The following is a 131,702-nucleotide window of genomic DNA, read 5'->3' as shown; positions in this document are numbered from 1 at the left end:
CAATAATATTATATATATTATATATTATACAAATATATCTGTGCACTATCAAACTTGATAGCCCTTTCACCTTATGGAACTGTTTATGGATACAGGGACAAGCTTTAGGAGTAATACCAAGACCTGAGTAGAAAGGAACTCAGAAGAAAAAATAATTTTACCCAAGTAAAATTATGTTAGGTCAGTAGCTCTGACAACATTTGAATGTTGCATCATTTTGCATTTTAAGGCACTGTTGATGCATAAAGCAGGATACTGAGAATCTGGGTGAAAATGGGGATGCAGCTTGCTGTCTGAGAGCAAGGATTGCAATTACAGTGCCATTTCCTTGCAGAGGGAGCATGAGTTAATATGTTAACATTATGTGAGCATAATGTGTTAGGGTTATCCCAGAAGACATCTTGCTGGAATTACAAATGCCAGGCATGTTTCAGTGCCTCATCAAAAGCACAGTTCACTGCCAGTTGCTAATTTAAAGATGTATAGGCCCCGTGGCAGGTCAATTTTTTCTCTAAAATTAATAAGAGCCTAACCTTAGAAAGGATGCAGGAGCTTTATAACTTATGTTTTGTGGACCCTAGTTGGTCTAATGGGTATTCAATGCACTGCAAATGCCTGGTATGGATGGCTCCTGCTCCTACCAGCACATGGCATCAATGACCATTTGCAAGCCAGCAGCAGCTTCATCTTCCATTCCATTTCAATGACTTTAAAAACCAGCACTCTGTCACATTAACACCTAAGAGCAGTCTCCTGGCAGGGTCCAGGTTTTAAATAGAGATCCTCTCCAGAAGCCTGGTCTTTCTTACCTGAGGTGTCCATCTGGCCATGCTTGCAGGCATGATCTCTGCATGTCCATTTTGGGGTGATTGCAGTGGATCTCTCCTGCAGTAGTGGAAGAGGCTGTGCATGTTGCTGTGCCCAGCACATTCTCCCTGCTCAAGGAGACGAGAGCATGTCCTCTGCTGGTTTTGGTGAGGGGAAAGCCGAGCTGGGGTCATCTATGGAGGATTGAGCAAAAAAGAGGAGAGAGAGAGTAGATGCAGGCAACCATCCATGCTTTCCTGCTGAGGAAGAGCACCAGGACTGTTGCCTTTTTTGTATTTAAACTGAAGATATTGTCTTCTTTTCTTTTTTTTTTTCCCCCCAAGGCAAGTGCGTTTGGCCAAGTAGCACAGTAGGGGGTATTAAAAAATCCTGCCTGAGCACACTGCTTCCCTTCCCTATAGCTATTTATTGTACCATGGAGCACAACAGCTGCACTGGGCAGCCACGTGACACACAGGCCTGGCCTGCGCCAGCATCTCAGCCCATCCAGCCCTCTTATATATACTGCGACTTTCATGGCAGCCATCTTGCCCCACCTCACTGTTATAATTAGACCTTGAAAACCAGTTCAGATAAACATAACTCCGACGTTAAAAATCTCCAAACCGATTGACATAAGCAAGTAAAGTAGTGAGGGGCTGGGGAGTTTGCTCAGATGCGTCCTTGTTGCCGTGATTTTGGCAGAGTAGGCGGGCTCTGGTTTGAATGAAATACAGCTTTCAGGTAGTGGTCTTTGGTTCTGTTACCTTAGAGCAGAGCAGGGTGCACTCCTGTTTAACTGCTGTAAAGTTGATACAGCTCAGGCCTTGTCAACACTGTGGGTGCACTCCAAGTCCAGCCACTGATCTAATTTCACTGCAGATAGGCGAAACTAATCAAAGGACAGTTGTATCCTGCAGTACAGATGCCTGAAATGCAAGCTGTAATTGAACAAAGACAGAATTTTTGGATGACCCAAGAATGAACCAGTGAGGATTTTCCTGGGTTAAGATGAAGAATTAAGGAAATTGGGATTTGAGACACAAACTTGATACTGTAAAGAAAGTGGAGGAGGCTCTTAGAAATATGGGGCTTTTATTGTTATTATGGCCTGATTTGGTTTCAGAGGGTTAAGAATCTCCTCTTTGAACTCAGAAATTAGATTTGCATGTTTATTCAGTGTGTGAGTCAGCTTTCTTTCTCAGTTCTGATAGACTGTAAGTTTTAGTACCTGGAACCAGAATTTGGGACCTCTTGTAGTCTACATTTATTTTTTGACATTTCTCCAGTTTTTACATTTAGGGCATGTCATGGGTTGGAGGGAAACTGGGCTATGAGTGAGCTCACAGGAAATCCTAAGTTTGAAACATGAAATTCATAAGGTGCTAGTTCTCTACGTCATTATTTTTATGAACATTAAAATTTAATTAACCTCTTTCTTTCTTTGAAAGGATTTGATAGTCCAGGAGTCTGTTTGCCAGAGCTGGAAAAAACCAAAACTCCATGGTCTGTAATCTATTAGGAAGTGTAATTATGCACAAGGGTCAAAGCCCCCAACTTACATCCAGGAAATTTCAATTATTTAAACTACATTTCTTGTCTATAATAACCCAGATCTTTGCAGCCTTAAAAAAACATAGTGCTGGCCAAAGTATATATGCTATACCCACAGAAAGCATTTTACTAACTGGTGTAAAAATTAAATATTGCACAAATACAAAAAGCACAAGATCTTCATGTATAAATCAGGCTTCCCTGTCATATTTTTGCAGGGGTCAAAGGATCCCTCCTGGGAATCATCCTCACAGTCCTGAGGACCAGGTAACATTCATACTCTAAACATCCACCAAAGCAAAGAGGCTTTACTGCAGAGCTGCAGCACATCACCACGTGTATGCTGCTGTTTCACTTGGAACACACAGAACTGTGCCACCTGAGGGTTTCACAGCATGTGCCAGTGTCAGACAGAGATCTGTGAGCTTTTGTGCTCCTGGCATGGCTCCAAACTGGTCACAGAATAGCACCAAGTATTGGAGATACTTAGCCAGAAGCCCAGGTGGGCTGCATGGCTCAGTAAGGCCAAGCAACCTGTACCACAGCCAGGAGCAGAGCACAGGTGCTTTTACAAGCAAATCCCTTTCTGTATTGCCAATGAAAGCTTGAAAGTCATTGTCTTCTGGGATGGAAATGGCATGGCGGAGAAAAGCAATGATGAGATTGAAACTATTTTTAAGCTGATAAAATGAAGTTCAGTTGTTTGGGAAATGCTGCTGAAATGCAAGGTTGGTTTAGTACAGGTTTAATAGCAGTCCTGAGGCTAAACAAAATAAACTGAAACTCTGTGAATGAAAAGTTCATTGAACAAAAGCACCCAGTATAAAAAAATGCAGGTTTGATATAGAGATCTCAGAACATAACAAAATGTTTATCTGCTTGAGTTAGTGAACATTATTTTGACTTCTGTATCAGTCCAAGTCGTGTCAGAGTGTTTCTGGCAAAGCTGCAGACAATGACTTTATAGCAATTGATCTGGATGTAACAAAGCTCCAAGAAGCTGAACAGCAGCTATTCTGCGGCATATTTTGCAAGTGATAAAAATCCATTTAAATAACAGATGCATGTTCATAATCATGTTCATCAAAGGGGAGCTGCACACCCAGCATACCTTGGAGATGTCTCACCAGTGCACAAATAGGGATCTTAATCAGCATCTCCAGAAAAAAAAAAAAAAGCAAACTGTGGAGTCAGGTGTGAGGGTGAAGGTGGGGGCAGTCTGGTTGATGCCAAGAAGTAAAATGTCACTTTGATTCTTCATCTGCTATCATGGTTACAAGAAATAACCTAGGCAGCAGCAGCTCCCATTAGCACTTTGAAAAACGAGCTTTTGCTTGTTTGGGATTCAAGGTGAAAATTGCTTTTTGGATTTTTAAGTGGCAGGTTCTGCTCACATTTCTGCGCTGCTACACATTGTGGGAGGGTTCAGCCAGCTGCTCTCTGCCACCAGCATGTAGTTAGGTACTCTATGCTTCCTTTAGGATCTAAATACAGGGTGTGTAAATGATCCTCCTTGCAAGTTAAACAGCTTGCCACCAGAAAACCCCTTATTTTTCTGTCCTCCTATTTTGCTTTAACATTTGAAATGTATAGAAGTACAATACATTGAAGCAGAGCTGTTTCAGGGATGTCCAAGCATAAACACAGAATCACACTGGTGAGTAACAGCAGCAGCAGGGGAGGAAACGGGAGATCTTATCCAGAAGGAGCTGGCACATAGCTGGTACTGTGGGTCTGTGAGGCCCTTCAGACTGACACAGGAGCAGGTGGTTATCTACAGGAGCACACAGTGCAAGGAAATAAAGGCTGCAGCAGATCTTCCATGATCAAACCCCGTGGCTTCAGGGAGCCCTCATACTGTCAGGTTGATAAATAGATCTTTCTTATTACAGATTTTTATCTTGCAAAAAAAGCAGCATCCACAGCAAAGTCACTGTGGAAATTGCCTCTGAAGCCTGCTGCAAAACTGGGGAAAAGATGTCTAGGACTGAGATATTTTTGAAGGATATCCTGTGCTTGCAAAATATTATTGAGCATGAGTTGCATTCAAGCCAAGGCAAAGCAAGCTGGTGCTGTGGCACCTTACTCAGAGAAGTGGGCTAAGAAGGCATCTGTCAGTGAGCTCTTCCCAAAGCCCTCCCAGTGATTGTACGCAGAGAAGCAAGGCTCTCACATAAAGCTGGGCTTGCTTTAGGCTACCTTGGTGATCTGCTAAAGAGTTTGGAGTGTCAAATTACCAGGGAGAGAGAGTCCTTAGCCAGGCTTTTAAGTGACTCCAGCCAGAACAGATGGAAAAATGGTGTTCACAAGAGGTAATGTCCATGTGCCCTTCTGAATGCAAAGAGATGAGTAGTAATTTTAGTGTTTTTCAGCAACATCAAAGTAGAATATTTCTTTTACAAGGGCAGAAATAACTCAAATTAGTCAAATGGTAATAGTTCCATAAGCCATAGGCAAGTTTGGCACTGTCAGTGCAGTCCACGCACTCCCCCATTTCCACTGCTGCAGGCGGAGAGGGGCTCCCAAATCTGATCTCACTCACCCAATCTGATTTTACTCTCAAGAACAGCTCATTCCAGCTTTTCCATCTGTACAAGAGGCTCTGAAGGCAAGACAAAAAGTAGTTGCAGATTAATCATTTAATCTGTGCACCAGGGTGCTGCTGACAACTCCAGCTCTCTGCAGAGCAGCTGAGTCCAAAAAGAAACCCTTCTTGTGGGAATTGCAGCAAGTAGGTAGGCTGCTGTGGCAGTCACAGTCCTTCAGAAGAAAATGCAGTATCCTGAGTGGAAAAAATAGAGCAAAGTGCCCTTCCTTCTCTAGCAAGGAGGTGTACTCAAGTATTGTTAGACTGGATGCCAGCTACGTGCTTGCAAATATCTGCAGCAAATCCCTTGTTTGTGTGAGGGATTCTTCCCTCTTCAAATGTTTCCTTTGAGAATAGAGAATTGTAGTTTATTTATAGAGAAGAAAGAAATCAACATGCAAGGCTCATATTTCAAATTCTCACTGATTTTACAGCAGAAAGTCAGCTGTTCAGACACTTGAAAATACTTGCCTTTAATATGTGTTGGGAGTGAACTAAACATGTGACAGAGAGATGCACATCCAGAAGTTCTTCCTAAACAACCATTTCCTTTTCCCCTGCATTTCAACCCATTTCTAGCTGTTGTCTTAAAAGCCCTGTGACTGGATTTTTGAGTGAGAACCTGAACCTCTTTCCTTTGAGCAGAGCTACAGCCCTTCTGAGGGAAGGTGCTTTGTGTACTTTCCCTTTGCATGGATTTCCCCATTTGTAAGGCAGGGATGACAACTCTGACTCATCTTCTGAGTGCTGCAGGCTGGCAGGCATGAGCCAAATCATCTCCTAAGAAGAAATAGTAACGTGTTTACTTTATGTAGTAACACAAGGCGCTGTGGTTGGAGACTCAAATGAAGAACCTTAGGGGCTGATGTAAAGAGTGAGAAAGAGCTGTTGAAGGGGAGGGGGAAAAAGAAAGATCAGCTCTTTCAATCTTCCCAACTTCTAATCCATGGCAACCTGGTGCTGAGGGCAGCTGAGGGAGCTGCACATCACCAACACATCTCTCAGCTGCCTTGGCCACTCATCCTCCTCGCCCACCCTTTGGGGTTCCCTGGCTATTGCTGGCTCTGTATTTATACCACACTCCCCAGATACTGCAGTGCTGGCTGTGGTATAAATACTGCCAGACAGCGATCTGTCACTCCTGACACTGTCCTGACAGGCCCCAGGATGGCACTAATATGGGTTAGCAATGGGTTTCTGTGCTGGGAGAATTTTGAGCTGCTTTCTGACACCATGAATTCTCCCACTGCTGAGCTCCCACCTTGGGATTCAGTGACTGCATGTACACTGAGGGAAACTGGGACAAACTTGGGACAAACCTCTTCTGTTGCTGACAGCATTGTTTTGAGCTGTGCCATAATAGACATGGGCTGTAAGGCTTGCTGCTCCTGTAGCAGTGAAGGAGAGTACAAATCTTGATAGGCCTGCTACCATACTGTTTATTTTGGGCAGAACTGGCTCCTCTCCAAGTGGCACAGAGCACAGCTTTGAGGCAGTCATGATTCACCCACTTCTGCTTTTGCAAACAGGCACCTGAGCAGGGAAACCAGTCACAGACATCCCTGGAGAGTGGTCACAGGTTTCTGGAAGTGTGATGATGGTCAGGAGCTCTCAGAGATCCTTTTTAGGGAGTATTAGTCAGAAAGGCAAATGCTGTCTGAATGAATAAAGGCACTTGCTATTTTGTGACCAAACCTGAATATAATTTTAATATAGTCATATGAAATAAAGTGTAGAGGGAGTGGACAGAGAGTAGAGACAGCAATGACAGTTTGTAATTTCGGAGCAGTATGAGCATCCTGAAACTCTTTGAGGCAAAACCTAAGGGTTCATCGATCACTACTAAGTGATTGCTCTCAATTCCTTCCCTTCCACTTGGGATAGAGTTGCAGCTGTCCAGGTAAGCCATAAAGGTGGCTTGTCACCTAAATTTAAAGACCAGATTCAAATTTCTGCAGTGTGAAGTCTGATGCCAGAGGAGTGGAAAAATGGAATTTTCCTTCTTGGCAGATTTGTCAGACTTTGTCTGACAGCTACAGGGTTGACTATCACCTAGTCAAGGTATTGTTTTTTTGTTTTATGCTTTAATGAGGAGACAAACACAGGATTTCAGGTAGATGTACTCTTTGTGTAGATGTCATATCACACCATCCTTGCCTCATCCCAGCAGGAGCAGAAAATAAAGGATGCAAACTGCAGACCAAGCAAATGTAATGTGGTTGATGCTGTTCTTACTTTGCACCTAGACCTCCAGGCTGCCTTGCTTTGGGCCATGGGAGGTCAGAGGGAAGAACGAGAGGTTCAGAAGGTTGCATCCATGTCTTGGGGATTAGCCAGGGACTTCTGGTTTGCCTGTTTGCACCAGCAGTACCTCTACCTTCTCAATGAAGATAGAATAAAAATTGCCTTCAAAGTCAAGCCACCATTAAGTCATTCATCAAAATCAAAGACTTTGAGCATTTCTGTGGTACTAGGAAAAGAATAATACCATGAGAGGATGTAAAGGAGTGCAGAAGTTATGAGGGCAGAAAACAGTCCTCCAAGCACACTCCTTTTTCCTACCATTTTGACTTCATAACCAACAAGCTCACGGTATTCTAAGTGCTTTTACCACTTGCACTAAAGCAGCAGTGAAGGAGAAAAAAATTGTAACCAAAAGAAAAATGCAGACAAACCTTTTATAAAACTAAGCATCAGAACAGTCTTTTGTTCCTAGTTACTTTAGAGTAGGTAAAATATTCTGAACTGTTGGGTAAGAAAATTATGTGCATTTGATATATGCTTCAAGATACCACTGGGGGAAAAAAATCCTTTGATATACCACATGGGGAAAGAGCCTTTAAATCACTGAAGCTTTCTGTGTTGAGGGATGGAAATGATGGGCAAGTGTTTCCATAATGCCAGCAGAGGAAAGATAGATGAGAGTAGCCCCAGGGACTGAAGCAGCATAATAACACACTTGGAGGGCTTGGGTGCTGAAAGCAGTTTGTGAACTCTTGGGAAACATGAGAGCAAAGGAGAGCTCACATGTGCACAGGACATGCACCATCAAACTTGCAGGCAAATGTTCAGGGAGCCAGAGAAGATGCAAAAGAGTAATGACAAGGTAGGTAGGAACTATCTACAAGGTAGAAGTAATGAAGAAGTAAAGATGGAAGAAAGAAACAACCTGGAGGGGAGAGGTGAGAGGCAGGTAAGAAAAGAGAAAGCCCAGAGCTTCACCGTTGGTTGTAGTTGTAGTCCTAGCAATTACTTTTTGCAGACTGTATTTAAATAGCTTACAGTACCTGTGGGGCATGGTATAAGCAGCTGGTCCTCCTCAGAGCTAATGTCATTGAGGAGAAGTAAAAAAGGAAATTTGTAAACATGTGTCAGTCTTGGGGACCCTAATGCAACCTATAGGTTAAGGATATCTGATGGATATTCTCCTGGGTTTAAGCAGGGAATTGCATTACTGTTTTAAGAATGGTGGTGGGGAATATATATTGTCATTAGAATGAGAATTAAAATCTTAATATTTGGGTTAATTAAAATTATATCATTCTTTAACCTTAACACTAAGTGTCTCTGGATCATACACAATCTGTGATAGAGAAACATTGCAATCTGTAGCTCCCAAAAGATGAATTATAACAAAGTATAACCAAGAAGTCCCTATGATGCATTAATGTGTGTGTGTACCCAGGAGGAGGGAAACACCAGCAGGCAGGAGCTGGAGAAAGCTGTCTGAGGAAGAAGCAGGTGTACCAGCCTACCTGTACAGTGCTGCCTGGGTGCTGGCCAGGTGGTAAGCTGGTGGATATTTGGCACAGGAGAATTTGCTGGTTTTATAGTTTTGTGTCCAGGGTGGACTGTGCTTTGGAAAACACAGGAACTATAAATTGCTTGCACTGTTGGGAAGCAGGACAGGGATGGCATTTGCTGGACACAGTGCCACCATTCTCCATATCATGCTTCAGAAGAGCCTATTTGGGAGAACAGTCAGAGGGAAGGGAACTCTTGCTTTTCTCAGTGCCAAAGCACTGACGGCTTATGCCCGTGGTTTTATGGGCTGGATTGAAAGGACAAGGGGTTTCAGAAATGTGAGACTCCATCAGAAGCAGGCTCAGGAGGCCACTGAGGGCTGTGAAGTGACAGAGACACAGGTAGAAGACAAGAGGTGTATGATGGCAGGGGGCAAACTGGGGAGATCCTGCTCAGTGCCTCTCATCCTGAGCATCCCCCATGCTGGAGAATTTCTTCCCAGGGCATGTGATGATGCACAGCAGCACCTCATCCTTGCCCTGCAAGGAGAGAGAAAGGCTTGATGCCTGGAGGAGCTGGCTCTCTCTGCAGGTCTTTTCATGCCAGTAGCTGCCAGGTCTGTGTGCCCATCCTCCCGGGTGCCACAGCTGCTGGGTCCCCAGAGATGTGGCCTCTGTGGTACTTATAGAACAGCACAGTGCCCTCCTTGGAGCTTGGGCTGACAAGGGGAGAGCAGCAATGTCAGCCTCCAGCACCTGTCTGCCCTGTGGGGGTATTTCTGTTTGGGTGAACTGATGTGCAGAAGGGTAATGTTGTTAAATGTTGTCATAAAAACAAGCATATAAAATACTAGGGGAAAATTAAAGTCAGAACAGCCTGTGGAGATCCTCCAGTCCAACTTCCATCCATAAGTCTGTTGCCCACTCTCTGTGCACCTATCAAGGGCAGTTGTATGAGTTTTTAAAAATAGTTTTTGTCAGTAATTGCATCATAATTATCTCATTATGTAGTCATAAAAGTGAGGATGATGATAAGAATTCAGAGGAAAAAGAAGACAAAATGACATCAGAACTCTTAACTCTTAATCCCCCAGCATTACATCAGAGTTAAACCACAACTATGAATCTGGAATGTTACCCACTGATATGTGTGGGTTGGCATCTGGTCTTTTGGTTAACTATTCAAAATAGGTTATGTATTCAAAATTATTTATGTAGTCAGAAAACATATGGCCTTACTGAATTAAGTAGTGCTTGTTCACACTGGGTTTGCTGACCTAATTTTCAAAAAAGTGAAGAGGATTTCGAAAAAGGCTAATTTTTTGGTGACAATAGTGAAAGCATAATTTGTTGTACCATGAATGGTATGGCTATTTTCAGAAAGAACTGAGGGTCAAACAGCCTTTTAGGACTGGAAGTGTGAGAAAATGGATAACCATTGTACTGGTACTGTCAGTACTGCCAATAACATATGACACAAGAAGAAAAAGAAAATTCTAAGGAAGTCTTTCAGAAAGTTCCTTTTTTTGACATAACCCTCCTCATTTGTATACAAGTAGATTCACTCATCCTTTTATAAGACTCATGTGTCTGCTCTGTAGCACTAGCTTTACTGATGATATAGGAGTTGCTTGGGGGTTTTTATGATTTAAAGAAGTGTGGGATAATTTTATGATTAAAAAGACAGAAGTGTGGGATAAAAGGAGTAGAGGGCTGCAACCCTGCTCCTCATAGACTCTCTTCCCTGCGCAACACCTCCATCCCAGGGAGTATTTTACTTCCTGAGAAAGCAGGCTGTTTGAGATGTAAATTAAAGTTTAGATACCTTGCTATGTGGCAAGGAAAACCATAATCTTGGATTTGGGTAGCTGGCCATTTAAAAAAGCACCATAGTGAACTCTGTGATGGTGTCAGCAGGTAGCTCTTATTGATGTGTGACATAACTGGTTGTGGCTTCTTCCTGGACGGATATCTGCACCTAAAAATAAATGTGACACAGTTTGTGTTTTTAGCAAGATGGCACAAATAGTTTTCAAATTACTCTGTTGACTAGAAAACAATTGCACTTCACCCTCTGATGAGTGCTGGCACCTGCTGCCTCCTGAAGTTTATTTGCAGCATGAATCATCAGCGGGTCCTTGAAGTGCCATCAGTCCATTTTAGGCTCTGAAGACCTGGAACACATGAAGACCTGGCCTTTTATGGACTCCACCTGGAAGCCCATCTTCTGCTGAGGCATCTGAATCTTTCTTTTGCTCCTCATCCTGCATCCCTTCTGTGGGAAGGGCCTGTAACCTGTATATCCAAATGATGGAGTTCGCGCTGCTGTGGCTACAGTTTCTGGTCACTCCAGGGCAGTGGCAGCTCCCTTTGGCTCCCCAGTCCAAGTGCTGAGGACCTCAGTTTCCAGATTGTGATCTCACTGTGCAGAAGCCAGGCACCAAGCAATCTTTGCCACCCTGTGGCCTGTAAAGGAAATGAATGAAATGCAATCCCATCCATAAGCTAAAGGACCAGTGAAAAGGATATTTCTGTACAAAAACATACAGGCTTTTCTCATCAAAACTGGGGTCAAAGCTGGTCTGTCCTATTACTTTCAGAGAGAACTTTTATGTGTTATATTCTTCCCCAAACTCCTAGTGGATTTATAGCCACAATCTCTTCAATTATTTCTGCACACATTTGTCCATATTCAGAAATTATTTACAACCTAGAGATACAAGGATCATAAATGTCTCTGCCTCAGAGCTGCAGAAACTCGATACTTTTCGATGCCCTTGAATGCTAACAGTGCTGTGCAGTGGGCACTGGGTGTTATTATAGTAGCATTTACTCAGCCAGGCTGCCCTGCTGAACGCTGAGGGGCATGCTAAGAAATAGATTGGTCCCTTAGAAAAGGGAGTGGAAGGCAAGTCAGGATGTGGCATGGTTTCCCAGGCCACAGGGAGGAAAGCGGCATGATCTCCATGTCTCTGCGAGCCTGACTGAGGCTGTTTGCAGCGGCAGTAAATTCAGGGTTTCCAGTGAGTGAAGAGCACACGTGCAAGGCAGCAGCATGTCGGGGTGCCAAAGTTAACATCAGGTGAGCTGGCTCTGGGGTCAGCAGCAATGCAGGCTCCACATCAAGCCCTGTGCAGGAGGGAGCTGCCTTGGCTGAATGCACATGGTCACAGTGGGGTACAGTCCTTGTCCCTGGGGTCTGTGCTGCTGCCCAGCAAGGTCAGGAATGTGTAAGGATGGGGACACGCTCATCCTGAGCCACCCTGCACGGAGTGGGCACGTTCTGGGTGTCCTTGGGTGCCTCTTGCCATGCACACTGCTTCCATGTGCCAGAGCCTCTCAAATAGCTCCTGAGAGCTGCTCAGCCACCCCCATGCTCCTGCACTAAGACAAGACAGCTGCAACTGATCTCTCTTCCCCTTTGCCACCTACTTCAGCCAGGCACGGCTGGCAAGGGCTTCGCTTTCCTTAAAATTCCCAAAGGTCTCCTGCCCTGAATGAACATGACCCGTGCAGAGCTTGATTAGACCGTCTACCACCCACAGCATTTCAGTATGATTGACTTACCCTGAGGGCTTTGAACCTGCTCTTCCTGACCTGGATTAGAGCTGCTAAAATATGGGCACAACAGATGTCTCTTCTGTCCCACAGGTGCCAATCTGCCCCTTAGGTGCCCCTAAATGCATCTCACTTGTTGCTGCAAGGTCCCTGCAGACACTGGCCCATCCAGGAGAATTCCAGGTGTTAGCTTGTTTAAAATGCGGTTGTATCATGCAGTATTGCAATAACTTGCCTGTAAGAGGTGAACATCTAAACTGAACATAAGCCATAAATTACAGCTGGGAGGCAAGAAGATGTTGGAAAAATCCACAGCAACCTGAATTTTTCCGGCACTTTCCATGAGACTGTCAGGTCAGCTTGAAAAAGTTCAAATTAAGCAAGTTCCCATCTGTACCCTGCAAAAGGAAAAGCAGCTCAGCTTTGCCTCATTCTAGGCAAAGGCAGTCAAGCATTTTGGGCAGAGGTCTACTTCAGTGAGAAGCTGTGCCTTCTGTCTCTTTGTACCATTTGGAACATTTTAAGGCAACAAGGACTGTAATTTAGGCCCAGCACAGTGGAAGGACAGTGACCACCTGATGAAGGCTACCGAAGCCTCACTGGTACCTTCTGGACAGAAACTTTTCATTGCCTCTCCTCTGTGCCACTGCACAAGCAGACCACACAAAGGACCCAAGCACAGCCTTGTTCTGGGCTGCCTTTGAGTGCAGGAGGTGAATTTTAAATTTTATCAGGATGCTGGTGAAGTTGGCTGCTTCTGGCTCAGGGCTCTGTGAATGTCTAATGAAGGTCAGAGTATTTTCCCTGATGGTTATCCATGCTGCTGGTCAGATGTAACGAGAGATGTGTGAAAGCACAGGCTCTGTTCTGCTCAACAGGTTAAAGTGAGAGCAGGGAAGGGGTTGTGGCAGATATTTCCTCCCATCTGGCAGCTCTGAGAGCGCTCTCTGTATGGAGAGCTCACTTTCCATATGGAAAGGTCAAACGAACTTCACACTTACTAAATTTTATTAGCCAATTTTTGACATCCTTCCTGATGGCTCTACCACATGGTTAGCTTGAGCTCTTCATCCTTCATTAACAGTGATAATGATCATAATTTTTACGTGTAGCTCCCAGTCCCTGTAAAAAAGCCTTGACCATGGGGATGCCTGAGGGCTGCTCAGCCTGCACTGCCTGTGCTTTTGTGCAGGCATGGTGCATTTACTTACCCTGCAGATTAAATCACTCTGAAGTAACTCACTGCTTAGACAGCTCATCCTGTAAATTTGGCAAGAGGCTTTAGCACTGAACAAATCTGGGTAAAATAAACCCAAAGAGAAAGAGGTTTTCCAAGAGAAAACCAATAATTATACATTTGTAGTGACTTAGTTCAAACTTGCCTTGGAAGCATACTGCAATCAGTCTGTCACCAAAATGTGCTGTATTTTGAAAGGGATATTTGTGTTTACTGTATGATTTTAGCAAAAACCCACAGCTGCATTGCAACTTTGCCATGACGAGGTAGAACTGGTGTTGTGTTCTGGTTTGTAGGTTGGTTTTCAGCATCAGCTGTCATTAAAAACTTACCTTTGATTTAATACTAGAATTTGACCATGACCAATGGATGCTCCAGACCAGTACATCTATCTACGTTGTTTTTAAAAAATCTGATTAATTTTCAATTTTAAATGTTTGGGATTGGCAAAATTAACTTCTAATCAAGAGCCAAGAATTTAACATGTACCTTGTCTGAGGTGTTGCTATGATTATTGACAGCATCACAAACTTTGACTTGCTTTTTCCACACTTCCATATTGTTTCATGGAATAAAACTTTGGCCTGATTTTCCACACTTTCCCCTTCAATATTATTTTAAACTAATATTGATCAAAATGGAAGTAGCCCCCAACAGTCAGACTACCACAGCAATTAGCCTAACAACTGGTGGATCCTCTAGAAAACAACCACAATTCAGGGCTTTTATTGTGAATTTATGAATTAAGGTTTTTTATAATGCCCTGATTTTGCTAGTAACCTTTGAAGTACAGGGCTGTGCTCAAAACATCTGTTGATCTTTATACACTGCCTCTATAAATAGCTAGTGCAGCTATTGCATCCCCACCTCAACTCTTGGGTGACAAAACCACATTAATGTGACCAAAAAAATTGTCCATGGACAATACCAAGTTATTAAGGCAAAAATTTTATATGTCTCACTTCTTATTATTATTCTTGTCTTCTACTGAGATATACTTTGGTCCTGTCCAGCACAAAGGAGATAATGGGGATTCTTGCTATGGTACACTGCATTTAAAATTAGACTGAGTAGAGCTGCTAAAATGCTGCCTGATCAGTACAAATCCAACACGGTACAATGCCGTGTTCTTCTGTTTAGAAACTTAGGTCAGGTGATGTCCAGCTGGGTGGGAATCTCCATCTGGTGCCTGGTGAAAGTGCTGGGGCAGCCAGTGCTGCAGGTTATTCAGCAGGTGGAGAGAGCATGCAGTTGTGCTTCCATGCTAGTGTAAATCTGGAGATGTGCTGTAAAACCAACAGAACAGCTGTTCCTCTGGACAAAATGGGAGAAGGTTCACAATCAGGGGCACCTGATCAATGGAAAGTACCCAGATATGAGCCCAGGATATAGTTTTATATCTCTAGTTTGCAAATACAAAAAATGGGATAAAATTTTTGTTAAAAGGACCTTGCATTTTACTTCTGTAAATGATCCTCATTTGCAGGGAAACACCCTGCACAAAAAGAACAGCAAGGTTATAGAATTCCAGAAAACTTTAGACTCAATGATCCTTGTGGGTTCTGTCCAATTCAGAATTTTCCATGAATTTGTGAATCAGAGCATTATAAGGAATACTAATAGCTCTGCTGACTTTTCTGATTGCTAATGGAAGAGTGGGATGGTGTCCTCCCAAAACAAAGCCACAGTTTTTGGCTTCAGTCACAGGTTTTATCATCTTCTGACAAGCACAATAGGAAAAGCTATTTTTTGAACTTTCAGTGGTTTCCTTTTTGAGATATTCTTTTAACACAGGTGCATTTCTAATATGCTCTTACTAAGTATTTTTTCACCACTTCTAGTACTTAATTTTATAAGCATGGCATCTGAAAATAAGATATGGGCAGAATGTGATAAAGGACAGGTATATCTTCACCTCTTGCAGCAGCATACTGTGACAGCACTGAATATTCAGCTCCTCAAGCATCTCCTGAGTAACCAAGCTTAGGAACTAAACTCTTTGTTAAAAACAAGAATGTCATGACTTTCTTCCACACTGGTACCCAGAGAGCTCTCTGTGAAAGCCCAGTGTGGCTCATTTTCAGTGGGCATTAAAGCCTGTGGGGGCAGAAAGGTTTTGTATGTGTGCCTGTGCCTTGTCTGCTTGTCTCTTGTGCCAGCTGCAAAAGCGTGTGCTGTGGGGTGGCAAAGCTGCCTAACAGACGAAGGCAGCTGCCAGGAGAGCTGCTGCTGATCTCCCAGCTACCTCTCCCGTAACCTTGGATGACCATCATTTCTGGGTAAAGGGAGAGAACATGAACCTGTGGATTAGGATCTGATAAATCGTGCCTTTGCCCCAAACCTACGTGATCGGTTCTATCACGCCCGGTAAGCAATGGCCTCAACCGCGTAACCTGAGAGCCTGGCCACGTACAGTAGAGATCAGCCTGGGTCTGCTGGGCTCAGTCTATGGCCTGTACTCTCTCCATGGCCGCACAGCTCTTCTCAGGTTGCCATCACATCCCTGTAGCTGCTTTTGGCTCTGTCTGATGGCTAAAACAACTGTACAGCCGCAACAGGATACGCGTTAAATAAGGCTTTGTTGTCAAGTGATGCTGGATTTTTGCCCAACCACTTTAAGTGCCCATCCTCTTCAACATGTCAGCAGGAGGAGGCATGGAGGTTTCAGCAGAGAGCAGCGATTTGTCCAAAAAGATCAGCATGTGCTTCCTTTCATCAGCCAGGGATAAAAAATCATTCCGCTGTGTTCTCTGCTTGCTTTATATATTCAGTTCATGTGACTTACTGCATGGAAAGTTAAGTGGCTTGAACTGCTGGTGCACCAGAATAAGACCTTAACGGACTCCTCCTTTTCCAGCATGGAGAGGAACATGCCCTAGTTGAATGCATTTCAACCAGGACTCAGGAGTTCATTCAAGCTAAAAATATCCCTGCAGTGCTGTCAAGGTATCAGGCATGAAGCTTATATATAACTACATTTTTTCCATACAGACCCACTCATGTGGGTTTATACCATTCAATAAAACAGCACAAGGCACAAATTTGATTTAACTTGCTTTCCCTTTAACTACATAGGCTCAGCCAGATCACTGATCCCAGCTCAGACAGAGCTACAGATCTGGCAGATCTTTTTATTGAGACCCCCACAATACACATGATTATGTATACAACACATGCCTTTATGCACCAAAGTGACTCATCTGAAGTAAAAAGCTAATTACTGTCTGCTAATGAAAGACCAGCTGGGACTTTAGGTGGGTTGAACTCTCCCTTTGCTGGTTGCTCTTAAAGTTTTGGTGAAAAGTTATACTCTAGAAGCCTTTTCTCCTTTCTGGGCTTAGTCTTGGCAGGATCAGGACATAGGAATGGAAATATGTAAAGGGATAAAACTAAAACTCAGCTAAAGTTGTAGTTTTCCTATCTTCTAAAGTACGGAGTAGCAGGTGTGAAATAGCTTTTGGGGAAAAAAATAAATCTAGAGTCGTTCTTCTTTTAAAATTATTTTTAATCTCTTTCTCACCACAAATGCTAAAACAAACAAAATCTCTCTGACAAGGAGCACATTCTCAGGTTTGACCCTTGAAGGGTCTTCACTGTTGCAGAAGGGACTGTGTTGTGATGATGAGGGGAAAATGCTCACGTAAAGATACGCAGAGATGAGATGCGCCAACTTAACTGCTCTGCTTTTGCAGGTGAACAAGTGGCCAGCACCCCAGCTAGCCAATTTAAAGTTGTCTCAGGAATCTCTGTGCTGGTGCTGCCCTGCAGCCTCCAGCTAATACAGTTGTTACTTGTGTCACTGGCTAGCAACCTTTTGTGCCATCTAGGCATGTACTGCTAGTAAAAGAAAACAATTACCAGAGTGTGGCCAAATACAATTTCCCACTGGTCACTTCACTAACTGAACACTTCGGACCTGTCTGTTTATTCAGGTTAAGGTCAGCAAATGGGGCGATGGGCTCCCTGTAGAGGAGAGAGAAGAGGAGAAAGAATTGTTAAGTGCTCAAATCTTCTGAAACAGAGAGGGTTTTTTGCTTTCTTTTCCCAAACTTGATGCCCAGAGAGATTTGGAAACCATTCAGAGACAGGAAGGGGAAGGCTTTTCTTCTTATTTCCCTCATCCTTGAGAGTTATCCAAAGCAGAATACGATCCATGCTCAGTTCCATGATCCCCCAGCCATGATGTGCTGGTGCAGGGGGAGGGATAAGAAGCCACTTGGCAACTGCAAGAGCCTCTGAGCAGAAGAGGCTTCTTTGGAGAAGGAATGCTGCCCCATGGGGGTTGGTTTGGCCCTGGGCTCTGGAGCTGAGGGAAGAGGAGTGACCTGCAGCATCCAGCTGGGCTCTATGGGGAGCCCATCGCCCCAGAGGGTTTGCACACCAGCCCTCATTGCTGAGCAGCTACAGACTTGAGTCACAAAGTGGACAAATACTTCAGTATTTTGGCAGAATGAACTCCACAACAGCCAGTATTTGCCCAAAATTCACCCTGCCTCATTACCAGGATGATCAATTTACTAATGGGGAGCCTCCACAAAGGCGACACTTGAGGAGGAGCTTGGTGCATGCTGCAGAGAGGAGGATTCCCAGGAGGGTGTTGGGGGAGATGTGCTCAGTGGCTGCCCAGCCTGGGGATGTAAGTCACAGGGATTTCAGAGGGCTCATCGCTTCCTGGGAAGCACTCAACACCTCCCAGGAGCAGGCCTGCACACTCTGTGCAGAGCACCCTACTAAACCCCGCACCCCTGGGTGCCGAGACACCATCTGTGTTCTCAAAATGCTGTGGCCAAGGGCAGTAGCAGACCTGAAGAGAGAGCCTCAGCCTCCTTGCAGAGTGGAGAATACACCATTTTTGTGCTCAAAGTATTCCTATTTTTCCTATTTTTTAAAATATTCCTATTTTTCACTGTTGATTAAAGGAGTTGTGGGAAACACTGAAGTGGATAAATAAATCATTAGCATAGCCATAGATAAATATTGTATGTTTTGTGTAACTGTAGATAATATGCTATAGCACATCTACAGCTATGTTTGATTGAGAGATATTGTATGTGTTGAGGCAAAACTTGAATCTGCAGTTTAATGAAAATTGCATTAAGCTTCAGCATGACAAGAACTGCTTAGTTGATGAAGGATGTGTTCAGGTGCTCGCAGTGTTCTAGAGGGTGAATTAACTCATTGCAGAAGGTAAAAAAAAAAATAAGCCAACAAATCCAGACTTGGTGTTGATACTGCTTTTTGGAGAAATAGTATTAAGATGAGAGAGATTTTTATTGCAAATTAAAAAGTATTTTTGCTCTGGTTAGATACACAAAGGCTTACTCTCTTACTCTTAGGGTGCACATGCACCTCTGTTCAATGTATATATTTGACTACAAGCTCTTCTGGACAGGATGTCCTCCTGTTCTATGGAGAAATGCAGTTTGTCTAAGTTAAAACTGTGTTAAAGTTCCTGTAGAAACTCCTTCTGTTTCTGAGGCTAGCTACTAAGAGTTGATGTTTTATGGGTTTTTTTGCAAAGCATAGGCATTAAAATTTGTATAACTTTCAAAAACATATTCCACAGAAAAATATGCAAAACCTTTGGAGGGTAAAATTACATAATAATGCCTCACATAAATAACCTTTTCTTACCTCACTTGTCAGCTGAATGTGGAGAGCTAGTTACACATTTTTCATCCCTGTGAGATCTGGAAGGATCACGGACAAAAAAAAAAAAAATTAAAAAAAATAGTCCCATTTAAATAAATCCCTAGCTCTAGTATTACTCATCTTCTGCCAAGCTATCATTTTCCAGTCTCATAAAACTGTCATGTCATTAGCATTTTGGGATGGTCTTCTTATAAACCTGACCTTTACAATGGATTTTACACACGGATTTAAAAATCTTATTCTTACTTTGCTCTGCAGTTGCCTCATGTACTGACTAAAAGGTTTTGTCAGATGGAAACTGGCTGGATTTATAAGTCCCCATTAGGCAGCCAGCTCCTCACCTGCAGTTCTTTAATTTGTAAGCCAAGGGAGCGGGTGGAGAAGCACACACAAAAGCGTGGATGTGACCTTAATTCTGGGCAGGCGCGCTGCATGCAGATCATAATGGTGTTTATTGAGCTGCCCTATATTTAGCCCCTCCATCCCGAGGGAGCTTTGCCCTGGGGGCTGCTTGATCCCCCTTGTCAGTGCCAGGGGTGGGAGGCACTTTAGCTGCCTTCTGCTGTAAGCCCAGTGAGAAATGCCTGGGCATGGCAGCCGCACGCACCCAGCCAGTGACCAAACATAGCCCCGTGGCAGGAGCTGTATGAAACCAACAGGGATCGCTTTCCACAGGGCCTCCCGACATTATTTATTGAACACTGGGAGCAAATTAATCCCAATCCCACGCTGGCTGCTCTCCAAAGCATGGCAATTTCATGGTACAGTCTCAGAGCAGGTTTGCAATTGACTGCTGGAGCGCACATTCCTCTGTAGGAGCTCTTCTTTGTCCACAAATTGTTGCCAGACTTCAGAACCCTTCTGCAAAGCAGTTGGTTGCATCAAGCAATGGTATTATCCCATATAAAATCCAGACTGACTGCTTGCATTTTTAATTCTAAAGTTAGTGGGGGAAAAAAACTGGTACCGCTTTGTGTTTTTGTGTGATGGCCCCTGGCCAGTTAAAAGATGGACTTTTTAAAATATTAAAATAATAAAACTAGATTTAACAAAATCTAGTGATAAAAACAAGAAATTAACAAACCATGAGAAAATTAAGAAAAATACCTTGAGTACAAATAAATTGTATTTTAAAATATAACACAAAACATTGTAAAAATATAATCCACATTGCTTCAAGAGATAATGCCTTGGTTTTCCATGTCCAAATATCCTGAACTTTGCAGGCAGGTTTTTAGCCTGAACTTCTCTGCTGAAATCTATCTCTATAATCAGTTTTGTGTAGTTTTAATGAATGGTCATAAATCATCTCTCTTTCCCCCCCACCAGCTTGGCTGATAACAACTCAAGGAAAGGTCACGGTTTCGGGTTTTTGGCAATCACCTTCACAGTTCCAATAATCAGATACATCTGCAGCTCTCGGGTTACCCAATAATACTGTACAAAGAATAGGGTCACTGAGGAGAGTTCATTTCCCAAGCAGGTCCATGGTTGGAGATTTGAGCAGACCCAGCCACCTGGGAGAGTTGCTCCTGTGGAAAGGGACTTTGAGGGACCTGGGGGAAGGAGCAGCAAAGTTGAAATCAGTCAGTGTAACCTCAGCTCCTGGAGAAATGTGGGCTTAAACTTGCACTCCATAGGCAAAGAGAGAGAAACATAAAGAACAGATAAATAATGTGAGTTTGATGGGATTTGTTCTTGGTGAGTTCTTCTAAAATGGGTCAATGGGCTTTGCAGAGAGAGCAGAAATGGTGTTTGCCTTTCCCAGGGCGTGATTCTCTTCTGTTAACCAGGTAGGAAAGCACTTTGATGGCGAAATTATGAGGTGAGAAAAGCCTGTTTGGATTGTGCTTGAAGGTCAATTACAAATACTGCATCATTTATGTTAGTAGTGAACTTATGAGGGTCAACACCATTGTGTTTGTTCAGCATTTTCATTAGTACCTGGCAGAAGAATGGAAAGCATGCTCAGGACAGCACCCAAGCTGAAGGACACGGTCATGCCAACATGAAAACAATGGATATTACTCAGGGATGGATGAGCAGAACACAAAATTATTCTTCTCACTGTGGGGGAGGCTCCACCTGGTATCTTGTAGGCACCACTTCTGACTGCCCCTACAGATGGGCTAAAGGACATGTGAAGAGCAGTGATGGGAGATGCAGCTGGTGTGTCCCATGGGTAAAGATAAAGTGAACCTAGGCCTAGGGAAAGCTGCAGATTGAAGGAAGCACACTGTTCACCCTTAGTTATGAAAAACCCTGTAGCACAGAATGGGAATCATCTTCTTCCTCCATCTACGGCAGAAATAGTGGATTGACAGCAAGGAGAAGCCAGATGGACCTGAAGACCATTTTTCTGATGGTGTATGGATAATCAGGTACCAGGGAATTGACATGGGGAAGCCATGAAACCTCTGCAAGCAGAAGTTTGTGAGTGCAGGCTGGGCAGGCACCTGCCAGGATGTTTGTGAAAGCAATAAAGGGTTTATAATTAGTCTTATTCAACAGATTCCCACAGTTTGCATGTGCTATTGCTGTCTACATGTAATAGCCACCAGAACATTCTCTTGTGTCACTGACATTGTAGACGCAGTTTAATCTGTCATGCACAAAATTCAGCAAGTATTTGATTTATTTTGTCTGAGGAGCAGACACCCCATATAAATACACAAACACATATTTAGACTGTATTTGCAGCACTCCTGAAAAGTAGGGCTGAAATCTAAACTCGTTCTGGGATTATGTTCCTGCCTGTTTGTTTTGGCACGAGATTTTGGGGTCTGGAAGAGAAGGATGGGTAGCGAGGGGGAGGATCTGGTTTAAAAACATCTATATCTTCTGCAGCCCTTGTAAGGCACCCGGCAGGAGCTGCGAACAGCAAGGGCCAGGGGGAGCTGCGGGCAGGGTGGGGGCTGCTGCCCCACCGGCACTGCCGCTCCAGGGGCTCAGTGACACGGGAATGCACGGCACAGGGCAGTGGCCAGAACCTGATCCTGTCTCATCCTAGGAGGAAAAGTGGCCTCCTATTTGGAGAGCCACGCCAAGGTCTTTGCATCATGCAAGCTCAAGCACTCAGGGTCAGGGTCTTGAAATCCACCCAGCTCTGGAGGTTCTTTAGAAAGGGCTGACACTCACTGAGAGGGAGAGGACTGCCAGGAGGGAGCGCACATCTGGTTTCCATTTGCAGGTTGAGTGTTGAGAAGAGCCCCTCGATCTCTTCTACAGGCTCGGATGGAAAAGGAAATAAAGATCTCCTTGACTAGCATAGTCTCTGTGAGAGAGAGGATTGAGCCATCCAGGTGTTGGTTTTCACTTAGGTTTTGCTTAGTACTTTTTCAGTCAGACCCTTAGTAAATGCTGTAAGAAACACCATTTTAGTGCAAGCTACAAAAATCTCATTGTATTTCCACTTGGTTTTGCTAGAAAACTTCCATAACAATGCATGTGTGTGGGTATTGTATTTCCTCTCAGTATATCTGGTAGCACTTGGAGATGTATAATGTGTGCTGGGCTGCACTGTTTATTGCTAAGCCACAAATCCTTCTCTTCCACTCCAAAGTGGAGTTTGCTCCTTCCTTTTCGGGTACTAGAGATTTTTTTTCTTGAGAGAAAATCAGGGCGCTGTTTTCAGTTTTCCCTTCTCCTTAACACACACACAGAGAAATACATCTAAATTCCATTAATGTATTTTTTTGCTTTGATTTCAAAGATGACCACAGAGCTCACCCTGACAATGTGCAATGTTACCAGAAAACTACTGAGACAAAAATTTAATCCAGCAGTATTCAAATACTACTCAAGAGAATAATCAGCCAAAAATTAAAGCTTTTCCCTATGACTCTATCATACTTCATCCTTCTCTGAACCTATAGTGAGTGTTTTTTGCTGTGTGCACAGAATTCAACAGAATCCTTGTGCTGTTTCCTTATTTTTTTGTGAAAGACATCACTTTCCATGCAAGAAGCATAACCTTTCCTGCAGGCCATCTTAGTTACTGGAACAGTGTTTTCTCCATGAAAATAGCATTTTGATTTTTCTTCTGTATGAGTCTGATTTTTATAACTCCTTCGTAATGACTTAACACTGTAGTAACTAAAATATTTAAAGTTTTTTTAAAATTAAAGGTATTAATGTTTCCTAAGGTTAAATTAACAGATTATTATTTTACTTTTCTCTAGTCAGAGAAAGCTCAACTAATTACTCTCACACCAATTGTTCATTTCCTTGTCTGTCTCATTTAAAGGGAAAAAACCCTATGCCTTTCTCTGTATGGTCTCCTATGTAACTGTATAGTTACAGTCTTCCTCATTCTTCATCTCTTGATTCCACTTTTAAGTGCCTCTTCTCAAATCTCTTTTAAATCCCACTTCCCTGCTACTTCCATGAGTAATGTATTTTAAGGTGCAGAGTGAATTCAGCCTCTCTACATTTTCTCCATCACCTTTACCTGTCTGACCTAACCTCTATGAGCAAAGGACAGAATGTGGTTAAAGAGTATATGTTGTTATTTTACCAGAACGAGTTTAAAAGTGGAGTACCTACTGTGTTACAAAAGGCATTAAACACACAGGTTTTCTGTGATTCTGAGGACAGGTCCAGTAACACTTCATGACAGATTTGGATACAGAAATCTTTGACTTTAGTACCTTTGGTGAGCAAGAGATATTTAAAGGTGGAAGCCACAAGAGAGTAATTGATGCTGATGCATGCCTCGCCTGAGTATTGCTAGAATAATCAGTATGACATGTTATTTACAGATATCCCACATTATTAACCAAATCACATTGATCTGATTATTAATCAGTGGAGATGTCATGCCAGCACAGAGCAAGAAATTGCTATTTGCAAGAAGATGTGATGGAGCTGCACTTTTCCTGTGTACTTTTGACTGCGACCAAACAGGTCTAACACTTTGCTTGCTGTAGAGCTCTTCTGGCAACTGTAATAGATACAAAAAAAACCCATAAACCCAAAATCATCTACCCCTTTGCAAAGCTGCTGAAGCACTCTGATCCCTTGTGAGGCAGTGCCACAGGGGAGCAGTCCTGGGGAGCCAGCTCTGGGTCCAAGCTGTGCACCCAAGCTTTGGATGCAATGCATGGAGGCTATTAGACACCTCCAAAGCAGGCTTTACAAAAGCTGACACTATGGTAGCTAAGAGGAAAGGCTGGGGAGAAGGCATTAAGCCTAAACCCCATGGAATTTTACGCTTTGCTCGAGGCCAGACTCGCGGCAAAGCGTCTCTGAGGAGCTGGCACCACATCAGAGCAGAAATCTGTGATACAAAAAAGAGAGGAGGAAATCCTTCTCATTTTCCCCCAGTCTTCTAACACCATACAGTGATTAGAGCACTTAAGCTGGGTGTCAGAGGCTCACTTTTTACAAATGACATTAGGATTTGTGTGGCTCTATACCCTGCAGCAATGTCTTAGTGCCATGGGAAATACCCTGATCTGACAGCCTAAGGCATGCAGGCCTCCAGGACTAGCCCTGACTGAAAGTGGAGAGGAACAGGTGTGGATTTAAGTATGTATTTTTGCCACCAGGGCATAAATTCCCTGTGCTGGAGACATCATTATGTTATAAACATACATGTATGAGTGCTCCATTGTGGTTTCTGCCTCAGTTGGGAGAGTCATTGCCTGGGTTTGTAAGATTGAGTAGATTAAGTTCAAGATACCACCAAAGGAAAAAACCATCTCAGGACCATAGCTAGAAATTGGACTGTGAAAATAGATAAATAAAGAGTCAAGTTTAGATGCTCATTTTGGTGGGGATCTTGTCTGGGGATCTTGGCAGGAATACATGAACAACTGTTACTCAAAAAACACCACCACTCTCAATTGTGCAGGTTTGGGGAGCAAAGATCCGATTCACTGTGTACTCTTAATGCAGGAAAACCAAACATTAGAGGGGAGAGTGAAGTGTGAGACACTGACACCTGAGACCCTGGTTAGGGAGATCAGTGTGGGGCCCTGAGAACTTGGGGTGGAGACCTTGCTTGAGAGGAGGCATCTGGCAGAAGGCAGAAGGCCAGGCTGCTACAGCTGCCAGCAGTCACCCAAGTACAATGAATGATCAGGGTTTAAAATGCATTCCTTGGCATCCCAGGCATTTGGAAAGGACTGTATTTGAGGATCTACTCTTAGCCCATCATCAATTAAAACTAAGATGTCTCTTAATAATGTGCTAAAATATTGTCTTTCTCTAGTTATGTCGTGATTTTATTGTGCTGCTTGAGATTTTATTGTGCTGCTTGAGGGGCAAGCCTGTAATATATGTGGATGGGACACAAAACCCAGTGAAGTTGTTTGGGGATGAGGATGCCACTTAACCACAGCTCTGTGGAGAACTGCAGTCACTGTGTGCACCAGGGGAGTTGAAGCTACATAAACCTGGGCTAAGATTGAGGCTGAGGAAGCCTGGTGCCCATAAAAGCTGCTGCCTAGCTTCTCACTCCCAGCACACTGGAGGCAGGACAGACTCAGTAAGGATGGGAATCAGTTATCCCTGCTGCCTGGGGAGAGCCTCACTGCATGTGACCTGACTTGCTCCAAACCCTGCAGGTTTGGAGGATGTGTCTTTCTGTTAAAATATCACGTGGTGCTTCAGTAATATTTTCCATCCTGTCAATCTACAGCCTAAGAAATGACCATGTATCTATGTAGAGTACTAAAAGCTGGAGCCACCTCACTTGTTTTCCTCCAGGCAGCAGAGACCCTTATCTGAACCAGGCTATGAACCTGCCCTTGCTGCAGGGAGCCTCAGAAGACTCCACTTGGGCTCAGTAAAGAAGGCAGGTCATTTTTCCTGGAGGCAGCAGGAAGAGTGGGAGGTTGGCAGCAGGGCTGCCTGGCTACAAGGTGGGATGAGGAGCTGGGAGCACTGGGAAACCCTTGTTTTGACATGGACAGTGCTGGGAAGACTTCTGCGATAGCATCAGCTTTGCATCTTGGTTCTTCTATTCCTGTGGCATCCCTGGTAGAGCTGCACACCATGCCACCCCATGCAGCTGGAAGATCCTGGATCCTGGTAATCACTTTAGGGATTTCCACAGCTCTCCTGCATCTCAGTTCAGTGTTACCAGCCCAATGCCAGCTTGCTCACCTTAGCGTTCAAGTACTTTAAATTTGGGATGTTGTTTTTAAAGCTGTGAATTTAAGTTATTATTTGCATTGTACACCTGTGGGCTGCTCCTCAGCATTGCTGGCTTTCCTTTGTTTCTGCTCCTCAGTGTTTACCAGATTGCCTTTTCAAAACTTCCATGGTGCTTGCACTGATTTTTGGTTTGTCATCTTGGGGACTGCTCAGTGAAGCTCTCAGCTGCCAAAGGTCAGGCATGCCACAGAAATGCCTATTAATAGGCCTCAGGTGCTGGTTGTGTCTAAACCGGCATTTCTTGGAAAGAGAAAGATTTCTTGGAGGCCGGTGGCTCTCTGGACTGCTGTAAAGGTGCAGGGCCAGACTGCCATCCATAGGGTGTCCCTATGCAACGACGCCTCCTGCGACTGGGGACGCAGGGTGCAGGGGGATAGTTTAGGGAAGAAAACAGCTGTTTAGCCACTGCTGCGTGTAGAACGAGGAGGGTGCACTTGCTGTTGACACGCTGCGCGCTCAGCCGGTGCCCTGGGAGTTGTCTCCTGCAGCCGGTGCCACCGGCTCCCCGGGGAGCTGGGCAGCATCTTTGTAGGCATGGGCAGCTCTCCCTTTCCAAGGGGTGTCCGGGCGCCTTTATTCCGGGGAAACACAGATGTTTAAAATAGGATTTCAGACGGCCTAAGTGACGCCGGCTCTATGTATAGTCCGCCTCTCGGAAAACCCGCAGGACCGGGGCCCGTGCCGGGATGTGCAGGGCCAGCTCTCCGGCGGTGTCTGGAGCGGCTGCCCTGTGCCGCGGGGCTGCGGGGGGAGCTGCCCGCCCGGGCCGGGAGCCGGCGCGCCGGGCGGAGGAGGGGACGAGAGAGGAGCGGACGGGAGGGCAGGGAGGGGAGGGGAGAGCGAGGAGGGGAGGGCAGGGCGTGGGCGGCCGCCGCCCCCCCGTCCCCGCCGGCACGTGCCTGCCCGCCCCCGCGGGCCACTGGCGCGCCCCGACGGCCCCGGCATGGACGCGCCCGGCCAGCGGCCCGCCAGCCCCCGAGCCGGCCCGGAGGGCGCGGCGGCGGAGCGGGACCCGAACACAAACCGGAGCCCGAACCCTGGCCCGGAGGCGCCCATCCAGGAGGAGAGGGAGACGGCGTACGTGGAGATCCGCGGCTCGCCGCAGGGGCCGGAGGAGAGCCGCCAGAAGCCCGAACTGGCCCCGGCCGGCGGCGCGGAGGGAGCGTCCGGTCCCGCACCGGACAGCGGAGCCGGTGGGACCGGGGATGGCGACTCGGCGAGCGGCGGACCCCCGGCGGAGGAAGCGGGGCCAGCATCCTTGGACCGCGGGCGGGATCGCCCTCCTTCCCCGGCGGCGGCGGAATGCGGCGCTGACACCGGCCCCGGCTCCGTGGAAGCGGCGGGGAGCGGCGGAACGCCGGAGGCGGGGGGCTGCCCGGAGTCCTCCTCCTCCTCCTGCCCTTCGCCCGTGACCAAGGCGGACGACTCTCCCGCAATGGGCGACCCGGTGTCGACGGAGGGCAAAACCTCCTCGTCGTCCTTCGGCTACGAAAGCGAAGTGGAGGATGAGGTCGCGGGGCGCAAGGCGACTCCCCCCGGCGCCCCCCCGGGCTCCCCTCCCGGCGGCGGCCGCGACGAGGCGCACTATATCAGCACGCAGGAGATCCAGCTCAGCGAGGTGGACCACGACATGGACTTCGACGCGGGGCTGGCCGCCCGCTGGGACTTCGAGGATAACAACGTGATCTACTCCTTCGTTGACTACGCCTCCTTCGGGAGCGACGAGACCCCGGGGGACACGCTGACGGAGGAGGAGGAGAATAGCTGCTACCTTAGCACGACCACCAGCGACCCCAACAACCAGACGGACAGCATCGACAACACCAGCAGCACCGAGATCGTCAGCCTTACCTCCGAACACGACACCCCCGGCGCGGACAAGCGCGCCAGCTCGGGGGAAAGCCGGTCCAAGCAGCCCGGCCGCCCCGGCGGGAGCCCGGGCGCCCAGCTTCTCCTATCAATCAAAGCCGCTTCCCGGGCTATAAATGAGTCTAGCAACGTGCACGGAAAGCAAAACACTGTTTACGCTGCCAAGCATGAAGGCGACATGAGTCTCCGTGTCGCCGCGGCTCCCGACCGCAGTGCGAGTTTAAAACAGGATGCGGTCCGCGACCACGCGAAAAAGTTCATCGCGGTGCCCGCGCGGCTGCAGACGCGCTGCGGGGCCGCCAGGGCAGGGGAGCACTCGAGCGGCGCCTCCAGCGCCGTCAGCGAGCTGGACGATGCCGACAAAGAGGTGCGAAACCTTACGGCCAGGGCTTTCCGCAGCCTGGCGTACCCCTATTTCGACACCCTGCGCCCCGGCTCCCGCGCCTCCTCCGCCTCCCTGTCCGACAATGCCCTGGGCATCAACCGCTGGTCCACCTACCTGGACCTCAAGTGCGGCACTCTGGGGCAGAGAGCCGAGCCCAGCCTGCTGCGCTCCGGCCGCTCGCAGACCAAAGCCCTCGAGTTCGTGGTCAGCAAGCTCGACGGGGAGATCGCCCACGTCGAAACGCCGCGGCGGCTGCGGGCGGGCTCCCGGGTGGTGACCCTGCTGGACCTCGGCGATGCCGCCGAGGCCGGGGAGCCGCCGGCGGCGGAGGGCGGCGGGAAGGGCTCCAGCAAGAAGTCCAGGTTCGCCTCCAGCCTCCTCAAAAATGTCATCTCCAAGAAGATGCAGCTGGAGCACGAGTTCAAGATGGAGCGGGGCGAGATCACCGACACCTCCTACACCGGGCCGGGCGCGGGCCGGGAGCCCGAACCCACCGGCGGCAGCGCCGGCCGGGAGCGGCATCGGGAGGGTGGCGTGCAGCGGCAGAACTCCCGGCACTCGGAGGGCGGCTCGGACTGCGCCGCGGCGCCGGCGGAGGATGCGGGCGAGGGCGGCGGGGGCCGCTCCCCGGCCTCCAAGGCGTCGACGCCCCGCGAGGGGAACCGCAGCCTGGACCGGGCGCTGTCCGAGGAGCTGTGTGAGGTGAAGCGCAGCGCCTCGGAGGCCATCAAGGCCACCTTCCTCCGCAGCCAGAACAGCGCCTTCAGGTCCTGGAAGGAGCGGGAGGCGGAACGGAAGGAGGAGAGGGCGCCCGTCGGCAAGCTGAAACTTTCTCCCAAGAACGACTGGCGAGCCGACCTGGGTGAGATCTCTGCCGGCAAGTCCACCAAGATGTCCCGCCTGTTCGTCCCCGCCATTCAGCACACCCCTCGGGAGAAGGATCCCGGCAAGAGGGCGACCAAGTGCTCCGCCGCCACCGCCGCGTCCTCGGCCGCCGCCGCCGCCACCTCGCCCCCCGCCGCCAAGCCCAAAGCCCCCGAGATCAAGATCAGCCTGGGCAGCGTGCAGCAGCCCCGGGACGCCGCTTTCAGCATCGCGCAGCTGCTGACGCCGCAGATCGCAGGCCGGCCGCCGGAGGAGGGCAGGGGGCAGCCGCTCAAGCCTCTCAAGGCCGGCGACGGCACCGACAAAGTGCCGCAGTTCCTGGTGCGCGACGTGAGGGACAGCAAGTACAGAGCCCAGGGGATCCTCCACCAGGTGCGGGACGTGCGGAAGCTCATCAAAAGCTCCTACAGCGCTGATTCGGGAGATAACAGCAGCGACAAGGGCAGCGGCGCCTCCGAGCAAGGCGGCGCGGAGCAGAAGCCCCGGCAGCAGCTGGTCATCGCCGGTGTGCCCCGGTCGCTCTCCCCCGTGGTCATCACCTGCCAGGCGGTCGGCCACACCGGCACCAAGCCCACCGAGGCGGGGGCCAAGGCGGCGGGCAAGGCGTCCGCCTGCCCCCCGGAGGGCACCGTGCTGGTGCACCGCACCTCGGGCAGGCTGCCAGTGGCCACCATCGCCCCCAACAAGAGCGATGCTCGCCAGCCGGCTGTGCTCAAGATCGTTTCCAAATCCTCCGCGCCCTGGCGGCACCAGCCGCCGCAGCCGCCGCCCCCCGAGAGGGGCCGGGGACCGGAGGAGGACCCGCGGGAGGAGAGCAAGGCAGCGCCGGTGCAGAACGCGCTGGAGAAGCTGACGGCGGCGGTGCGGAGCATGGAGGAGCTCTACAGCTTCAACAAGCGCGAGTGGAAGCGCAAGAGCGACCCTCTGCCCATCACCGACAGCCACGTCCTCTCCCTTATCGCCAGCCAGGAGCGGGGCGCCGGCTCCCGACCCGCCGCCACCGCTGCCGCTCCGCCCCCGCCGGCGGACAAGGCGGAGGAGCCGTCGGGCAAGGGCCCGAGCAGCGAGCGGCTGCCCCGCCGCCCCTCCAACAGCGCCGCCGACAAGGTCTCGGCCAAGGCGGCCGCCTTCGAGAGCCTGGCCCGGCAGCGGCAGCGCGGCCCGCCGCCGCCCCGCGCCGAGCCCCCGCCGCCCCCCCGCGCCCTCCTCACGCTCCGCGGGGCCGGGCGGAGCCGCGGCCCCCGCGCCCGCCAAGCTCCCCGCCGAGGGCGGCCCGCGGGGCCGGCACCGCCGCGCTCCCCTCGGCTGCCCGCGGGCGGCGGCGGCGATGCGGAGCGCGGCCCCGACTGCGGGAACTATCTGTCGCTGCCGCTGAAGGCGGCCGCCGAGCCCGGCTCCCCCCGTCCGCGGGGGCCACGGAGGGCGGCGGCGTCCGCCCCAGCCCGGTGTCGGCGTCAGCGGCGGCGGCGGCGCTGTGCGGCCTGCAGCCCTTCGGCGCCGCCAAGAGCCCCGGCAGCCCCAGACCGCCGCCCGGACCCCCGCCCGCCGAGGCGCCCCGCAGCCGCCCCGCCGCCCGCCGAGGGTGCGCCCGCCGCCCTGTACCGCCCGCCGCTGCCCTTCGCCGCCCTGCCCGGCGCCGCGCCGCCGCCGCTGCTCTGCTTCTCGCCCTCCGTGCCCGCCGCGGCCACCGCGGCCGAGCCCTTCCCGCAGACGCAGCGCAAGGTGCTGCTGGACGTGAGCACCGGGCAGTACTACCTGGTGGACACGCCCGTGCAGCAGCCCCTCAAGCGGCGCCTCTTCGACCCCGAGACCGGGCAGTACGTGGAGGTGCCGGTGCCCCAGCAGCCGGCCGTGGCTCCCGTCCCGCTGCCTCTCTCGCCCCTCGCCCTCAATGCCGGTGCCTACGGCGCCACGTACATGCTGTACCCCGGGCTCCTGCCCGCCGCCACCGTGCTGCCCGCCGGCGCCCTGCAGCGCCCGCTGTCGCACTCGGGCAGCGACGGCAGCGCCCCCGCAGAGCCCGGCAGCCCCGCCGCGCCTGAGGCGGCTTTCGCCGAGAGCCCCTACTACGTGGCCACCGGCAAGGGCCCGCCGCCGCCGCGGCACGGGCCGGCCGAGGCGAAGCCGGTCATCAGCATCACAGCGCCGGCCACCGGCCCGCGGATCGTCGCGCCGCCCTCCTTCGACGGCACCACTATGCGCTTCGTGGTGGAGCACCGGTGAAGAGCGCGGGTGAGTGGCTGCTGCTTGCCGGGCACGGCAGTCAGCGGGGATGGGCACGGCAGGGCGGTTTAATGGCCTAATGACGGCAGTGCCACAGCTTCTGCTCAGGGGAGAGAGAGTTCGCAGAGGGGCCCTCACTAGGGTGTAAAATATAGAAAGGTTAGGCACACCCCTTGGTGCAGTTCGGTATAACTTGGAGCTTCTTTTTTTGGCAGTTTCAGAGAAGCACACCATAGCCACACATCACACGACCTGTATTTGTGCAGCCCCATGGCTGGGGCACCTCCCATTGCTGCCAGGGATGGCAGTGTGGTTGGGCATCTCTGGATCCATCATCTGGACCCATCTTGCAAGCCATGAAAGAGCCCCTTTACCTTGGCATCACATCCTCCTCTTGTGTCACCTCTCACCTCTTCCTCCCAAGGGAAGGTGTGCACCTCTCTCTTTCCCCTGTACCTGTTTTTCCCCAACCTCAAGAAGAGTGGGAGAGGGGTCTAATGGAAACAAACCCTTATTTTGGGTCCTTCTTGTTAGTGGGGTGAGGGAGCAGGATGCATGGAGCAGTCCCAGGTGAGCTCTCCTGGAGCCATGGGGCTGCTGGCAGGGGCAGAGGTGCCCACAGCTGCAAAGCACAGTTTTACACAGCAGCTCTGAGCTTGTAGTGCCTGAGTCCTGACAGTGCCCAGCTACCTGGGGCTGTAACCCAGGGCCAGCCTCCAAATTCAGGGATGTGCATGCAGGGACGCTGAGCACCTGTCCTGGAGCACGGAAGAGGGCACAGGACTGGGCATACAGCATGCACTGAAACCAGCGTGGTGCAGTATGTCCTGTGCAAACAACCAAGGAATGATGACATTTCATTTTAAAAGACCTGAAATGTTACAGAAGTGCCTTCAGGACTGGTGTCACTGCTCCTTCTGCCTCTTGCATTAGAATGCATGGCTCATCTTTATCACGTGCAGTATTAGGCAGAACTGACAAATCTTCCATGGCTTACCAAGAATTCACAGAGTTGGTTTTTTGGTGTATATGAAAAGGCAAAGAGAAAGAGTGGAAGAGTGGCCCAGTTGCATGCTTGAGGGTAAATTTTTTCTTCCAGCACTTGGGTTATTTATTTTGCTTTAATATATTTTTTTAGTTTGCATCATCTACTACATAGTAGATTTTTTGTTGAATGAAACCTTATTGTGTGATTTATACACTTGCTTCTCTGCTTGTAATTATTTTATCTTGAAAGTTGCATTCTTTTATCCTGGCTGTGGATGAAGTTGTTTTCATTGGTCCTTATGGATCACTCAGGACAGGCAACATGCCAGTTTAACTTGAGCTCTGCTGTGCTGCTTGAGTTCATCTTGCCAGTAAAGTCAGAGAGCCTAGATGAAATGGCAAAAAGTAGTTCATTATTTTCCCTTTGGTCTGGAGGCTGAATTGAGATGGCTAGCAGAAGGAATTTGTTAGATTTCAGATTAGAGACAGGATATTTTTGAAAAGATAGGGTATATAGTAGATGTATTTGTAACAGTAACTAAACAAAACCCTCCAGCTTTTCTTGTGTCTTTTTCACTCTTTAAAAAGTGGAAAACATCATATTTCCTGGTGTGCCCTGCCCCTCAGTTCCCAAAGGGTTATCCTGTTATCATATTTTTAGCTTGCCTTCAGTGCCTGGTGAGGCAGGTGATGCTCTCACCAAGTTGCTCTTTCTCCCTGGTGAAGTTAAACCAACAGCCCTGCTTTGTTGTGCAGTGTCAGAGCTCTACCACTGCAGAACTGTGTGAAAGCTGCCCCAAAACACTGGTGGTGCATGCTCAGTACAGAAGGTCATTCAGCAGCGTGCAGCTTTGAGTTTCATTTTACCATCCTGATCAATCTTCGATCATGCCAAGGCATTTGTTGTCTACTACAGACAGGGGTGCCCCCCCTGGGCTGTCTCAGACCTGCTGAGGGAGGTGTCCTGCTGCTGGACAATGGATGCACTTTTTTCCCTTAACCTGTTCTGACAGTCTTAAAAGAAATAATTTTAACTGCATGCTGCAGGATGTGTTTAACTTGTCATTAGACTTTGGTTATTTCTGTATCTTATCTCTCGGTGGAAAATTATGTATATGCTAGAGAGGCATCACATCTGTAGCTTTCTTCTTCCTGTTATTTTCATTCACCTACATAACTTTCATGTCTCTGTGGATAATTTTTCCTCTTCTTCTCTCTTTTGAGGTCTACTTTTTTCCCCATTATTTTCCTTTCTCTTTTGTCATTCCATTCCTAATGAAAAGCCTTATTTTGCTCAGCGTGGTGTTTTTCCCCAAGAACATCAGTATAATTTCATGTGAATCTAAGGGTGAACTGTTGTTAACTTTTTTAATTCCAGTTAGCTGCTTTCACACCAGACCAGGGTTTTTTGATTGCAGCAATGCTGTGCAGATCCTAACATAGATTTGAAACCAGCCAGATTTCATCCTTTGAGTGCAAGAGTTGAATGAAGTACTGTCATTTCAGGCCCCTTTTCTTTTACTAAGCAAAATGAGCTGAATGAATGCTCTTTTTCTCCACGCCTGGATTCCTTTCTGCACTGCACATACTCTCTTCTTCCTTTCTTTGCTCTATTTCTTTCACATCTTCATTCACAAACTGTATCACTGTGTTAAGGACTGCTCCATCTTGGTCTCTGTCACCTGTGGGAGGTCAATGGGACCTGGAGTTTTGCTAATGGTGTGATGGCTGTGCTGGATTGACACCAAATCCCCTGCACATCTGCTGCTCTTCCAGCACTTCCGTTTGTGTCTGGTGCTTTTTCCTGCATAATCATTGGGATAAAATGGATCCCATCAGTTTGTGTTCTGACAAAATCCAAGCTGCCATTTCTGAGCTATTCTTAAGTTTTTGATATGCAGAAAATAGTGGAAAATATGTACATATATCTGAGTGATATCTTATGGTTGCTTCTCTCCCTCCTCTTCTTCACTCACAGTAAATGGGGAGCTTTAGCAACATCATCCTTGCCTGCTGCACTTCCTCCTTGATGCTAGTTTTCAGTACAAATAAACTTGCATCCAAGCCTAGACAGAACCAACCTGTAGAGCATGAACTGCCTCACAGGAGCTCATTCCCAGTATGAGTGAATGAAAATGTGGTTTTAACTTTTGTATCTGTTCCCATATTTTACTCTCTGGAATTGCTGCCTCGTTTTAGGTAAATAAATGAGAAAAGAACAGATAGCAAAGTAGAAAGCAACTGTAGTAAATTGTACTGCCAATATTAGAAGGGTATTTTTTGTTGCTCTGTTTAAACCATGAACATAAATGCCTTACAGGTACAGGAATGCATATGCAAATACACTTATCAGTTGTATTTTCTTCCTAACTGCTATCACGTAATCTATGCTTTCCTTTAAAAATTAATTTTGTGCGGATAGTATATAAAAATTATTTTAAAGGCTCAAAACTGGTATTTTTACACTTGGTTTTAGTTGTTTCCTGTTCAGCAGGATGAGTGCTCCACATTACTAAGCCAAGAAGTCAACTTACAGTGTAGTATGCAGTGCATAGGACTTACTTATGCTGATGCCCTTGCTGAGAATTTAGTAAAGAATTTATCCAGTTTTAGTGGGAAATGCTGGAATATTCCAAGAACCAAACAGGCTCTAACATTTGATCTAGTAAATCAGTCTACAAATAGAAATAAGTGTGACCTTGTGTTCAAAACTGTGGCTATTTAGGAAACATTCCAGTAGCGCTGAGCCCTGGTAGCAATAAAAGTTCACGGTGTCCTTAATGACTCCTCCTGCCCAGGATGATTTCCTGAGCCAGTATTGAAGTGTTCACTCCACAAATCCACACATTAGAGCAGTGGGTGTGAGTTGTTTCCCTTTTCCTGATGTGTTCCATGCTGGATGCTGTGCTGGTAAGGGAAGCTCCCAGGTCTTTAACTGAGCAGATGGATCACTGAAATCCCACACAGGTCACATTGGCCTCTTTCCCCCTGTGTCCATGGGGTTCCCCAGGACCTATCTGCTGGGAGCTGTGAGGATGGAAGGCACAGCACGTTGCACACCTTGAGCAGCAAGGATGGGTTCTGCTCAAAACACCAGGGCTACCAAAAACTGACTCAGTTTGAAAACCTGGGTGCCCTTGGCTGATCCTTGGCAGTGGCTTAGGAAATGAGGAGGAAGAGTAGTGTAGGGACAAAGGAGGTATTTATGCACCTCTCTGGAGGAGTAAAGATTGTTCAGATTGTTGTGGCAGCTCTCTAACAATCTATATTAATGATGCTTTTCTGGTTTTGTTTGTTTGTTTTTCCACAGGGATAAGGAAGAAGAATTATGCTTCTTTAATTTGAAATACACTTGGTAACTCTTCAACATTAATCCTAAAAACTGCTTCTACAGTTTTCTCAATTTTTTTGCTTCATCATACAAAACAAGCATGTAAGTTTCTTGTTTTCTCCTAAATGCCCCTCTGTTTTGGAGTATGCCTACATTTAATTATGTGAGCAGCACTAAACTACTGCATTAGTTTGTGCAAAGTTCTTTTTGTGCTGAAGCTGATCTGCAGGCTTTAGGCATTGCCTCTGGTAGCTAATGGCAGTGATGCCACTGCAGCTGTTTGTAAAATGCAGGGTGTAAATGCAGCAGTGTTTCAGTGTGGATCACCACATATCCTCATTCAGGTTCCTGGAATGTGTTGTGATGATCCAGTGCAGCCCTGCAGCTCTTCACAAATGAAATTAAGCCCTCAGCTCTCTCCTATTGCCTTAAATTAGGGTCTTCCTTATAGGTTTTAGTCACAATTTGCAAACAGATGGTTTTTTATACTCTCTACTTCTCACTTGGAATTGCAAAGGAAGAGAGCTGTAGTGTTAAATTTATCCTTAGTGTTTATTTTTTGCCATGGTTCAAAACAAGCTGTGTAAATGTCAGAAAACACATTTGATTGCTTTCATTTTTTGTTTGCTCTTCTGTACTGTGTTGAATATCACAAGTTGCCTTAATTAGGACAGCGTTTTAATACTGGGAAACCAAAAATTGAATGTAATATTTTAAAATCCTGGTTCTAAAGGAGAGAACAGCACTTATTTTCCTTTAAGACTGCAGTCTATTCTTCCTTAAATTGCAACATTGTTGAAAACATAATCCTAGTCACTGCCCTGTGAGAATAATTTTTAAATGTTACAGCCTCAGTACTATGCAGTTGTTTCTTTAGCTGTTTGACAGGTTTATCTGAGGGATACAATTACAATTTGCTGAGAAAATATTTACCTTTGGAACAAAAAATATACAATAAGATTACTGACAGTGCAGTGATTTATATGTCCAACTCTGCTCAAACTGATTGTTTTTTGTTACCAGCAACTAGTTTGTCTCAGCAAAAGAGAATTGTTATTATTATGCCAAATCTAAAATTCAATAGTCTGTTCCCTGCCCAAAATTTTGGCTAAGTGAAGAACTTTGGGAAGCAAATAAATGTAAGACCAAACCTAAATTATATAACATAAATCTTTCTTGAGGTAACAGATTAGAATTCGAAAGTCTAAATGCAAACCTCAAAAGTCTTTATTTAAGCATTTGCCCAAAGGCAGGATTTTTCTCCACCTGTTCCCAAGGCTTCCTGCAGCTAGAAAAGTTTCAGTGTTTCCCATTTTAAAAATAAGCCCTGGGTTTTCATTTTCCTGAGTAACTCACGAGGTACAGAAAACTCAGGTAGAACTGTTTTTAACCATATGTGTGAGATTGTATTTCAATGCAATTTATTTGTTTACAGGCCCAAGTTGTAATTGCCCTTAGGATGAAATGCACCACAAGTGTGCAGATAGTGAGTGATTTCTCGTGTGCCTTCTCACTCACTTTCATCATTGTGGAAATCCAGTGAATATTCTGACCCTTTTTAAAGAGCACATATCATGTAAGGCCAATCCCTGTGCTCTTCAGCTGTACAATCTGCATGACAAGCTTTACCTGCCCCTGGGATGGGGGCTGACTGCCTCTTAAAGGAGATGAATGCTTCTCCCCTTCTCTCATGACTGATAGGTTCATAGGTGTTGTGATTAGAGTATCAGTGTTAGGCAGAACAGTACTTGGGACTGCAGGACAGTGCAGGTACCAGAGTGGCTGGTTCCCTGTGACATACACATATGCAGAATGTTCAGTATAATACTAGCATCCCTGTTCCACAATGGTCCTGTCCTACCTTTTCCTGTATCGGTGCTTGGAGAGGAGTTTCCCGTTGCAGTTTACAAGATATAGGTTTGCACACACAACCTCAGGTTTACAGTTTCACCCAGTGTACTTGAAAGGAAAAAAAAAAGCATAGAAAACAACTGCCCAGGATTTCAACATGTATTTGTTGGAGGTAAATTTTGCAGGGTTTTTTTTTCACTGTCTGTGGAGATGAAAGCAATGAAATGAGGGAATACCAACAGCTATTTATTTTCTCAGGGGAGTTTACTTCAGTGGAATGTGTCAATCCTAATGTCAAATCGTGTTTACTTGATTTTGTCTATTTCTAAAAAGACTTCTTGTTTGCATCAAGGGGTCAGTTTTGCAAGGTGCTTCTCTAACCCAGCAAAGCCTTCACATGCATCTCCAACTTCAGATACTTAAGCAGATTCCTGGGGACTTCGGTGGAAGGATTTTCTCCTTCACCCATCTATGCAAAGCTTTGCTGAACTCATCCCAGAGTGCTGAATGCCTTGCAGACCTGAGCACCAGGTTCTTCCCTTTACAGAACCCGATCTCTGGGCTTGAGTCAAGCCGGACCCAGCAGATAATGCCACAAAAGCTCACCAGAAAAAAGCTCTGGTAATATGGTGCTCCTCCATGTATGCCCAGTGGTGAATTTCTCCAGTGGATGGGGTGATGTGTAACCACATATCTTGGATTAGAGTCAAGCCCTCCATGTCAGGGCTCACAAGCTGCTAGTATTATATGTTTCATGGTGCAGTCATAGTATGTTACAGCTGAAATTCACCCCATGTGCAAAGCAGGGCAAAATGCTGTGCACCACTCAAGTTCCCTCCCAGCCCTGCTGTCAGAGTTTTGAGGGCTGCACCAGCCAACTGTCCATGCATTTTAGGTCAGGATCCAATTAAAAGTTTGAGCGGGACTGGAGTGATGCACCAGAATATTGTTCTGCTCCTTTGCAACAGGGTTGGTTTCACTCAGTATCAAATTTAACCCTTGGTGAATCAACTGGTGAATGATTTGAAATGTATTTATGGGTTGTGTGGGGTGTTTTTCCCCCTTGTCTGTATTCAATGCTACCTTTATTCTTTAGTGTTGATGGCCAAAGTGTCATTCCTTATGCTTATATATTGCCATTAACTTGTGGCTACCTGAGAACACATACTTCAAAAATGCTTGTGCTTTTTTTCACCTATTTCTTTCTTTTTTATTTCTTCTTCCCCCCCCCCCTTTCTTTTTCCTCTCATTTTTAAAGGGGTGAGTTAGTTACTGGTGTAAAGATATTTAAAAGTGCAAATGTGAAGTAAGGATAATGATTGTTTAGAGGATGTGGGTGGTATGTCTGATGAGAGAGGGGTGGGCTGTAAGGCAAAGGGGAAAAGGCCGTGAACGCATCGTGTTGATGACTGTTGCCTGTGGAGGAAGAATTAAGAAACAGAAGATGTATAACTGGAGAGAAATGGACTCTTTGAGCTGCTCTCAGTGGAGACAACACTGTGCCAAGTGTGTAGCTGAAACCCAGTGATCCCACTGCAGGGTGCTGTGGGCCTGGGATTGAAGGACGGCAGCGTCACTCTGGGAATTGCATGGCGGGAACTTTGGAGCGTCACAGCCACGTGAGAACAGAGCATCTGAAACTGCCAAGTACCAAAGTTTGTAACTGAATGAGTTGGCATTTGTATTATGTTGGGGTTTGTTGTTTTTGTTTTTGTTTTTTCTCTTGAATGTTATGATAAATAAAATGTATTTTTCAGTAAAAGACACACCGCAAGTAAGCCTGCAGTCCTGCTTGGTTGTATATTTGCAAAGTTACCTTGGCTGGTGTGCAGAACAAGTGAAAACAGAGGCATTGCTTGGTTCAACATGTAAACAGCAACAGAAGAAGGGATTACACCAGAGAGCAGATCAAAAACCCCACACTCAGAGTCTCCCTGAGTTTGTCCAGTATTGAAAGTCTCTTTCTGACCTGATCTCTCTTTATTCTTTCCTCTTACAACAAAGGGAAGTTGGCATTGCTTATTTTTTTACCCAAATATAATTTAGAAAGAACTCCCAGTTTCAGTGAACTAACTTTGACTGGTGAATGGGTTTGGGTATCCAAAGAACTTCATCTTTGTCTGTTGTAATGTGTTCAGAGAGAGCAATTGGTGGGGTAAATAACTTTTTTCTGCTCACTGTCTATGTTATCTTTATTGCCTAATATTGCAATACAAGCAATCATGAGTTTATTAGTGGATAGCATTATTGCTTGAACAATTACTAGGAAAAATCTTTTGCTGCTTTTGTGTGTTCCTTCTATCTTCATGGAGACTGAAAAGGTTAAGTCCAAGTGTTTAAAAAAGCATGAGTCAAACACCAGAAAATCCCAAAATAGACTTGAAAACTAAAGTATTACTTTTGCAGTTTTTAAAGGAACACTTTTGCTTAAAGGAAAACTGAAGCAAGTTGGGTTACCAGGAGATAAAGGGTGACCAAAACAGACACAAAATAATAATGGGTGTGTAGAGCAGAGAGAAAGGCCTTCTTAACACTGTTAAAATCAGAGAAGTCTGAAATTGCAAAGGGACCTGGGCTTGTGAACTGGAAAATTTGGGAACTCTGCTTTTCTTGAAGGAGAGCTCCTGGAGCCTGATTTCAGTGGAGCTCTGTTAGAAGTTTTTCACAGCACTGCTGGTTTCTCCGAATAGATGGAAAATTGAAGCTGAAACCTCCACAAAAGAGAGGTCAAAAGTAAATAAACCGAGAGACATGAACTTAAACCTTTCCTTAAGAAGCCCAGTAATGCAACCAGTGTTTGTCCAGCCACAAAGAGCCTCACACCATACGAACCCACTGAAATTAAAGTGTGAGGATTTCTTACAATACCTTAAATAAACGGAAAGGTGGAATATGTCTGGGATTTTCAAGGATTGTTGGAGAAAATCTTATAATTTTCTGCATAGTCATTAAAATATCACTGGTAGGAATGATGGTAAAAGTGCAACTCTATTGTGAAAAGGAGTAGGAACAAAGTAAAATGAGAAGGAAATAATTCCCTGATCTCAGATCTAAACAAGTTATCCAAACATAGAACATAACACTAAAAAACCTAAAAAAACCAAACAAAAAAAAATGCACCTATATTAGAATTGCTGACCCATAGGCTTGTTGCTATTCAGAACATGTAATCTGCCTGCTAAACCCAAACTGTATCTTTATATATATGAATACTTTTTAAGACTAGATGAAAAATACTGCTCAAAAATTAGTACTCCTGGAAGGAAACCTGAAGGGGAAAGTTTCCAAGTCTATATTGCAAGTGAGTTGCTTTTTGGACTTAGCTGGATTTTCATTGCACTATTCCTTCTGTGGCTTCCAATTAGAAAAGACTGAGCATTTGTTTTCTTCTCTGAACTTCAGGTATGAATTATTGTTTAATTGCTACCACTGCTGATTACTTAAAAGTACATGTAATACCACTATTAAATACGTATTTTACATCTTGATTAACCCCCACTAAGTGGATAAACAGAGCATTTGCTTTGTTTGTAACCCTAAATGTGTTTCCCCTTCAAATGCAGGCTGCAGCTATGTATTCATTTCACCTTATTTTTAGAAGTTTGTTACTTTTGTTGTTTCTGTAGCTATGGAGCCCCAGTAAGGAAACCATGGCCTTCCATTACCCAGCTGCTGGACTAAACCTCTCCTGGAATCCCCCTTATGTCCAGCTGTTGGGGTCAGATAGCTTCAGAAGCATCTGCTGCCATGCCAGGGGGTATCCACAAAGACACATATCCCTTCTGAAGTAGTAGTGGGGGTCTCAGGGGCTTTGTTTAAGTGTCAAAGCTGTGGCAGGTCCACAATGTCCCTTTACTGGCTGGTTCTTCAATTTGACACAATTGAGAAGGGGTAAGCCTTGCTGGTATGGTGTAAGGATTGCTGCTATCAGACAAAGATCTTACAGATATAAACTGCATTATCTAGAACCTTTTTATTCTGATTTTGGGTTGTAAATTTATAGGCAAGCCTGGCAGAGTGGGGCTGAGGTGTCATCTGTTGATATCTCAACTCTTTGCAAGTAAAAGAGTGATGGCAGCTACTTCATTGTCCACCTTCTGTATTTAGGGTCTGAGGTCTCTGCAGGAGGAGACTGCCTCTTGCCAGGTGAGTAAGTAGCTCTGCTCTTCTTTTTATTTTGTGTGACACAAAGAGCAAGTATTAGTAACAAATACAAAGGTTTGTCTTCAGTTTGTTCCTGAAACAGCAGTGGAGGTATCAGAGTGTCTACAACAGGGAGCAGACTGTGAGTGGATGCTGAGGGCAGTATTGACACTGAGGAGGAGTGCCTGGCTCTTACCTCTCCTCTGGGCAGAGGGCTTGGGCAGGCACCTCCAGCCCATGGTGCATCCTCATCTAACCAGGAGGTCTCCTGATTAGAGAGGGAGCCCAGGACCTGAGTGCCAATTTAAATTATTGCTTCATATTGTGAAGGTGAGTAAAATGGTTCCTCTTACCCCAGTCAACAGCATTCCTTCCCCAATGAGAGCCTTTCTGTACCCAGAAAGTAACAGACAATAAGACTGGAAACAATTTCTTCACACTATATTTTTACCTGTTTTATTTAGGTTTTGACTAGAAATGTGCCAAATTTTCAGAAAGACAACAAGCAGACCACTTTTTCATCCCACTGACAGTTTGATTTTTGCAGATTTCTGCACTCTTGGCTTTTACAACACAGAAGAGTTCGGATTTTTTTCTTAATCTTGTAATACATTTTTTTCATGACAATTTATGAGTTTTTCCTGGCTGCTTTTGGGTTTGGGATTTTAAAAAACAAACAATTGTTCTTGCCTTTTTATTTTACTTTTTTTTTTGTGAACAGCACTTGCCCACCTTGTCTTATAAAAATTAAATCAGATGGATCAGAGATCAACTGAGCTGGGATGGGGTATATTCTTTTTTAATCTGCAATGCTGATATAAAACTTCTTTTAATTTTTTCACATATCCTATGAAGACACTGCTTGAAGTGTCTAAGTAATTTTAATCAGAGTAGTGATTATTTTTTGCATTGAAATACAAGCCTAACTTACCTAGAAGAAAATGTTCTGGCTCAGCACAGGCTTTGCTAGACTGTGCATCCAAAATCTATTTCTTTCAAGATCCTTTCCTTCTCCATAGTTCAGAATTGCCTTAGTGCATGCTCATTTTTTGAAATGCACCTGCCTTGATTACACACAGGGAGACAAATTTTGATGAGCTGCCAGTATTGGCTTAACTCTGCTCCTGCTTCTGGTAGCTACAGAAATTACACCATTGATTTCAATGAGAACAGAATTAAGGCAAATGTAAATTCCTTCTGGAAACATAACCCCACACTGTTAATCAGTTGTATTTAACTACAGCAGTTAATAAAAAAACTCCAAAAGATAAATAATAATAATCAAGTTCTGCCTGCTTAAAAAAACCCCACAAAATCCTTTAAAATCATGTAAAATAAAACCTGCTTTTTTGTAAACAGGCAATACTGAGTAAGCAGGAATTCATGGTCCTATTTGGATGTTAATTGTACTTGAATATTTGAACAGGGATCGGTCAAAGGCCTAAAACACCTAAATACTTTAAAATACATTTATAAATAATCATTCTTTATACATCATAATTGTTCTTTCCACACATCAAAAACACAGACTTCTGTATTCCCCAAGAAAAAAAAAATGAAGGATTACTTTTGCTTTTGGCACAAAAAAGTAAAAATGAAGAACAAGCACCACCCTTACGGGAGTGCATGAAACGCTACCAAATTGGTCTTTATTTGCCTTAGGGCTTTTTTTTTACAAAAGTTTTAAATATAGGTTAATATGTAAACACTGTGCACACACTGAGAGTTTGATCCTGGCCCGTTGAAATCAATGGCAAATTTCCCATTAAAGCAGCAGTGCAGGGTCAAGCTCCTCGCTGGTAAGGTGTGTGCAGGCCTAAGTCATTGAGGGATTCAGGAAAGCAGGAGCCCAGGCGCTGCTTTCAAAACCAGCTGCCAGCAGAGTCCGACTTGGCGCCGAACACCTTCTTGCACATGTTGGAGTTTTCCTGGTGCAGGGGGTATTCATTCCCGGCCAGCGTGGCTGCCTTCCCCCTCCTGGCCGTGTAGCGCCTGCCGGAGGGCAGGCTCTCGTACTTGGTCATGTGAGTCCTGCAAAGACACAGCACCGGGCTCTGCCATCAGCAGCTCCGTGCACAGCTTGCACCCCGCTACCAACACCTTGCACACAGGCCAGGTGGCCCTGCCACAGTCAGCAGACATAATCAGCAGATGTTTCAGTAGCTGCAGAATAGCAGACACTGTTTTCTTAGGATTTCCTGAAGATTCTCAAAGTCTTAAAATACTCAGGTTTTAACCATCTTTCAGACGAGAAAAACCTGAATGGAAATCTGGCACAGGCTCTACAAATGTTATCTTCCTTAGGTTTTAGCAAATAGGGATTAGGAGAGAGCAGTATTCCCAATAGAGCCAATTTAATTACTATTCTTTGGCTACTGAAGAGCATCTTTTTAACCTTATTGCACAGTTGTTTAGTTTTCAGGAAAACTGGTGCCTTAATAAAGTATGATAGAACACAATGGCTGCAGGAGTACCAGACCAGGTACTTTTGTTGACATGAATAAATAGCAGATGATGAAGAGAACTTTTGACTTCAGCTCATGTAGGGCTTTGCACTTCCTTTCTCAATAGTGCAATAGAGAACTACTGCTGGCAAAACCTGAGGTCACCATCAGAACTGATTGCACACAAGGGCACTACCGTCCTGCCACTTAAGTTAATTCACTTGCAAAATCAAATTAAAGAATTGGACTGAAGTGCCCATTCAGAGCTGATCAGTTGTGATCTTCAGAAAGGTTATTTCTGAATCTCAGGGAGGAATGGGTTAGCAGAGAGGTCAGTGTGCGTAACAGCCTGCACTGCACCTCATCATGTTAGGCTGGAATTTGGCCTCAGTGGATAATCTCGTGTCTGTGAAAACCAAAAGTTCCAGCAGCTGGCTGGAAAGACACTTCAGAAAGTGTGTGCTCTTAGTTCTTACCTGAATGGAGAGTCCACTCTATCCATCTGCATACAGACCAAAAATGGGTACTGTGAAAACTGCACTGTGGAGATGAAGTCTAAAGCTGTTTCTGTTTCCAAAGTGGTTTCCATACCAGTTTTTACAAAGAAGGAATCCACCTTGGTGTTACCAGCTACAAACATGGCTACCCTACAAAAAAAATTAGGCATTACAATTGTTTCAAAACACATTAAAAAAGAGGAAATTGAATTACAAGTAGTCCTACCACACAAACAAAAACTGCCCTCAAAGGAGCCTGTTCTTCATGTAAAGGTATATAAATTCACACAAGACCAGTGGGAACTGGTATTATCCAGGTGGAAAGGAATAGAGAAGTAAAGATATTCTCCCATGCACGTAACTATTTAATTCTATTTATTTAGTTGCTTAATTCTAACTAATCTGCAAGGTCTTTTATATTTAAATTTGTGTCATTGGTGCTACCTTGGCTCAGAAGCCTGAGGTGCCTACAGCTACAGCGTGTGCTGGGGGTATCTCACCGGTTCTTGACGTTGGTTTTGGATTCCCGGTACCACAGGCTGAACTCCATCCCTCCGGAGATGTCGATGGCCAGCCCACCCATGAACTCTGCACTGGCTGTGGGCCCAGACTGCAGCTGGATTTCCTGGAGCCATGGCAAAGCACAGATTACTGACTGCACACCTCAGAGGTTTCCTTATTCCCTTTGGTCCTGCACTCACACCACTTGCCATTTTGCAAGAACAAAAAGGAATAGAGGGATTTTCTGAAAGGATGGACAAAACATCCTGATGCACATCCCTCCCCCAGAAATGGGATGAAGCTACAGCAAGGCACCTTGCATCCTTCCCCTCTCCTTGGGTGCCAGCTGGCACCATTTCTGCACAGAGTGTCACTGCAGGGAATACCATGTCTCCAAGAGCTACGACACAAGCCCCATGGAGGCTGTGACAGCAGTCCAGCTAAATCAGATTGAACTCTTTGCTTGAAGCCCAGCACAGGTGCAGTGCAGTGTGACCAGCACCCCTGAGCAGAGCTGTACTGGCAGTAGGATGCTGCCGCTTGTGCAGTGGCTCCAAACCCACCATATGACAGGAATTACATCTTCAGTGGCTGGATGGCCAAACCCATCAGGTAATGCACCTTAATTCACATTAAATGCATTTTCTATCAAATATCAAATGTGCTCATGGCTTCATGAAACCTGTAAGGCTGGACTGGAAACACATCCATAAAGTCAATTTCGGAAGCGGTAATATAGCTCAGGGTCATGACAGTTCATTCCTTTTAAGGTTTGACACACAGCCAAGATTTCAGGGTTCATCCAGCTTGGCAATCTATCTCTCTTTATATATTTGTCCTGCTTCCCTAAGAACTAGTGGATTAATTCACCATTTTAAAAGAAATGTTAATTTGGGAAAAGCTTCTTTTGATCATGTGCCTCACATACAGGACACCTTCTTCAGTCTGACAGATGGTTTTTGCTCTCCTTTCAGGTTTCTGTGCCTGTGATATTTTCAGCACCTGTAATGTTGCAGGCCTTTATAGGACATGTAGAAATGTCAATTTCCTGCCCTTTTTTGATGTCCAGGCACCCTAGAAGTCTCTATTCTCTTCTTAGCTATTCAGTAGTCCAGTAGCTCCAACTAATGCCGTCCCAAGATTTAAGAAAGAAGCAAGCAGAGAGTCAGTCTAGCTTCCTAATCCCTATAGCAAGGAGCAACATCAGGGAAGGGTTTTGTTCAGAACATTAAAGTTATCTGGCTGTAATCGAAGACTCAGATAATTATGGTAGCTGTACATGGTTACTTCACCTTTTAGGGTAAGTTAATTATCCTTGAAATTATTTCCTTGACAGAACCAGCTTGGCAGAGCCATCTTGGCAGTCAGTTGCTGCTAAAGTGGGCTTGAGATTTAAAGAATGCAGTGGGCTGGCTGTGGCTTATAAATCCAGCATGACTCCAGCAAGTGTGGTCATATGATGCTCTGATTTCTTATTTTCACCCAAGTTAAAATCATGGATTGAAATTGAAACCTTTCTGAAATCAAAGGGAGTTTTTATACTGACTGCAATGAGACATAAAATACTTCCCTTGTTGGTCTGTTTAGGTGTAGACATAAAGCTTGTTTTACTTTATTTTACTTTGCTCTTAATTGGGACTGGGTTGGTGGGTAGCTGCTAATGAGTGAGGAGGTAACAGTATACATGCTGGCAGAGATATGTACACACAACCAGAGGAGCAGATATTTTTAGATGTATTGTCACATTACACCCAAGAATATTAAAGTAGGCTGGGTTTACAAAGGCTGCATGGTTCAAGACTTAAATGCTACCTAGAATTAAGCTGTATTTGTCACTGAAACCAGCAGAGAAGTTAAGGAGCACTTGTCTTGTGTTTTACTAGCTCATCTATTTCCTTATTTATAGCTCAGCCCTGTCCCTCATCTCATGTGCAAATCCAATCCAGGCTGATGGGAGGTGTAAATCACAGGGACCCAGCCTCCTAAGGAGAAGTATTTTCCTTTGCTTTCCTATTTTAAGCTTTGTGTCTCATTTGCAGTGGAAAATGTGACCCAAAAGATCAGAATCAGTCATTTTTTACTGTTTAAAATGCTGAAATGTGCCATGTTTTAATAAGAAAGTGTCTTTATGTAGTGCACTGTAATGCAATCTTACTGTAATGCAACGCAGAGATGGCTGCAACAAGCACTTCTCTGGGAACTGACTACCTTCCACTGGGATCTGGCTTTCAAGTGGCTTCTCTGACCTATCAATACAGTATTTCATTTCTCTGGGCTTCTGGCAGGTGTGTTGCCTAGCAGAACTATTAACACTGCTGAACTTTAATGCAGGTGACTTAGGAGTCTCAAAAACAGTTTTATGAGAGCTGTTTATTTTATAGCAGGAATATAACTTCTGGTTATTCTTAGTCCTGAAACAACACTGTGGCCACAGGGAAGTGCCAACACCATGCTGATGTGCTGTTAAGTTGGAGTGTAGCTATAAGACCATTCTTAGAAAGATGGGCTGTGCTTGAAAGGCAGCTCAGCCTGAAGCTGTGTTCAACAGCGCTTTAAACCATTCCTGCCCTTGTGGGGTGTGGAGGTAAGACTAAGGCTTCCAAAAAGGCAGTGACTGACTGAAAACACTGCACCCTGACATTGTTAAAAATGGCCCACAGTCCCAGCCTGGCTGCCCCAGACTTTTGAGAGGCTCTCCAAAGGCAAGGAGTGGAGAATTTGCTGGCGGGCAGAGTTCTAAGGGTGCCCAGCCAGCTGATTCAGCCAGAGTATGTCTGGAGCTTCGTGCATGCACAGCAGTTGGAAATATTTAGTTCTCTAAATGTTCCCTGTGCTCAGGACTAGACATGATTATCTTTCTCACCTCTGCGGTCTGTTTGTTAAATAGGTCACAGCAAAGTTTTTGCCCATAATCTGTGTGTGAACTGTAAAGCACTGCTGGAATGAGCTTTAGTTAGCCAATTTGGGCACTACTTGGGAAGCCCTCTGGACTCAAAATACCGTTAGAAGGAGCTGAGCTGGGTTCTGGATGGGGAAATGTGTCATGTGCAGAGGGTGTTTCTGTGTAATTTTGAACAGAGTGGATTATCTCATCATCTACTTCTGGCATTTTCTTTGGCCATGAATTAAATGGGAAAAGCCAAAAGTAAAGTTTGAGACTGCAGATGTTTTGTGAGCTGAGTACAGCTGTTAAATCCACAGGTTCTAAGGAGATCCCAGCTTGGGAAGAACAAAGATATCAAACCAAGCGCTGACCCTGCACTTTGAGAGAGATGTCTAGATTCTTAGTCCTCCAATAACACATTATGTAGCCAGTTATATTTCTATGTGAATCTGTTTAAGCACAAAATTAGCAAATCATTTAGGGTGACAGTTGCATAAAAACTGTGTAATCCTCATTTTAATTCCTTGCTTTGCTTAGAAATAGTTGAAATTTGGACCTCTTAGCATTGTTCTTTGAAGGATAGTTCTCTGATTCATTCACCTGACAATTATTGCCTACCTGGACACAAGGTTCCTGGACAGCTTGTGAAGAGGAAAACTTAGGTGGTTGCATGGGACAAGACTGTATTACAAGAAACTGGGGAGGTCATAGCTGAGAGCAATATGAGTTTGCAACAGGAAACTGAGTTGCATTTGCTTTTGTTAAGTTTCTGGTTTATTTTCGAGAATATCTGTTCTCACCTTTGTTCTAGGTTGCTTTTCATGTAATTTCATTCTGGTTTTTAATACCCATGACTTTTCTATTGCTCTCCTAGTAAAGGTAATCTGTATAACACTGGTCAAGTTTATCAGCATTGAGAATAAAGAAAATAAGGTGTCCTACAACAGCAGTGTGGGAGAGGAACCATCTGTGCTTAAGAGACAGAAAAAGAAGCAAACAGTGTGCTGTTAGTACCTGTAAGAAATCTGTGAGGAGGACAAGTCCTTTCACCACATTCATGGGATCTCCAGTTGCCGAGAGCATTTTAGACATTAAATCACCATACCCTTGGAAAAATGTCACTGGCCTGAGCTGGAAACCAAACAGAATGGCTGACATGCCAGCAAAGGAGTCTAGGTTTTCCTCGCCTTCATCAGGAGTTGCAGCTATTATGGACTCCAGACCCTGAGCTTCGAGAACCACCTACAAAGGAACAGTGATACAGAATCAATGAGAAAATCCTGCCCGACTCAGACTATTAACAACACCACATATTTTCTTTATGTCTAAATGCCTAATGCTAATTTATGTAGTTGTAGTGGAAAAGGTATGAGGGTAAGACTTAATGGAACTAGGAGGAGTACTTAGAAAAATGGAAAATAAAATAATCTCATGCCATGTTTTTGCCCTTTAGGTGCTGAGCAGGATTTACCCACATGCAGATCATAATCCTAAGACTAGTTTTCTTTCAAACACATTTTCCTTTATTCATATAACTATTTTTCAGGGACAGGTGGGAGGAAAGGCCAGAGGTGTTCCACTGCAATATTTTTGTCCTGCATAAATTTAGGAGAGTTATAACACTGAAGATTCTTGCCAATATCAAGAAAATTCTAAAACACAGACATTAAAATCTCTTTGATTTGTACATTTGATCTACTCCTTGAATTTCCATTCTGAGACATAACCTGAACTGGGACCTGATTTTACAAACTCACAAAGCTTTTATTGATTACATCAGAGAAACAGTATAGGCTTTACACAGACACAGACCACAATGTATGATGAAGAACAAAACACTTGTTTTGTTTATGGTAAACATATGCCACATTCTGGGGTTTTCCCCTGTTATTGGTTTTCCCCTGTTATTGGCTTGTTCTGTGCCCAGTGCAGCAAACCTTATGGTCTTAAGCATTAGCTGAATTGATTTGGAAGCTGTAAGAAAAGGACCACATACTGGCTAAGTTATTGTGCACAGTGTGGCAGTTACCTGGATGGCATGAAGGTCAGTGCTTCTGTCAAAAACACGGATGTTCATGTTACTTCTCCGTAAAATGCCAGAGCCGGAGTAGAGGATGTCGAGGCTGTACGTGGATGACACATCAGGACCACCTTAGTTAAAAAAGAAAGAAGGTACCTGTGACTACACTAGTGGATTAATGAAATGTTTGGGAATACAAAGAGGGTTCAAAGGCAGTTTCATGGTTACATACGTGTGATATATCCAGTGTAGGCAGAGGAAGAGCCCATCTTGGAGAAGCGATCGTAGTTATGGGCACGCATGTCCTTCAGAACTTGCCTAACTGTTTTGCTGCGGTATTTCAAAACAAACAAACAAAACCACTGAGATACAAAAATGTTACAGTACCATGCATTACTTTTTCATAGAAAGATCAAATTTGAGAGAGGGTGAATTTCCCAGTAGGAAAGAGGGTCTTCAAAACCCTCACCTTTTCCCACTAAAAATCTGCCCTAACCCAGAGTCTCTCTTTCAATTTCATGTACTCCCTGCAGTCATAGGAAGAAAGGCAAGCAAAGATCTTGCTTGAAAAATAATGTTTTTAAGAAGAAGATATATATTGATTATTTTCATTCTCACACTCTGATGTTTAAAATTTTTCCACATCACTGGTTTTGAAAATACAAAAGCAAGGGACCATTTGAGAGAACTAAGATCAACAGAAGACATTTTTCACAGTAATGCAAGTCAGATGCCCAAATATTTTTTGTACCTGTGAAAATGTGAATAGCTATTAAAATAATGACATTGAAATTAAGGGATTTATTCTGAAATAACAGTACAAGGGACATTAAGATATTCTTTTATACTCTCCTTAAGTTTTAGTAATTCATGAGAACCTGTGTGTTCTCTGTAAGAAAGGGCTGTATTTATTTACACTGAACTTAATGTACCTGGCAGGCATTTCAAAGCGCAGTATATCTTGGATCATGGAGAGCATGTACTTGTTCATTTCCATTGGCAGTTCCCCAATGGAGAGCAGGATGTTTTTCACTTCCATGTAGGATGGGTTACTGTTTAAGATGATGGCAGCTGCTGTGGTTCTCACTGTCTTTTCGTGGATTTTGCGAGTCTGGTGGTATATCCTGTTCATTGTTTCCTTCACCTGGTCAGGAAACACATTATTCACTCAGTGCTCATGCAGATGACTGGGCAAAGTACAGGTTGGAATCTCGTTTATAATATCAGCTTAAGTTAGCTTAGTTAGCTCCATAGCTAAGGCTAATACATAAGGATATATTTTCAGCATCATGTTTTTCATGGTCCTTTTGGAATGTTGAGACATGTATAGCTCAGTGACCACAAGGACAAGTGGGACATCTGTTATGTTCTCTCAGCCACAGACCAAATACAGCCTTACACACTGGTTTTCAAAGCGGGGCTGTAAATAAGTAGCAGCACTAAGAACAAATGTAGCAGTGGTTAGACAGAGATTTTCTAGACTGTCAAGGAAACATTACTTTAAAAACCAAGAATATTGTTATTTTAATTTTCTAGATAGTGCCTGTGGTGGCGTGTCCCTGAGAAGATTGTGACACATCTTTGTTACAGGGGAGTCTGTGGAAAGTCATGTAGTCCCACTGAATGGCCTCCTATATGCTTATTGCAGAGCAGTACCCTGACAGCCTCAATCCTGATGGCCAGCTGCAGGTATGAAATGGAATGCAAGGTAATGCAGCAGAGGCAAGACCTCTTGTCCCACTGTTTTCTATGTCTTTTCCTATTATTAGAGGCTGCAGGATAAAATGAAGCTATTTTACCCTTCTCTTACTTTGCGTGCTCTCCCTGTGTGAAAGCACAAGAAGAACAGGGGCTGCACAGGTGCCCAAGTGCTCCCTCTGGCGAGCAGAGCCCGGTTTTCCCCGCAGACTGCATGCCACTTTTGGTGGCTGTGTGCGACCCTGGAGCCAAGGGCTGACTAGCACTTGCCCACCAGTCCATTCCTTGCCTTCAGCATGTTGACTGCACCACATAGCTTGGTGCCATCAGCAAATTTGCTGAGATTGGACTCAACCTCACTGTCTATGTCGGTGATGACAAGAAATTAATTCTGTGAATTTACCCTATATTTTTAATACAGTCTCCTGCACTTCTTTTCTTGGGCAGTATATTTTCTTACCTCTTTGGTGAGAAAAGAAGGATCATATCTCTGCAAGGCAGTGGCAGCAAGGCTGCTGATGGGCCCTTCTCCTGACTCAGCATACTTCAGGAGCACTGGAATTGCTTCAGGAAGGAGTGCGTTCTTCAGTGCCAGCAGGTACATCTGCACGTTGTCATCTTTGTTGGCCTTCTCCAGTCTATTCAGAATCAACCTTCTGGCTTCCACAACAGCCTAAGAAAATCAACAGCACATTAAATGGTGATCATAAACCTCCCTTTTTCCCTTGCAGGAGCAGAAGGGGCAGGGCTGGGTTCTGGCATGTTTTTGTGGCACAGGGCTAGCAAAGGTTTCATTTGTACATTGATGGCTTCCTTCAAGCATAACCAAAGTGACTGCAGCTACAGTGACACCTAATCCAAAGTTTTATCACTTGCCAGCTGCTCTTGACCTGATTCAGGGACTTCACAGGTCCTCCTTGTGGGGCCAACAAGTTTCCACAAAAAAAGGCAAGGGAAGTGTTCTTCAGTGCCTCAGAACATGATGTTATAAAACTACTTGGCAATTAACAAGGGAGATTAAAAGGGCCTGTTCAGGTAATTAAAAGGGCTCTGTATCTTTTCAGTGGTGTGCTGCAGTGCTGAACAACACAGATCCAGCAGCCTTGTCTGATCATTCTCATCCTCTAACACCAGCATCTACTCAGTTCATGCTCAGAGTAAAAGTCTTCCTCCTTCTATGCATGTTCAGGGCACAGTTGAATATTTGAATCAATGAATTTTCTTCACAGTGGTGAAATAAGCTAAGGTGATTGCAAACAATAAACAGATCCTGAGTTGGCCAGTGTTTCTCTGAGGATATGCAAAGCTTTTGGACAAGACAGCACAAGCACTGCTTCTGCTGACAGGTTCAGCCACAGAAATGGGAAAAGACAAGACCAAAGCCTAAATCTGACAAAGTAGAGGTCATTATAAAAAAAAAAATATAATCCTCTATCAAACATAGGAGTTCATGGACTTATTTTAAGTGGGAGAATCTGCTTCCCATGTCTGTCATGCTCCCCCAGTAATGTCACCAGGGATCAGTCCTGTGTATTGCAGACCAGAATTTCGGCAGCAGTGACCATCAGATACTCACTGGCAGCTTGCAGCCGTCCCTGTCACACAGCTTTCTAATGAGTGCTCCCATGACAATGACAAGAGTTTCTCTGATTTCTTGACTGGCAACATCCCCCTTGAACTTCTCCTGTCATGCAAAAGCAAAGCTGTTTAATGTCTCAGTGTAAACGTGACAAGCCACACTGCTGTGGGTTCAACAGGTTCCCTCATTTTCTGTGAACAATAATGCAACGCAAGGGCAGTGATTACCACAATGGCCTGGGCTCAGGCTAAGCACAGCACAGCTCTATCATTACATATATATAACATATAATAACTCAGTGCCATTTTCACCTTCAGTTACATTCAATGTCTCAAGTAGATTCATTTGGAAAAAAAAAGGGGATTTACAGTTCTGATTACAGGACTTTCATAAGGCAACAATCAAACAATCCTCAAATTATTTTCTTAACATTCAGTATTATGTTTCTTTTTCAAGTAATGGATTTTGGTAATATTTCACAAAGTAATTAGATTTTCAGTCTGGACATAGGAATGTTTGTTGCTTGCAGGCTCTATGTTAATAGCACACTTTTAGGAAACCCTGGAAGGCATAAAGAAAGGAAAATTAGAAACAGCAACAGTTGTTTCTACTTCTCTTCCCCTTTGACTGGGACAAGGCATAAGAGTATTAGCTCTGTTGTATTTGTTTTGTCCTTGGACTTACAGTTAATGATTTCAGGAGCATTTCACTGGGGTGAGAAGCAAATCCACAGGCATACAGGAACCGCTCCTGAAGGATAAAAGTGCTTGCATCCTTAAAGTCAAGAAACTCCAGCACGGCCTCCAGTGATTCTGGGGTCTGAGCCGAGGTTACAGCATCCACTACCTGTGGACTACAAAGAAGTGCAAATTAAATGAACATATCCTTGCAATGAACCAGTCCATACTGAAAAGACTTGGTTGGATATTGAGAGAAAGAAGCTTATGTACTGAAACAGCTCTTCATTGCAAGTAAGAGAATCTTTTACTCTTGTTGGAAAAAATGTCCCTGAACTTTCACCTCAAAATGGTACACAGATTCATATCCATGGATAGTATTTTAATTTATGCAAATAAGGGACCAAAAAAGTTTAAAAACCCAACTATCACAAGTGTATTAAAGCTACAGGAAAAGGCTGCAGCTATAAAGAAGTGTTTTAGTACTGCATGCACAATGAAACATAGAGAAAAGGCTTCTATGCTGCCTGAGTGACTCTCAGGTTTATCTCCACTGCTAACAACGGCTACAATTTATTTGAAAGATCCTGACCATATGACTCAGAAATGCTTTTCAACCCTCAAGTTTCAGTGTGCATGCTGTTCACAACCAAACTCTAATACTAGGACAATTCCCAGGCATCAATGTTGCCTGGGAACACTTTGTTGTATTTCCTATTGAAGGAAATCAATGGGAAGTCAAGAACAAGTTATAGGGTGTTTCAGAACAACCATTTGGTTTAAGAACCTTCGGCTAAACTACAAACCATGTTGGCCTTGCACTGTAGATACAACCCTGGTGGCTGAAGGATGTGCTGAAAATTTATTATATTACAAGAACAAACATAACTTAAAAAAAAATCCTTTTCCTGTAGACAGTACTGAACAGGTTTGCATTGCTAAGACATCACCAGAACTCAATCTCTTTGTATGCAATTTGCCCTTCTGCATTTCTCAGCAACTTAAACCTTTTAAAAGATTGTTCATGGTAACTTACAGAAGTTCTTTATTTTCACTTTTAATAATTTTCAGTATCTCTTCCTTTGTAGCTTTTCTGATGTTTTGAATGAAGGACAAAAAGCTTTTTGCTGCATCAGGTTTGGAAAGTTTGTCAGGATGCATTTGTTCTCTGATGTTCTTCCAGTGCTCAGAAAGCTGCAAAACAATTCATATTATGTAAAATCTCTCAGATTATAGCTTCAGTTCTCAAAATCAGACTAAATAAATGCTGATATGATTTCAGCCACTTTGAGCAAATGCTGTTGCTCAAAGTAGCTGAAATCCAACGGACTTATGATCCTTTAGCTCAGTATTAGGTAATTTATGATATCCCAGCACAAATATCTTAGAAATCTTTCTATAGCTGTCTCTCTTCCAACTCTTTATTATTTTCCTGATGTTGTACATGACCTTCACTGCAATCTTTTTTGGAACAATAAAATTTATTATACTGTAACTGGAATAAAGGGAAATCTCTTCTCTTGCAAATTTACTGTGCTTTCTGGTGAATATTGTGTTTGCCTTATGTTCCCATTTTTTCCTAAGTAGATTTAAAAAAAATAAAAGGGAGATGCACAATCCCCAATTCACTAATTAATCATGTTTTTTGAGAAGATGGTAATTTTGGGTTAGTACAGAACAGGATTAAATGTCCAAGAAGTTAGTCTCATTTTTTTTCATAAATTTTCATTAAAAGGGATTTGTAGCTATTGTACAAAATAAAAGGTAAGATGCTGGTTGCTGTATTTATTCCCACATCACATTTTTTACCTGAACAGGCCAACATGGTAGCAAAGCAGCCATATCTGTCCTTCCAGATATACTCCCATAAGAAACTGGTGTCAGTATTTTGACCTTTCTTCTCTCCCTTGCCTTTGCCTCTGTTATCTCAAGTTATCAAGAATATTCCTTGGTGAAAACTCAGCTGTTCTTTGCAGCAGTCTTTACTGCAGTTTTCCCGAGTGGGAAATAACAGCAGCGCCCATCTGACCTTCACTAAAATAGTTCCCCTCTGTGGATTTTGTGTTGGGCAATAGCACTTGAACCTGCTGGCAATCAGAAGTATCATTCATCAGTACAGAGTGCAACTTCTATTGACTGTAACAAACAATAATTAGGCAACAATGATTGAGACATAAGATATTTCCTGAGGATTAATGACCAGCTGGGAGGAGCTCATGTTCTGAGGCACAGATGGGTCTTTTAACCTCAACTGGTAATTAGTGCTTAGCACCAAGGTCAGTGTTGCTATTATTAACTGAAATTGGATAAATATATAGGTCACTTTTTATTCCCCCTGTTAAAGTTGCACCACAGCCCAGCAAAAAAAACCCTCTAACCTCATTACTCCTACATTTTCTCCTGTGCAAAGCCCAGCTGTGTGGGCTGGTCTTAGACAGTTTGGCCCATACCCTACAGACAAGCAAGGTGGGAGATGCAAGCTGGAGCTATCTCAAGAAAAAGAGAGTGGAGACCAAGCCTTCCTTTGGGGGATGCTCAGGAGCAGCTGCCATCTCCTGCAGTGACCATGGCATTAAAAACACCGTTCACCGTTGACTTTTCTGAGGGCCCTCATTCTCCTGATGTGAATGTTAGACAGTTTGGATTTAAAAACCCAAACATTCAGGCACAAGATGCACACACTTCCACATGGCAATTCAGCGTGGACACAGACCTGTGTTTCTCTGACAGAGAGATCAGAACAGAGGTCTTGTGGGCACTCTAGGAAAACTCCAACCAAACCAAGAGGTTCTAAACAGAGCAGGAGTTGGTTTTGAATGTCTGTGCATGACAGCTGCTTACCAATGTACAAAGGGTGGCTGCACAAGACAGAACAAACCCACCTCACCTTCAGAAGGGGCAAGAATCCTTCCCCATAGGAACCATGAGCATAAAAGAGTGTAAGATGCATAAGCTCTTCTGAAAAGAGCATGCTTTATGTTGTCTTAACACAGAAATCTAGACCTGATTTTAAGTGCAAACATTTGCCATAACCTCAGAGAAGCTAGTGCCGCCATCTGGGAAATGAGGGCAGTAATGGTTATTTTATCAAATTCATAAAGATAGAGATAAGACCTGTTACAATTTAAAAAGGGCTTTGAGAATGTAAAACCCTAAGGCATAGCATGTCAGCAGGGCATTAATGTATACCATGAAATATAAGTACCATATGCTATGTTGCTGCTTTGGATACAGTGTTCTGTTTATAGAGCCCATCTTTTCATAGCAGTTACTGAAAAATACAGTGAGAAAGCAGAACTTCATTCTCCCCGTGCCATTAGGTTTATAATGACATAGCTCAGTCCCCAGGCAGTGCTCTGGAATTATACCCTGTGTTTGTTATCTTGGTCTGAAAATTATAACTGCTAGGACAAACTCAGTCCCAAGTGACAAATTGGTCAGCACAAACCCCAACAGGCAGAGTCAGGGAAAAACCACCTGTCCCTACTCTGTTTAAGATGCCTTGATATTCCCTGCTCAGAACTGCCCCAGCACATGGGCAGCATCATTTCTATATTCCCCAAATATGTGTTTTTGGTCTTCCTTGTGGCTCAACAAGCATTAGATAAGAAAAATTATTACAGTGTAATGCTACTTCCAAGTAACTAGCAAAAGTTCCAATACAGGAACATGTTTGTGCTCATAAGAAGTATCTCTGGAGGACTAAAATTCTGTGTGCTGAACAGAAACTATATCTTGCTTATCAACACCAGAGAATAATGATCCTTAATGTTCCCATTCATTCCCCAATGGTAATAGCATTAATACTGTTTGCTAACAGTCACTGTAGTAATCTATTTAGTTTATGATGAATATCATGAGTAAAACAAAAGATGATACATTTACACTGTCATGCTCTTAGCCTACAAATATCTTAAATATAAAAAAACAAGGCAATGTTTTTCCCAGGGAAAAATGAGAACATTATTGGACTCCCCAAGAATACTAAAGCCCCATTTTATACTTGTAAAATACTTATAAAATCCTTTAAACAAAAGACTTTCTCGGGGTCAGGTAGTAAGAAGAGGTTAAATATACCACCAACAAATGCTTAGCCTGCCTGAGGAATGACTAATGAACTTGAATCCTAGGAACAGTTCAGCTCCTCCACGACAAAACTGTTTACAAACACCAGTCAGCAATCTTAAAATTAATTTCCACCCAGAGGAAATAAGGTGAACCCAGATCAAGGCTGGCAAGGTGAGATAAAACAACAGGGTGCTGTATTTTCTAGTGATCTGGAGAAATATTGCAGTCTTTAAAAGAGAGCAAAAAGGTTGGTACTTTTACTGGTAGATCTTACAACACTCTTGTGGGGTGAGCACCATTGCAACACTCCCGTACTCCCTACTCCAGGGTGCATTTTATATTGCTATGCTTGACCTGTCCTAGTTCTGCTTGGACAGAAAATTTGCTTTCACACTTGTCCGGCTCAGCTAAGCAACCTGATGTCCAATGAACCAGTGTTTACTTACTGAAGGGCACTTTTTGCATTCAGATTTCACTGGCTCTGCTTCCAGGGGAATGGCAACATAATTGGGGTCCAAGGTCTTGATCACACCAGCGACTTGCTTTGCAGCGATCAGTCCTGTCCCAGCTTGGACTGACTTCAGTTCCAGCCTCTGCCTGTACATCCACACAGTGAGGACACCATTAGAGCCGATCAAGGGGAAACAAAAAACCCCTCCACCGACAAAAAAATACAGAATACAGACTAGCTGAAATCTTATTTTAAAATGTTCAGAACATGGCAAGTCTGTGGGGGTTTTAAGGTAAGAGAAGCATCTGATACCAGCAAAATTATTGCTAGAGTTATGTGCAATAAAATACCTGTATGAGAGACTTTCTAAAGCACAGATTTGTAACACTTGATAAACAGTCTTCAGTATCCACATACATTCTGAAATGTTTCATATATTTGTTCTTAAAAGATCTGGAAAGTGAAATTTTTGAATGTACTTTTTCCTTTAAATATCTATTATTACTGAGATGCCTGAATCATTTATCGTGTATGAGTATCTCCACACTTTCAGTGTTTTGGAGTCTGGAGTCTAACACAGATCTAGGTTTCACGGTTGTTTCCTTTCTACGCAGTAGATTTTATTTTCTATACTTCCAAACTCTCATATGCTAGACATGGAAATCCAACAGAAGTATTTCTTGAGAAATGAGAAGACAGAACACCTATAGCACTAATGAGTAGATTAAAAGGGTTTGGCCAATTTCTGGTGTTTCCCATTAACTTCTTATGAATGTCATTATTTATTATTTGCGGTGTGGTAGAACCCTTAATCAAAGTTGGACCTGGTACCTGACACAGTTGGACCTGTATATGGATAAAAAGGAGACCTAAATCCTTACCTGAAGAGTTCACAGCCTTAGATCTCAATTCTATAAAACCTACACATGTAACCTGACTTGAACCACTAGTCCTGCCACCATCAATGACAGTCCAATTGCCCAACTTACTTTGAAACTATTTTGGCACCTGTTTTTCGTCGGTAATTCAGAGCGAAAACGAAATTTTCTTCTGCCTTAATGGATTTAATGAAGCTGTCTTCTAGCACATAAACTGTAGCAGATGTGGCTTTTGTACTGACATCCAATATCTGAAAATAATTAAAAAATAAAACAGAAAGAGGGTTATTCAACAAACAACAAAATAGGAAAAGAGCTCACTGTTCCAAATGAGGGCAAGACTTGTCATGAAGTAGAGCCATATGAAGAAGGTGCATATAGGCTGGCATCTCAAATTAAGCCTGTGAACCAGGTTTTCAAGTGTCCTCTTTGCAGTAAGTAGCCAGTCATTTCTACACCATGCGCTTCAAATTCAGTATATACCAGGGTAAAAGACAGTAGGAGCAGGGTAGGAAGTTATGGAGCAGGCTGCAACTGAGAAAACATCCAGTACTACATTTGTAAGATATGCTTTAAATAAGACAAGAATCTTTCCCAGAGAAATAGCTTGTAAATGAGATTGTCATGTTCACAATCAAACAGATCAATGAGCAGATTGTCATGTTCACAGATCAAACAAGATGGCTGGTTTTGCTTCTTGTTTTGTAAACAAGACGACGTCTTTGTGGTGTGAAAATGGGGAACCCAGTAATGGCGTTAAGGCAGTTTATTAAGAGAGTGTGTGGTGACTTCATACTTCTCTGAGCTGAGAAAGGTCAGTTTCTGATGTGGAGAATCCCAGTGCCTTCAGCAGGTGTCCAGCCTGTCCTCAGCAGTGACTACTTAGTTTACTAACAGTGGAGGACCACTAGGGCTGTAGTAGGGTTTCATTTACCTCTTGGCACATCTCCTGTAATACACCTATGCATTAGGAAAGCCTTTGACCTTACAGGCAAGCCTGACCAGGCTCCATTCAGGAGTCAGCATCTTGCCTGGCATTTACAGCAGATGGGGAAAAGGTTACTATTATCACTATGAGTGTATCTGTATCAGCTGAGTCAAAGTGGTTTACACCACAGGAGAATCCATTACCTGTTCTCTCCATGGGGAACTACATATGACATTTGGGCTAGTAAAACTACAAAATTTACATATAGAGTTTGCTTCCTCTAATGCCAGAAGGACTTCTGAGAAGATGAGTAGTAGCTGCTAAGAATATATTTTAAATAGGAAGAAAAGATTTTATTTTGTTAAAGAAATCATACCCGGTTGTGGCTGGTAAATTTTTTCCTTTCTATTTCACAGGAGTCCAGGTCTTTTATTTTAGTCACTTGATCTTGCCGCACGTGGTAAGTAGTGTCACATTTCCCAGAAATGTCCACCTTGGAAAAGAGAGTTAGATTAGGACAATTTCTTGAATTTATCTTTGGGACCCCCCAACACCTTCCAAAGATGAAGCATTTTCTCCACTGTTGGAATCCTGTACCTGAGATGCTGCACTGCTTGGGTTTATTTAACAGTTTTGAGGATGTCAGTGGTTCTAACTATCTGCTTTGGATTGGTAGGGGTACTGTTCATTAGATGGCTGGGAAGAAAAGTAACAATGGCTGTTTAAACAAAATAATTAGGAAATAGCAGGCAGCTTACACTACACTCACAAATTTGAGTTAAATTTGAGCTTTGTTTAAGGGGACAGGTTTAGAAATTTAACAATGGAAGGCAACTTAAATGGATGCAGCTAAATCAGTGCTGACTTTGTGTGGGTACTTGGATTTAGAATGCGACTCCACTGAATTGAATTTAAGAATCAGCCAACTTTAAACAGCAGTAAAATCTCTTTTATAGTGAGCTGGTTTAAGGTGGTTTATTACCAAATTGTGCTAAATTTATAAAGGCATTTTAAATCAAATGTATTGCACTACTTCTTTATGCTAATTGCAGTGATTTGATTTGTGTCACCAAATATGCAGAAGATTGTCTTTATGTCCCTAACCTCAAATGTTATCAAAGGACTGATTTCTATCACAGCTCACTCTTTCTGAAGTCAGCAGGAACCACAGGTCTGCCTTCCAGAGCAGATCAGGCTCTGCCTGTTCCTCATGTGATGATAATCTTGCCTGATAGAGCACCATACCTCACGGGAAGAGCCAGAGTGCAGCTGTAGCTGGAAAAGGCTAGCCAGACCTCTCTTAATGTTCTGAGTAAAACCAGGTTCATTTTGATATGAGTAGAAGGTTTTGATCTATAGGAATTAAAACAAAACAAAACAAAACAAAACAAACATATAAAAATCATTCAAAAGTATGTAACAAATCTGGTTAAATTAGAAAGGAATAGTGAGGATCCACTCAAGAAAAACATTGAATTTGGATCTGTTATTTGCTTATTTTGAGCAAACTGTGGAGGCTGCAGGGCCTGGCAATAACTGTACAAACACGTTTTGGCCTTCAGCTGAACCTAAGTACAGTTTCAGTGCAGTGAGCATCTCTCCTCCTCGAATTAGAGAGAATTTAGATGGGAAATGGGAAACTTTTCATACTTTCACAGGCGACTCATTTTTCTGCATAATCCTCAGGTAATCGCTCCCCACAGGGGCATAACATCTGCTGCACTTTAATCACAGGTTACAAAAACTCAGGATGAATCATAGATAAATCACAGATAGAATGACTTCAATGACGTGTCAAACATATCACAACCTTTGCACTACGTGGGTCAACTATTGTGCTTGAGCCTCTCCTCTGGTAACAAGACTTTGCACCTCCACTCTGGTGCTTTAAAAGTGCCCCTTTATCTGGAACTGTAAGTACAATCAGTGTGTTATCTTGGGGTAACCCTGAAAAGTGAAGTTACTGTGCCAGGGATGAAATTGTCATACCACAAAGAAATCATAAAAGGAGTGTATAGACCCTACCACCTGAGAAAAAGCCCCAGGTTTTAATACTACATCTTAGCCTTAGCATGTGAAAGTGTGCAATGTATGAGGAGCAGATGCATTCTGTGTTCTTCTGGTACCTCTGTTCTCATGTAGGGATGTGTGCAGTTCACAGCCAGCACCGTCCTGTTTCTTTTTAGGTTGTGTAAAACTGATGACAAGGCTGAGTCTGAAAGTTACTGAGCAGGTCTGATAGCAGCTGCAATTCAGCAGGCTGAGCTGGCAGCCAGGGTATGTGCTCAGTGCCTATTTACAGCAGGAGGTAAAGATCCTGCTGGGATAGAGTGTCACAGCCCTCACTGTGCTCTGCAGATGGGAAAAGGGAGTGTGACCTTCAACCTTCCTTCTTTTCTCACAGCCCCTCCTGCCCCACCTGCTGAGCATTGCTTGGGCTGCAGAGGGGAAAATGGGGCTCTTGGTCTAATGCCACAAGCAACAAGAGGATGAAGGAGCAGGGGCAGGAGGCAGGAGCAGCCATGGCTCGAGCCTCACCACTCCCTGGCCATAAGAGTAGGCTGAGTACAAGGGCAGCTCTCATAAGCAGCTCTGCAGAGAAAAACAGAGTGGGAAGGATGTACTTGAATCCCCTTCTCAGAGAAAGTGTGTTAGAGAAAGGGGGACACTGAGAGCTACAAATGGACATGGGTGCTCCTGTGCTGGGACAGCACTCTGGTGGTCTCTCAGGGCAGGATATAAAACCCAGGCATGTGTTGAGACACATCTGCTCTCTGATCCTTCTCTTCTGATTTTTGGAGACTCTCTTCCAGTGGGGGAAAAACACGTAAGGCTGTAGCTCTTTCAGCATCAAGCTCATTAACTTGGCAGGTGACACAGAAGTAAATAAGAAAACCAAGGAGCTAGGAAAAGCAATCCTGGTAAAATACTTGGTAAGGGTTTAAAGTGATTAACACTCTACTGAGTTCCTCATAGACTCAGCAGAACATCCCTCATGACAAATTGTATCTGCTTTTCTGCCTTCAGATCTTGGACAAAATCCTGCCCTGGCAGAAGTCAATAGCACAAGTCCCACACAGCAATTGTGCATATATCCACATGTGTACCTATCTTTGTGGACAATCTGCTCTTTACTTCCCCATTGTGTGGTGTTCTTCTAGGCTTGGGCTATAAGGCAAATTACAGTCTGTTCTCAGCTACTGTATTGCACACAGAATGATAGGACACCATGGCTTATTAAAAACACTGAGTGAATAGTGAACTGGTAAATTCTTCAAGTCTGTTACAAAAGATATGTGTCATGTTTCCTTAGGGACTGAATTTTAAAAGACAGGCTCTTACTTTTCCACGGACTAGCTCAACCATTATGGGCCTCTGTAAAGTCTCCAGATACTCTTTCCCGATGATCTTCTCTGTGCTTTTTCCTTTGAAGATGTTTTTATCAGCTGGACGCTCATTCACATTTTCAACCTGAACATCTTTCATCTAGCAAAGCAAAAGCAGAGAAAATTAATGTAGAGAGCAGTGTAGAATTGACCTGGAGTAGAGTAGATAGACTAAATCACATAATAAATGTTCTTTATTTCTGGGGCTGATTATTAATCTTCCATGATTACTACATCAGTTTAAAAAAGAAGCCAGCGCTCTCCACTGGGGAAGTAAGTCTCAGAAAATGTCACCAGAAAGCTAAGTTCCAAACCCAGTTTCTATTTAGAAATATTTGCAGTTACAACTGGGGACGACATATTGCCCCTCAGGTAAGGGCTTGCACACCAGTCGCTTGAAGCTATAGGTGCTGTATGAAGCAATTTCTAAATACAGGAGACATTCTGAAGTGCTGGCTTATGATGTTAGATAGATACTTGTGAAATCATATTCTATAGGAATTAGATCATCAAAGCAGCTGGGTTTAGTTGATGAGACTGGAGAATAAAAGGTTTAGCTCATGTTCTGAAAGTGAGTTCTCTGAGATTAGATCAGCAGCTAGATAAGTGCAGAAAGGATTGGGTATGTTTAAAGTTGTCTGATGGCAATAATTACCGTAATTTTGACCAGCTGGTCATCATCATTGTCAGGATTTCTCCATAAGAGGTTGACATCCACACCAGAAGAAATCCGATATCCTGCACTTTTCTGCAGGGATGCTTTCACCCGATCAACATAGACTTCAGCTGAGTAAGCAAACTTATATAGCTTGTCATTATTTAGGCTGGGCCCAGTAGTGTGCCCTGTTTGGAAAGCAAAAACAAACAGCATTTTAGAATTGACTAATACTCATAATCTACCATTTTCTCTAAGAAATCTTTAGAAAAATTAAAAATTTAATTACAAGCAAAAGATTTATGGGACTGATCCTGCTACTCTTGATTACAGAGACTGTCTCTGAAGCAGCTGGGGTTTTTTGTGATTAAGTTGACACTGATCATACACATATAACACAAGAAAGGTGACAAAATCCTTTGTTCTAGCTCTTTAAGACTGTCAGATTCTTTTCTTCAGCTATGTTAGCATTACAAATTAATCCAAAATTATTTGCAACTCAAAATACTGTTAATAATCACACAATTTGTGTGCTTAGCAATGTGAAATGCACTGATGTGTTTGCTGGGGCCAACATAAATCATTCTCTGCCTCTCTTGCACATTTATTGGGAATCTTTCCATGGAGAGTCTTGCCCAAGTGTGATATGAATGTGATGAAAACATTAAGAATGTATTTTTTAGATAAAATAATTAAGCTCTTGTTCTTTCAACAAAATAATTGTTCCCATAGCTGTGTCTCTGCTGTTAATTTATATATTTTAAGGAACGTAAAAGGGAAGAGAAGGGAAAATAAGCTGGCTGTACACTAAGTGCTCTTAACATTCTCAAAGCAAACACACACAGAGTGACCTTAGGTGCTATCTGTAAGCAGCACAGCACCAGCCTCACACACCCAAATGCTGCACCACTGAATGCACTGGAGATTTCTTCATGGAGTTCAGGAGGTACAGAGCAGAAACAAGTTCACAACAGAGTTAATCTAAGAAGCACAAAGTGCTGTCCTCAGGGAGATGCATCTCAGTCTTATGACAAGTGCAGGGAAGGGCAGGGGAAAGAAGAAAAATCTCTCACAACAGCTCAGAAAAATTCTTAAGCATGCTGTAATGGAATCAGTGTCTTCAAAGTCCCCTGCAGATATTCATCAGGCTATCCTGATTTATGTTATATCCCTCTGTTTTATCTGACTCACTTAAATAAACTTCAAATCACTGCACTGATAGAAAGGAAAATCAGTCTTATTTCACTTTAATATTTTAAAGCCCATTTAGGTGGGTGCATAGGGTAGTTCCATCATGGCTGGATGGGTACATTCTGCAGTTCTTAAAGAGTCCAAAACCCCTGCTTCATTAAGACTTTGCATCACATTGTTTCCCTGTTCATTCAGATACCATGGCAGTGGATTAAGGCGAGCATCAAAGAACCTTTCCCTGAGCAAAATGGACACTGCAGCAAGTTTAATCTGCAAGTTGTGTAAACTGGCAAAGTTACAGAACCAAATAGACTTTATGCCAGCTGGGGATGTGGTGCAGCAAGTCTGGTGATCCCAGTGGGCTCAGCCTGCTTACATGTGAGAGGCCAAAGCTGTAACTATTGATTTTTTTCCCAGGGAGGTTGAAGGATTCATGTTGGCACAATGGGGTTTGTCTGGTTTTGCATGTCTTGTGTGTCTGTTTCAAAACAAAGTCACTAAGAGGCATGCAACCCTTCCTGGAGGTTTACTGTGAATTTCCTAGCCAATTTCCTTCCCCAGTTCCTTGCTTTGAAGCTACCTTACCCTTGAGAGCAGAGGGTGCTCAGTGCCTGCTCAGAGGTGGCTATGCCTTTCAGCGACACCCCAGGTTCCCTGCAGTCCCTTGGAGCCAGTTGCTTCCTGGTTCAAAATGTCCTTGACTTGCAGCAGAAACTGCAGTGCAAAGGACTTAGTATTGGCTGAGATTTTAGGAATACCACCCACTAGGTGCATTATAAACACAGTCCCATCTAAAGGAAAAAAGTAGGGGAATAGCACATCCAAGAGAAATTATCTGGGTGCTCAGAGACAAGTCTCTTATTAGTTAAGGTGCATGTTGTGGTTTTGCTCCCTCCCTATTCTCAGTTAAAAGCACCTTTCACCTACCCTCTTCCTTTCCCCACAGCTGAACACATACATGCTTTTATTCTTCTTTTGTAAGAGTTCCTTCCCTCCTCCTCCCTTTTAGCATTTGCTTGTCCCCAGATACAACAGCGATGCTCCATCCTAAAGGAAACAGATGAGCAAATGATGCAGGAGCTTCTTGCAAGTGTCATGGAAGAGACTAATCATTGCAAAGTATTCCTGGAAGCTAGAAGAACATGAGGTTTTGAAAATTTTCACCAATTCACACATAGAAAACACTGCAGGAGCCAGGGCAGAAGACACCTTTAGTTGCCAGACTTGGAAAGGTGAGGCCAAGAGCAGATGATGATAAGAGAAGCAGCAGGGATGAGGCAGTATTGAAAGCAGTCCCAAAGAGTTAGCACTTATCCCTGTGGAAATGGGGAACCCAAGAGAGACAACTGAATAGTGTGGTCAGGCTGAGAGGCAGGGGGGATCTTGACACATGACAGACAGAGGCACAGCATCACTGAGCAAAACCAGTACTCAAAACAACACAACTAAATTTTCATGCCAACTTCCACGAAGAAAACACCAGTACTTTTAAAAAGGAATATTGTTTCTTTCTGATAGAAACTTTTCTTAATAGAAAGTCACTCTTTTAGAAGCTCCTTCCTTTGTATTCAGCACAGCACTGGAATCCTTGCTGCCTGTGCAGCCATTGACATTTCAGCTGATGGCATGTGTCCCACCGCCTGAGAAGGGAGGAGAGACGGACACACACACTGCCACCAGCCCAGCCAAGCTCTCTGGGGGTCAGAAGTGCCGCTTCCAAGGTGGAGTGCATAACACATAGTTTGACTAGTAATGTTAAGTGTCTGTCATTAAGGGTAACATGCCAAGTCTATAATTAAATCATGATACTGTATAATACAGAAGGTTACACTGCATGAGTAGAGACAGCTGTCATGTCCTGTGCCTTTTATTAATACATATGGCATGCACAGCATGTGTGTCTCTAACTACTTGCTAGCTCTACCTTCATAAATCATATCTGCCACTATCTCTGACACCAGATAGCTTTAAAAAGCAAACCCCATCCGCTTACTTGAAAACATTTTTCAAGTGGAACTGCAGTAGGAAAGTTTTACGTGTGCTGACCTACCTGAATTGAACAGAATAATGTTTCGATATTTCCAAAAGCAGCGTGGCCTGATGAAAAGGTAAAACACCAATCCTAATCCCAGCTCTCACCCTGAGGCCCTAAGTGGCCTTTGGGCCAGTAATTTAGCTCTCAATCTCGCTGCACAAGAGAAGAAATGTGGCAGAGCTGAAGGGGTGACTAATTAAAGGGAAAATGCTTGCTCAGTATCCTGGGGAATGTGACAAGCAAATACTACTTCACATCAAGAAGTTTTGCTTAATTGATATTAAGGGGAGTCTGGCAAGATCAGACACAGAAATGTGGCATATTGGTATCTAGCCATAAACTGAATGTGGCAGTCTCATGAAATAAACTCACAGGTAGAGGCACTGCTTGCAAATTTCTCTCCTTTATAACTCTTTTCATGAGGGTGTATAGAGGCAGGGAAGAAGGAAGGTTGCTGCTCTGTGCTTACACAGTGTCCTGGATTCCCTGCAGGAAGCAGGAGGTGGCACCCATCAGAGCATCTCTGCAGCTTAGCCCAGGATGGCGTGCTCCCCCTGCTTCCCCTCATGATGAAGACATCCTCATTAAACTAAAAACTCATGTTATAAGGTTGCTGCTCCTCTAAATTTAATGTGAAGTTGTACATGAAGAGTCACTATTACAGAGACCTTTCCTTGCTTTGGCACTGCTGAAGCAGGCAGTCTCCAAGATTTCATACCCTTGACTTTGTCAGGACACCTGAGTAAAGCTCTGCTCCAGATTTTCAAGACTTACTACAGAGCAATGTTTTAATGAAATTAACAGGATGCTTCTTACTGACTTCAGTGGTAGCTAAGTCAACAGCTCAGAAGCTGAAACCTGGGCAGCCCTGAGCACTTCCTGGCTCTGCTGCACAGAGAACTCCATGTGTTTAACTTCTGAGTGTGTGAAAAGTCCCTTTGAAGTCAGTGCCCCCACAGTATGTCCTGATGAAGCAAGTTCAAGATGTCTGATCTCCTGGTCACACCACTGGCCCTGTGCACTTGAAAACATCGTCTCCTCCATCACCTCTGCTGAGAGGAATGCCACAAGCACTTAAACCTAGCTAGTAAATGCATCTTGTATTACTCAAGCATGTCTGAGTAAAGCTGATAATTTTTGAGGCAAAACAGAGATCTGCATACACACACACTGGCTTTGCCTCTGCTGAGGCAGAAGCTGAACCAAGCCCAGTACAGACCTACCTTTCACAGAGGCTGAGTAGGTGGAAATGATGCAAAGGAACAGCACGGTAAGAAGAATCATGCTGGACTCTGCCGAGCTCCTGACTGCAGCATGAAGTGTGAGAACGTCCAAGAAGTGAGCTGAGAGTGGAGCTTGCAGAGAGAGCCACAGGCTTGGCCACACTGTTTATCTAGATGTAGTAAAGGTCAGATTCCAAATTCCACACTCAGGTACTAAGTTCATTAAAGGACTTCCAGTTAATTATTAAGAACTAAGGTAACTGGCAGTTTCTACCCCATTTTATCAATCACCTCGGCTTTCATTTTTAAATACTGAGCCCACACAGACCCATTTCTGAGAAGCAGAGCCCACCTCCAGTGCTGGAAGAACCAGCAGATCCTGCCACCACTCCTCTCTCTGAACAGAAGGACCATCAGCTCTGTTTCTGCCAGGGGCCAGATCCTGACCACTGTTTCCACGTCTTGCATCATCTGTTATCATCTCTGAGCAACCACAGAAGCAGAGGTCTTTTAAGGGTCTTCCAGGAATCAGAAGTACATGGAATTTATCAGTGCCATCCCAAAAAACTGATCCTAATTCATTACAGACTCAGATGTGATGTCAATGCCTACTGCACTGTACCATACTAAATCAATGTTCTTTCTTTCAGCATCCCCAGCCTCTATCTTATATCATTGCAATGGCAGAGGTTAGAGCCTGAAAGATGAGATAAAACAAGACATTTTGTCCCATGTCTGTGAAGGGTACCTGCTTGGCAAGGTCTGGGAGCAGGGCAAACCAAGCCCTTCTCCCTTTTCTTGTGCTTCCTTCACCACCTCCCTTGAAAACGCCCTGGCTGACTAACCCACACGCTTCCCTTTTCCTCTGACAGTAAATCCCAGGCCCTCTCACACTAACCTCATGGCCCCAGGGCTGCTTAAAGAACATCCTTCAGCTGTCCCTCAGGTGTCAGTGGGGCAGCAGGCCAACCCCCCGTGTTTCTTGGCAAGCCCTGCGAGGCTGCATGCCTCTCCCCAGCACACAAAGGCTTCCCAGCTCTGTGAAGAGGCAGGATCTGCTCCTGCCAGTAAAGGAAACACACAAGTGAGCCATCAACACAGTCTTCCACTTCACTTCCCCATATTGCTTCCATGTGACTGCAATCTACACACACCCCAACCCAGCAAGAGCCACCCCAGGCTGCAATTAGAGACTCCCAGAGGGCCCCATCCTCTGTGGTAAAGTGAGAGCAGCCTTCACCTTGAGTGGTATAAATGCCTCTGTTTTTTTGTGGTAAAGGGAAGTTGGGCAAACACTGTGGTTGTCAATAATTGCCCAGCAGTGGGAAACAACAGGTCCATGCCACTGCTTCTCTCCCATGCTCATCTGCACCTTGTGGAAGCTCCCCCTGGTCCTCTTCCTGTATTTTGTTTGTGTGCGCACACGTGGGAGGGAGGAGATTAGGAAACCCCAGGGGTCTGCTATTGCTTCTTCCCCATTTGTGGTTGGTTATGCTGCTTTCTCAGCACAGGTTGTGACATGCTACCGAATTCAAGGGGCTGAGGCAGAGGACTCCTTTTGTTGCATTTAGTAAACAAAGAGCTTTCCAGGCTTTCTGTGCTGTTTTGAAAAAAATAAGGACACTGTCTTAGTGCAAAACCAACTCCATCTAGAGAAAGACCAGAGATATGGATCCTGCTTCAGAAAAGCAGCATTGACATTTTACTCAGAAGGAGGGGGTGAGGTTGGTCTGGAATCTGAAGATGAGCAATTGTCCTCTTTCTGTGCTCTTGAGACACAAGAAATTTATTTCTTCTTTGAAATATAATATCTTTTTAAAAAGGGCTCTGTTAGAATATCCCTGGCCAGATCCCCTGCTGATGTAAATCCACATCTCTCTTTGGGCACCACTGTATCTGGGCCAATTACAGAGCCAAGGGCGTAACTGCCACGTAGAGAAATTTTGTCCATACACTTCCACGTGCACACGCATTTATACAGCCATAGGCATACCTGTAACACAGAGCTGGGGTGCTCTTCAGACATCTTAGAAACAGGAGGCCTGAGCCTCACCTCAGTTATGGCCAGAGCTAATCAGCAGTGACTTCCTTTCAGGCAGATTACACCCGTGCAAACAGCGCTGTGCCCACCAAAGTCCACTCCACGTACAGGCTGTGGGCTCAGCCCCTCATGGATACCTCACGCCATGCTGGCATACAGACTGGGGTCAAAGTATTCCTGCTGCTGCACATTTTCCAGAGTCCAAACTATAGGGCTCATATCTTTATACAGCCTAATAAAACTAATGAGATTTCCTCCCATGTTCTGAGTCAACAAAATGTTTCTTTCTGCCTTCCCTTCTGAAGCACAACACAAAGATCTTGCTTTTCAATTCAAACATTCAGGTGAGAGCACCAAAGTACCCCAGTGCATCTTTGCCCTTCAGCTGCTGCCCGTGTGCCCCCAGCTCCCAGGCTTTGGGGGAATAAGACCCCCTGTTTCTGCCACAGGGGGTCAGAAATACACATCCAAGCCACTGGCCAAACACAGTTTGCACCCTGAGCCTTCCTCAAGAGTGCTGCAGTCAGACCCAGCTCACAGGGAGACATTGCACTTAACTAAAGACCATAAGGCACAAAGAGCAGCACCTGAGCCTCCCATGAATATCTTTTTTCTTCTCCATAGTCTGCCTCTTGAGCTGCAGCTTTAAGTTCTGGAATATTTAGTTCTTTCTGTTGCTGGGAGAGAGGGTGACTCACCATTGGGATCAGCATCTTGAAAAGGTGACGTTAAGGCCCTATAAAAATAATGAAATTTAGACAGACACCTCTTTCTCAATATTTGCAACTGCTCAGTTTTTCATTTCACTTTTCACCACTTGGCATTTGGCAGACTTTGGAAAACATTGCATGATGCTCTGTTGTTGTCTGAGGACACAGGGGGCTGGATGAGCAATACTGACGCTTTGCAGAGAGCACTATGAGAAAAACAAACTGTGTAAGCAGCTTCTTCATTCTAGGAAAAAGCACATCTGAGTATTACATGACTTTGACAGATGTCTTTTGCTATTTCAAAAAAAAGGGCCTCTGTTGGTAACTCATCTGCTGCCTTTCAGTGACCAAAAAACACCAAAGGATTCTCCACAGGGAGACTGGAGCATTTGGGCTTTTATGATGCTGGCGTGTCAAGCTAGATATTAATAGTAACATGAGTGAGGTTTTAAATAGACCCCAGCAAATGCAAATCTAGCTATTTTTAAAGCAATGCACTGAACAGGAATCACAAATTAGATCAAATACTACAGCAAATATTAAATTCCAGCAGCAGTTGAAAGGTCAGCATCTCACTATAGTGACACCACGCAGTTTTGTGAGTGCAACACAGCTGTGCCGAACCTGAAACCAGCACTAAAACTGTCCGAGTGTGTATATGTGGCACCCATGCAACCTGAGCTAAACACTGATGCACACGGAAAGGGGATTATGGCAGCGCACGCTCGTGTGTTTGCTAACTTTGTGCGCCTCGTTAACCAGGGGCAAACAGACATCTACATACTCAGGCTGCCCAAAATACATTGTACCCATAGGATATCATCACAGTCTCCAGAACTGACTCCTGTAACAGGGCAGCATTCTTTCGTGAAGTTATCTGGCGGCGAAAGAACGCTGCCTTCGCTGGGCACTGACACTGGAGTTTAAAAACCTAATTGTCGGCGGCCTTTAAAAATAGGAAGCGCGAAGGCGCGGCCGTCTCCCGCAGGGGCGGAGGGAGCGCGGCACTGCCGGGGACCTCTGCAGCTACAGATCTGCCCTGAGGAATGCCACCGGCCAAAAATACTTCGCTGGCCCCTGCCTGAACTCAGCCGGGCCATCAAACCATCAGATAAAAATAAGCTTTTCTCTTCCTTTTCGCTGCCCTTTACCCCCACGGAGCCCCCAAAGCCACGGCTGCGTATCTGAGGGGGGCGGCGCGGGCCCTGACACCGCCCGCTGCTGGGGGGCGCCCTGCCTGGCGGCCTCACGTGACCGCCGGTCTGCTTCCCCCTCGCGCGCGCCTGCGCATGCGCGGCTCCGCCCCTTCCCACGCCGGGCGCGCGCGGGGCGGCTCGCGGGTACGTTGCGGCCCCTCGGGGGCGGGGGGGAACGTGGCGGCCCCCAGGGGCTCTCAGCGCCCCCCTGCACCGCCCCTGGCCCGGCCAGCGGGGCGGACACGGCCCTCCGCGGGCCTGCGGCCGGCCCTTTGCAGTCATGAGGGGCGTATGGCGTGTCCGTGTATAGAGACACGTGTGTTTGCGTGTGTGTGTCTGTGCGCCTGTATGCAGGCACGCAGGCGTGCGCGCAGGGCTTGGTGTGCGAACGCCCTCAGACAGGGAAATCGGGATGTGCCAGCAAAACCTCCTCTGGGTTTCTGCTGTGCTGTGTGTTTCCTGTCTCTGCTGCCGCTGCAGGAAGCAGGGGGTTGGTGTTTCCTGCCTGGTGAAGATGCAGGGTTCTCCGGTGAAGTGGTCCTTGGGGAATTGTGTGGGTGTCGAGCACAGAGGAGCTGCTAGTGCGGAAAAATCGTGCTAGCCATGGGAAAGGAGTGGTTATAATTGGAATTGGTTTGAACCGAGAGTGTTTTGCTGAATAACAGTTGTTCATCTTTTTACTTGCGTTTGTCTTCTGACAGTGGCCGGTGTCTGTTACTGTCTAATGTCTTCTGTTTTCAGGAGAAATAAAAATTAATTTTGAAGGAGTACAGCTCGTTCACACTTCTTTTTGTTTTGTCCCCAAATGGCTTTAGTCACTTTAAAATTACATACTTCTGTGTTACGTATTTCTCTAATATGCTGCTGTAGTTATATTGCAAGATACGTCTTTAATTTTTTGTGTTTGTGTACACGTCCTGCTAATGCTTTTTTTTCTATTACATTTGATTCAATATGATTCCCTAAATTTATGCTGTTGTTCTTTTGCAAAGTTTTTAATCAGAAGCTATTCACTACCTGCAGATCTAGCAGGCAGAATTTTAGACTCTCAGAAGATAGGTTATAATCTTTCTAGAATGTTCTATGTTACTATTTGTAGAGGCTTTAAACAAACAAAAAAGGCCTTCTTTTACTCTTTATTCACGCTTATGTAGCTGTTGAGTGGTGTTTGCCCTAGTTGAGCATCTTGTTAATGATGCTTATATCCCTTTGTTTCCTAGGGAATTGGTGAGCAGAAGAATTGTTTTTAATGAAATATCCGGCATGTGCTGACAAACAAGTCAGGAAACCCAGCCAAAAGCTAATGTCATCTGAGTCACCCACAGACAGTCCAGAGGTGCCAATGGAAAATACCCCATTCCCTGAAGTTCCTGATGTGGAAGGAAAGGTGAAGTCAAATGACAATCCAGTAGAGAGACTGGAGGCAGGCTCAGGCAAGGAAGAATGCCTTGAGTCCATGTCCAAGAGGCAAAGGAAGAAACTGTTGAAGCAGAAGCAGTGGGAAGAACAGAAAGATCTACGGAGGTATGGTTTGCAAAGCAGCTTCCTATGGTTCCCATGTAATATTTAGTGCTAATAATAGCGATGTGTCAGCAGAATGTGCTTGTGAATTGCTTCATCAAATCAAGGCAGTTGAACCAGTTTTCTCCCACACCAGGTTTAAAGCAGTAGCCCCAGGCTACTTGGTCTGCACTTGAAGAGGCTGTAGAGGTAAGTGTCCCCTCCTCATACTAGAATTGTTCCTCGGCTTGAGGAGGATGTCAGGAGGGATTCAAACGTGCATGTTGTTATTTGTCAGAAGGGAGACAGAACGTGTGGCCTTGTTCCTCTTTTCCTGGTGCTGTCAGACTTGAGATTCTTACAAAGACACTGAATAAAAGCAGCCACATTTGAGACATGAAGTGCTGTGCTACAAGTTACGCTGACTTATACAGAGCTTCCGTTTTGTTGTGTTGAGAGAAAATGTATCTGCAAATGCGCTGATGGTGGCTTATTCTTATCCCACTGACTGCCAGGTCCTCCTTATCAAGACAGGGGTTGTTGCCGTCTCTGAAATTTGATCTCCCAACTGCCTGCTCCTGTCGGGAGGACAGGAGGATGGAACAATTTCTTCAGAAGCCTTTTGAAAAGCTGTTCAGTGAAACAGGATGTAAATTGTCTTCCTCATTCTGATCCTGATACTGTGATTGCTGGTCATGTGTGAGCTAACCACTTTTTGGCTAGTTCTGTTACGAGACTTGACTCAGAGCACCTTTAAATCCACGAGACTCCCAGTATTGAGTTAATTGAGTAAATTGAATTTGTGTCAATGTCTGTAGGTATTTACAGAACTTCACAAAGTCAGCAGGGGGGGTGTGTTTTGTGCTGGTCTCAGTGTGGCACAAATGCAGGCAACAGGCTGAGTTTAAACTATCACAGTCACAGGACAGCTGCTTTGGCCCTAGAAGTCTGCATTTGTGTGTACAACACAGTACCTCAGCAGAGCTGGCAGCACTATTTGAGGATTGATTTGTTTGTTTACTTAGGCAGAAACGAAAAGAAAAACGCCAGAAGAGAAAACTAGAACGTCAGTCAAAATTGGATTCCAGTAGTGAGGGGAATGACAGAAAGTGCATGCGCAGGGAAGTTGTTCCTAGCACGCTTCGCCTCATCGTGGACTGCAGCTTTGATGACCTGATGGTGTTAAAGGTAAAAGGAACTTCAGATTAACTAGGTATATTTAATTTTCTTAGATATATAGACTGTACGTTCTCGGGATTTTTCCATGGGTTACAGACTGAGTGTTGTCACAGTGATAAACCTGTTTGATTCCTCAGATTAATTCTGTATGTTCATTAAATCCCTGTGATTTTTTTCTCCTAGAATAATGTAAATTAAGCACATGCATAGAGGTGTCTAAGTACACCCGTGTGGAAAATGTGTGTGTCTCCTTGTCAGCATAATCCCCTTACAATGGGTGTTTTTTCTCTCAGGATCTGATGCCCATACTCTCTGAGTAGTCACTTTAGCCAGTTAAAAGCTTCCTTTTTCTCTCTTTAGCTTCAGACTGGCTCATGATAAAGCATTTTGTGATGGTCTGTATGAAGGATTAAATAAAAACAAACTGTGTTGTGTACAGGATGTTAAGAAGCTTCACAAGCAGATTCAGAGATGTTACGCAGAAAACCGCAAGGCATTTCATCCTGTGCAGGTAAGTTTGAACAAACTGAACACTGACTGTTGCCAAGTACCAAACATGAGAACTATAGTAGGAAAAGAAAATATTTAAGCTGCCTCTTTCATAAGAAAATTACTTCTATTGTAACACCCACGTGTTTTAAAGATACTCCTGTATATGGAACAGTATGTGCATGCAGATGAGACGTGCCAGATCCAGATGTGCCAGTAAGAGGCTATTGATACCCTGGGTTTTAGCTGTGGCAGATTTTTTAAAAGTCACTGTAATTCTGCATTTGTCTTTTAAACGTATCATTAACTATATGAATATGGTCCTAGTACCACTTCCATCTAAAAATATTAAGAGTTTTAGCTAACAGTTAAGGGTAGAAAGAGGGGAAACGGATTGTGGCAAATTGATGTTTCTGTATTTTGTACCTCTTGTTTGTTCTGTTTGAAGTTTTACTTGACCAGCCATGGGGGACAGCTGAAGACCAACATGAATGAAAATGACAAAGGATGGGTGAATTGGAAGGTGAATAATTGAGTATTTCTGTAAAAAGTTAGTCTTGATTGTAGTTGTTAACTATATTGTTAGTTGTGAAGAACATGATTTTTTTCCACATGGGTTTTTGTAATACATGTGAGCAATAGCATATTTGAAAAAGTGTCGCTTTTTGTCCTTTTAATTGATTTAACTTTAATAAGCCAAAGACTGCTTCTCTTGAATCTAGATTTGATTTTTGCTTGAAAAACCACACACAAATCCATTTTCACTTATTTTTATTGAACAAATTCCATTTTTGATAGACTAAGCAGGACTCCTTGATTTAGGCAGTTCCAGCAGTTGTCTGTCTTGGCAGTGCTCTTTTATCCATGTCCAAAACAAGATTTGCCAGTTGGGATGTGATTCCCTGGTGTGCACTTTCACTTCCATCACATTACCTCTCAGCACTGAAATGTTCTGGAGAGAAGTAGCTTCTCCTATGGTCAAGCTCATGTTGGTTTTCCTTGTGACTCCCTGCTAAGCCACTATTCCAACAGCTGCAAAGGAGGAGCACTTAGAACAAATAAAAGCAGTCCCGTTTCCAGCGGTTCTTGTGCAATAGCTGCTCCATGAGAGCTTAGCATAAACTTCTCTTACTGAACAATTAATGTTAACTAAGTGTTTGCTTCTGGGTTCACTTTTTTAATGGGCTTGAAAACTACTTGGATCCATAGGAGAAATATGGCAACATTTGAAGGGAATCACAAGAACTTAAGGACTTGTAAAGTTCTTCTGGGTTTCAGAAAATTTCCTGTTGATTTTTACAAATCAGTGCTCTAGGGACTGGATTGTTTACACAGAAAATCAATCTGCACTGTGCTACATATTTGAACGTGAAGGAGGCATGTGGAATGACCACATACTGTTGGATTTATTTTGCCAGTCCCATCTTGGGTCTGTAAAGTTTGGCCAGCAATTCATCAGTTGAATGTAACTTCTTTTAACTACATTTTTTTGAGGACATCCAAATTAGAACCGAGCACTATAGTGAGCTAATAAAGAAAGAAGACCTAGTATATCTTACCTCAGATTCCCCAGACGTTCTCAGAGAGCTTGATGAGAAGAAAGCCTATGTGATTGGAGGACTGGTGGATCACAATCACCACAAGGTAAACTGTGGGTCTGTTTCTTTGCAGCTTTTTTTTTGGCACTTTATTTGACAATATTGCTGTTCATGTGTAAACTAACATAATTAATAATGAGAAATCTTCTTCAAAAAGGAATTCCAGAATTGTTGGAGAAATGTGAAAAACATTTGTGGTGGTAGCAGTGGCTTGTGTTCCAGAGTTTTCTTATTCTTTACTCTTCCTCTGAAAAAATACTGAGTGACTACAGCCTGAATAGCTTTGTACTTTAACATAAGCTCACCTTTAAAACAGGCAACAGCTGATGGTTCTAGAGCTGCAGCTGCATGAACAGGTTTCATTTACAATCCTTTTGATCACAGTGTGACATACATAGAAAGTGGTGAGTTTTGCAGTGGTAGTAGCCCTTGAGGAAGGTGCTGTCCAATCCGGTTAAGTTTCTTTTTGTAACCAACTTCTAAAGCAACATCATGGCAGCACAGGCAAAACTTTTGCCAGGAAATGATAGTTGTAGTGAATCTGAATGGGCTGATCTGAAACAGTAATTCTCAATCCACTTGTTTTGGTGTCTTTTCCCCAGGGAATTACTTACAGAAAAGCTGTAGAGCAGGGAATTGGTCACGCACAGCTCCCACTTGGAAACTTTGTCAAAATGAACAGTCGGAAAGTGTTAGCTGTCAATCATGGTAAGTTCTAAATCACAAAATAATTACATTATTTTAGAATATACCTGTAATAGTCACAGTTCAAACCCACTGCAGCGTAGTGCAGATGCCTAAACCTTGTTTTATTATGTTGATGTTTCTTGAATTTAGTTGCCTTCACAATACACTAATTGCCCTGACTTTTAAATATTATGGATATGGTTAAATGTAAATGATGGTGCTTAGCCATTTAGAAGTGAACATTGTATCCTGTTGGCTTGTCTGAGGATTCCTTGTGGCTTTCTTACCATCCTGGTCTTGTTTCCAGGTTTACTGTACAAGTGAGTAAAATGTTGGAAACTGTCCAACATTGTATTTTTTTGTAGGGTACACATTTTATGCCATGGGAGGATGAGTGTTTGTGATGTTTTCACCTCTTTCAACAGCTTTGTTCAGCAGTAACTGCCTCAGTACCTATAGACTTTCCTCAGTTGGTATCAGAGTGCTCCAGCTACTGAACTTTCATAACTGTATTTTTACCTGATTTCCTGGTTCTGATTGAAGTATTAATGGCTTAACCACTGCTCCTTTTAAACTTTCGGCTTTATTATTAGATTGTCTTTCAGTGTCATTAAACAAAAGTACATGCAAAATGCAGCCTACTGAGACCTTCATGGAAATTTTTGACGTGGTGTCAAAGTCCTTATTGTGCCCCACTGCACATTCTTTAGCTTATTTTACCTTGCTTTATTTCAAGTTTATTTTTTTATGTAACACATTGCTCAATAGTAACTTTATTTACTGAAAGTGCCGTATTAATGAGGCTGGCATTTACATGATAATAAAGATTATTTAAGCATGGAGGAGGATATAGTATGGCACAGGACTTAAAAATTATCCAAAAAATTATCAAAAAAACATATATTTGTAAGATTTTACGTGTTTCTAAAATTGGATCTTTCACTGTTGCTTTATATAGAAAGGAAGAGCTAATTAGAGCTAATTATAGGAGGGGTCAAAATCTTTATTAAAGTGCATCTACAGCAGGATTCCTGTCAAACATGTGAAAGCATTGTTGCCTGTACAGAAGGCACTGGTGAGACTGAAGTGTTTGTCTCAGTCCCTGAGAGAAATACTGTCATGCAGCTGGAGACTTGGGGTGTGCTTGGCTTCAGGCTGCAGTAGTAGCAGAATTGCAGTGTCTGTTCCTGCCTGCATTTCATCAGTTCTGCTCTGAAGAAGCCACAAGAGAATGCACCTAAACCTCTGTAAAGATGGATTTGGGGGTGTGTGGCTATCAGCAATTCACTTACCTCCCTGTAAAAGAGCTGATGGGCTTTTCTGATGTTGCAGTGTTTGAGATCATCCTTGCATACCTGGAGAAGAGAGACTGGAAGGAGGCCTTTTTCAGTGTCCTGCCACAGAGGAAAGGGGCTGTTCCTTTGGGAGAAGCCAATGATTCATCCAAACATGCTCTGTCTGGAAAGGAAGATGAAGACAATGACTCGGACAGCAACTAGGCTTCAGAATTGGATGATGGGAAAGACGAGACATGCAGTTTGGGACAGGAAGGAATCTTACTTCAAAGACCATCTGCAGCCCTTGTAATGCTGAATTACTCAGTGCTCAGTAGTCCCGGAGCTGTTTCTGTGCATGAAGGGTTAAGTTAAATGCAGGTTTTACCCTGGAACTTCAAAATAATAGCTTTTTAAAAGAGAGGGAAAAAAAAAGAAATTAATGGAAAATGCTGCATATTTTCCCAGGGAAGCTGTTTAATTTAATTTTTTTAATATTATTTTTATACATACCAAGTTGGATGTAAATTCCAAGAGCATTAGTAGTTAATATTTTAATGTATACATTCTTGTCTCCATTTCTGTTCAAAAGTTTTCTTAAAAGCAGTGAATGACAAGTGCTCCTTTGGTTCCAAAACCTGTACCACTAGTGCCTGCTGCAAAGTGTGCATGAAAACTCAAAACAAAAATTCTGATTTTTCTGACCATGTCAACAGAGAATCGCAAGCAACTGAGCTGCCTGATTTATATATTGTGTTTAGTTAGCTGGGGTCAGTAGGTGCAGTATGAATGTGGGGTTAAGCCAGTGCTTTATACTTGAGCTTGAGAGGGATGGGTGTTAGTACAGGTGCAAATCATGTGCCTTGGTAGGCACATGGTGCACACTGAGGTGACTCAATCACTGTTGATTATTTCTTCGTATTCTCAGCAAAATTTATCACACAGCCTCAGAACAACACCAGGAGAGAGGAACTCTTCCTTACAGTCACTCAGAATCAGTATTATTGTGTAATCACAGGATCCTGTATGTGTTGTATTGTCTATCAAATATTTTTCCTTTAAAAAAAAGTCATAATCTTAGTCTTGGATGGATGTTCTGATTCTGATTCGTCAACTGATTTCAGTGCTGTGGCAGAGGAGTGAAGTGGACATCTTGGAAGTGAGGCTTTGCTTCAGCCCTGTGAGCCTACCTATCCCTCTCTTCTCCAGGGAGTAGCCAGGTAGCTGCAGTGCCTGAGTAAGTGCAGCTCTCACACAGGTTTCTCATGCCTGAGGGGCTTGAGGTCATGGCATCCTAAGTGTTCTCTCTGCTGAGCTGCAGTCAGAGGGCTGATTCAACTATGATTTGCCTTGTGCCCATTTTTCTTCTTCCCTTCGTTGTTACTGCTTTCAAGTGGAGACTGCAAGTGGGATCCCTGTGGCTCCCTGTGGTCTGTAAAGGCTTGGCACCTAGCTGGTTATGACTTACACTCTTAGTGCACTTCTCTCCACACTTTCTAAAAGGCCAATAGAAAAGTTTCTTCTGTTAAAAGGATGGATTGTGGTTTGTTGCTGAAGGTCCACGGGGCTTTTCTTAGGCTTTACAAAAGCGTGATTGTTTTGTTGCAGAAACTAGATCAGCCTTTTCATAAAAGCATTGCTGGTTTTATTTCTGTAACAAAAAAGGCAGCATAAGTGTACCCAGCATGTATTACACTGATTTTCTAACTGAAATGTGTAAAATTTCAAGGAATTACACCTTTACAGCTGAGAGAACCTCATGTTAATGCATGTAGCACCTACTAAACCTGATCTAAGACTCCTCAGTCTGTCCAAGGTTTCCATACATGTGCCTTATTTACTCAGGCTTGAGAGTATAGGAGCTCAGACAAACTGGGGACTTTTAGAGACATGCTGAAAGGGTTCCAAAGCATCTTACAGAACTGTTGTGCAACTTAAAACACAGCCTTACAACATTACCAGTGAAATAAGATACACATACATACACACATCCAGGTGTTTTGAAATCAATCTGTTTAAATCTGCAGCTTACCTGTCTATGGAGAAATAGAAGGAAAACATGGTCTGGGGTGTGTTGCTGTTCAAAGGCAGCTCATGCCAACTGCACTGTGTCACACCAGCTCAGTGGCTGCTGCCTGTTCATACACATTGCTTGTCTCACCCACACAGTGGGGTCTTCCTGTCCCCCATCATAAGAAGCGTGGCCGGCAGCTCAAGGGAGGTGATCCTCCTGCTCTGCTCTGCTCTGATGAGACCCCACCTGGACTGGTGTGGCCAGAGCTGGGGCTCACAGCATATGAAGCCCATGGACTTGTTTGAGCAAGTCCAGAGGAGGCCATGAAGATGCTCAGAGTGCTGGAGCACCTCTCCTGCAGACAGTCTGGGAGAGCTGGGGCTGTTCAGCCCAGGAGAAGAGAAGGTGCTGGGGAGACCTTACAGCACCTTCCAGTACCTGAAGGGAGCCTACAGGAAAGCTGTAGAGGGACTTTTTACAGGGACAGGTAGTGATAGGACAAGGGAGTGGCTTTTAACTGACAGAAGGCGGGTTTAGGTTAGATATTAGGAAGAAATTCTTCACTGTGAGGATGAGGACTTTTAATTGTTTTTCATTTTGGATTTACATATTGTGTACAAGTTATAGCACTGTTTGGCACTCTGGTGCTCTAGCTTGTGGCATGCTACTTAAGAAAGCACATTTATTCTTCATTTTCAATCTACAGATCTGGCTGCTCTCAATATTTTCAAGATGGTCACTTGGATATTTCAGGCATGGCCTACAAATGCATTACACTGGAAGCACAGATAAAATCACTGTACTGTTTTAAAATAAGAAATGACAAGGAATTTGTTTCTGATAACAGAAATAAATATTTACATGCAGTGCTTTAGGACACTTCTTACAGAAAGATCTTTCTTTGAACCAGCTTTAGCTGTACGAAGTTAATGCAACTGTAGGAAAACACACTGGGAAGTTCTCTGCTTCACGCTGCTGTCCTCAGGGAAGATCAGCTCTGACATGCTTGTCTAACCAAGACTTAGAGACCGCCAATGTGATTTGTTCCTGGGCCACAGTGTTGAAGAACAGAACATCAAAAAAACCATCTCCACAGAAGCTCTAGAAGAACAGGATCCCTGTGTTTCACCACCAGGTGTCATTGCTGAGCTTAGGAAAGTTCTGACTTTCATTGCTAAGCTTTGTAAAGTTTCAGGTACTCCCAGAACTATTGCTCAGCAATGCTAGGCAGCAGAATACATCCAGAAATCTTTAAACCTGTGTAGGAAAGCATTTAAAAGGCAATAAAGAAGGTATGGCTCAAGGAACCTGAAAAGAAAGAAACAGAAAATAGGAAGGGGATATGGCAGAAAGTCAAACCTCACTGAAATAGGCAAACTTTCTTTTAGTTGCATGCAGTGGGGAGGTCACAGCAAGGTGCCATAAATAATCCTGTTGTTTTGTTCCCTTTCCACTGAGGCTCAGTCTCCTTGGTTCAGATTTCTGAAGTCAGGAACTTCAGCAGTGTTTATCTGCATCCATGTTGTCACAATTTCCCAAACACTGTACTACTGCAGGTTACAGTACTTTTCCCCCTTCTTGTCCATTTCCTGGATTCAGGTCAATTTGCCTTTGCTTTGGCTTCCACATGTCCCATATGCTCATTGTCCCATTGTCCCACATATCCCATACTGCTCCATGTTTGCTTATGGAGCAGTAGTGTTTGATTCTAGACATGACTCTGCAGAAGAGCGCCTGAGTAGAAAAGAGCCTCTCTGAACTGCCCCATCTCAGAGGCTTTTGGCCACAAAGTTGACAACGATGGTGGGTTTTGCATGGAGCACAGGGGTGTAGCTGTCCAAGGGGATCCACACTGATGGTTATTCCAAAATCCTGTGTGCACGACAAGGCACATGTGCTCAGGGCAGTCTTGGGGCAATGTGACTGCCAGCTGCAGGAGTGCAGGATGTGGCATTCCTAAAATCCTTAAAGCTTGAGGATAAGGTCAGGGAATTTTGAAAAATTTGGTGTTTCTCTGATTTAAACAGAACTTTTTATTGCTCAAGCTGTGCTGTAGATCACACTAAAGATCACAGCTTCACTGCATATTATTGGTATTGGCTCATATTATTGTAAAGTATCCATTTATTCTACAGGAGAGTTTTAAAATAAACTATCAGTAAGCACACATTCTTCTTATAATAAATTATTTTGAAAAGAAGAGATGGACTTCAGTGTGATTTCCAAATCTAAAGATAAATAAACTTTGGCCCATCTTTGAAATGTGTACCTTAATTGTCTCTCTTCCAAGAAGGTGGCTTTGTTAGCTGGAGCAACAGCATCTACTAACTGACAGTCTTAAAGCCAAATAATCAAATGTTTGATTCATATTTATTCCCTTTTGCTGCATTTTTACTTCAAGTACTGTAAGATGTACTTTTTAATTTCTTGTTTGCCTTGTTTGGCTGTGATAAGAGACCTAAAAGGAAGAAAAGGCATTATTTAAAAAAGGGGTGTTGATGCTTGATTGAGTACTCTCCTTGGATATTATTTTCCCCTTCAAATTCTTCTAATACTTATTCTAAACCCACAATCTAATTTGCACCTTTCACCTTTAGCATTGCTCCAGCTTACTAAAATGAATAAGGCATTGTCCTGTGAGCAGTTGATTTATTTCCTGTGTGTGTTTGGAAGGTGTTTATTTCTGGATGTCTTTGTTCATGTTCTCACAAAACTGGATGTCATCCTGTACGTGCTTAATTCAGCTCCATTGCTGTGTCATGCACATTTGTATAATCTTCAGACACAATCCCTAAACTTTTTGAAGGGCATAACCTGCCCTGCCAGCTAGTTCTGCTCAGTCTCTCTGCTTCAATCATAACAAGCACTTGCAGGGTTTTGTATTTTGTATACCTAATCTTTTGGACATTCTTAAATGAGCAGGTGGAAAAATACAAAGGGGTTGGAGCAGTCACGGCTTCTATACTGTGTAGGGTGGGACTTCAGAAATGTTGCTCTTTTTTTCCTATCTTCTACTAACACGTGTGTCCCTGAGCTTTTGTGTTACCAAGTTCTTCAGAACTGATTCATAAGAGGGAAATTTGGAAATTGCTATCACACAGTAGGAAGAAATGCTGGATTTTCAATTTAAACACCCTCCAGAAGGTTTATTTTTCTAAACAGCCAAGTTCACTGTCTGAAAGAAAGAAAGGTATCTTGGTAAGCTTAAAAATCAACATGGTAAATAAGGAAGAAGTAACCTATTTTTAAAAATGCTAAAGTTTTAGCTAAAGCTAGTATGCATTTTTTTATTTGTCAGTTAAATCTGTGATGCATAACTGCTCTTAAAAGCTTTTTTGTTGTTGTTCTCTGAAGAGCTAGTTTCTTGAGCTGTGGTTAAAATAGTCTCCTGTTAAATAGAGCCAGGTTCAGTGCAGAACTAATTTTTCATTACAAGAAAGCTGTTTCAGAAAGCACTAGCTCTCTTCACCTGGAGTCAACATCATGCACTGCTTCAGGCAAGCAAGCAATGCAAGGTTGCTCAGCCCTGGCAGGAGTAAGGAGTGGGAAGCAGCTGTGCTGCCTGGGAAGTGGCAGCAAAGAACCACTTTCCCCTACAAGTGCCTTGTAGGCAGAAACTGTAGCTATGGCTACAACCTGCTGAGCATGGTCCGTGTTTCATAACATTTGCCCAAGTTACAGTCCCCAAGTCAAGATAACCTGGAATTGCAAGAACAGGCCTTTGCCCACTGCTTCTGTGTGCAGGCTCACCAGCCTTGAACACCTCCAGTATGTTCTTTGTCTTCAGCCTCTGACACACATTTCACTGGAATCTGCTGAGGTTAATAAATCACTGGAGAGGGGATATTACTGCATCATGTTCAGTTGGATAAAGTGAGATAAAAAGATGATAAAGGAATTATGCATCAAATTTCCATAGAATTACAGGCTATCCTGAGTTGGAAGGGGCGTGCATCAAAGTCCAACTCCTGGCCCTGTGCAGGGCAGCCCCAAGAATCACACCCTGTGCCTGAGAGAATTGTCCAAACCCTTCTTGAATTCTGTCAGTCTGGTGCTGTGACCACTGCCTTGGGGAGATTGTTCAGGTGCTCAACCACCCTATAGGTGAAAAACCTTTTCCTAATATTCAACTTAAACCTCCCCTGACACAACTTCATGCCATCCGCTTGGGTCACGTCACTGGTCACCAGAAAGGAGAGATTTTAATTGCACAACACGTAGATAAACACAGAGAAAAATTCTCTTCATAGTGAACAGTCCTAAAAGTGGAGAGGTCTAGGGATCAGCTGAGTATTTTCTGGCAAAGTGTTCAGCCTGTGCAAGCAAGTTGTAAAGGGGTGGCACTGTGGTTTTCCTGCATTCCGGGGCCACTGTATGCCCTGATCTGGAGCCTCACCCTCGTTTATCTTTAGGAATTGGGCAGAGCAAGACAAATAAAGCAACTTCTGCAATATGGTTATGCAAGTCTGCTCGTGCTTCACTGGAACCCCGTGCAGTCTCTTTTCTTGTCACCTTTTGCCTAAAGACCATGATACCTATCTCTGCACAGGCTGCAGACAGGATCCACTGTCTGATAAAATGTTCTCAGCTGGAGAAAAAAAAATCATGGCCTTGATATGCATATAGCTAAAGATATGAGGAAAGTTTTCAGGGGAAAGGAAACATAAAGAGATATGAGAAATAAACCAATAAGGAAAAGGGATGGGAATAGTTGCAAAAGACCTCTAAAATCATCAAGTACAAAAGAAGGGAGGAAAGGAGAAAGATAAACATCAAGGAATAGAGTGGATTAGAAATACCTCGTTCTGATATAAGTTATTTTAGGAAGTGCAAATCACTAGGTTATACCTTCTGAGAGGACTGGAGAGCTTTGGCTGGAACTCTGAACAAAAAAGGAGAGTTTATGTCCATTGGAAGAAAGGGCTGAGAGCTCAGGAGGATTACAAGGACATTACGAGTTTTTGCAAGGAGAAAATTAGAAGGGCCAAAGCCCAAGTAGAACTTAATCTGGTCACTACCATTAAAGACAAGAAAAAATGTTTCTATAAATACATTAACAGGAGCAGGGCCCCATCATGTGTAATGGTGACTTGGGAAGACAAATGCCATCACTCCAAATGTCCACACCTTGCTCCTTCTTCCCCCACTTTATATACTGAGCATGATGTCATGTGGTCCGGTACAGCCCTTTGGTCAGTTTGGGTCACCTGTCTGGGCTGTGTCTCCTCCCAGCCTCCCACACATCCCCAATTTCCTCACCAGTGTGGCCATATGAAACACAGAAAAGGTCTTGGCTCTATAAACCATGCTTAGCAATAACAAAAACATCCTTGCATTATCAGCCCTATGTGCAGCACAAATCCAAAACCCAGTCCCAAAGCAGCCACAGTGAAGAAAAACTAACTCTGCACCAGCCCAAACAAGCACAGAGGTTCAACTAGGCCAAGGGCCAAGTCCAGCCCTCAATAACAACAACCCCAGGCAGCGCTACAGGAAAAGCTGCCTGGAGGAAAAGGACCTGGGGTGCTGGTTGACAGCAGCTGAACATGAGTCAGCATGTGCACTGGTGGCCAAGAGGGCCAGTGGCATTCTGGCCTGGATCAGAAATAGAGCAGCCAGCATGACTAGGGAAGAGAAGAATCTCTTCTTGAATTAGTTACAGTCATACAGGTAAACATGAGAGAGTGCTATACTTAGTAATTACTAGTCAGATTATATGCAGCATTTTATCTCTTTTTTACTTGTTTATGAAAGAAAAATCTTGATTTCAGGATGCTGGGCATAATTTAAAAATAGATGAAGCTTGAAGTCCCTAGGAAAGGCATGCATTGCTGACTTCCACCCAGTCCCTTGCACCAACGTGTAGTGCCAGGAGGGCAAGTGTGTGAGCATGTGAGCAGTGATGGGGGCTGTGCTTTGGGTATTGACAGAACCAGCCGGTCAGGCACAAAACAAGCAGGGTGTTGCATGTGGTAAGAAACATTCTGTCACAGCACTTCTGACTTACTGATTTTTGTTCTGCCCTGAGCATGGTTGGCACATTGTCCTTGGACACAGTGAAGTGAAAGCCATTCCAACAGATTAATGAGTAGCCAGACTGTAACACTAAGAATTCAGGAGCGCATACAGCCACAGCCACACAGTCAATGTATGTTTCTTAAGCAGCTTGCACAATCCCATGTCTTAATGGATGAGCTGGGCTCTTGTAAGTGTCACCAAGGTTCATCAGCAAATCCTTCATGTTCTCACTGTGTCCCTGCTGCTGTGAATTCAAGAGCCACTCTCTCTGTTTCTCTATGCACCTACAGTGCCCCTGAGAGTAGTGGGTTGGGAGATCAGCTTCCAGGCAGGTGGAAAAAGGGAAATAGCTTCCAGCCAGGGCTGTTGCTTTTGTCCCATGACATTGAGGGCAACCACAGTTGAGCTGCAAAAAAGGGTAGGAAGAGCATGACAAAGGAGTCAGGAAGAGGGAAGCACTGAAAGAGTGAGGTTTAATCAGATGAGTGCTTCACTCTCATTCTAGCACTTCTTCTGATTAAGGGGTGTGACTCTGAGCTGGGAGGCTTGGCTAAAAGATCAGAGCAGTCCACTTGTGGGAGCACTTCACACAGCCAGGTTCCCTTGTGCTGGAGAGGACTTGCGGTACCAGCAACCCAGCTGCTCTGGGGGTGACTGAGTTCGTGGTGCAAGAAATCAGCGGTGGCAAGCTTTGAAACAGACACAGCGGTCAACATGAGCACGGCAGGCAAAGTAAGCAACAGTTTGTATTAGGAAAATTTCTTTGCTGCAGCTGAGTAATGCATTTTTAAATGTGAATTCTTTGCAGGGACACTGTAAGTCCTGGTGGTATAGCACAGATTAAAGTTTAGGATGAAGCTGGTGCAGAAGAGCTGCCTTTATTTGCAGGCTACTGTAGTTTCTTAGGAAATGGTTGTTTACTCTTCAAGGCAATAGTTTATTTGAGGCAACATAAGGTAATAACACCAGAATAAGTATAACTTCCTATCTGGGTTATCAAACTTTTTAATCTCTGATTGGATAACTTAAAGTATTATAGAATGTACTAAGTGTTTAGATCAATGTATTTATCTACCAGTTTCCATTCTGAGATCTTACAGAGGTTTAAACTCTTTTTAGTTTATTTATAATTCTATCAGCTTGTTTTCTAAAAAGAAGATATGGCTAATATTGTGTTAAATTTCAGGGTGAATTGTGCTGCCATTAAGACAGTTATTAAATTCGAATATGCATATAACAAGTCTCAAACTTTAGTTAATGAACACCAGAAGTAAATTTTACATGCAATGCAATACTGAGCTGCGACTGAAGTTATGTCTTTGCTAGAAATTAGATTACAAGAGAGATGGAGGTTGATACCAATACATGTTCCTTCTTGCACTGCTGGCAAGATGCTAACAGGCACACAGGGACCTGCAAGAAGGATTAAGGGACAAGCAACTAGAAATGGAAAACAACTGAAAGCATGTACCTTGCTATAGTGTGTCTTAAGATAGTACCAAGATCATTGCTGTTACTTCCAGCTGTCTTCACTATTCTAAAACCAAAAGAGAGAGGAAAAAAATGCTCTTTAACTGAGTTACTGCAAGTACAAAATTAATTGTAGCTTACTATAGGTAAATTCACCTAGTTCAGTCCCCTACTCAGCATTGGATGGAGCACAGTAAATGAAGGGTTGAGATGTAGCTTAACTGCTTTGATTTCACCATGTTTATCTTGGAACAGCACGGGAGTTACAGTGCAATTTATGTAACAAAGCAGCATAATGTGTGTCCTGCAGAAGGTTGTGTTTCTACACCTGCCCTCCCCCCTGCAGTAACTCACACAGCTGGTAGAACATACGAGCAGAGAAACAACTGTTAAGGCAGTTCTTGTCTTAGCAGATGACGTGGGTGATAGTGTGCTGTTGCTGCATCTGTGGGATCCTGTTGCAATCCATAAAAGCTCACAGGGACTAAGCAGTCAGAAAAATACATAATTAATAATGTCTCATTATAGGAGACATTTGTTTGTTCTCGGCAATCCACACTTGTTAACCTTTGTTCTTAGAAACACTACATGTGCTTTGCATGTGCAAGTCATGGGATCATCACTGTGTTATGTGGGATACAATATAAATGTATATACTGCCTTTTTTTTTTAAAGTAAGTTGGTGCCATTTGAAATGTAATCCTTGACCACACTTGTGAATTTTTCACTAATCACACTTGCATCTAAACATTAAATTTAAATTTAATGCAAAGATCTCTTGATGCATTTTTTTTCAAAGCATTGCGCCTATCCCACTTCTGTGTCCAGCTGCTGGAAGTCTGCTATTTTATTTCATAAGTTTAGAATTTCCTAGTAATTATTTTCTTTGTTACCAGTTTTCAATTTGTGGATAATCAGACATTATTTCTACTTCTACTTCAAAAGCTTTGATACTAAACATTTGTTTGTTTGTTGTTTTCCCCTGTGACTTTTGCAGCACACTGGTGTTAAGTTGTCCTGGTCACACAGGATAAGGATGCCTGTGCTAAACTTCTTGCATCTTGGATTTGATTCCCCTCTGTTTCCTTTTCAAGATAATGCCACCTGAACACTTGCAGTCAGTAGACTTAACAGAATGACTGAGGACTTTATAGTGTGTCACCCAGGAAAATCATATTTCAGGGACTGGGGTTGTTTAAAGACCTGGGATGAGATCTTTAAACACCTCCAAGGAGGAACAGCAATTATGGGGACAGAGAGGTCCCACTGCTTTTGAATACACTAGGATTGAGCTTGCAGGGAGGAAACCTGTTTGAGAACCTGAGATGAGGCGTGGACAGTGCTCTTTTCTGAGGGGATTTTTCTCTCAGTGGCAGATGGTCAGAGGAGCCCTAAGGCCTGTCATTACCAGGACAAACCCTGAAGAGTTAATGGACAAACTTCAGTCTAAGAGATGGAAAAAAACCTGTCTTGGATAGTTGGGTAGTAAATCCACCTGAGCCAAATATTCCTTCTGAGAAGGGGGGTACCTTAGCATGGATATCACTGCACTTAAAGAGAGAGTTCAAGATTACCTCTGTGTAGTGCTACATCAGTTTGCACAGGTGTCCTTTCAGCCATCACCTCATGGCTGAACTTGAGCTCTACTAGAATGTTTATAAAGCTGTACTAGGCTCTCAATTCCATTTTTAGCAATTTTGTCAGTTCCCAACACAGACAGTTCTAGGTAGTACAGACTTCATCACAGCCTGATAAGTGACATCATTTAGTGTGCCATCTTCAAGGAGATAGAAATACAATCAAGTAATCCAACACAGCAAAAGAAATTGACCAAGGAAGTTAGCAAAGGAGCAATGCGAATGGGTAGGGCATCCCATTACCTAGGAGACTATTACACATGCAGCTGAAAACTTGACAGAAGTGACAGAATGATGAGCAAAGTCAGATATGACCTTGGTGAGGGGAAAAACAGTCTTACACTGACCTTTGGTGTTGACTTTTTTGTTGTTTGGTTTGGTTTTCTTCCCTGTAGTTCCCCTCTCGTCTACACAAATATGAGCAGAAGTTTCACATGCAGAAAGGGAAGAATCTGTATGGTGACTTGAAAATGCAAGTGCCATTTCCATTTTCTTTGCTCTGTTTGCAGGTTATTAAATGCAAGTCAGCAGTGCTGTGGGAAGCCAACAAACCATTCAGTATTGAGGAAGTGGAAGTTGCCCCACCAAAAGAACATGAAGTTCGTGTAAAGGTACTGAAAATAAAATTAAAAACAATCCCTATGACTTGCATTCTATCTTGCTTTTAATCAGAATTAGTTCTATAAATTTTTAAGACCCAGTCAGAAAATATTCTACTAGAAAGTAGTTACTAATCAGTGAGCTCCTATGAAACATGTTTAAAGTCCTTAATTTGATAATGAGGTTCTTTTTAAAAAAATATATTTTCAGGGTTGTATTTTTTGTTTACTGACATCTGTTTTTCTAATAGGCTGAAAAAATTACAGTATAAGGCAAAAATTAGAATTTCCTGTAGTGTGGAGCAAGAAAATTTATTTTACTTTGTTTGAATCTGTGCTAGGAAATAGCTCGTTAGGCCTGGGAGCTTCCTTTTTTACCTGGATATTGGCCTCAGTGGAATTTAGCAGCTGCCTTAATTTTTGAGCAGTTTCAAGTGTTACATATGTGAGGAAAACCCTGTCATGGGGTTGACAAATCCATTTGTCAGAATAAAAGTTGTAAACACATACTTGAATATTTCAAAAGAAATAGTGCTGTTCTAGCTGAAAGAAAAGGCAAAATGTCATATAAAAGACTATGTAGCCTAAATTTTTTTAATGTAATATACACAAATATTTTAAATATATACACAGCACAGTAATATAATTATTGTGCAATTAGCTATAATATAAAATTCGATAATACATCATTTATATAAAATATCTATTATACATTGTCATATAATCTAAATGTAATAAATACAAAATATACACAATATTAATATGTTTATAAATAATATGTGATGGTTAATTTGTATTTACATAATTTTATAATATTTATGTAATATTTCACACTTTTCTCTTTAATATTTCACACTTTTGTTTTTAATTATTTATATATAAATATTAGGAATAATTTAATTTATTCTGTTCTCCCTATATAATTGTATTGCTAGAACATTGGTTCTACAGAAAAACCATTGGACTCCCTATAGAGCTCACTACTGCATAGCAACGATTCACAAAGGGGCTTTGCCCTTTAGATTAAAGACTAATAAACACCATGAAAATCTTAAATTAGACAACTAAATTTGTTTTACCTGTAGATTTATTGTGTGCAGATTGGATTTTGGGGAGGAGCAAGTGGCTTCTCCAAGTGTAGAACATAATTTCACTTCCACATATGACATGACACAGTTAAAAGCAGAAATATTCTTGTCTTTCCTGTAAATCAGATCGTGGCCACTGGGATCTGCCGCTCTGATGACCATGTGATAACTGGTGCACTGGTTATGCCTTTTCCAATAATTCTTGGGCATGAAGCAGCTGGTGTTGTGGAGAGTGTTGGGCAGGGAGTGACTGCAGTCAAGCCAGGTATGAAACAGCGCTGAAAATAAATCCTGTGCTAAGTTTCCAGACTCCTTAAGTCAAAGACTATTTCTTTCATGAGTATTTTTACTACACAGGAAAATATTCCAATTTCAGTTTTTTCAAGGTTACCTCAAAGGATATAACCCTGCTGTTTATGCCTTTCTGTGTCCTCAATATTCTTTCAGATTTTCTACACAATTTATTTTGGTTTTGGCAAAAAACATCTGCCGCTTGCTTTCCACCTACATAGTGCTTTTCCTGTTGTGGGACTAAGAACGTAGAGTCTTTGCTGTTGTTCATATGAAATCAGGCATTAGCTGCAGGTTCTCTGAACAGTTTATGTGGCTTAACTTTCTCAAAGATAAGGCAAGGCAAAGCACTAGATGACAAACAAGTCAAAGCACATTTTAATTCTCTTAACAGCTAAAGAATCCATTGACAAGAATCCATTTACTTCAGTTGACCAGAACTTAGGTCTTACCTCACTTAAAAAGCACCAGGGCACAACTGGGGTGCCCACCCTGCTGCAGGCTTTGCATGTGGGCACCGCCAGTGCAGGTGAGGCAGCACTGCTCCCTGAGGGCTGGATTGCTCTGCGGACACTCATCTGGACCAGCTGCTCCTCTCCCTGTTCCCTTTGAACCACAGTGCATAGATAGTCAGGGAGGGATGACAATTTTCAGCCAAGTGCTGCAAGATGAGATGGGATTCCTCTACACTTTTATTGGACCAAAAAAATTCTAACAAGGGCTAAATTATTAAGAGAAAATATGCAGTGAAAAAAATCTACACAGAATCATTCAATGTCTAGGCAGTTTGTTATGATACCTGTGTAGCCCACTTTTAACACCTCTATACTTTCAGTGTCTTTGTCCATACTGACAAGTATGAAGTCTTTCCAAAGCAGGTTGGTATGTGTAACAAAAAAATTTATTAGAGATTTCTGCTTTACCTCCAAACAAATATGTCTATTGCAAATTTCATTGACAGCTCTAGCTGCTTTTTCTGTTATGTCTGGGTTCATAAATCTCTCTGTTGTCTAATTCTAGCTGCCCTGTGTTTCCAGGTGAGCTGAAATAGCAGGCCTGAACACATACATGCACAAAATCACATTTCTCACATGTTGCTTAATTTACACCTCCGAGTTCTGAAAAAGGGATTCCACTTGTGCAACCTTTCTTTAGCAATATGATTACTAAGATCATAACACAGTTTTAAGTTAACTCAGAATTGAGGTAGTGGGGACACTTAATGTTCTGAAAGTCTTTTTCATTTTTTGGTGGAAATCAAAAATTTCCCTTGACTTTCAATGTGTCGAGGATTAGCCACATTTTAAAACTGACAAATCATAAACTGATATGTATTAGGAAATACCTGTTTAGAGATTATTAGGTATTTACCATATATCATTGCTGTGGAAATTGCATAGGAGTAAAAAATTGCACTGGGAAGCTATGTGCTACTTTGTTAATAACAGAATTGTGCGAGAGAACTAGAGATGCTGGCTTAGCTTGTGTGTGCCACTGCTTCTCAGACAAGTATTTTACTACTTTTACTCAACACAGCACTAATAGGACTGCTATATAATAAAGATGCTCAAAAGGACTGACAAATTAATGTTTAATTCCCCATTCTTTGTATGCACAGTTTACAGTCCTGTTATCTTGGCACGCCAATCTGCTGTCCTAGTGGATGTCAATTTTTATCTCAGTTTCTTTACTGAAAGAAAGTGTATTACTACCTTATTTTTACACAGGAGATGCAATAAACTGCTGAATAAGTACTTCAGATATGTCAGTAGATAACATGGTTTTATGACATAGGTCTCACTCAGTTCTGTGGGAAGACACCAGAAATTTTGCATATCAAAATTAGTTGTCATAATTTTGCCCTAATTATGTCTTTTATATAAAACACAGAGAGATGGTTCATCTTAAAAATGTAGCAGAAGGAAATAAAAGCATGGCTTCATTCCTAGTGTATATTTGCCTGGAGATTAAATACACTTACTTCATGTTTTTACCTGCATGCTTCTTGTTTGCCTTTTTTAATGCTCTGTCATTACTGTTTTATTTCTAGGAGACAAGGTTATTCCACTCTTTGTTCCACAGTGTGGGGAGTGCCAGAACTGTTTAAACACCAAGGGTAATCTGTGCAGTAAAACTGAGTGAGTTTTCCTGGATTATTTACAACCCTAATTAGATTTGACTTTACCCAAAATTGATTACTATCAACAAGTTTCACTTGCCATTATTTCTGGTCATCTTTCAAACAGTCTTGGTACAAGTGGTGGATTAATGGCTGATGGCACTACCAGATTCACCTGTAAAGGAAAAGCAATTCACCATTTTCTTGGTACAAGTACATTCACTGAATACACAGTACTGCATGAATCTGCTGTGGCCAAAATCGATTCTGCTGCGCCTCTGGAAAAAGTTTGTCTAATTGGCTGTGGATTTTCAACTGGTTACGGGGCTGCTCTGCGGACTGCCAAGGTAAATATTGTGGTGGTGTCTCTGATACTTTATGGTGTCTAGTCAAGATTGTGTAGCCTGCAAGTGGGTTGTCAGCATGGCAGCCAGAAGGTACAGACTCTGTTTAGTTCAGTGTGGAAAGAAGATACTAATTCTTTGTCTGCTTCAGATTCTGTCTCTAGGGTACTCAGAAGTCTTCAATTCAAAATCCAGTAAAATTATTTATTACCATCTATAGTGTTTTCCCTCATAGCCATATCACCCCTACAAAAATGTTACAACAGAGTTCATTTTTTTATTGTAACTGAAGTCTAGGAATAGATAGAAGCAACACATATAGGCAACACTCACAATTGTAGCAATATATAAATGTGAGTTTTAGAGCTGGCACTGTCAGGAGTTTAGTGACACTGCAGATCTTAACACCACTGGAATATAAAGCATCATAAAAAATGGTGTGTCTAAACCCGAAACTGAGACATATAATGAAAACCTGGTCTCAGAAATGTATTTCAGGGAGAATTTATCTTAGTCACATGTAGCATTATAACAGTACAGCTGGCTACTGCACTAGCAGGTATCCATGTGCAAATTCCTTCTCAGCAGGTAATCTCTAAATTGCAAGAAGTGGCTTAAGTGAAATCCTGCTGACAATGAGGAAATGCATGGTACTTTCCCTAGGCTGTAACAATATGCCGTGTTTACATGGTTGTTATTACAGGTGGAACCAGGCTCCACCTGTGCCGTCTTCGGCCTTGGAGGAGTTGGCCTCTCTGTTATCATAGGCTGCAAGGTGGCCGGAGCTTCCCGCATCATTGCTGTGGACATCAACAGTGACAAGTTTGCCAAGGCCAAGGAGCTGGGAGCCACTGACTGCATCAACCCCAAAGATTTCAATAAGCCCATCCACGAAGTGTTGACGGAAATGACTGGCGGGGGTGTGGACTACTCCTTCGAGGTCATCGGCCGTACGGATACCATGGTATGCCACCAAAGGAGGGGGTGACACTCCTTAGCACTCCCTTCACCAAGCCACCAAGCACTGAGGATGAAGAGGAGCTGGGAGCCACTGGCAGAGTACCAAGCTCTCTTGAAACCTGTTAAGTCCAGCTGTCAGCCACTGAGATGCCGGGACAGAAGCATACCCAGAAATTTAGGAAATAGAACTTCACTGTAGTGCCCTGGCTACACCAGGGTGGCTACATGTCACATATTTCACATGCTCTCCAAAAGTGACTTATCACTAATAATTTAGACAAAATGGGCAAGAGGAGCAAAGCTAGGATATACTTAACTAGTGAGAGCAGATGCAGTGGTGCGAGCAGATAAAATGGTCAATTTTTTATGTGGTTTCAGTTACAAAAAATTAATTGCAAGCAGAGCCATGAGAGGAGGAGATGGAATTCAAACTTCTATGCCCAAGGACGAATCTTGCCTGACTCTGGGTGTCCCTCTGTTTCTAATGCAGACTGCAGCCTTGGCCTGTTGTCAGTATAACTACGGAGTCAGTGTGATTGTGGGAGTGCCCCCTGCAGCACAAAAGATCACCTTTGATCCCATGCTGCTCTTCACCGGCCGCAGCTGGAAAGGCTCCGTCTTTGGAGGTAAGGACTTGGAAAGATGTGATTTAACTGGCTTGAGAAACTTGTAAATCATCTTGAATGAAACAGGATACATGAAATTAATTGCTTAGGCTGTGTTATTGGAAGCAGTATTGATGGTTGTTTTGCGATAAAGATGTTGAAATGGAATTAATTATGGGAACTATAATGTCAAGTGAAGGAAGGAAAAAAACAGAAGGGGAGGGAGGGGGAAGAAAGCAAAGAGGAGACAAAGAGAGCTATAAGAAGACAGAAAATAGAGCAAAAGAGGGAGGAAGAAGAAAGAAGAAAGAGGGAAGATGAGAGAAAAGGGAGAGAAGCAAAAGAGAAAAAGAAAATGAGGGGGAAGGGAGGGAGGAGGATGGATAAAAATAAAGAGGAGGAAAAAAGAGAAGGAGAGAGATAAGAGGAGATAAAGGATAGAAGATAAAGCAAAAAAAAAAGAGAAAATCATAAAGAGGGAGAGAGGACAGAGGGAGGAGAGGAAAAGAGAAAGTGCAACAGAGGAATAGAAAGAGAGGGAGAGATAGCAGGATAGATGGAGAGTCAGGACTTTAAAGGACATCAGGGGTTATACTCAGCTGATTTCCACAGGGGTCAGACCCCAACTTAGCCCTTGGCCAGCTGCCAACAGTCCCTTCACATTCTTTCTCTATCTGGAGCTCTTTCAGCAGTCCCACACTCAGCAAGTCCTAGCTCAGTCAACTCAAAGGCCGCAGAAAACTTGTTTCCAACAATAGGTTTTCTCACTCATGACCTGTTCCTCTTATGTATTCAAAAAGACACCTGAATAAAATAGCAGAGACAAATCAGGTTCCTCTAGAAGGGCATTCTACTATTTATGACACTTTATCTAGTGGTGCTTGTAAGAAAAGAGAGACACATCCACCACCCACTCCCCACTTTTGAGCAGACAATCAAGTTTCAGCTTACCAACATGGATGTCAGCACTCTGGCTTTTGTATGATGTGATTAAGTTGGAACAGTGTTTGATGTGGGAGAAAGTTTGTATTCTGTAAAGACTGACGTTTGTACAGGTCTGCTGGGTTTGCCATATGTGGAATAGCTGCACTTTGTCCCATGTTTTCTGCTGGCACCCTGTGTTACAAAGGTAAAGCCATGCTGCCACATTTCATCCCATTACTCTGCCATAGAATGTTTATCTAAAAATTTAAGCTGCCCTGGGTTTTATGAATTTTCAGAAGCATTTAATTTCAACATGCATTTTCTGTGGGGTTTTTTTCAGGCTGGAAGAGTAAAGATGCAGTTCCCAAACTGGTTGCTGACTACATGAAGAAAAAGTTTGTTCTGGATCCACTAATAACCCACACACTACCTTTCACAAAGATCAATGAAGGATTTGATCTTCTAAGGACAGGGAAGAGGTAAACATCATTTCACTGGAAAGGTTCTGTATAAATAACCTAAAGGATATCTATGGTAAGACAAAGTCTGACTTCATGGCAGAGAATGGGGAAGGCAGTCCAGCGTGCCCCTTAATCCCTCCTAGTGTGTTCCCATGGGTTGTAGCTGGAGTCATAAAGTCACCAAATCTTCAGCTTTTGAAATACAGTGGGCCCTTGCAGAGTAACTTTCAGATTCTAGTTTGAGCAGAGACACCGGGTGGCAGAGGGAGAAAAGACTGCACAATTGAGGAAGTCCCAGTACTCATTGGAAAAAAGCACACAACCAAGGGAGCATGGGAGGGCCAAGCTGTAGAATGCCAAGGGTTAGCTACATCACATTCCAAGAAACATTTCAGGATGAGGAGCAGGAACACAGAAATAGCCTATTTCTCTTGTGAGTTAGGGAATAGAATCCCAGTCCAATTGGTCCTAAAGTTACTGGGTACTTCACCTTGAGCATCAGAGCTTTTAAAATATTAAAGTACTTGGTATATACACACATGGCAAACTCAGAATTTAGCTCTTGTGCTTTCCTCAAATATTATGAAAATTCAGCTCAGACTGTTTTCACAGGGTAATGAAATTGGAAGTATTTTTTGACAGAGACATTTTACAAGACTCACCATGGGAACTGAAAATTGTACTTAGCAGAAGTAGGAAATACATTTGTATATCTTAGTATGTGTGGGGACTACCGTCTTTGAAGGTTCTAGATGTTTATATCTTACTGAAGAATTACATTCATGTTTTCTTTTCATTGTCATTTGCTAGCAGTTATTTTAGATGTTCCTCACTCTGAATATAAAAAGCAAGTAACTAACAGCGGAATTTCAGCCCCTGAGGTTTGTTCTCAGGTTCTAACGATGCAGCACACACTTCATTTTTTGACTGTCCTTATTTTACATAGGCTATAAATGTTAATTTTAGTTTTTAGTACAACAAACAGAAAAGTGGTGAGGACAGAGATGCCAGCAGCTTTGCTAAGATACTGATAGTTATCCTGAAGATGGAGGCACGTTGCAGCTGATCATTTTACAGAGTATAGTACTTCAGTGTTTCAGAGAAGAATAAGCTGTACCAGTTACTCTGTAATAGGAAAGATGTGTCTAAGCCCCTCTTTGAGGAACTTCTCTGGCTGCAGCTGGTAATTAATTACCAGGAGCCCCGGGCTTCATCAGTGAGGGCTTTGCAGTCTTCTGTGAATTTTGTTCTCTACATCTGCAGCAAAGTTTGCACATCTGTTCTGTCATTTTGCTGCAGGCTGGGGTGGGGGCAGGCAGGGAGGGAGTACCTGTTTGACAGCAATAGCACAGATTACAAGAGAAAACAGCAGTGTTCTGCTGCGCCAGCCCAGGGGATTTTCTCGTCACTAACTTGTCATTTTATACTGCAGCATCCGCAGTGTCCTGACATTTTAGGATTCCCAGACATTAAGCAGCGGATGGCTCAGAACCCGTACGAACTTCACCGTCCTCCAATGCAATTTACATGAAATGCAAACCAAGGCTTTCCTGAAAGATCTACCACTACTACCCTTGAATAAAAAAATCAAGCTCAAACCCCACATTTCAAGCACAGAATTTATAAATAAAACCATCTTTTTTCTTCTACCTCTTTCTCCTCATTCTTGTTTTATATTTTTTATATTGTGCTGCAATTTTTTTTAATAGCCAGTTGTGAATTACAGGACTTGCTCCTGTCACAGGTGTTCTAAAAAGTTTGGATTTTTAAAATTACTTATAATATGCAATCTTTTAATAAAATAAAAAGGAAGGGAACTGTTTCTTTAGGCTTCCATAACACTGCAAGCTTAAGAAATTTGTACATGCAGTTCAGCATAGTGAAACTCTAGATTAGAACTGTGTATCCATCCTGAAGGACTGTATCATTCCAGTGCCTAATAAGCAAGGAATTATATAGCAGAAATTAAAATTTATGGTGACCATGTATTTGAATTAATAACTTAAGTAAATCATAGACTTATGACGCTGTCGAGTCAGGGATGGAAAGAAAGATTCGAGTCTTCAAGGTGGATCAGAAGGCTAACTTTAATGAAAGTAATGGGTCTTTTATAATGTGACTTGATAAAGTGATACTTGATTGGTCTCAAAGTAGAAACATCTCACGCTACTGGTGACTATGAATAGCACACTGTGAAGAACCATAACTATAAACAATAGTTACAGAAAGAGAGATAATAATTGTTTTAATTCTTTCCTCTAAGATTCCCAGGCTCAGCCTGGGAGAAATTATCTCTGTTCTTTCTTTGACTGAACTGAAAATCTCCACAGACTTAGGTACTGGAGAATGTCTCACCACTCAGTATTTTACCAGATTAACACTCCCACATATTTTATATAAAACTGGCATATTGTTGTTCTGTGTCATGGTTTGTGTTTGGTGGTTTGGGTTTTTTTTACCTTTATGCCTCTTTCTTGAGGTTGTTTTAGTTGTTGATCAGTGTGGTTTAAGACCTTTGGCCAATTTATACAAATGCCTCTGATGTTTGGGAAGCATTGTAAAGAAATATGAATGTGCATCAAGTATTGGTTTTTGTTTCCGTTATACAAAGGGGAGGCTCCTTAATTTCTTAAGTATGAATACAGAATAAATGGGAAGAAACACGTGAGTGGTAACAGTTTGCAACAACCCAAACATAAAGCATCTTACTGTTTTCTGAATTTGCAATGTGAAAACAGAAAAAAGGCTATTTCTATCTTGGCAAATATGGTCAACAGTGACATATCTTTAGCATGGACTAATCAGAGCTTGCAGGCACTCACACTCATGGCAGCTGGGTAGAAGAGCTGCCATGTGAAGCAAGGGGACTGTGCTATGGATGACTTACCTGTTTGTGTCAGCAGAAAGAGTCTTTGAGTGGCACAGCTAGTTTCATGATTTGAGGACAAGAGATCACAGTTTAATGATTTGAGAATCAAGAGATTACCGTTTAACCTTAAACACGTCTATAAACTAAATTTACTCAACAATCGAGAGCTGAACTTCAGTCATCAGTGTAAAAGAGCTGAAGTACAACAAATCTCACTTCTGTCCTCTTCAGGATGATGCAAAGCCCATTTTTGTGGTTGTCATCTGCCAAGATTAGTAAATTCCAGCTGTTAGTATCTTTAGTACAATAGCTGCTGGAGTCCAAAATAATAAACCCATTATATAATTTTTATTAGGGATATTTTATAAGGCAGCCATCTAGATCTGTCTTCACATGGAGGAATGAAATGTATTCTGACTCTGAAACAACAAAAAGTTCATACTTTCCTAGAGTATTTTGCCCTGCAGACCCTCATCAACACTCAGCCGAAGATGAATTTGTTTGTGTGATTGTATAGCTTGGACAGAAGGTTTCTGCCAGCCCTTCCTGATGACTCTCTGGCTCTGAGGTACTCCTGGGGGGTCCAGGACAGCTCTGGACAGCTCTTGCACGGCCCTGTGTAAGCTTCTCTTTAGGAGCTTTCCTGGCAGCGAGTAGAGACCACATGCCCCATCAGAGCACCAGCTGTCCACTAGCACATGATGACACCACAAAAAATCCACCAAACACATGAAAAATCCAGTAATTTCCCAAGAAGCAATCTAACTACCAGACAAAGCACAAATGGTGTTTTTTCAGACCTTGAACTACGGTGGAGTTTAACTTAACATCACATGGCTTTGCTTATAGCTGAGCACTTCCATGTTTCTGCTCTCCCACCACACCCCACCCACCCAGACACTCCCCCAGGAAATGGCACATGCTCCAGTGTGCAGCTCTATTTTCACATGCTTATAAGATCATGCTCCTTGACAATGCATCAAAGCCAAATGATCATTCCCACACAACATAATTCCCTCCAATGCTTCCAGATTATCAGATGGAAACCACAGATCCCAGTAATAAGAACAATTGTGCTACACAGATACCGGGGAGACAAGAAGCCCGTGTTTTGTTCAGGGGTTATCAAATGTTTGGACAAGTGAAAAAAATTGCTCTGGACAAGTGAATTTTTTTTCTCTAACAAGATACACAAAGCATACTAGATGTCATGATATATTTATTTCTTTTTAAATGCAACAGGTTGACCAGGCTGAATACTGAAAATCGTTAAAACTTCATTCTAAAACTCCTTATTCCTGGGAAATTATACATAGTTATCATTCATAGTCTGATTGAGGCTACCAGCAGTGTGCAAACAAATGTATGAAAAAGTAGAAATTTCTTGGGAAAAACTGTTAAACATCCCTGTTTACCTAAAATACAGATAAAAGTGATCCACAAGTGCATGTCTGCTCTAGAGCTATCTGCTCACCTCCAAGACAGGAGCATGACTTCACCCAGAGGTCGAGTTGACCAGCAGGGCTGGAGAACTGAATGCCAAGCAGCACATCCATGTGGCTGGGACCACTGTCCCACCACAGGGCTGCCATGCTCTGTGCAAGAGCTCAGACAGCTGCTGGGGGAGGATAGAGCAGCTGGGCTGCATCCCTGGAGCTGGAGATATGTTCAGGGTACTTGAGAGCTGGGGGCTTGGCCAGCCAACTCTGAGTCCTGCAGCTGCTACGTACCTCCCCCCTCAGCCCATGAGAAAGGGCTGGGACATTTAGTAGCAAGCGCCAACACAAACCTCTATGGACAGTCCACTGAACACGTAACCGTGGGGCTGACTCTTCCCAAACACAGAAACAGTTCCCAAGCACACACGGTGCTTATCTTAGCCCTGTTCTACAATAAGCTCTCGCTCATCCTGTCTCTCCTACACATCACCTTTTCCAATGCCTCAGCAGAAAACAGCTCTGGGGGAACCTGAAGAGCCCAGGGGGTGTGAACAAACAAACGTGGCTACACAGGAGTGAAGCAAACGTGTCCTTGGAAAAAAAAATTTCTTTCTTGACAGATGTTCCCCTTACTGCTCTGGTGAAAATAGCTCCAATACCACAGACAGTAGAGCTTCTACCCAGAATGACATGTGTCTTTATCCACCACACCACATTTTCACTGCCTTTATTTGGATTTTGTTTACTTTTTAATTTTTAACCTCTTTGCAAATATTGTGGTGTGAATGGCCACCAGGTCAAATGCTCCAACCTGGCAAAAAGGGGACGCCCAGGAAGCCCCAGCAGTGATGCAGATCTCCTCCCTCCACACCTTCCAGAAGCATCTGGAAGAAATAAACCAACCTTTCTGAGCTCTCTGAGCCTTTCAGGCAGGGAGGGCGGGCAATGACCCAAGGGCAGAGTCACTGATAAAAGCCTCCCTGGAGGACTTTGCTCCCATCCATCTCCCTGCCGCTATCCAGCTCCTCCCCTCAGCACTCCCTGTGCGCCCAGCATCCAGCAGCCGGCACACATTAACCAGCGCTCTCCGGAGACGGTGCCGCACCGGGACTGCTCCCGCTCCACGCCTGGCGGATCCCGCAACACGCCCAGGCAGCAGCTTCCCTCCAGCCTGCGACAGCGACAGACACAGCTCTGCTAAGACCACATGGCCACCGCGGGAAAAGTAAGGACAAGGCATTTCCCACCCTCCTTTCCGAGGTGCCCTGCTCTTGGCCAAATCCGCTGCAGAAGGCTCAGCCTGCGCCCCACTCCGCGCGCCCTCTTTCCTCCGACCTTACTCCCCCACCTCTCCCAAAGCCCTGAGAATTTCACCAGACTCTGCTCTCAGGCGACTGCACGTGTCCAGACCTGCATTCGGTAGTGCATTCCCCCTCTGTCCTGCCTGGCTGCTCAGGAGACAAAATTTGCAATTTTGCTGCCCTGAAAAACACCCTCCTGCTCAATCCCACCCTATGCTCCTGCTCTGGCAGCAAACGCAGCTCTTCAGTGGTGCCCTCTTCAGCTGCTCCCCTCCTGCACTCAGCCTTGTCCATGGCAATACCCTCTTCAGGCTGCAAGCCCCATCTTGCTGATGCCAAACTGCTTTGAGTTGATCAGGGAAGGATTTGTCCCATGTCACACATAAATCATCCTTTTGGCAAGGCGAGAAATTATCCAGTTGCCAGCCAGGCTGGGATTGTTTTGTAGCCTCTTTTTAGATACCTTTAGCTCACTGAAAGGAAAAGTTCTGTCTTGCTTGCCTTAACCTGCAGAAGCGCTCATGTTGCTGTCACATCTGCCCGTACACCAGATGAACCAGTCACTTCATTTTGTATTCCACACTTCACACAAAGCCAGTGTTTACTGAACATTGTTTGGCTTTGCATACAGCTGAGCACTCCGATGTTTCTGCTCCCACCAAATCCCACCCAACCAGCAACCCTCTGTTATGTTTGCACAATTATCCCTTCATAAAAAAACCAAACAATATTTAAGATAGCAGCAATTCTAATTGAATAATTTAAAGAATATATATTGACAATATAATTTGATTAAAATAAGGGATAATTTGGTTCAGATAATAGCGCATAAGCAAAAGATAACCGCGGGGTACGGAGTGCAGGGCTCTTGGACCCCGGCCACCTCACGTACGAGCTTGCCAAGGGAAGATTCACCCCTTATAAGCCAGGTGTCAATATCATCTCCTCCCATTTTCGATTCATCACACTTCTATCTCTGCCCTCGTCTCCACCTTTACGGCGCATGCTCCATCACTCGTTTTGGTGGTCGCACCAGTCTTTGGGAGTCGTCATGATGAAGGCCTCTCCTCTTCCTCTTTTGTCCTTTAGTTCACCTTTGGGTTACACATGCGCACCAAGCCAATATAATGTAAGCCAAAACTAACATTCTACTATATTTTAGCATCAAAGCAATAAATCTCTTATAATTAGCATTTTCCTGGGACCCAACCAGATATTCCCTTCTTTTTGTTAATTTTGGTAACCGTTATCTCTTGCTATTTCCTCCTATCCTGAACATCTGCAGGGAAGGGGGATGGTAGAGCCCCTCCTCTCGCTTTTCTTTTTGGCATTTCAACTTTTTAACTGTTTTAGTATTTCCAAATATTGATTACTGTATCCGTATTTATTACTGTTTCAATTTTATAAGCACGAATCATACCTATTTACCACACCTCAGAAAACAGCACAAGGCAGTTGTGTAGCTCTAGAAGTGTGTGCTGCAGCGTGCACAGACAAGTGTTATGCAGCCTTGGCTTTGGTGACTGTAGGACAACTGTCCTGGGCTGTTGTCAAAGGTGAACCTTTCCCTGCAATGTATTCCTCTCGGTTGTTTCCAGGTAATCAGGTGCAGGGCTGCTGTTGCCTGGGCCCCGGGCAAGCTCTCTGTTGAGGAGGTGGAAGTTGCACCCCCAAAGGCAGGGGAAGTCCGGATCAAGGTAAAAATACATTTCAATCATTTTTTCTCCCTTGAGGTAGCTGTTCTTCTTGTGGCTGTAGCTTGGGTATAATCAAGTGATCAGTGTCCACCCATCACCTTAACTGCCCAGAGAAGTTCTGTGGAAAATCCTTCCACAAACTGAAACAAACAGTGGCTGGACTATTTCTAGAAATCACCATTTACTCTTTCCTCTCTGAACAGATTGTGGCCACAGGCATCTGTCACACAGATGATCACGGTTTGAAAGGTTCCTTGCCTAATGTGGAGTTCCCAGTTATTCCTGGCCATGAAGGAGCTGGAATTGTGGAAAGCATTGGAGAAGGAGTGACCTCTATGAAACCAGGTAACCGACACACTCTCAAACGCGTGCCCAGGATTCAGGCCTCAAAGCTCTGCCAAGAGCTCAGAAACTTCTCCCTTCTCCTGAGTCACTGGTTAAAAAACTAAGTGCAGACTCAATGCACTGGACTCTCATGTCCAATTTTCCAACCTGTTCCCCATGTAGACAAATAAGGCTTGGAGCATTCATCCTCAAAGGGAAATCAGAGGGTTCATTGTAGGTTTCTACCATCATAAAGCTCAGGAGAGGTGATTCAACAGGCAATGCCCTCAGGGACTGTGGAGCTAAAGGCACCTAACAGAGATTCACTTTGTTGTAGGAGACAAAGTGATCCCCCTTTCCCTCCCTCAGTGTGGGAAATGCAGCTTCTGCCAGAATCCTGAATCCAACTTCTGCCAGAAGTCCCAGTAAGTTTACTTTGCCTTCCCCTACACCTGCATGGGATGGACTTTATGACAAATCTGCCACCCCCATCAGTGCTTCATTCAATCAAATACAAATACTTGCATCTCCTCCACAGTTTTTATGAACCACAAAACCTGCTGCCAGACAAGACCAGCCGCTTCTCTTGCAAAGGGAAGCAGATCCATCATTTCCTGTGGGTCAGCACCTTTGCAGAATACACCGTGGTCCCAGAGTACGCCGTTGCCAAGATAGATGCTGCAGCACCTCTGGACAAAGTCTGCTTGTTTGGCTGTGGGTTTTCCACAGGCTATGGGGCTGCCATCAACACAGCCAAGGTTGGTATTCAGGCGTGTTTAGCACCCCAGGGTCACCCTCACAACCTCATCCATCCTGTGCAAAAGAAACCTTCTCCTCCTCTTCCTCCTCCTCTTGCTGCTGGAGACTCACAGGCTCCCATCTGTGCAGGTTAAACCAGGTTCCACCTGTGCTGTTTTTGGCCTCGGAGGAGTTGGCCTCTCTGTTGTCATGGGCTGCAAGGCAGCTGGAGCTTCCCGCATCATTGCCGTGGACATCAACAAGGACAAGTTTGCCAAGGCCAAGGAGCTGGGAGCCACCGACTGCATCAACCCTCGAGACTTCCAGAAGCCCATCCAGGAGGTGCTCACTGAGATGACCGGACAGGGCGTGGACTACTCCTTTGAGGCCATCGGGCACGCGGACACCATGGTAGGTGGCACTTCAGCACCTGTCCTCCCTCCCAGGTCATCACAGGCTCCTCTCAGGGCTAAAATCACCTCCATGGGAAGTTCTTCACAGGCTGCCTGCACTGCTGGGCATATCTTTGTGAGAGAAAATAGCAGGAAACTTAAAAGAAACCCCACGCTCTCCAGGTCTGCTCCACAAGGGGTGATGTGTGTTTTCAGATTACCAAGGGAGGAGCAGGAGATTGCACAAAAAGAGCACTCCCATGACCAACTCATCATGGCTTTCTCTCATTCTCCTGCCTGTCCCATCAGATTGCTGCCTTGGCTTCCTGCAATATGAGCACTGGTGTCTGTGTGATGGTTGGGGTACTGGATTCTGGTTCAGAGATTTCCATCGATCCCACACTTCTGCTGATTGGGCGTACATGGAAGGGAACTGCGCTCGGAGGTATTGTAGTTAAGAAGGCAGTCTAAACAATTCAGCATTTCCTTTCTTGGTAGTTTACAATCCATAGTAAAAGAGGGTTTTCAAGTAAAAGACAACTAAAGAGGAGTGCTGCATTGCCTGTATTGAACATTAGCATTAGACAAGCAAATAATCCTCCGCCTGTGTCACACAGTAACCCAGTCATCCTAAAGAGCAGAAAACATCTCACAAGAGTGTGGCACCAGCACTGGTCACTAGTCCTGACCCTGACAGTAACACTACCTTACCAAAACAGCCTTTCTCCCATTATTCAGGCAGCTGCTCTCTCCTGTTTCTAGGCTGGAAGACGAGAGAATGTATCCCCAAATTAGTTTCTGGCTATTTGGAGAAGAAATTCAATTCGGACTTGCTGATCACGCACACGCTGCCATTCGCTAAAGTGAACGAGGGATTTGAGCTGTTACGTGCAGGAAAAAGGTGAGACCCTGACCAGCAGGAGGTTCAGCAAACCTCAGCACCTCCTCCTAAAATTCCAACAGGCAGAGCATGCAACACTGGCTTCCCAAAGAGCACCTGAGCCTTTTGAGGAAGCAGGGCCTCCCAGCTGAGTGCTGGCAAGATCTGCCATAGCCCAGAGGGAAGAGCCCATGCTCAGCACAGGGAACCCTCCTGCTCATGGTTCAGCTCAGTGCAGATCCTGTGGCCTTATCCTGTGAGGGGCTCCCCTCAGCAGGGATTTGAAGGCTGCCCGGCTGCTGCACACCTCATGCAGCTCAGTCAGGAAGAGGCTGGATGACAGAGAAGGTGGCTGGTCCCCAGGCACACCTGCCTGCCACACTGCCTGCTCCTGAGCTGCAGACAGCCCTCCCTTCCCTTCCACGTTTCAGCATCCGCACTGTCCTGCTCTTCTGAGGGACATGGCCAAGGAAGCCGAGCGGAGGGACCAGCGCAGCAGATGCTCTCCTGGCCTGGGCCCTTCTCAACCAGCACCTCCCCTTGTGGGGCACCAGGAGAAGAGAATGAGGAACTCACCTGTGCTGCTGTCACTGCTGGTCCTGCTGTGCCCAGACAGGACATAAAAGGATGTCTCTCCCAGGAAAATGCTTTTACTAATAAAGGTTTTTAAACCAACTCATCTGACACAGTGCACTCAATCAATAGAGACTTCAGGGCCTTGGGACAATTGGTTGATGGATCAGGAACACTGGTAGTGATTTGCTTGACCTGTCAGTAACAAGGAATTATACTGGTAGGAATAGGCAGATCCATGGTGTCAATGCATGGCTCCAAGGCTGGTGCAAGCAAAAAAAAAACCTGGGTTTTTGACTTTGGGGTGATCCATTCACCACCTCGTCTACAGACACCTGGCAAGATGAGCCATTCTCAGAGGGGAAAAGGAGTTCTAGCACAGGAGCTAGCAGGGCTCTTTGACAGAGCTTTAAACTAGTCTGGGAAGGGGAATGGGAGAATACCTGGCTGGCCAGCGATGAACAGTGGCATTGTGTGCCAAAACGTGAGGAAAGGAGCAGTAAGGGAACCCCTCAATCTGCTTCAGAAATGTTGGCTACAAAGCACCACTCATGAAAATTTTTCTATACCAATGAATGTAGCTTGAGGAACAAGCAATGGTGACCAGGAAGCTGTTGCCAGGTGCCAGAGACTTGATATTGTTGGCATAAGTGAAACTGGTGGGACAAGTCCTGTGACTGGAACGCCCTGTTGGATGGTTACAGGCTCTTCAGGAGGGAAAGGCAGGCCAGAAGAGGCAGGCAGGTGGCGCTGCATGGAATAGAAGGGTTGGAATGTATGGAGCTGTAATGGCACAGTTGAGAGCCTCTGGGTGAGAATTAAGGGGCAAACAAATAATGTGGATGTCACTATGGGTATCTACTATAGACCCATCCCATCACTGGGCTCTGTACTATTCCCTCCTCATTTTTCCTTCTTTCATTCTTATTTGTCCTCTTTAGATCCTGATCTTAGAATGGAGGCTTTTCTCCTGCTCTAGTTTTCATCTTGAAACAACCTCAGAGAAATGTACAGACTGTAATGGGGAAGAGACATTACATGCGCATTTGTGTCCCATCACACACAAATGTGGGTGCTAGAGGTGCTATTCCTAGGCTATCAGAAATCATAAAGTAAAATTCCTCCTCAGCAATGTAATTGCAGAGTGAAATTCTGGAGGATGTACTATGATCACAGCTAGTCCAACAAAGGAAGTTTTTCTGAGCAAAAAAAAAGAAAACAGAAAGGCAAGGCTATGGTCCGAATGGGCCCCCCCCAAGTTGAGATATTCCATCATTCTATGATAGCATGGAGTCAATATCAGCAATTGCTCCAAGAGTCCTGGTCTCTATTTTAACATTTTTTCCCTCAGCCATTCTCCTCCACTAGGGTGAACACAATCAATTGCTTATTTTGATAGATCTTTGTCAGAATTGTTTTCTATATCTCTGCTAGGTACAATATATCAGGGTGAATCTAACTCCCACTTTCCTTACCTCATTTGCCTCATACTGCTATCATTTTGTAAGAGGTACATAATATTTCTGTTCTTATGGAAATTAAAGCACCAGGGCATCTTTTAGAATAGGGAATTATCAATACTACTAACAAATCCTGCTAGGATATGGTCTAGTTTGTCCTTCACAGTAGAATGCAAAAATTGTCTCTGAAGCAGGTGCCCACTTACACTGTGGACAGAAATGTAATGCTGGGTCATTAATAAGGGAACTCATATCAGACTCTGACTTGTAATTAAAAATTACAGAAACCTGATGCTGGCACTAGGAAAGATAAGAATTGTACTTAGCCCTCATAAGTGCATTTCAGCATCTGTTCCACAGAGATTTCTGTCAAATATTCTACCGTCTTTCCACCTCTTTGATGCAGGCAGCAAACAACCAGAACATAAAGAGCAGGACAGAAAACTGACTATCAAGATGAAGACAAACACCTTGAGGTCTGTGCCTGTGTAAGGGCATCTGACCTAACAGATCAGCTATTAAAGCTTATCAAATACATGACTACATACAGCAAGTCAGAATAGCACATATTTAGAACATAGATACACAGGATTGGCCCTTAAAAAGTTAATCATTAAATCCATGCCTGCTGACATACAAGTTTGATCTTATTTTCCCTCTATTACCTGGATAAGACAAAAACAACAGCAACTTCCTGTCTGAAACAGATACAAAAAAGCTGCACAGCAACAGGATCTCAGTATCAACTCCCTACAATAATCACCTACATTTCAAACGTTTTGCAGAGGTGCCAGCTTCCCATGGCCCTTAACAACTGCAAGCAGGGCAGACAGAAATTCTCATTACACATCAGTGGTGGGTTTGCAAGTCTGGGGGATTAGAGCAGGATGTTTTAAGGAAAAATAACAGTACATATTTGAAAGATCTTTTTACAACCATTGTGTAGGTTATCCACTCAACAGCAGACACTAGACACATCTTCAGAGCCACGAAGTTGCAGCACAAGTAGCAAATTTATGTCCTTAGGTGTGAGATGAAAGCATAAGCCATCTGTATGGAATGCTATCTAGGAAGCAGGTGAATGAATTCGTTCTTTGTTACAGGACTTTTGAAATTTGTTGGTTTCAACTTCAAACACTGCCAATCCTATGGGATATCTGCCGTAGAGCATTCATCCTCTGGAATTGCTTTCCAGCCCTTGTGCAATGCAGAAGACAGAATGGGAATCAAAGCCAACTACTCTGTGTCCCAGGAGTTCTGAACAGTGGGTCCGTCTGAACAGCCTACAGAGTATATTTGGTTTTGGCCGAGCACTTAAATCAGCCCACTTTGGGACTGAAGTGAGGATTGCAAGGCACTGGAAAGTACATGAAAATCTTGGAGAAGAACTGTATTCTTCTACAGCATCTGGTGGGTGCCCTGCTAGGAAAACAGGCATGAGGGAGGGTAGGTTTAAGGAATTTCTTCCTAATATCTGGTCGACTGTGACAGTGCAGAGACACTGGAACAGGCTGAGGAGAAGTTGTGGATGCTCCATCCCTGGCAGCATCTGAGGCCACTCAGATGTGGCTATGAGCCATTTGCTCTAGTGAGAGGTGCTCCTGCCCATGGCAGGGGGATGGTACAACATGATCTTTAAGGTTCCATCTAACCAAGGCCATTCTGTGGTTTTGTGAAGCACATGTGAATCAACTGTAGAGCTGAATGTGCCATGCTTGAGTCTACAGAGCAATGCCCTCCTCATTTATGAATGCTACACTTTTTTCTGATCATGTCCAGTCCTTTTTGCTAATCCAAATGTTGACAGATGTCTTTTGATTAAAAAAAAAAAGAAACCTATATATACTCATATAATTATTCCCAATAGCCAAAGAGCTAACTTCTCCTCATTATAGCATTCTAAATGGCTAGTGATCCAAAAGGGGGTTTATGTCATTAGTGGCAGTCTTCCAGGAAATTATCCCATTCCTTAGGTTTGCAAAAGTGTCTTTTCAGCCACACAGAAGGAAGATTCCTCTCTAACCGTGGGGGTTACATCACACTTGGGCTGCTCATCTCAGCCTGGTCCTCCAACAAGCTCTCGCTCATCCAATCTCTGCAATACATCACCTTTTCCAATGCCTCAGCAGAAAACAGCTCTGGGGAACCTGTGGGTGGAGTGAACGCATCTACAAACTTGGTTACACAGGAGTGAAGCAAATGGGTCGTTGGGGAAAAAAATCCTCTTCTTGCACGTTCTGCCCTTACTGCTCTGGTGAAAACAGCTCCAATACCACAGACAGTAAAGCTTCAACCCAGAATGACATGTGTCTTTATCTGCCACACCACATTTTCACTGACTTTTGATTTGTTTTATTTTAGTTTTTAAAAATTTTTAATCCTTTTGCAAATATTGTGGTGTGAATGGCCACCAGGTCAAATGCTCCAACCTGGCAAAAAGGGGACGCCCAGGAAGCCCCAGCAGTGATGCAGATCTCCTCCCTCCACACCTTCCAGAAGCATCTGGAAGAAATAAACCAACCTTTCTGAGCTCTCTGAGCCTTTCAGGCAGGGAGGGCGGGCAATGACCCAAGGGCAGAGTCACTGATAAAAGCCTCCCTGGAGGACTTCTGCTCCCATCCATCTCCCTGCCGCTATCCAGCTCCTCCCCTCAGCACTCCCTGTGCGCCCAGCATCCAGCAGCCGGCACACATTAACCAGCGCTCTCCAGAGACGGTGCCGCACCGGGACTGCTCCCGCTCCACGCCTGGCGGATCCCGCAACACGCCCAGGCAGCAGCTTCCCTCCAGCCTGCGACAGCGACAGACACAGCTCTGCTAAGACCACATGGCCACTGCAGGAAAAGTAAGGACAAGGCATTTCCCACCCTCCTTTCCGAGGTGCCCTGCTCTTGGCCAAATCCGCTGCAGAAGGCTCAGCCTGCGCCCCACTCCGCGCGCCCTCTTTCCTCCGACCTTACTCCCCCACCTCTCCCAAAGCCCTGAGAATTTCACCAGACTCTGCTCTCAGGCGACTGCACGTGTCCAGACCTGCATTCGGTAGTGCATTCCCCCTCTGTCCTGCCTGGCTGCTCAGGAGACAAAATTTGCAATTTTGCTGCCCTGAAAAACACCCTCCTGCTCAATCCCACCCTATGCTCCTGCTCTGGCAGCAAACGCAGCTCTTCAGTGGTGCCCTCTTCAGCTGCTCCCCTCCTGCACTCAGCCTTGTCCATGGCAATACCCTCTTCAGGCTGCAAGCCCCATCTTGCTGATGCCAAACTGCTTTGAGTTGATCAGGGAAGGATTTGTCCCATGTCACACATAAATCATCCTTTTGGCAAGGCGAGAAATTATCCAGTTGCCAGCCAGGCTGGGATTGTTTTGTAGCCTCTTTTTAGATACCTTTAGCTCACTGAAAGGAAAAGTTCTGTCTTGCTTGCCTTAACCTGCAGAAGCGCTCATGTTGCTGTCACATCTGCCCGTACACCAGATGAACCAGTCACTTCATTTTGTATTCCACACTTCACACAAAGCCAGTGTTTACTGAACATTGTTTGGCTTTGCATACAGCTGAGCACTCCGATGTTTCTGCTCCCACCAAATCCCACCCAACCAGCAACCCTCTGTTATGTTTGCACAATTATCCCTTCATAAAAAAACCAAACAATATTTAAGATAGCAGCAATTCTAATTGAATAATTTAAAGAATATATATTGACAATATAATTTGATTAAAATAAGGGATAATTTGGTTCAGATAATAGCGCATAAGCAAAAGATAACCGGGGTACGCAGTGCAGGGCTCTTGGACCCCGGCCACCTCACGTACGAGCTTGCCAAGGGAAGATTCACCCCTTATAAGCCATGTGTCAATATCATCTCCTCCCATTTTCGATTCATCACACTTCTATCTCTGCCCTCGTCTCCACCTTTACGGCGCATGCTCCATCACTGCTTTGGTGGTCGCACCAGTCTTTGGGAGTCGTCATGATGAAGGCCTCTCCTCTTCCTCTTTTTGTCCTTTAGTTCACCTTTGGGTTACACATGCGCACCAAGCCAATATAATGTAAGCCAAAACTAACATTCTACTATATTTTAGCATCAAAGCAATAAATCTCTTATAATTAGCATTTTCCTGGGACCCAACCAGATATTCCCTTCTTTTTGTTAATTTTGGTAACCGTTATCTCTTGCTATTTCCTCCTATCCTGAACATCTGCAGGAAGGGGGATGGTAGAGCCCCTCCTCTCGCTTTTCTTTTGGCATTTCAACTTTTTAACTGTTTTAGTATTTCCAAATATTGATTACTGTATCCGTATTTATTACTGTTTCAATTTTATAAGCACGAATCATACCTATTTACCACACCTCAGAAAACAGCACAAGGCAGTTGTGTAGCTCTAGAAGTGTGTGCTGCAGCGTGCACAGACAAGTGTTATGCAGCCTTGGCTTTGGTGACTGTAGGACAACTGTCCTGGGCTGTTGTCAAAGGTGAACCTTTCCCTGCAATGTATTCCTCTCGGTTGTTTCCAGGTAATCAGGTGCAGGGCTGCTGTTGCCTGGGCCCCGGGCAAGCTCTCTGTTGAGGAGGTGGAAGTTGCACCCCCAAAGGCAGGGGAAGTCCGGATCAAGGTAAAAATACATTTCAATCATTTTTTCTCCCTTGAGGTAGCTGTTCTTCTTGTGGCTGTAGCTTGGGTATAATCAAGTGATCAGTGTCCACCCATCACCTTAACTGCCCAGAGAAGTTCTGTGGAAAATCCTTCCACAAACTGAAACAAACAGTGGCTGGACTATTTCTAGAAATCACCATTTACTCTTTCCTCTCTGAACAGATTGTGGCCACAGGCATCTGTCACACAGATGATCACGGTTTGAAAGGTTCCTTGCCTAATGTGGAGTTCCCAGTTATTCCTGGCCATGAAGGAGCTGGGATTGTGGAAAGCATTGGAGGAGGAGTGACCACTGTGAAACCAGGTAACCGACACACTCTCAAACGCGTGCCCAGGATTCAGGCCTCAAAGCTCTGCCAAGAGCTCAGAAACTTCTCCCTTCTCCTGAGTCACTGGTTAAAAAACTAAGTGCAGACTCAATGCACTGGACTCTCATGTCCAATTTTCCAACCTGTTCCCCATGTAGACAAATAAGGCTTGGAGCATTCATCCTCAAAGGGAAATCAGAGGGTTCATTGTAGGTTTCTACCATCATAAAGCTCAGGAGAGGTGATTCAACAGGCAATGCCCTCAGGGACTGTGGAGCTAAAGGCACCTAACAGAGATTCACTTTGTTGTAGGAGACAAAGTGATCCCCCTTTGCCTCCCTCAGTGTGGGAAATGCAGCTTCTGCCAGAATCCTGAATCCAACTTCTGCCAGAAGTCCCAGTAAGTTTACTTTGCCTTCCCCTACACCTGCATGGGATGGACTTTATGACAAATCTGCCACCCCCATCAGTGCTTCATTCAATCAAATACAAATACTTGCATCTCCTCCACAGTTTTTATGAACCACAAAACCTGCTGCCAGACAAGACCAGCCGCTTCTCTTGCAAAGGGAAGCAGATCCATCATTTCCTGTGGGTCAGCACCTTTGCAGAATACACTGTGGTCCCAGAGTACGCCGTTGCCAAGATAGATGCTGCAGCACCTCTGGACAAAGTCTGCTTGTTTGGCTGTGGGTTTTCCACAGGCTATGGGGCTGCCATCAACACAGCCAAGGTTGGTATTCAGGCGTGTTTAGCACCCCAGGGTCACCCTCACAACCTCATCCATCCTGTGCAAAAGAAACCTTCTCCTCCTCTTCCTCCTCCTCTTGCTGCTGGAGACTCACAGGCTCCCATCTGTGCAGGTTAAACCAGGTTCCACCTGTGCTGTTTTTGGCCTCGGAGGAGTTGGCCTCTCTGTTGTCATGGGCTGCAAGGCAGCTGGAGCTTCCCGCATCATTGCCGTGGACATCAACAAGGACAAGTTTGCCAAGGCCAAGGAGCTGGGAGCCACCGACTGCATCAACCCTCGAGACTTCCAGAAGCCCATCCAGGAGGTGCTCACTGAGATGACCGGACAGGGCGTGGACTACTCCTTTGAGGCCATCGGGCACGCGGACACCATGGTAGGTGGCACTTCAGCACCTGTCCTCCCTCCCAGGTCATCACAGGCTCCACTCAGGACTAAAATCACCTCCATGGGAAGTTCTTCACAGGCTGCCTGCACTGCTGGGCATATCTTTGTGAGAGAAAATAGCAGGAAACTTAAAAGAAACCCCACGCTCTCCAGGTCTGCTCCACAAGGGGTGATGTGTGTTTTCAGATTACCAGAGAGGAGCAGGAGATTGCACAAAAGAGACACTCCCATGACCAACTCATCATGGCTTTCTCTCATTCTCCTGCCTGTCCCATCAGATTGCTGCCTTGGCTTCCTGCAATATGAGCACTGGTGTCTGTGTGATGGTTGGAGAATTGGATTCTGGTTCAGAGATTTCCATCGATCCCACACTTCTGCTGATTGGGCGTACATGGAAGGGGACTTTGGTTGGAGGTAGTGTACTTAAGAAGCCACTCTAAATTATTCAGCTTTTTCTTTCTTGGCAGTTGACAAATCATGGTAAAAGAGGGTTTTCAAGTAAAAGACAACTAAAGAGGAGTGCTGCATTGCCTGTATTGAACATTAGCATTAGACAAGCAAATAATCCTCCGCCTGTGTCACACAGTAACCCAGTCATCCTAAAGAGCAGAAAACATCTCACAAGAGTGTGGCACCAGCACTGGTCACTAGTCCTGACCCTGACAGTAACACTACCTTACCAAAACAGCCTTTCTCCCATTATTCAGGCAGCTGCTCTCTCCTGTTTCTAGGCTGGAAGACGAGAGAATGTATCCCCAAATTAGTTTCTGGCTATTTGGAGAAGAAATTCAATTCGGACTTGCTGATCACGCACACGCTGCCATTCGCTAAAGTGAACGAGGGATTTGAGCTGTTACGTGCAGGAAAAAGGTGAGACCCTGACCAGCAGGAGGTTCAGCAAACCTCAGCACCTCCTCCTAAAATTCCAACAGGCAGAGCATGCAACACTGGCTTCCCAAAGAGCACCTGAGCCTTTGGAGGAAGCAGGGCCTCCCAGCTGAGTGCTGGCAAGATCTGCCATAGCCCAGAGGGAAGAGCCCATGCTCAGCACAGGGAACCCTCCTGCTCATGGTTCAGCTCAGTGCAGATCCTGTGGCCTTATCCTGTGAGGGGCTCCCCTCAGCAGGGATTTGAAGGCTGCCCCGCTGCTGCACACCTCATGCAGCTCAGTCAGGAAGAGGCTGGATGACAGAGAAGGTGGCTGGTCCCCAGGCACACCTGCCTGCCACACTGCCTGCTCCTGAGCTGCAGACAGCCCTCCCTTCCCTTCCACGTTTCAGCATCCGCACTGTCCTGCTCTTCTGAGGGACATGGCCAAGGAAGCCGAGCGGAGGGACCAGCGCAGCAGATGCTCTCCTGGCCTGGGCCCTTCTCAACCAGCACCTCCCCTTGTGGGGCACCAGGAGAAGAGAATGAGGAACTCACCTGTGCTGCTGTCACTGCTGGTCCTGCTGTGCCCAGACAGGACATAAAAGGATGTCTCTCCCAGGAAAATGCTTTTACTAATAAAGGTTTTCTGTCAAACTCGTCCCATGCAGTGCACTCAATCAAAAGTGTTTCCAGAGGACAGGGGGAGCTCCCCCTCACATCACATCCCTTCCACCACGCCCTTGTTCTCAGTAGGGAGCAACGGCCTCTGCCCCTCCTCTGCTGCTGCCTCCCACCTTCATCTCCCTCAGTGAACTGGGCCCTCTCCTCTCTGCCCCTGTCCCAGCTGGGTGAATGCTGCAGCTTCCAGCAAAGCCCAGCAGGGAAACAAGTCCTGCTGCTGCTGCTCTGAAGCACGTTATATAAAGCAGTAGATAACTTTCTTATAATGATGTAACACTCATAGAGCTTCCATGGATGCTGTTTCATTTTTGTCAAATGTTATTGTAGGTTTAATATATTTTCCACACCAAGTCCCACTGTATATTACAGTACAACTCTGAAAAATATTCCCCAAAGAACAGGCTTATCACTCCAAATGGTCATTCTGCTAAACAGATCCTTCTTTCAGTGCTGAAGACGGGACCCATAAAACCACTGTGCCTTTTGACCTCTTTTGTGCAACACTTATCACATCCCACAGCCCTTTGACCTTCTTGAAACCCTCAGCGCAATCAGCAATTACACAGAATATCATGAACACACAAATGAGTTATCAAAGGCAAACAAATTCCATCCTGTCCACCAATTTTTAGTACCTCATGCCATGCCTTTTGAGGGCTTTGACTTTGAGAATAATTTTTTCATTTTGTTTTTTTTAAGTATCTATAGCATGTCCCTCATACCTTCCCTCCAAGTTGTGTCTTCCTCCTTGACTATTCCCCCTGCTTTTGCAACATCTGTGAAGTTAGTTTTGGCCTCTTTTGGTTCTTTGTACTGCAGCTCATTTACTGACAGCCCATTTTTTGAAGGCACTAAGTCTCCCTATTTTCTGTTTTTTTTGGTTTTCTTCAATTCTATTCCATTTGATCCTATCCCCATTCCAGGGTGTTTGTAAGCCTTTCTTTTCTGTTTCACAACATCCCGTTTCTCTTCCCGAAATGAAATGAAATTTCCTTTCCTGAAAAGAAACGAAATGTTGCGATTTCAATGGGAAAGCTTTGGTGCATGTCCCTGCACTTGATGGCATGCCATGCCTTTTGATAGCTTTGACTTTAGAAAAGATTTTTTAAGTATCCATGCCAAGTCCCTAATATCTTCCCTTACAAGTTGTGATTTCCTGTATTCCTCGTGAATCTCTTCCCCTGTTTTGACAAAAGTTTATTTTTGGCACGATTTAGTCCTTTACAGAACATCTCATTTCCCCACAGACCATTATTAGAAGGCATCAAATAGCCTGAAAATCTGGGGGATTTTTTTGTTTTTATCAATACGATTTCATTTGATCCCATCTCCAGCATACAGTGTTTGTAAGCCATTCTTTCTGTTTCAAAAAATCCGGTTTCATTCCTTACACAAAGGGAAACAGTACATTGCAAAAGAGAAAAGAAAAGCCTACAACCACGAAGGAATGGGGATAGGATCAAATTAAATGCAATTGAAAAAAAACCCAAAAAACCTGAAAAGCGGGACTTTTCGTGTCTCCAAAAATGGTCTCTGAGGAAATCAGCTGCATTGCAAAAGACCAAAACAGGCAAAAACTAAGCTCACAGAGGTTGCAAAAGCAGGGGAAAATGTCAAGGAGGAAGACACAACTTGGAAGGGAAGATATGAGGGACATGGCATGGACATTTAAAAAAAACCAAAAAAAATCTTTCCCAAAGTCAAAGCCATCCGAAAGCAGGCAGGCCATATGCATCAAGGGCAGGCACATGCAGCAAAGCTTGCCAAAATTGATCCCCACTGAAGGCAAACATAAAAGAAGGACCTACAAACATGCTGGAATGGACATACAATCAAAGGAATTGCAATTGGAGGAGAAAAAATGAAAATTTGAAAAATTGACTAGCTATAATAAATGGACCAAGTTTATATCAGGTGCATTGCAAAGGACCAAAAGAGGCAAAAAACTAAGCTCACAGAGGTTGCAAAAGCAGGGGAAAAAGTCAAGGCGGAAGACACAGCTTGGAGGGGAAGATATGAGGGACATGGCATGGATACCTAGAAAAAAAAAATGCTGTCCCAAAGAAAAAGCCATCCAAAAGCAGACAGGCCATATGCATCAAGGGCAGGCACATGCAGCAAAGCTTGCCAAAATTGATCCCCACTGAAGGAAAACACAAAAGAAGGACCTACATACATGCTGGAATGGAGATACCATCAAAGGAATTGCAATTGGAGGAGAAAAAATGAAAATTTGAAAAATTTAGTGGCTATAATAAATGGACCGGGATTATATAACTTGCAGTGCAAAGGACCAAAAGAGGCAAAAACTAAGCTCACAGAGGTTGCAAAAGCAGGGGAAAAAGTCAAGGAGGAAGACACAGCTTGGAGGGGAAGATATGAGGGACATGGCACGGACACTTAAAAAAAAAAACAAAAAAAATTTTTCCCAAAGAAAAAGCCATCCCAAAGCAGGCAGGCCATATCCCATCAAGGGCAGGCACATGCAGCAAAGCTTGCCAAAATTGATCCCCGCTGAAGGCAAACATAAAAGAAGGACCTACAAACATGCTGGAATGGACATACCATCAAAGGAAATGCAATTGGAGGAGAAAAAATGAAAGTTTGAAAAATTGACTAGCTATAAAAAATGGACTGGGATTATATAACTTGCAGTGCAAAGGACCAAAACAGGCCAAAACTAAGCTCACAGAGGTTGCAAAAGCAGGGGAAAAAGTCAAGGAGGAAGACACAACTTGGAGGGAAAGATATGAGGGACATGGCATGGACACTTAAAAAAAACCAAAAAAAATCTTTCCCAAAGTCAAAGCCATCAAAAGGCATGGCACGCCATCACGTGCAGGGACATGCACCAAAGATTCCTCTCTTGGTCCCCATTGAAATCGCAAGATTCCGTTTCCCTTCCCGAAAGGAAATTTCATTTCCTTTCGGGAAGGGAAACGGAATCTTGCGAACCCAAAAAGAAAGGCTTACAAACACTCTGGAAAGGAGCTAGGATCAAATGAAATGCAATTGAAAAAAACCCAAAAAAACCTGAAATTCGGGAGTTTTCGTGTCTTCATAAAATGGTCTCTGAGGAAATCAGCTGCATTGCAAAGGACCAAAACAGGCCAAAACTAAGCTCACAGAGGTTGCAAAAGCAGGGGAAAAGTCAAGGAGGAGTCAAGGAGGAAGACACAACTTGGAGGGGAAGATATGAGGGACATGGCATGCATACTTAGAAAAAAAGGAACAAATCTTTCCCAATGTCCAAGCCATCTTAAAACAGGCAGGCCATATGCCATCAAGTGCAGGTACATGCAGCGCAGCTTGCCAAAATTGGTCCCCGCTGAAGGCCGAAACAGAAAAAAGGACTTGCAAGCAGTCTGGAATGGAGATACCATGGATGGAAATACAGTTGCAAAAAACTCAAAAAACCAGAAAGTCAGGAGATTTAGTGCCTTTCAGAAATGGTCTGTTAGGAAGTGAGCTGCAGTGCAAAGGACCAAACCAGGCCAAAACTAAACTCACAGTGATTGCAAAGCAGCAGAAATAGCCAAGGAGTAAGACAGGAAGGCACAACTTGGAGGGGAAGATAGGAGTGACATAGCTTGGATACTTCAAAAATTATACAAAAAAATCTCTTCCCCAAAATCTAAGGTGTTGTCATTTTATTGTGACAGTTCCCATACCTTGTGGGTCATTTCTCATGGGCAGCTCCACACAGCATTAACTCCATCTTCTTCATGGTACAGCCAACAAAGTCCATCTCTCATCACAGCACAACCAAAAGCTCCAATTCTCTCCTCACCCAGCTAATCCACCCTTCTATAGCAATCATCATTATTGGACACAGCTGTGGCCTGTTAATGGCAGGCTTGTTTCCAATCTTTGGTGATTAGTACAGCTGCAACTCCTCAGGTGTGACACTACCTTCTGCACTATCTTTGTTTTCTTACATTCTATCCCTCCACAATTCCCCCTTTTCTTTTAATTACAAAGTTGCAGCATCTCTAGAAAGATATGTTGGAGTAAATTGATATTATAACGTATTCGCATATCTCACTTAGGACTAACAGTATACAAATGTTCAGGCAACATGTCACAGCAAGAACACAGGTTTCTAAGTTCTGACTTAGTTTTGCTTTTCACAGTCTAGTACATTAACCTAAGGCTTTTCATGAACTAATGTTGTGTTTACTGTCTTTTGCAGTGCCCTTTGCAAAAGACAGTAAACCCAGTACAAATCATCTTTTGTGTAATTTCTATTTAACTATGGAATGGGCCTGTGCACTGACCTTGATTCATTACTCGAACTTACATTACATACTATCAGAAACTCCTATACTTACACTTCTAGAATATTGGCAATATAAATAGCTGTACAACTTCTTAAGGCAACTCACAAGAATAAGCTAAAGGCTATATGTTAGGATAGTAACAAATCAACAGTTACATAATCTTATCAATAGCTATACAACTTGAACAACATCAAGCCAGTATCTGTCGAGTGTACTTATGCTTACGGAATATAAACTTTTACACTTATGCCTAATCGAAGATTAATAGCTGCAATTCACAAACAAAATGCACGTTTCATCTGCAAACAAATACACCATACTGAATGATAGAGCTACTCTGTCCCCAGCTCACACTGCTGGTTTTAATAATTCTCTTCTTCCTTTTACAGTTTTTTGTTGTATTAGTTGGTCACTGTAAGCCTCTGTTGCCCTGCTCTGTTTTCCATGTAGATGAAACAATCTGTTCTTCACTTGATATGTTGTTTCCCATTGTGTCCCCAGTGACACACCTGTACTCCAAGTGTCAAAATCTGTCAGGTCCAGACCAGGCAGCCTCCCCTGCTGCTCTCAATGCTACGCTGGGCTCCACCTCCAGCTGCGCCTCGCCCTACAGCCCAATCCCAAATCCCATCGGGTTTCTGTGGAGATGGCCACTATACAATTTTAGAGGGCTTCTCTTACATATTGTCTGTGCAGCTCTGACTCTGCCTCTCAGAGCTCCATGTTGCTTTTGTTCCAGCACTCGTGTAGTAGCAACTTAGTAAACCACATATTATTTCCCGTTGTGTCCTGCTGCATGCACTACCATCCCGGGGGAACCCGGCACCATCCTGGGTGCCCTCTGGACTGCAGCCATACCTTGGCAGAGGGCACGGGGCTTACTCCAATGTACCAGCTAAGCAAAGTGTATAGTGTCCACTCCTCATATCCAGCACTCTTCTCCTTGAGGTGGTATCTCATACCTTGTCCTGACTTCTAGGCTCCCAGGTCTGCCAAGCTATAGCTCATGTGGATTTTTAGGCTCTCAGGCTCTTGTTCGGCCTGACTCCAGTGTCTAATTTCTCTTAGGTCTGCAGTAATCTTCTCAAATCACCTTGGGATCACATTGCTTAATATTTAAGTCCTTTTCTCCAGACCACCACAGGATCATGTCAGAATCATGTCAGGCTCACCAGCTGTTGTCATCTTGTTGCAAAAGTCCCATACCTTGTGGGTCATTTCTCATGGGAAGCTCCTCACAGCACTGACTCCTTCTTCTTCACAGTACAGCCAACAAAGTCCATCTCTCCTCCCAGCACAACCAAAAAACTCCAATTCTCACCTCACCCAGCTAACCCAATCTTCTATAGCACTCATCATAATTGGACACAGCTGTGGCCTTTTAAAGGCAGGCATGTTCCTAATCTTTGGTGATTAGTGCAGCAGCAACTCCTCAGGTGTGAGACTGCCTTCTACGCTATCTTTATTTTCTTACATCCTATCCCTCCACACAAAGCCATCAAAAGGCAGGCCATATGCCATCAAGTGCAGGGACATGCAACAAAGCTTGCCATTGATCCCCATTGAAATTGCAAGATTTCGTTTCCTTTCCTGAAGGGAAATAATTTCCATTCAGGAAGGGAAACGAAATAATTTCTTTCCGGGAAGGGAAATCAAATCTTGTGATTTCAAACCACAGATTCTGTGGCTTTATCCTGTGAGGGGCTCCCCTCAGCAGGGATTTGAAGGCTGCCCCGCTGCTGCACACCTCATGCAGCTCAGTCAGGAAGAGGCTGGATGACAGAGAAGGTGGCTGGTCCCCAGGCACACCTGCCTGCCACACTGCCTGCTCCTGAGCTGCAGACAGCCCTCCCTTCCCTTCCACGTTTCAGCATCCGCACTGTCCTGCTCTTCTGAGGGACATGGCCAAGGAAGCCGAGCGGAGGGACCAGCGCAGCAGATGCTCTCCTGGCCTGGGCCCTTCTCAACCAGCACCTCCCCTTGTGGGGCACCAGGAGAAGAGAATGAGGAACTCACCTGTGCTGCTGTCACTGCTGGTCCTGCTGTGCCCAGACAGGACATAAAAGGATGTCTCTCCCAGGAAAATGCTTTTACTAATAAAGGTTTTCTGTCAAACTCGTGCAGTGCACTCAATCAAAAGTGTTTCCAGAGGACAGGGGGAGCTCCCCCTCACATCACATCCCTTCCACCACGCCCTTGTTCTCAGTAGGGAGCAACGGCCTCTGCCCCTCCTCTGCTGCTGCCTCCCACCTTCATCTCCCTCAGTGAACTGGGCCCTCTCCTCTCTGCCCCTGTCCCAGCTGGGTGAATGCTGCAGCTTCCAGCAAAGCCCAGCAGGGAAACAAGTCCTGCTGCTGCTGCTCTGAAGCACGTTATATAAAGCAGTAGATAACTTTCTTATAATGATGTAACACTCATAGAGCTTCCATGGATGCTGTTTCATTTTTGTCAAATGTTATTGTAGGTTTAATATATTTTCCACACCAAGTCCCACTGTATATTACAGTACAACTCTGAAAAATATTCCCCAAAGAACAGGCTTATCACTCCAAATGGTCATTCTGCTAAACAGATCCTTCTTTCAGTGCTGAAGACAGGACCCATAACACTACTATGCCTTTTGACCTCTTTTGTGCAACACTTACCACATCCCACAGCCCTTTGACCTTCTTGAAAACCCTCAGCGCAATCAGCAATTACACAGAATATCATGAACACACAAATGAGTTATCAAAGGCAAACAAATTCCATCCTGTCCACCAATTTTTAGTACCTCATGCCATGCCTTTTGAGGGCTTTGACTTTGGGGAAGATTGATTTTTTTTTTTTTAAGTGTCCATGCCATGTCCCTCATATCTTCCCCTCCAAGTTTTGTCTTCCTCCTTGACTTTTTCCCCTGCTTTTGCAACCTCTGTGAGCTTAGTTTTTGCCTGGTTTGGTCCTTTGCACTGATCCTGATATAATCGCTGTCCAATTTCTTGTAGTCACTAATTTTCCCAGATTTCTTGTTTTTTTCCCTTCAATTGCATTTCCTTTGGTGGTAACTCCATTCCAGAGTGTTTGTAAGTCCTTCTTTTCTCTTTGCAGGATTTCAATGGGGATAAATTTTGGCAAGCTTTGGTCCCTGTCCCTGCACTTGATGGTATCCCATGCCTTTTGATGGCTTTCAGTTTTGTGACGGTTTTGGTTTGGTTTTTTTTCCCAGCATCCTTGCAACGTCTCTCGTATCTTCTCCTCTAAGTTGTGTCTTACTCCTTGATTTTTTCCCCTGCTTTTGCAACATCTGTGAGCTTAGTTTTGGCATGTTTTGGTCCTTTGCACTGCAGCTCATTTTCTCAGAGACCATTTTCTGGTAGTCACTAAATGTCCCAATTTTCTGGTTTTTTGGGTTTTTTCTGTTGCATTTCATTTGATCCTATCTCCTTTCCAGAGTGTTTGTAAGCCTTTCTTTTTGGGTTCACAAGATTTTGTTTCCCTTCCGGAAATCTTGGTCTGTAGTAGCAGCAGACTGTTTGCGGGAACAGGATTTTGTTATGGTGCATTGTTCTGCAAATATTCAGTACCCATTGAAAAGAAACTCCATGGGAATTCTAAATATTCCTCTAATATATATTTTCCCTTGTATCATCTCTTACCCATTACTTCTCTCCCCTTTGCACAAGATTTATACCAACATAGGACACCACCAAAGGAGAAATTAGAAGTCCCTATAAATGCTATTCTTTCAATGATGCCTTTCTTCTTTCTCCAGGAGGATCATTTTGCCATTTCTTTCCCCAGCTCCAGTGGGAAAGAGCCCGGAGACCTATCTTGATCTGAGACCCAAGAAAACACAGTGCTTTTTTATCCATTTTAAGGGTTCTGCAGCATTACCTAGATGCTGTTTTAGAAATCTTACCTCCTACTGGATTAGTGGCATTGTTCTTCTCCAGGACCTAATAGAGAAAAAATATACCAGATAATAAATGATGTCTAAATTTCTGTTGCATAAATTGACCTTGAGGTCTGACATGTATGCTTTTCTGGGGAAGGATATGGATAAAAGAACTAATATCTGGGCAATTTTACAACTGAAAAGGCATGAAAAAAATCAGCTTTAGAAATAGATAAATACACATCTAATTGATGTTGTGAAAGTAAAAGTGTGATGATATCAATTACAGTTAAATTATATATCCAAGCCCAATGAAACATGTATAGAAAACAATTTCTGCATTTGGTGAAGGGTTGCCTTAGTTTTGTTTGTGATCCACATATTACAGTGGCTCAACAGTATAAATGTATACATTAATATTATTAATATTAATAATTTCCCTAAGGTCATACATGTAATAGATGTGATAATTCTCTTAGAATTGCATGAATAATTCAATTTACTTTGTGGAATTTTTGCTGCATTTTTAGCATGTTATCTTAAACCACTACTTGCCCAAGTAGATTGTTGATTCTTGTGTACTTTGGTTCAGGAGGCTGGAATGAGGCTTACTAATTTTGTCTTTAAAACATTCAAACAGACGGTTTTTCTGACTTTGAAGCAGGAGTTATGTGTCCATTATACATAACACTAGTAATGAATAGGATAGCTGTCAGTCCAGATTAGAATCCAAAGATGTTTCTACAGAGCTCTTCACTTTTGTGTGTGACTTCTGTCAACTTCCCTTTCTCATTTCTGCTTGATGTCAGTGAGGAGTGAAAGGATGTTTATTCATTTCTCACAGCAATGCTCCCCAACATATGTCTTCAGGGTTGTGTTTCTTAAGGTAACATTTGCCAAAGGTTCAGCAGATCTCTCTGCATATTTGCAAGCTGTTACACCACTTTTAGTGACATCTTTTCCTTCATGTTGGAAGCATAACAAAAAATATGACAATTATAGTGGAATATATCACTGAAAGAAGTAGCTAGCAATGCCAGGACTGTGGGGGGAGTGGGGGGTAGTCATCCACTCTGGCAGTCCCTTCAGAAAATGACCAAATGAGGGAATAATGTGCTGATGGAACCAAAACTTCATTTCTAATTCTTCTTTTTGGTCTCAAGTTAAACCTGTGTTTTTAATACAGTCTTCTATTTCTTTTGATGTAATCTTTAAGAAAAATTTGTGGGAGGACATCAAGTTACTGTCCTGTCTTAGTTAAACAAATGTCTTGGTCTTGACCCTTTTGGAATTCATAAAGCTGGAGGATTTGCTATTGCTTTTTTTTGCAACAGTTAGAAAAATATGTAGTATTATGCTATTAGTAGAAAATCGATCCCAAATATGATAAATCATTATCATTTAAGAATCAAAATAAGTTTTATAGAAAATGTTTTAATTTTTTTGTTGTTTATTTGATGCTTAATAAGAAAATCAAACAGAAATATTTATCTTGAAAATATTTATTCTGCAGTTTTTGTGGACTTTTTTGTTTCGTTGTTTTGTTTGGCTTTGTTTGTTGTTTGGTTGTTTGGTTTGTTTGGGTTATTTTGTTCGGTTTTGTTTTGGTTTTGGTATTTTTTTCCCAATAGCCCCACTCCCTCCTCCACTTCTTGCAGAGAAAAACATGTGTGAATTCAGGCTTTACTTGAATGTGGGAGATTGGCACATCTTTGCATTGTGTATTCCCGTTTTGTTCATTTGACAGGATTGTACTAGAGTACCACTTCTTAAAGTTTGGACACTTTATGAACCTAAATATATAATTTTCTGCTTTTGAAATAGAAATTCAGATCTCTTCTCTGTAAAATGTTAAGGTGATTAATTCTTTCTTCCTCTTCACTTTTTAGTCCAACATCTTTCACCAGCATTCTTGATAGTAGTAATCAATGCAGTCCTTGATAGAGGTTCTTTGGGAAAAGTTTGTGTGGTTTATGGTGTGTGTTGCATTCCTCCCCACGATCTGCTTTTTGTTTTGTTTTGTTTTCCTTGCTGCCTTCTGTAAGTTTTTTCCAAATGAAGGTGAGGAGTTGCTCTTCAAAACAATCTTTTTGCTCCCCAAAAACTTGCATTTGCCCTCATTAGCAGCAGCCCAAGCAAGGCAAATAGTCTTTCCTCAGCAGCTCTGGCACACTCACAAAAATACAGCTTGCAGGTACGAAGTGGTGAACACAAAAATGAAAGGCGTGCATCCATCACAGTTCATACTGGTGTCCTAAACAGGGCAGAAGCTTCCAGAAAAGGATGTCATTGGGCCCAACTGGACATTATTGAAAACGAATGGTTGCTTAGAAACAGCACAACTCTGGACATTGAGCATGTAGGGCGAGGCCTGTTTGGCCCAAGAACCAGGGCAAGCTGGAAAGCTAGCAAGGAAGTTTGCTACTAAAATTGTATTGCTATGAGCGTTTCACAAAATACTGCACTGCAAAGAGGTTTTTCAGAGTCACCAGATAGCTTTTTCTGACAATTTTTCAGGAAAGATAGCTGCAGGCGCTGTGCTAGTCAGTCAACAAAATTTGGATTGTGTTTTAGAGAGAAAAAGAAAAGAAGGAGATACTGGACTGTCCATACAAATGTGAAGCAGAAAAAATTCCCTGAAGAAACTCTCATAACTCACTCACACAAACACTTTAAATAAGAGATAATAAAGAAGGAGGTCTGTAGTTCCTTTAGTCTTGGTTTACAACTAGGTTGGTTACGTATGTGTAAAAAACTAAAACACGTATAAAATAAAAGAATGGTTTTGAAACATAAAAATAGTGAAATAATCAATTTTTTAAATGTCTGAATAGGGATTTGCGATGTTTATCGAGACATTGAAACACCTATAATAGACTTATGTATATCTCTGTTGGATCAGCTATAGAAATTATTTTCATACAGTAATAGCTGATGTGCTATTGGATGTTCAAGTTTTCAGGTTGAGGATCTAGTTCTCAGCAACCCTGTATCTTCCAGCTGTCTTTATGGAATGGTATGTATATTTGAACATGTTGTCTTTTTATTATGTTCCAAAATAATTTTGGCTTAATAATCCGTTTCAAACATTATTTTCTTTAACTCTGTCTGAATCACTTAATTATAATTTAGTTAGGAATCTATTTCAGCCTTTATTCTGCTGCAGCATTGCTTATAGTCCCTGTTCAGAGGCCACTTGGAAAGATGAGGTATGAGTTTTTTCTTATTAGATAGAAAAAGTAGTCAACTGAAAAGTATGCATCTAATGGCTCTGATACTTTGTTAAGGCTTGAGCAGAGATTTTTTAAAATATAACATAGCAATATATTATAATGATGTAGCAATAAGTTGCTTTGTTTCTGAAAATTGTCATGTTTCAAGTCATTGTTGGTCATCCATTCAAATGGAGCATGATAACAACTCTGACCTAGAGTAGACAATTTTTCAAGCTTAGCAGTGTGCCTTGCCCAAATTTTTTAAAATTCTCTGCATTTTATGATCACTTATTAGTATTTTAGAGGGGCTGAAGTAGCGAATTTTATTTTTAAAATTAGGACAAAAATCAGGAAAAGGGGAAATTATTTAAAGTGCTCACTTTGCAAGGCACAGATAGGCATGAATTCTGGAAATACCAGTTGATATGATAGAAAATGAAAGAGCGAGAAATTAGAAAGTTGTGAAATAAGTTGGTTTTTTTGGGTGACATTGGTAAGGTTTAAAGAGATGCTGCCAATGATGAAGTTGGATTGGGTCCTGAATTGTGGTATTGGAAAGACATAGCACACAGCTTGAGTCCAGATAATATTGTCCAGCTAATGAACCTGACATATAGTTGAAATTCTGGAATTCTGGAATTTTTTTTAAGCTGGGAAAAACTGGGGAGAATAACAAGATGGAAATAAAATTAGGAAGAAGATTATTTTATTTATTTATTGTGTTTTTCTAATTAGTGTTACATAAGAGATACTGTGTTTCAACAGGTAAAGCTAAAATGATAATTTTGCTCAGGACAGAGATCTCTGTAAAGGGACATTTTAGATACAGTCATAGTGACATAAGAAGACTGGTATATTTTGCTTCTTAGGAGAGACTGATTCTGTTTCCATCTTTATAGCATAAGTGTGTACTTGAATAAATGTATAAAAGATTGGGGGGCTGCCATGAAAAATTTGTGGCTGTTTACATATAATCAATAAAAAGGAAGGAATTTTATGTATACATGCATACACATATCTATAGAAATACGTAAATATCAATGTGCAACAGTGTCTGAAGAGTAAAGTTATATGGACTTTTTTGTAAATGAACATTTTAAACCTGGAGGTGGCAGAAGAACAATACTCTGTTAACTCATGAATGGACGTGCCCAGCATAATGATTGCCGATACCCCGAGTGATCGGAAAAGCCTAAGGACAATCATCGCCCTGTTGATACCATCAATCAAAACAGCAGGAGACGCCAGAAAGATACATCTGAATACGCGATTAACACCAGCTATTAACCAGGAAACAGCGATTGTCCAGCTCTGCACAGTGAAAGGAACAGTCTTGAATATGCAGATTTTCAAAAGAAACTGGGACTCCTCTGCCTCAGGCATAAAAAAGCTGTATAAAACAGCCCCACAAAAGGCGGCTCTCGTGAGTGAACGGGGGTAGATCTGATGCGATAGAGGTCGGATCCAGGTTCACCCAGCGCCGACCCCAGGCTTGACACTGTCTCTTTGGCTGTGGTGGTTTTGAGGACCGTATTTTGGTTGTGGAAAAAGATAAAATCTTTCCACATTTTTTGATAATTTGGCTTTCCGATTGATCATTTATAACAACTGTTTCAGAGCAGGCTTCAGTACTGATTCTGTTGCCTATCCATAATCTAGTTCGCTCAGGTTGATCACAAGTGTAACAGTGTGACGTTTTACTGCGTTCTGGTGCCAAAAAGAGCTGTGAAATGCTCAAGCATCTTGTTTTGAAGTTCTTAAATGACTTCTGATTTCTCTCTCTTCTAGGGTAGACAGCATTGTAGGATGAGTGGTCAAGAAACTAATGGCAAAACCTCAGCTGCCAGTTCAAATGACTTCAGCGATACGATTTACAAAGAAATTGCTATAACCAATGGTTATGTCAACAGAATGACCAGAGAAGAGCTCAGAAGTAAACTCACAGAGTTCAAGCTTGAAACCAGGTGATTTGTAACCATGTTGATTTATCTTTGAGAGCAGTAGAGTCATGAGGGATGATTATTTTAAAGCTTAAATACTCAGCACAGAGTGAAAAGCAGAGTCAGCGCCAGACACCAATTGTTTTATGTGCGCTTTTGTTGCAGCTTTTTTGTTGTAGGATTAATCCATGCTGCTTGATGTGTGCTGTCTCAACTGGCAACCCAAAGAAATGCAAGAATACATAACTGAAAGGTAATTCTCATCATTTTTTGGTCAAGGGGGAAAGAACTGCTGTGGTTCTCAGGTGGTGCTGCACAACTTCATCATACAGCAACTCGCTTTAGAACATCCATACTTTCATTTAGTGTACCAGTACAGATCTGGCACTTCCTACAAACCCTGGTGATGGGGCTCAGGATTTAATCACTGCAGAGAAGTACCTTTAGATGGATAGTTTGTTACTCTGAATATGTGTGCTAGAAAAATGTGAAACAATGAATGTATTATAAGCTGGGTTTGTGTTCCCTGGGGCAGAGGCAAGAGAGTATAGTGTAGTTCCTGCTGTACTGGCAGTGACCTGCAAGATTAATAATTCTATGGCCAGGCAAGATATTGAGATATTGTGAAGAAAGTCAGCTGAGAAAAATAGTGTGCTGTTTCTGTAGGCAGCAGGAATGAGGAAGTAGTGCTGGGCAGTTGGTTGGTTAAATTAATTTAGTGCCTCATGAGGAGACAATCTTATCGTTACTTGGGAAAATTTTTGGGAAAACACATTAGAT

The 131,702-nt window shown here is 43.8% G+C and overlaps 6 protein-coding genes across 7 annotated transcripts; 5 read left to right on the top strand and 1 right to left on the bottom strand.

The window, feature by feature from the left end:
• Positions 1-27,242: 27,242 nt before the first annotated feature.
• On the top strand, positions 27,243-39,049 carry C4H4orf54 (chromosome 4 C4orf54 homolog). The gene is made up of 3 exons (XM_030948336.1): positions 27,243-30,597; positions 30,706-31,670; positions 35,959-39,049. The coding sequence occupies exons 1-2, from the start codon at positions 27,243-27,245 to the stop codon at positions 31,659-31,661; spliced, it is 4,311 nt and encodes a 1,436-aa protein (XP_030804196.1). The 3' UTR covers positions 31,662-31,670; positions 35,959-39,049.
• Positions 39,050-43,835: 4,786 nt separating this feature from the next.
• MTTP (microsomal triglyceride transfer protein) lies at positions 43,836-69,197 on the bottom strand. Its single transcript, XM_030947857.1, has 18 exons — positions 69,089-69,197; positions 64,640-64,827; positions 63,941-64,084; positions 61,844-61,951; positions 60,975-61,091; positions 59,782-59,921; positions 58,788-58,938; positions 55,310-55,467; positions 54,281-54,449; positions 53,594-53,701; positions 52,478-52,690; positions 51,252-51,463; positions 50,552-50,649; positions 50,329-50,450; positions 49,314-49,541; positions 45,415-45,539; positions 44,894-45,064; positions 43,836-44,004 (listed from the first exon to the last, which is right to left on the bottom strand). Exons 1-18 carry the CDS (start codon positions 69,147-69,149, stop codon positions 43,836-43,838), a joined length of 2,682 nt encoding a protein of 893 aa, XP_030803717.1. The 5' UTR covers positions 69,150-69,197.
• A 3,941-nt stretch (positions 69,198-73,138) lies between these two features.
• Positions 73,139-82,162, top strand: TRMT10A (tRNA methyltransferase 10A). 2 transcript variants are annotated; one of them, XM_030947475.1, is made up of 8 exons: positions 73,139-73,179; positions 74,256-74,559; positions 75,561-75,723; positions 76,154-76,225; positions 76,652-76,726; positions 77,698-77,847; positions 78,404-78,509; positions 79,821-82,162. In XM_030947475.1, exons 2-8 carry the CDS (start codon positions 74,285-74,287, stop codon positions 79,985-79,987), a joined length of 1,008 nt encoding a protein of 335 aa, XP_030803335.1. In that variant the 5' UTR covers positions 73,139-73,179; positions 74,256-74,284; the 3' UTR covers positions 79,988-82,162. The 2 variants fall into 2 exon arrangements, with proteins under 2 accessions (XP_030803335.1, XP_030803336.1); XM_030947476.1 differs by lacking the exon at positions 73,139-73,179 and adding an exon at positions 73,332-73,588.
• Positions 82,163-88,374: 6,212 nt separating this feature from the next.
• LOC115903178 (alcohol dehydrogenase 1) lies at positions 88,375-99,939 on the top strand. The gene is made up of 9 exons (XM_030947446.1): positions 88,375-88,526; positions 91,411-91,512; positions 92,715-92,853; positions 94,930-95,017; positions 95,126-95,345; positions 96,046-96,306; positions 96,793-96,928; positions 98,172-98,310; positions 99,725-99,939. Exons 1-9 carry the CDS (start codon positions 88,509-88,511, stop codon positions 99,747-99,749), a joined length of 1,128 nt encoding a protein of 375 aa, XP_030803306.1. The 5' UTR covers positions 88,375-88,508; the 3' UTR covers positions 99,750-99,939.
• Positions 99,940-103,693: 3,754 nt separating this feature from the next.
• On the top strand, positions 103,694-108,552 carry LOC115903209 (alcohol dehydrogenase 1-like). Its single transcript, XM_030947497.1, has 9 exons — positions 103,694-103,825; positions 105,500-105,598; positions 105,802-105,943; positions 106,260-106,347; positions 106,461-106,680; positions 106,811-107,071; positions 107,362-107,497; positions 107,815-107,953; positions 108,364-108,552. Exons 1-9 carry the CDS (start codon positions 103,808-103,810, stop codon positions 108,386-108,388), a joined length of 1,128 nt encoding a protein of 375 aa, XP_030803357.1. The 5' UTR covers positions 103,694-103,807; the 3' UTR covers positions 108,389-108,552.
• Positions 108,553-112,618: 4,066 nt separating this feature from the next.
• Positions 112,619-117,531, top strand: LOC115903224 (alcohol dehydrogenase 1-like). Its single transcript, XM_030947524.1, has 9 exons — positions 112,619-112,809; positions 114,480-114,578; positions 114,782-114,923; positions 115,240-115,327; positions 115,441-115,660; positions 115,791-116,051; positions 116,341-116,476; positions 116,794-116,932; positions 117,343-117,531. Exons 1-9 carry the CDS (start codon positions 112,792-112,794, stop codon positions 117,365-117,367), a joined length of 1,128 nt encoding a protein of 375 aa, XP_030803384.1. The 5' UTR covers positions 112,619-112,791; the 3' UTR covers positions 117,368-117,531.
• Positions 117,532-131,702: the final 14,171 nt, after the last annotated feature.

The sequence above is a fragment of the Camarhynchus parvulus genome, chromosome 4, assembly GCF_901933205.1.
Source record: "Camarhynchus parvulus chromosome 4, STF_HiC, whole genome shotgun sequence".
In the NCBI taxonomy this organism is placed as follows: Eukaryota; Metazoa; Chordata; class Aves; order Passeriformes; family Thraupidae; genus Camarhynchus; species Camarhynchus parvulus.
This window is presented reverse-complemented; position numbering and strand designations above follow the sequence as displayed.

Bases quoted from the DNA above. Each gene is read 5' to 3' on its own strand.
- MTTP (XM_030947857.1), bottom strand. From the start codon at position 69,149: ATGATTCTTCTTACCGTGCTGTTCCTTTGCATCATTTCCACCTACTCA. The intron at 54,450-55,309 runs GTAAGTTACCAT...ACTTCTTTGTAG, and splicing joins AGTGAAAATAAAGAACTTCT to TCCACAGGTAGTGGATGCTG. The intron at 50,451-50,551 runs GTATGTAACCAT...TTTTTAACTAAG, and splicing joins CTACACTGGATATATCACAC to GTGGTCCTGATGTGTCATCC.
- LOC115903224 (XM_030947524.1), top strand. The intron at 114,924-115,239 runs GTAACCGACACA...ACTTTGTTGTAG, and splicing joins AGTGACCACTGTGAAACCAG to GAGACAAAGTGATCCCCCTT. The intron at 115,328-115,440 runs GTAAGTTTACTT...TCTCCTCCACAG, and splicing joins AACTTCTGCCAGAAGTCCCA to TTTTTATGAACCACAAAACC.
- LOC115903178 (XM_030947446.1), top strand. The intron at 92,854-94,929 runs GTATGAAACAGC...TTTTATTTCTAG, and splicing joins AGTGACTGCAGTCAAGCCAG to GAGACAAGGTTATTCCACTC. The intron at 95,018-95,125 runs GTGAGTTTTCCT...TCTTTCAAACAG, and splicing joins AATCTGTGCAGTAAAACTGA to TCTTGGTACAAGTGGTGGAT.
- LOC115903209 (XM_030947497.1), top strand. The intron at 106,681-106,810 runs GTTGGTATTCAG...CCATCTGTGCAG, and splicing joins CTGCCATCAACACAGCCAAG to GTTAAACCAGGTTCCACCTG. The intron at 107,954-108,363 runs GTGAGACCCTGA...TCCACGTTTCAG, and splicing joins CTGTTACGTGCAGGAAAAAG to CATCCGCACTGTCCTGCTCT.
- TRMT10A (XM_030947475.1), top strand. From the start codon at position 74,285: ATGAAATATCCGGCATGTGCTGACAAACAAGTCAGGAAACCCAGCCAA. The intron at 77,848-78,403 runs GTAAACTGTGGG...TCTTTTCCCCAG, and splicing joins TGGATCACAATCACCACAAG to GGAATTACTTACAGAAAAGC. The intron at 78,510-79,820 runs GTAAGTTCTAAA...CTGATGTTGCAG, and splicing joins AGTGTTAGCTGTCAATCATG to TGTTTGAGATCATCCTTGCA.
- C4H4orf54 (XM_030948336.1), top strand. From the start codon at position 27,243: ATGGACGCGCCCGGCCAGCGGCCCGCCAGCCCCCGAGCCGGCCCGGAG. The intron at 30,598-30,705 runs GCCCGCCGCCGC...CTCCCCGCCGAG, and splicing joins GGCCCGGCAGCGGCAGCGCG to GGCGGCCCGCGGGGCCGGCA.